The 141,060-nt window shown below is 52.7% G+C and overlaps 2 protein-coding genes and 2 long non-coding RNA genes across 11 annotated transcripts in view; 2 read left to right on the forward strand and 2 right to left on the reverse strand.

Moving 5' to 3' along the window:
- PDYN (prodynorphin) overlaps positions 1-11,649 on the forward strand; it is a 14,634-nt gene extending 2,985 nt beyond the window's left edge. Inside the window, exons 1-3 of one of the 3 annotated variants that reach the window (XM_036093370.2) lie at positions 6,187-6,293; positions 8,639-8,786; positions 10,094-11,649. In XM_036093370.2, coding sequence (XP_035949263.1) covers positions 8,658-8,786; positions 10,094-10,732 — 768 coding nt within the window. In that variant the 5' untranslated portion in view covers positions 6,187-6,293; positions 8,639-8,657 and the 3' untranslated portion in view covers positions 10,733-11,649. Of the gene's footprint in view, positions 1-6,186; positions 6,294-8,638; positions 8,787-10,093 lie in introns of those variants that run through there. The other 2 variants (XM_036093366.2, XM_036093365.2) reach the window with 2 other exon arrangements.
- A 16,253-nt stretch (positions 11,650-27,902) lies between these two features.
- Positions 27,903-37,990, reverse strand: LOC118536496 (uncharacterized). Its single transcript, XR_004917699.2, has 2 exons — positions 37,590-37,990; positions 27,903-28,447 (listed from the first exon to the last, which is right to left on the reverse strand). It is a non-coding gene; the product is annotated as an uncharacterized LOC118536496 (long non-coding RNA).
- An 8,457-nt stretch (positions 37,991-46,447) lies between these two features.
- LOC118536470 (tyrosine-protein phosphatase non-receptor type substrate 1) lies at positions 46,448-89,414 on the reverse strand. Of its 5 annotated transcripts, none has more exons than XM_078057036.1 (9): positions 88,757-88,850; positions 88,122-88,209; positions 70,734-71,087; positions 65,603-65,920; positions 64,667-65,014; positions 62,649-62,756; positions 59,583-59,607; positions 53,271-53,310; positions 46,448-48,368 (listed from the first exon to the last, which is right to left on the reverse strand). In XM_078057036.1, the coding sequence occupies exons 2-9, from the start codon at positions 88,198-88,200 to the stop codon at positions 48,300-48,302; spliced, it is 1,341 nt and encodes a 446-aa protein (XP_077913162.1). In that variant the 5' UTR covers positions 88,201-88,209; positions 88,757-88,850; the 3' UTR covers positions 46,448-48,299. The 5 variants fall into 5 exon arrangements, with proteins under 5 accessions (XP_077913162.1, XP_077913160.1, XP_077913161.1 ...); XM_078057034.1 differs by lacking the exons at positions 46,448-48,368; positions 88,757-88,850 and adding exons at positions 48,528-51,018; positions 89,217-89,414 and having other exon boundaries at positions 53,259-53,310; XM_078057035.1 differs by lacking the exon at positions 46,448-48,368 and adding an exon at positions 48,528-51,018.
- On the forward strand, positions 88,106-107,831 carry LOC144379270 (uncharacterized). 2 transcript variants are annotated; one of them, XR_013441981.1, is made up of 3 exons: positions 88,152-88,235; positions 96,414-96,646; positions 106,801-107,831. It is a non-coding gene; the product is annotated as an uncharacterized LOC144379270 (long non-coding RNA). The 2 variants fall into 2 exon arrangements; XR_013441980.1 differs by lacking the exon at positions 96,414-96,646 and having other exon boundaries at positions 88,106-88,235.
- The last annotated feature ends 33,229 nt before the right edge of the window (positions 107,832-141,060 follow it).

Genomic DNA, 141,060 nt, shown 5'->3' on the forward strand with positions numbered 1-141,060 from the left:
GTCTCTTCCTGATCGATCCTCCCTAGCCCCCCTACCGCTGCCTACCTCCTTGGGCCATTCTTATACAATTTTTGTATTTATTAGATGTCTTCCATCATTCTAAGTGGGATCAATAGTTGGTTTGATTTCAACGTGTGTCTGAGAAGGTGCAGTTGGCTAGCTGATTTCTCTCACCGTTTTCGCTCATCTCAGCCCATAAATGTTGGTTAATCTCACTGCATCGGACAAAGGGCTAAAATGATTTCACTGAGACAGGGCTGGCCATTGTGGAGGGCAGTAAATATTTCTGGAGACACTCAGTAAGCCCAGGATCAGGCCCTGGAGATGGAGCAGCGTCCTGGGTCCTTTGATGTTGGGCCTCATTAATCCCTCCCTCCCAGCCCAGGTCCAGATTGATGCTTCTGGCAGGAGGGTAAATGGCCCAGATCCACAAGGCACAGCCTTGGGCTCAGGAGGCTTCTCCCTGAGGCCATCCAGCTGTCCCCCTGGCCAGAGTGGGAGGCTCCAGGCCTGTTCACCATATTTGTCCGCCGTCATTTGGCTCTTTGACCTGTTATCGGACAGTTAGTTTAAGCTGAGAAGGGTTTAGTGAGCAGTTATTATGCGGTTGGCTCCCTGGTCCACTGGCAGGAGGAGGAACTGGTGTTTGTGATTACACAGTAGGTCAATGCGCTGAATCCAAGTCTACTTCCTGCGCTGCCTTCCCCGGCTCTGGTTCTGTTCCCTCCCCTCCTCCTCCTTCCCCTCCCCCGCTCCTCTGTTCCTCCTGTACCTTCTCCCTCTGGTCCCACCACCTCTCCCTCTCTGTTCTGCGCCATCTCTCTGCTTCTCTGGTGTCTTTATCTCTTTCTCTGTGCGCAAGAGTCTCTGCTACTCTTTGGCACACGTGCCTCTCTCTGTCTCTTTCTTCCTCTCTGTCTCTGTCTCTCTTTCTGCATCTCTATCCCCCTCTCTCTCTGACCCATCTTCCTTTGCCTTTCTCCCCATCCCTTAATTGCGTCAAATAACAAAGGGCGGGGGTTTCATGTGACTCCTGCTCTTAAGAATCATTCTTTTAAAAACAAAGTGAATAACCCCCCATGACCACGGAGTGCAGGGCCCTGTTTCACTCTGGTCCTCGAACAGCAAATGGCCCAGGAGAGAGGGCCGGCCCTGTGCGTGGGCCCCCATCCCACATGTTCTGTGCTTTGTTTGATTCTTGCCAGACTACACGGTGGGTTCACTTTCCATCCAGGATCCGAGCCCCCCATCCCCCCCAGGTGATAATCCATTCTTTGTTAATGACCCTAAAGGCCTCACAGGAACATCTTCCTCCACTTTTCAGGATCTCCCTTCGCCAGCCCCTGAAGACCCTCAAAGGTGAACTTTATATGTTTTCAGGTGGGGGTGGTGGTGGTGGTAAAACTCCAGAAACAGTCTCATCTCCAGGACCATGAGAATTTGGTGGGAGGACATTTAACGTGACCCCACGCCTCAGGGACTGTTTGTGGGTGGGGCTGCGGACTGACTTTCAAGCCTGCGTCTGCTGTGTCCTTGCCTCTCGGCCTTGACCTGGTGATCTTGCCTCTCTGGGACTCTCTTTCCCCATCTGGAAAATGAGGCTCATCGCGCTAGCCTCCTGGATTCTCCTGAGGGCGAACATGCAGTAATGGAGCTGAAAGCGAGTTTGGCCCTGTAGCCGGGCCTTACGCAGGGATGCTACGGACTCAGAGAGCCCAGCTCAGCCGTGCCTGCCCTTGGTCCCTTGGTCCTCACCCTTCCCGCCTAAGCCTGTGGCTGCCCCAGCAGTGGCCACAGGAGGCCACGGGCCTGGCACGCCCCTCAGCCGCCATGGGGCAGGTGGTTGGTCACTGAAACGCCATCTCCTCAGTTCGAGTCACCACCTGGGTGTGGGAGGTCCCAGCTCGGTCTCCACTTCCCTCCTGACTCATGATGTGACCTTAAACAAGTGACTTCATTCCTACCTTTTCCCGTTTCCTCTGCTATCAAATAGGGATAATCATATGCGATAAAGTGCTGGGAGAGATAATTGCAATGTTAAATCAAGCCATTATTATTCCATGCTGGCTTTTTAATCCTCTGAGCCCTCTGACTACAATATAGAAATATCACCGAGAGGAGACGAGAGGGCGGGCAGCTAGTCCCTTCCCTCTCCAGGAACTCTGGGGCCTGGGTGGGAGAGGGGACTTCTGTGTCGCTGGGGCAGCCCTGGCGCAGGGCAGGGGGTGATGCAGCCCCTTCACGGACAAGAAGTGAGAAGCTGAGGCTCGGGGAGGGGAGCGACTCCCCTCCGATTTTTCCCAAGAAAGTCAGCTTCAAAACTATGAGAATAATCTGAATTAGAAAAATAGTGATAAGATTAAATGAAAGCAGGGGTCGGCAAACTTGGTCCGTGAAAGACCAGCTAGTCGATATTTTGGGGCACCTGGGCTTCCAGTCCCTGTCTCAACCCTCCGCTTACGATAGTAAGCACATGGGATGGGGAGGGGTGTTGGAGGCGATCTCAGGGTTCTCCAGAGAAACAGAAACAATAGGATGTGTGCATAGAGAGAACGAGATTGAGTAGAAAGAGTTGGATCACCTGATCATGGAGGCTGGCGGGTCCAAAATTTCCTTGCCTGTTAGGGGAGAATCACCCCTCCTCCTCACCAGCCCCTGCTTCCCTCCCTGGGCTGTCACAAAGCCCACGAGGCACTGGCTGAGGAGTCCTTCAGAGACCTGCAAGTAAAGAGAGTTTTTCTGTGGGAGGGGCTGTGGGGAGGCCCCCTGGCCCACCCAGTCCGTGAAGGGGGCCCCTCCTTCCCTGGGGGACAATGCATGCTCTCCACTGGGGTCTGTGCACCTGACGCTGCCCCTCTGCCCCCCAACTGGGCTTGCTTCCACTTCTCAGCCCATGAGCATCCAAGTGCCGTGTCTTCTTAGCTCTTTCTGGATCGGAGTTGACGCGCTGGCAGGGCTATCTCTGATGTACGACTTCAAGAAAATCCCCCAAGCAAAGGTGAAAGGACCCATCTGGCATGGCACAATAATTGTTTATCCTACAATAGGCAGGAAATAGGATTGCGTGGCGAAAATCTCAGGGCTGATGTGTCATTATTAGAGTCAGCTTTTAACCCAGAGAGATCTGGTCAGAAGCCTAACTCCCATTTACAAGCCAAGCGAACTGGGGCAAGCGACTTCGCCTTCCCCAGCCTCAGTCTTCTCCTCTGTACAAAGGGTATAAAGACATTCGCCCCCGGCTTGTGGTGAGGAATTAGAGTCATGTGTGTAAAGTGGGAACGCACAGCCTGGCACCTAGTAGGCTCTTGAGCTGTGATGGCTGTTATTGGACCGATGTGACCATGCATACGGAGCACGCAGTCCCGCCTGGCACACAGTAGGCCCTCCGCACGTGGCCGTTCATTCATTCAACAACTTGTTTTTTGGAGTTTCAACTGTGTTCCAGGCCTTTGTTATCACTCCTTTTTGCCTTCTTCTTTTCGCACCTCCTATAGCCTAAAAGTTGCATGGAGCCTTCATACTCCACTATTTAAAGCACCTACTATGTGCCAGGTACCTTGCCAGGTGCCCTGTGCATGATCTCTTACTTAATTCCTACACTCACCCCCTGATGCATTATTATTAGCCCTATTATGTAGCCAAGGAGGCGGAGACACAGCAAAGTTAAGTAAATTTCCCAGACTGGGGCTAAGGGGTGGGTCGGGATTTGAATCCGCATAACTAAGCACTTGGTGACCCTGCTTCTGGGTCAGGAAGCAATTGGAGGCACCCCTCTCCTTTCTGACCCCACGCTGCTTCTCCAAGTTGTTGGAGTAGGCAGTGCAGGGGCCGCAGAGTCAAGTGTCTATCAGATGCTCAGCAGCAGACGTGAGGGAAACCACTGGGTGGGGACAGTGGTGACCAGGCTGCACATGTCCCTTGGGTGACTGTTGCCATATTACAATGCAGGCCCGATGTCTCCAGAACTTCTGATTTTTTTTTAAGATAAGCTGCAAATTAAGATTTTGAAATGTAAAAATGTCCCAATTTAAAAATGGTGGCAACAGAATTAAAAAAAAAATCCCTGTGCAAGTCAGGCGGCCAGTCTACAGCATCTGGATGTTTGCCTTGTGCAGGGAGAGGGCTGCAGGCTGGGGAGGAGGAAGCCAGAGGTCTCAGCCCTGCCTGACCCTGCTTGACCCCTCTCACTGCCCTAATCCTCCCTAGGCAGCCCTCTGCTCGCTCCCCATGCCATTAACCTCCCTCCCCAGCTCTTCCTGGGAAACCCACTAAGGCCCAGGGAGCCAAGGCTGTGACAGCGGGGCGTGGGGGTGTCTGTGGGGGGGAGATGGGGTGAGAGGGGCTTTGCTGGAAGACAGGGACTCAGCCCTTCCCAGGGCCAAGGAACCACAGCTCTGGTCACGCCTTGAGCAAGTCAGGGAAAGAATCAAAGCCTCAGAATAAAGCCCCTAATATTCATCATGTGACCTGGTTCCTTCTTCTGCCTTTCCCCACCCCCTCATCCCTCCTTCTGGCTCCCTTCCCCTTCCTGTCTGCCCTCTTTTACCTCCTCTTCCCTTCCCTCTCCTGGCTCCCTGGTTTCCAAAACATTAGCTGAATTTCCTTTAGCAGTGTTGGTTTTAGACAACTGCAGTCCCTGTGAGGTTTCTCTGGGGGCACGGAGCTGTGATCCAGAAAAATTCAAACTAGGCTTCCCAGACATCAGGGTGGCCTGTGTATTCACTCAACAAACCTGGGTGGAGCTCTTGTTTGCATTGGAGCCCTGTGTGCTGTGCTGGGCACACTGTTCACGCATCCGTTCATTCATCAGTCCTCAGACGGCCTTAGTCTTCCCATAGCATTAGAATGAAATGCAGATTCCTCACTATCTGCCCACAGCTCATCTCTCTGCTTTTCTAGCCCAGTCTCCTGCCTCATGCCCCCTTATCTACCCTGGCCTCTTTGTTATCCTCACATGCACCACACACCCTCACCATAGCGACTTTCACTTGCAGAGTTGAAGTCCCCCCCAGTCAGGGAACTCAGAAAACAAGAAGCAGTTATGTGATAGAGCCAGCCTAGGTGACTGTGGGAGCTCTGAGGAGGGGCCTAATCTAGGCAGACTTCCTGGAGGAGGCAACTGAGGCTGAGTTTTGAAGAACAAGTCAGAGTTAGCCAGGTCAGAGGGAGATGGGAGTGGATGGGTGGGGTGACAGAGGTGTTCCAGGCAGAGGGAAACCCTTGGGTGAAGCTTGGAAGATGGGGCGCATGGGGCATTCATGTTGGAATTGCAGGTGGTGTGGTCAGGCCCACATCAGACAAAGCTCACAGCCAGGCTGGGTGCTGTGCATTTGCTGGGATCCCTTAGACAGATGACATAAGCTCTGTGCTTCCATTTTGCCACCTATAAAATGGAAAGTATATTAGTCCCAGTTTTATGGGGTTGTTAGGAGGCAGATGGGTTAAGACGCAGATGGGTCTCAGCAGGGCCTGGCACGCAGTGAGCACTAGTCAGCGTCGGCTCCGCTTGGTGGGAAAGCCCATGAGCATCTGGGGAAGAGGCAAGCTTCCTCTCAAGGGCAGTGGAGAGCTGGGATGCAGGGCAGGGGTGCAGTCAGACTGGGAAGATTGGAGGCTGCTCTGGAGCCAGGAGGAGGCTGCTTGGGAGGGAGGGAGGGAGGGAGGAAGGGAGAAGCTGGAGCCTGGGGGTGGGGGTGGAAGGGGGAAAGGGGAAGCCTGGCCAGTACCCCGTGGTTAAGAAGGTGGGCTCGAGGCAGACCCCCGGGATGCAAATCCCTGCTTTCGCTGCTTACTCGCTCTAGAATCTTGTCAAGCATCTTAACTCAGTTTCCCGATCTGTAAAGTGGGCATGACAATAGTACCCTCCCCAGAGAGTCATGATGAGTAGAAATGAGTTCATTCATGAGAATCGCTCAGAATGTCACGAGTACTTAACATCCATCTGATCAGCTAGGATTATTATTAAATATAAAGTTAGTGGATGAAAGGAAAGGCTGCTGACGTTATTTTTGCCTGGGACAAAAAGGATCTCAAATCGGGCCTCCTGCCTTGGCAGCCGCGCTGTGTGGGAAGCCTGGGGGCCAGGAGATGTGTAGTGTAGGCTCCTCCCCAGCAGGGAAATCACTGCCGATCTCCTAAGGGGCCAGCCCCGACATCGCCATCGCTGATAAAGGAGAAAACAGGAGCTCTCTGCTTTGTGTCTGCATAGAAGACGTATAGCTCACTCTTCCGGAGCCCAAAGCTGCTCAGCAGCTGGTTCTACCACGAGAGAATGTCCAGGGCAGGCAAGAGAGGTGGGATGGACCCACGTCCACTTTCCTGGGTTTTCTTCTCTGAGCCTCCCTTCTTTGGGGAGCAGAACTTGCCCAGCCTCGAGAGAGGCCCGGGTTCTCTCCTTCAATCGCTGTGTGACCTCAGGAGATCTGCCAAGCCTCTCTGAGCACCAGTGTTCTCATCTATAAAGTGGGGATGGTGATACCCACCTCCCATAGTTGGTGGGTGGATTGAGGACAATATACAAGTCGAAGGCCCTAGACAATGGGTCCTCTGGGTCTTACAGAGGGTTCAGCTGGTAATGAATCAAAGTTGCTCTGGAAATTGTAATCATTAAGGGCACAAGTGTGGGGAGTCAAGCAGAACAGCCTTGCACCCCAGCTTGGGCGATTCACTGAACCGGAAGTGCCCACTTCACTGGGGAGGAGTAGATGGGATGATGGGCCTAGGGGCTCAGTTCAAGGCCTGGAGCACAGTAGGGCTCCGTAAATGCTGGCTGGGATCTTACTAGGTGTACTTGGGCTGGGGGGGGAGAGGACTGTGTGTCCCGAGGGGGAGACCCGTCTCTGGGCTACAACGTGGGAATTTGGGGCCATGGGAGGTATCCTCTAAATCCCCTGAGCAAACAGGGCAGTTTGCTGCAAAGGCAGGCACGGGAGACTTGGAGGAGGGAAGGAGGACAGCATCCCTATGAGCAGTGTGACAGGCGTCCGGCTGCAAAGACGAGGCTGGGAAGAGCCTGGAGCCTCCCACCCTGCGTGGGGTGTCTCAGGGGAACTCCCCATTTCCAGTTGGGAGAAAGGTCCTGTGCCCCCTTTTGAATGGCGTTGAGTCTTGATATTTGGTTTATAAGGAGTTAATTATGAGAGGAAGAGCTTTTAACAGACTATTTGTGAAGCATGAGCTCCCATGCCTAGCATTTACTGCATGCGCCTGCTATGGGCGGGTCAGGGACACAGCCCATGACAGGTAGCGCCCGTGTCCTGAAGGAGCTAACACTCCAGTGGGGGCGACGATGCTCGCCAAGACCAATAGCAAACAGACACCAAATCCATAGGATCCTATGAGATGGTGAGTGCTCTGGTTCCAACAAAGCAGCGTGACAGGAGAGGGACCAGGAAGCGGCATTAAATGCAGGGGGCAGCAGATGGCTCCCTGGTGATTTGACATTGCCTTCATCTAATTACAAGAAGGAGCAAGCCCTGTGAAGATCTGGGCTAAGAGTACTGCAGAGCGGGGGATGGAAAGTGCAAAGACCCTGGGGTAGGAGCAAGCTTGCAGGTTTGAGGAACACAGAGAGAGACAAAAACAAGACACAGCTCCTGCCTTCATGGAGCCAAAGCCTGAAGACTCAGATAATTAGCAAATAGTGGAATATTTTGATGGAGGAGGCACAAGTTTCAGGGTGAATGCAAAGGAGGAGCATCCTATCCAGCCTCGGAGATCAGGGAAAGCTGCCTGGAGGAAGTGATATCAAATGTAGGGCCTAAATTAGCAGGTAACAGAAGAGGAGAGGAAGGGTTTTCCAGCAGACGGAACAGCATAAGCCAAGTCCTAGAGATGGGACAGGGCCTGATACATTTATTAGGGGAATTGCAAGTAGCCGGATGTGGTTGGGACCAAGTGTTAGGGTGTAGGGATAAGACTGAGGGTGTTCCTGTCATTTAGAAAAGGGGCCAGGCCTGACCCAGCCTAACAGATGCAAACGCAGCATTGCCATGTTGAGCGGGACGTTTTAGGGTGTGCAGGAGGGTTCCAAGAAGGAACTGGAGGCAGGGAGGCCGGCTCGGAGAAGGTAGAACAATGGCCATGGCAAGTAGAATGCTGGGGTGAAAAAGGCAAATTCCAGAGAACTTACAAGGCAGAAAGGACTGGTCTGGGGACAAGCTGAGGCCTGGGGACAAAGGCAGGTGATGGGGCCTCAAAGAATCCAGGAAAGCAGATACTGAGGGTCTTCTGGCTTGGGGGATGGGCAAAGTGGGTTTTGAAGGCTGACGGACCCAGGTCAAGTCCTGGCTTGTCCACTGCCTAGCTGTGCGGGCAATCACTTGCCCTCTTTGAGCCTCAACTTCCCCACCTATCTGATAAAAATAGCAGAGCCCACCTCCGGAGCTATTACGCAGATGAATGTGAGCTCGGGGAAAAGTTGCTGGCATGTGGCAGGTACTCAGCACGTCAATTCCTTTCCTTGACCCCTGGCCTTGGGCACCCACTGAGCCTCCTGGGGCCTCTATTTTCCTGACTGTGAAATGGGAATGGGAACATTGGCCTTGCAGTATTTCCGCAGGGGTTGGCGAGATGGCCCAGGACACTGACACAGAGTAGGCGCTCACAGATTCATCCTCTTCTCTTCCTCCCTCCCCAGCGGGAAGAGCAGAGACAGCATGGCCTGGCAGGGGCTGGTGCTGGCCGCCTACCTCCTCGTGCTCCCCTCCGCCATGGCGGACTGCCTGTCCCGGTGCTCCTTGTGTGCTGTGAAGACCCAGGACGGGCTCAAGCCCGTCGACCCTCTGGTAGGTTTCAGGATGCCCAGGTCCTGGGCCTGTGTGTGGAAGGGGCCATCTGTGCGGAGTCTGGGCCACTGTGTGTCTGTCCTGTAGACTCGTCCTACCTGTGCCAGACAGATCCTGCCCTGGAGTCGGCCGGCGCAGGTTCCCACCTCCATCCCCACCTCGGACCTCACCACCACCGGCTTGCTCTGTTCTGGGAAGGATACTCAGGTCTCCAGGGAACCTGATGCCTGGCAACAAGGCGGGTCATTAAGGAGGCAGTGCTGGCTTTGGGAGTGGGCAGCCTTTTGGTAACTTTCCAGGGCTTCTTACCACCAGGCTGCTGGGCGCCTCCCAGTCTAGTCATTCCCATGGAAGGAGATCTTTCCACCACCACCAAATGCCAGGATCTGGTGGAGAGGATCCAAGCCTTGACCCTTCTCCTGGGTCTTAGCGTCTCTTGGCCTGGCCTTGTTGGCTTTGCTTTGAATCAAACTCCCCCACGTGTCTCTTCCTTGATGGCAGACAGGTGAGAGTAAAGGTCCCAAGGGTGTGGTGGACGGAGCACTGCCACTTTCTCACTCTAAGACCCCGGAACCCCGCCTCTTCAGTTTCCACATCTGCAAAATGGGCGTGATTCTATGAGATAACAATGCGAAGTCCTCAACACACGGTTCTAGTCGCTCTTCAGCGAGAGGCACATGATCACAGGGGAGCACAGAGGTTAAGCACCAGGGCTTGTGGCATTAGCCTGCCTGGGTCCAAGTTCCAGAATTGTCCAGTGTTGTCACTGCTATCCTCATGACCATCATCGTGTTCACATTCAAATTCCCCCAGCACTCCTATGAAGGAGATACTTTTGTCCCCCGGGTTTGATGAGCCCTCAGACCCCTCACATGTGTTCTCTCCACCAGCCTGCATGGCTTCCGTGTCTCTCTATCACATGGCAAGAACATCCTTCACACTTGGGAAAGGTGGGGAGAACCAAATACTCCCTCTGGAGTCAGGAGCTCAGAGGATGAGTGAGCACACCACAGAGCACTCCAGGAAGATCTTACCTGGGATGTTGGCATTGCGTTTCGTAGCCGCGTTTCCCTGGGAAAGTTGTTCCACCTCTCCACGTCTCTTTCCTCCTCTTACACACAGGTGCACAGTCCCCTACCTTCATGCACCCCTGGGAGCATTGAAGTGGGAAGCCTGGGGCTTAGTAATGGCAGCTACTTTTGATTTTCTGACATGGGAACAGGGACTATCTGGGGCAGGGGAGTGCATGGCGTTTGATGGTCCGACGGGGGTGACGTTACCACTCTGGTCTTTGGGCGGTTTTGCAGATTTGTTCCCTGCAATGCCAGTCCGCTCTGCTACCGGCTGAGGAGTGGGAGACATGCCAAGGCCTTCTGTCTTTTTTCACCCCCTTCACCTTCGGGTTCAATGGCAAAGAAGACTTGGAGACCAAGGCTGCTTTGGAGGAACCCTATAGTGAGCTGGCCAAGCGCTCTGGGCCCTTCCCGAAGGAGCTTGAGAAAAACAGATTTCTCCTCAGCACCCCGACAGAGAATGCCCTGAGCAGGAGCCTGGCGGAGAAGCTCTGGGGTTTCTCTGGCAGATTGGGTGAGGGAGAGGAGTCTGAGCTGATGGGGGACACCCAGCTGAATGATGATGCCTTGGAGGCTGGGGCATTGGATTCCAATGAGGAGGACACCAAGGAGCAGGTCAAACGCTATGGGGGCTTCTTGCGCAAATACCCCAAGAGAAGCTCAGAAGTGGCTGGGGAGGGGGACGGGGATGGAGGTAGGGCAGGCCACGAGGACCTGTACAAACGCTACGGTGGCTTCTTGAGGCGTATCCGTCCCAAGCTCAAATGGGACAACCAGAAGCGCTATGGAGGTTTTCTCCGGCGCCAGTTCAAGGTGGTGACTCGGTCTCAGGAAGACCCCAATGCCTACTCTGGAGAGCTTCTTGATGGGTAAACCCCTCCCCATCGTGGAGTTGAGTCAGGAGCTCCCCCTGACACCCTTCCAGATTGGAGTGCCCTCATCCATCCTACCTTACATCCCCTGTACCCATGCTTAGTTCAGCCTGGTCTGCAAAACATCCAAACCCAGCCTGCCTCTTTTCTGCCTGGGGTGCAGTGTTTGTCTGGAGTCAGCAAGGAGGAAGGATGGAGGTTCCCCTCTCCAGTAGGCTCAGTGCTTGGTCCCAACTCTAGAACATTGAAACTACTGCCAACAGCAGCTTTTGCTATTAACCCCTCCCCCCATTAATGTGACTCCCCAGTTTCAGGAATCCAGACTGACTTGTTCTTCATCCCTCTAGATAAATAGCAAAACAAGATAAAGAAACAAATAGAAATCCTAACACTTTATCCCAAACCTTAAAGGACCTCCTTGTGCTCCCCACTTCGGAGACCATGCTTTAGGTAAAACACTCAAATGCTGCATTTTATTGGAGCAGGAAGTTCTACACTAGAGCGTTCAGTCCTCCAGTGGGCACGTGTTCTGTTGTGTTCTCTGTGTTCTCATTGTTTAGAAACACACCTCCGAGGAACCGAGTTCCTGGACTCCAGTTCATGTTGGTACCTTGGATAGCACCCAACTCCTCACGTGAGAGGAAGGGCATGAAAACCCCTTCCAAAATGGTAATGAGAGCAGTTCTCCCACTGAATACTGAAATGATCAGGAAGGGAGCAAGACAAACCAATTTGCTCTGTGCAGCAAACTAAAAATGTGGACCAGTTCCTTCAGCCCTCATTAAACTAATTAAACAGATCGGCAGCACACTCCTACCCCAGGATGAACTGAAGCTGAGTCAAGTTGATGAGGTTAAGCACAACCATGTTCTTGAGCAGCTGAATTGGCCGCCGAGAGTCTTAGCCATCTGGCCAAACATATGCATTGGGCATTGGGTAAGGGAATCCAGAAGCAACAGCTAGAAAGACAAAAAGGCCTTCTTCAACCCCTGTGATGATTCTTTCCGCTTGATTTCTCAGAATAAAACCAGAAAGAGGCATGAAGTGATTAAGTGTTTGAGGCCAAATGAATTCTCTTGATTCAAATAACCCAGAATCAGAGGCAGAGACCTCCCAATGTCTTGGTTTCAATCAAATTCTTCTCTCTCTGTTGCTCTTGCTCGCTCATCCCCGGGCACTATGGTTTGGTCTGTGGGTCCAGGAGGCTGGGCTGGATAGGAGAGGAAAGGGTCTTGAGTTCAGTTAATTTGTATATAATGCTACTGAGCATACCTCTTCATGCGCAACCCCCAGGTCCCTCATGATGTTCTGAAATGTATGGATTGTTGTAGGGTTAACTTGGTGTGCTTTTAAAAAATCCCACTTATGCAATTTACCCAGAATTTGCTTATTCCTTAGCAGGCCTATGTTATTTCCTACTCCTCCAGTGCAATAAATAAAAGAAAGATGGTGATGACTTGGGGTGTGTATGTGTGCGCCTCAGTCTCCAGAGCGTGGAAAGACCATTTGCAGAAAAGAGTGCTGGGGAATGAAAAATACACACACAGACACACACACACACACAAAGACACACACACACACATATTCATGTCAGAAAACTAAGTGTAGGATAACAGAAAGAGCACAGACTTGAGAACGCCTTCACCCTAAATTTGAGATCTGTGTGATGTTGGGTAAGTTATTTGCCTCTCTGAGCCTTAGTTTCCTCTCCTGTAAAAGAAAGACCCCCTGACTCCCAGGGACTGTCTCCTATGCTGGATTACTAAGGCAAGAGGGACAACTGTTCCTAGACAAAGTGAAGAACTCTCTAGAGAGTGCATGGCATAATGTCCTTTACTAAAATGACATGCTTTATTAAATGGCATCGAGGAGATATCTTAACATAGGGCTGGTGTGGAAGAGTCTCAGTAGCTCCAGACCTCGTGGGTCCCATTTGGCCACTGGTTTTCTGAGTGACTTTATAGAAAACACAGGGCCAGGGAGTTCGGTCTCCTTCCTTCTTTCCTTCATTCAAGAAAGAATTCATTGAAAGCCTACTGTGTGGTAGGTCTTTTTCTAGGTGCAGGAGGTACAGGAGAATAAAATGGACAAGGTCTCAGCTCTTATGGAACTTATAGTCTGTGGGTGGGCAGACAAGTAAACAAAAATATAAATCTAAAATTAAAAATTAAATTTAAAAAATAAATAAAATGTAATGAATGTAAAATTAAATATAAATGAAATTTAATATAGTGGTCATTATTGTGAAAGGAACAACTGGGATTTAGTAATAATGGATAATAGGGGTAGGGGAGGAATATCCCCAGGGTGTTCAGGAAATCTTTCTTGAGGGATATTCTATTCTTGCTGTTCATAGGATCATCAAGTTGGAAGGAACCTAAGGTTGGGATTATCTCCTCCAACTACCTACTCTGTGCCAAAATTGACACACTGACAATAAATTTTTAACTTGGATTTCACAACATATTGCTACTCCTTAATAATTCAGTGTGGGGAAGTTCTATCTTTATGTTGGGTTGAAATTAAGGTTTCTTGTCACTTTGATGCATTGGGTCCTGATTTTGCTGTCTACCAGCCCAGGAACCTTTTCAGAATTTTCTGTTGCTTGCAAACAAATGGCTCCTAACTATCTCAAATAAGTTAAATGAACAACAACAAAAAAAAAAAAAAAAAGAAGAAGAAAAGAAAAGAAAAACCTAAACCTAAACCCAAAACTAAAACCAAAACCAAAACCAAAACCAAAACAACTAAGTAATTTGTTGGCTCACATAAATGAATACAGGATATTTACTTCAGGTACAGCTTGATCAAGGGCCTCAAAAAGAACACCGACACTTCTCTATCACTAAGATTTTTTCTCCTCTGTGTTGGATTCATTCTCAGACTCCACATGCTTTTCAGATGCTGACAACAGCTCCAGGCTATACCATGCAGGTTCAGGTCTAGCATGCTATTTTCACAGGAAATCCCCGTCAGAGTTTCACTGTACCTCATTAGCTCTGATTGGGTCATATGTCCAGTCCTGAGCTCATGCCAATCATTATGGACAGGTTAATGTGATGCTCTGATTGTCAGGACTAAACCACATGGGCAGCCAGGGATCGATTCAATCCAACTCAAAGACCATGAGAGACGATGGACTCTGAAAAACAAACTGAGGGTTCTAGAGGGGAGGGGGGTGGGGGGATGGGTTAGCCTGGTGATGGGTATTAAAGAGGGCACGTTCTGCATGGAGCATGGGGTGTTATATGCAAATAATGAATCATGGAACACTATATCAAAAACTAATGATGTAATGTATGGTGATTAACATAACATAATAATAATAAAAAAACACAAAACAATCCAACTCAAAGTAGTTGGACTAGAAGTGGGGAAGGGGAAGTTTTTCTGAGGACAATTGGAGCATGGTTCCCAGTAGGAGAAAGAATAAATGCCAGCCCACCAAATAATATATTGTCAACCCCCCCACCCCAGTGAGTGAAATTAGCTGGGTGGGACCTGGGGCAAACTGGAGAGTGTATGTCATGGGGAATATGGGCTCAGGGTAGCCAGATTTGATCTTTAAGAGACCACAGAAATTTGACTTTGCTTTTTCTCCATATAAGTAATTTTTTAAAAGAAGTATTGAGTAGGACAAACAATAGCATCTTTGGGACAAGACACATCACTTTCTTACCACTATTCTGTGACCTCTCTAAATCTTTTTTTTTTTAAATAAGAAACACTTCTTTTTTGGGTTTTTACATTCTCCGCATATGCCATGGATTCCAGAATACTATTGCTCTCTACTCCCTTTTCTGGACCCATTTCACTTGGTCAATGAGACATGGCCATGGACGGTGGAAAGAACCTGGCTAGGGGTCACAGAGAGCTAGGCGGAGATCCCACTTTCCTGGGTGGCTCTGGGAGAGCCACTGCACTTCACTGAGCCTTGGTTGTGTGTGTGTGTGTTTAAGATTCATTTATTTATTTGAGAGAGAGAGAGAGCGCGCGTGCACGCGCGCAAGTGCGGGGAGGGGCAGAGTGAGAGATAGAGGGGAAGCAGACTCCCCCACTGAGCGCAGAGGGAGATCATGACCTGGGTGGAAACCAAGAGTCAGATGCTTAACCAACTGAGCCACCCAGGCGCCCCTGAGCCTCAGTTTTCAATCTGTCGACTGGGGAGGAAAACTCTGACTTCCGTCACCGGAGGTTTCGGTAATGGGAAGTCTCAGGTGCATCTGGCACACAAGAGGCTTATGACACGAGGTGCTGCCCCATCTTGAAGGGTGATGCCTCTGATGACGGTATTCCAGATGTCACCCGAGCGAGGCAGACACCTGTGGAAAGAGCAAAATTCTCCTGATGGTAAGAGAAGGATGAAATTAAAAAAAAAAAAATTATTTTCTGTTGCTCTATAACATACATGCTGTCGAGTGTACTTAATCTTAAGTGTGCAGCTCAGTGGATTCTTACATATGTATACACCCCTGTGACCACCACTCCGATCACAATATAAAGCATTTCCAGCACCCCAGAGGGGTGATCACTTTTTTATGAGGGATGGAGAGCAAGCCAGAGGAAGGATTGGAACAAAAATATCGCAGACCCTGCAGAGTCCTGATTCTCTGTCCATGTCACCAAGGCCACTGTGCAGCAATCACAGATCAGTCATTGGTTAAGGGATGCCAACATCCCGGTAACCTTAGAAGAGCATGTTACTAATAAGCACGCCGTTTCCACGACAACGCCATACACCATCCGCAGCGAGGAAAGTCTTTTTATAATGATCATGACAATCATAATGATCTCTCGGATTTAGATCATCCCTCCCCCACCCCCAGCTCCAAGCCCTTCACACAAACAGGCCCAGTGATGGGGCTTGTCTATTAATTAAGGGCCCCCAAGTGAAGACAACAAAAATCCCCACGACAGTGCTGGGAACAATGGTTCCTAATAGGTGTCATTTCAGCATTCTTGATTCATGTGCTGCGTCCATGTGGACTCCCATTGTAGCTCTGGAGGTTTATAACAAAGATTTATAATTATTCTTCTGATATGTAAATTTGCACGTAAGTTGCACTTCTACCCTATTTGTCTTGTTCCTGTCTAACTTGAGCCAAGCCCCATTATTCTTTGTCCCCAGGACTCCCCTCATTCTTAGTCGCTTTTGACGTGAAGTTTGCCATCGGAAAATGCCCACCTAGCTCGTTCTTAACCTCCCTGTTACACCAGCATAGCTCCTAAAGGGCCTGCCCCCGTGTCTGTGAAATTTGGGAGTGCTTTCCTGTCCCTGGGAAGATCCATGCGGGGTTTGGACTTGGAGAAGGAAGGAGCACTGGACTGAGAGTCTGGGGACCTAAGCAGCTGATTGAGTGTGGCCAGGCTCTGCTAACTCGTAATGGGGGTGGGCTTTGGATTCTCCAGGACACAGTTTTCTCTTTTGTAACATGAAAAATGTAAAATGGATAATATCGTAAGGACTTTTGTCCTTTCTAAAGCTGACACATAACACTTGTCTTGCATCAAGCCCTGCACCAATAAATGATGAACAAAGCAAATGACCTTCGGTTTCCTTGTCTGACAATGGGGGCGATGATTTCTACCCTGGCAGGTAGTGGGGGTCACATAAGAAGACACAGGAACAGTGCTAACACCATCCCAATCCGAATTCATCCGATCACCTGATGAATGTTTATTGAGCAACTGTTGTATACCCTGCACTGGGGTAGGGGCAGGGGATTCAGCAGTGATCAAGTAGAGTCCCTACTTCATGGGGCTCACTTTCTAGGGGGAGGAGAGCAATCACCTATAGATTAACCGATGGGTCAATGTTTCAGGGGGGTATGGGTGCTATGAAGGAAATTAGAGGGTACAAGATGCAAGTGTTGGCAGATGGGAGGAGTTACTCAGGGGAGTCCCAGAGGCTTCTCTGGTTGGGGAGCCCATTTGGCCAGAGGTGTGTAGGAGGTGGGGAGGGGGAGCCTTGTGTGTTTCTGGGGGAGAGCATTCCAGGCAGGGGAGCAGTGGTGCAAAGGCCAAGAGGAGGGTGCATATTTGCTGTGTAGAAAAGAGTAAGAAAGCCAAGGGGAGGAGTGAGGGCAGAGGGTAGGAGGCAGGCTGCAGAAGCAGATAGGACAGGTCACAGACACCCCCCCACCCCCAGGACTCGGCACTGTCCCGGTGTGCACCATTACCCATAGAATTACTAGAGACTCCTTTACTCTCAAAGTGCCTGTCTTGAGTAATATAGCATCTCATTGCCCAACTTATGGGCATGGGAAGGACCTTGACTTTTGCTCGGGGTGAGGTGGGAGCACTGGAGGGTCTTAAGCACAAGAGGGACATTATCTGACACAAAAATTCAGAGGAATCACGCTAGCTGCCATGTGGAGAGCAGGCTGCAGGGAGCATAGGGGTATCAGGACTCTGCCAGTGGTGTTGGTGGATTGCATTTAAGAAACCAGAGGACAGAAGTCAGCTGACAGCAAACTCCACCTGCCCTGCCCCCGCTCAGCTTTGAAAAATGTTGCCTCAGTGGTGTGAGTTTTGAGCTTCTGGGGAGAAAAGTCCCTGAATTGGGACTTGCTTTACATAAAAGGTGAACTATTGGAAAGTGTATAAATCTAGTTTTTACAAATCGGATTGCATTTTAATGCACGGGGGAATATTGCTATTCAATTTCCTTTTGGATTTTACAGATTACGACAGTGCCTCTTGCCCATTTGGAGACATTTGACAAAGTCATAAAAGCATCAAGAAGGCTCCTGTGAAATGCACCAAGAGTCAGGGTTCAGGTATCAGACATTTACTGAGCCTCCATCCCGGGTCCGGGCACAGGGGGGATCAAAACCCGCGTAACCTTTGCTCTGAAGGAGTTTCCAGTTCAGCCGAGAAGACCTGATGGAACAAATAACTGTGAAGAATACATGAGGAGTTGCTCCGGGGAGGAGTGTTACCAAGGGAGCTTCAGATGCAGAGAACAGGGGCCTGGCCCGATGGCAGTGCCGAGAAGGCTTTATGAAGCCGCGCTCCCCCCACCCAAGCTGAGATCTGAAGGAGGAGCAGGAATTAGCCGAGTGTAAGTGCAGGTTAGTGTAGGGCAGGTTTTCAGGAGAAAATCAGGAAGGGCAGAGGTCCAGAGGCGGAAGGAGCCCTGTGTGGGCGAGCATCTGGAGGAAAGCCAGGGTGGCCGTGCAGGGATACTGAGAGGGAGCTTGATCATGCAAGACTTGTAGGCCACATTGCAATGGCTCTATTTTAAGAACAAGGGAAGCAAGTGGAGGCTTTCAAGCAATGAAGTAACATGGTCAGGTGTGCTGAATCAGAGTTTTCTGGAACAAGGTGAGGCATAAATATTTATATACAAACCTACAACAAAGAAAACAATACCACCTTGGATCCCACTCCTTAGAAATAGCTGGATTACTGTTTTAGCGTACTTCCAGCCAGGGCAGCTTCTCTGCTTATCTCTGAACCCTGGATGACATGCTGTCCTCATTTAACACTCTATGTCTTAAGCATTTTTTATACATCCTTCCTAAGTGCCATTTCTAAATCTACATAATCACAATAGTTCACAAATTGGATGTACCATAATTTACCTAAGCATTCCCCGATGGGTAGAAGGACTGAACATCCCCATCTGCATGGAATATTCCCGAGATTGTGGCTTTGCTGTGGTGTCATCCTTGCAACTCTTTCAGTTTTAAGAGAATCCTGAGTGAAAAATTATACGATCCCCCTTCCTAGGGGATAGATGCTTGAGTTGCTCATGTTATTATTAATATTATCGTACCGCCCTTGTACAGAACCCCGTGATATGTGCGTTTCAGCCAATCAGCTTAAACGAACCAGAGGGTCACCACCAGTCCTTGCTGAAAACACCCTCAGAATTCACCTGGTTGCATTCCTCAAATTTCAGACATCCACCCACCACCTGTCACAGACACACTCTCGGCGCGACCCTGTATTTAATGTTTGTCCCTGATTCATCTCCCTCTGGGGTTCCGGTGGGGGGCTGGGCTCGGAGCAGGACCAGCATCACCTGAGGGAGCTCTAGTCACTGCGGGCCGAGGTAGCCTCAGATCATGGCTTTGTGCGTGGTAATGAGCTTAGAATCTACCGCACGGGTTGTCGGCGGGACGGTGGCGCGGTTTTACCGGCTGTCCGTGTACCGAATGCTGCTCTGTGCCGAGCCCTGAGCTGTCACCCGACTCCCTGGCTCGCTCGTTCATTCCTTACGGGGACGCACAGGCCAGCTGCCCGTTCTCCTGGGCTCCATGCTCCAGAGGATGAGACAACTGCGACCCGGGAAATCCCCATTTTATCTTTATAGAAGTTAGATGCCGTAAGAGCTTTACTTTTTAAAACATTAATGAGCTTTATTTTTAGTTTTAAAATTTACGGGGAAATTGAGCATCAGTACAGAGTTCCCATTCACCACCTCACCTCCCCCAGTACCAACGGTGTTTGCTATTACTATCTTGCATTTGTTGTAGCCGATGAGCCAAATGGCGATACGTTATTATTTGGGTTCGCTCTTTGTGCTGCACATTCTAGGGATTTTTATAAAGGTGTCAGGACATGTATCCTCCACTGTAGTATCATATAGAATAATAGTTTCACTCCCTAAAAGTCCCCTGTGCTCCACCTGTTATCTCCCTGGCGTCCTCTCCTCCATCCTTTGGTGCCCACTGTTCTTCTACTGTCTTCATAGTTGAGCCTTTTCCAGAATGTCATATAGTTGGAATCATACTATATAGTATATGGAGTATGTGTGATACACAGTATGTAGCCTTTTCAGATTGGCTTCTCTCACTTAGCAATGTCTTTTCTTGGCCAGGTAGATCATTTCTTTTTAGCGCTGAATAATACTTTGTTGTCTGAAGGCACCATAATTTATTTACCCATTCACTGAAGGACATCTTGGTTGCTTCCATGCTTTGGCAATTCTAAATAAAGCTGCTATTAACACCTGTGTTCAGGTTTTTGTGTGGGCAAAGTTTTCAACCAAGAATTTTACTTTTTATTAAAGTTACAATTTAACTATTAAAGTTTTTTTTTTTTTCTATGCTCTTTGATCGGTAGGGGTAAGATGAAAGGGGCTGGCTCTTTTGATAATATGATCAGAGAAGATGACTTTCAAAACAAGACCTCAAGGGTGGGAAGGAGTCCGCCATGGTAGAGCTGAGGGGAGAGCATCCCCAGCAGAGGGAAGAGCAAGGGCAAAGGCCCTAAGGTGGGAAGACACTGGGGTGTGAGGAACAGCATGAGGCCAGTGTGGCCGGTGCTGGTTGGAGGAGGTGGAGAGCTAGGCAGGCCTGCAGGCCACAGTGGGTGTCCAAGATTTCATTGCCAGTGCTCTGGGAAGTCACGTGGGGCCTTAAAGCAGGGGGTGCAGGGCTGAGAACTGCAAGGTGCTTGTAGACGTTACCTCAGGGGTCTCCCAGCACCCGACAGGGGCAGAACACGGTCTCCATTTGCAGATCAGAAAACTGAGGCTCTGAGCCAGAGAAGGCTCGCCATCCCCGTCTAACTCAATTCCAGGGCTGCTGCCACCCAGAGCCTGGGAAGAGAGACATGCAGAATCGGAAGGGAAGCCTCTGAGTCTCTCTCTCAGTTGCAGCCTGAGCAGACAGCTTCAGAATTCAATTAGGCTCTAAGGAGATTAGCGGAGGAAGTCGGCTTTGACCTCCAGGGCAGAGGGGTGGGCAAGGCAGGGAGTGTGTGTGTGGGGGGGGTGGTGGGGGGAATGGGGGTTGTGGTTTCAGATCAGACAGAGGAATTATGTAATGGGTATGGCCGGAATCTAATTGCCCAGGAGACCAACCTCTTTAGAGGAAATGGAGTCCCTTGTTGTCATGGCAACCAATAAAAAAAAAAAAGGTGGGGCTCAGCAGGTCCATCAGCAGCAAGAGAGAATCACCCTGGACGCTGAGGTATCACATCCCAGCAAGATCTCCGGCCCACGGGTGCATCGGGGCCCATAACACCGATGCTTAAACCAGATGAAGTTTCCTTCTGGTGAAAAAAATCAGAGGTGGGCTAGCCTCAGGCTGTGTTTTATTTAGCTTTTGCTGCATAAACAAACTGCCCCGCAACTTAGTGGCTGAAAACAACAATTTATTTCTCCTCTTCTGTGCGATGGAGGAGCACCGCCCCTGCTTGGTTTTCTCTGGGCTCCCCTGTGCAGCTGCAGTCAGCGGGAGGCTGGCCCGGGCTACTGCTCCCATGGCCTCTGTCTGGCGCCTGAGACCCTCACCCCGCGGCAGGCCGAGCTGGCTTCCTCACCTGGGGTCTCAGGTCAGCACTCTCAGAGGGCGGACGCGGAAGCTGCATGGCAATGGGCTCGCCTCGGAAGTCACCCCAACACCGATTCTGCCTCATTTTACCCATCAGAGCGAGTCACAGGACCAGTCCAGATCCAGGGGAGGGAAATACACATCTCCTGATGGAAGAGAGAGGAAAGGCACATTGCCAGGAGGCGTCGGGTTGGGAGGGATCATTCCAAACGCTCTATCACAGGCTCAAATGGATGCTCTGCTCCATGGAGTCATCCGAATCCTGGGGTCCTTCCAGCTCACCACTCCCCCATCCCTCGAGTGGAGCCCTGGGTCCTCCAGGTCCAAGAGAAGAGCTAGATGCTGCCCACCACACCTGTGGTTCAGCTGGGATACTGGCGGAATAAACGAGAAAGATGGGGGAAAGGACACAAACACCAGCTGGCTTTCCAGAAGGGTTGCTGGGGGTTGCCACAGAACGTTCCTGCTTAGATCTCACTGGCCAGGTCTTAGCCACGTGGCCGCATGTACCTGCAAGGGAGGTGGGAAACTACCATCTCTATTCCAGGTGGCCAAATGCCCATTCAAAATCCAAGGGTCTATTTCTAAGGAGAAAGGGGAGCATGGATATGGGGGCCCAGCAGCTTCTGACACAATATGAAATTCTACCCCTGAGGTGATACAATGCCCGGAAGGAAGTCACCCCAATTCACATAGGAGGTGGAACTGTCCCCTCACTAGGCAAATGCTCATAATCCCACAAGGGTTTAGAAGTCAAACCCATATCATCGTGTATTTGGTATTTACAGCATTCATAACATTGAAGAGACTTTTTTTTTTTGCATATTAGAGTATGAACAAATTAGCCTTGTGACTCCAATTTAAACTGTGTAATGAATTTTAGACTTGTGATTCTTCTGTCAAGAAGCAAACAAATCTTACACCAAATTTATAAATAATACTAAAATGTGTAAGAGAGTTTGAGATTCATTGTATGTAAAATTTTTTAAATTAGATTTTTCAAAGTGGTTTAAGTGCTTAGGAAAGTTTTGCTTGTCAGGTCAGGCAATGGGAGTATTTAAAAAAGGAAATTGAATGTGTTAAATTAGTAAGTCCTGTGTAAAATGTTGAAGATAATTTAATTAACCAAGTTTGCAAATGGGATGAATCATTTAACTGAGTATGAGTGGATTGACCATTAATCAAAAACTCTCTTGAAAGTGACTGTATAGAAACAGAATAATGGTTTGTAAATTGAACTTAAAAGCTTAAGAATAACTAGGTTTTTTTTTTTAAGCTACTGTAATACATTGAATATTAATTAAATAACAAGCATTTGCAAGGAACCTTTTCTGTACACAAAAAAAATCTTCCCCACACTGATATTCCCAAGCTCACTCAAGAGCAAAATTGGGATTTTTTGGGTGACCCGAAGTCCCTGCTTATGGTCTGGCCACACAGTGATGCCAGCCTGGGTGGGGAACATTAGGGAGATGGAACTGGCAGGATGTGGCACCTGGCTGGATGGTGGGGCGGGGCGGTGGGGGGAGGGGTGTCGAGAGAAAAGCCACGGTGAACCATCTGCCTGCAGGTCGGGCACAGGCTGTGTGCTCAGAGTCCAGGTAGGCTGCAGGTGCCCCTGGGAAGATCCCCACTGCCCCATCTCCCTGGGCTCTAACTCCCAGGGTTACACATTGACCTTCACTGGAGACTTTCCTTTGGAGAGAGGGAGGACTCATGAAAATGTCAGGATGGACACGGAGGTCCTCTGGGGAGCTCTGGAAGACAAGGGCTCTCATTCTGTGCCTGGGAAGGGATGACTCCTGGACATAATAACATTCTGGAAACGACCATCGCCGACTTTGGTAGTCAAGGCTGTGGGAGCCATACCCCATTTCTGGCTGGTGTACCCCACTGCTCTCTTCTCCAGAAAGGTGCCCTCTCTTCAGCAAGTCTATCCACCCCCACCCCAGGCCTGGGGTTGCAAAAGGCCATCCCCTCCCTCATGTGGGTGCAATTCGAACTCCAGAGCTAACTCGGGATGGGGGCTGAAACTAGTCCACAGCTGAGACCACTTTCTTGCTTAGCAACATGCTATGGGAAGTGGTGCTGGCTGTTAACAAGACTCATATGAAGGTCAAGCTTCCTCCTGGACCCTCAGTCTCCTCTTCGTATTGGATAGCCATCACCGAAGGCCCTCAGTGTTTGTGGAGTGAATGACTTGAGTTATGGAAAGCCCTGGCACACGGTAGGCCTTCAATTTAGATCCCGTTGCCTCTCCAGAGGCCCAGTCTCTTCTGTGGTGATCCAGGGAAGTCTCAAGCAACATCCTGTTCCTCTGTAGTGACCTTGCTTCAGTCTTGAGGACTGCATCTGGTCTTCGTGGAGATCTTAAGGGGGCAGGAACTCCTTGGTCCCGCTCTTCCGAATAGGTCTGCAAAGTTGCTGCATCCACAGGAGGTGGCAGCAGCGAGGCAGGTGGCTTAGAGCCACCTGTGTCTGGTCTGGGAGCGCCCCCTCGTGCCGAGACAGAGCAACACAGGTTGAGGGAGGTTTTCCCTCCATCCCGGGGTCTGGGGTGGGGGGTTGGGGGGTGGGGTCTTGCAGTTGTAGACAGAAAATGAGAATTTAGGTGAGAGCGCAGGGACCTATTTAATATAAATGGGCGCTTGTGAGCATTATGATGAGAATTATGCTCTGTACTTCCTATTAAAATAGGCTGTTCTTCATGGCTGTCTTTCTTCCTTGGCTGGAAATGATGAAGCAATTTCCTCACTGTGAAGAAGAGGAAGTAAGGCTTGCCCTGGCTCTCCTCAGCAGGGAGGACAGTGAGCTTGGGCAATTGGCTTTCAGAAATTGAACAAGAACAAAGCACTTTTCTTTCTCCACCCACCTCATCTTTTCTCCACTCAAAATTTAAAATTAAGATAAAAACAGGACCGATTTATTTTGTCACCTGGCCCTGAAGCTATGATGATGATGATACAAGCAACAATAATAATGCTGAGGGTTCTCCACGAAGACTGAAACACCTGAGTGGCAGAGCATTTCATGAGCACAGACAGACCAGAATCCTGGGAGGCGCTATGGGTTGAATTCAGCTGCTCAGATGTGTAAGTGAGCAAGTGTGCTTCCGTGAGAGGGGACACTAGCAGGGGCTTTGTAATATTAAAAAAATATTCAAGGTACTTCAAGTAGTACAAAAAACTGGGGGTGCTGGAGTGAACTAACATTTGTTGAGCCCCTGTTATTGCCACGTGGCTCTTACTAGTGCATCTTTATCACAGGCGTGACAAATAAAGGCAATCATCTCCTCTTACCAATGGGAAAACAGAGGTTTACAGAAGGAAAAGGATGAACTCAAAGTAACATAATTGAAAACTGAAGGGCTGTGATTAGAACCGAAATCTTCTAGTAGCAGCCCTAGTGTTTGCCAGAGTTGGGTCAACTGGTCAACCAACATTCTTTTTTTTTTTTTTTTTTTTTGGTGTGTGTTCTTCCTTTATTCAACAGATGCTTACTGAGTGCCTGCTATGCACCAGACATCTTCCGAGCAGTGATTGTTTGGGTGACCCAGATTACCCTCATTCTCTACTTTTGTTCATTAACTCATCCGCCCATCTACTTGTTCTTAATTTTATTCATGCAAGTTGTTTACTTATCTATTCATTCATTCTCTCTTATTTCCTCCTTTACTTATTCATCCACTCACTCACTCATCAATTCACTTGCTCATTCATTCTTAGGATCATTTACTTATTCATTTATTTATTTGCCTGTTCATTATTTGCTCTTTCTCTTGCTCTACCTCTTCACTTCTCTAATCCTCATTTACTCATCTCTTCACTAATCCATATACTCGCTTAACTGTATATCACTCCATCCATCCATTCTTCCACCTATCCCTCACATATCTTTTTATCCCTCCATCCATCCATGACTCCATCCACCCCCCCACCCACCCACTTCTATTCTTTCAGGCCTCATGTTGATCCTAAAAATCAAGAAGTGGATAAAACTCAGTTCTAACTTCTGCTGTACTCACCATCCAGTGGTGGGGAATAAGAAGAAAGGCCACATGTCACTGTAATTAGAATCATGCATGACAAGGGGCTGGCAGAGCACAGAGGGAATCTTAAGTCATCTGGAGTGTGAGAAGTCCTGGAGGAGAACCAGGCAAAGTCCTAAAGAAAGAATTAGCCAAATGGAGCATGTTGGAGGCAATAGGAATTTCAGGCAGAGGGAATAACTTACATGCATTCTTGGAGGCAGAGCAGGGGCCTGCAAGTGTGCCTGGAACTTAGAAACAAATAGAGGGAAGGGCAGGGAGGCAGCAAAGGTGAGTGTGACTGCCTGGGGCCACACTCCCTTCTCTCCCAGGCATTGACTTTAGATATTTGGTTTTGTGCATGATGAAGATGGCCTTGTTTAGAGCTTTGTCTGCCCTAATCCCCTTCTGGTCTTCATTAGCACTGAGAGAACAGTCCTGTAGGACTATGAGAAATCCAGGCATCCCCATATGTCTTTGGTGACAGAGCCCACCTCTCCTGATCACTGTTACAGCTGGTGGTGAAGACTCACCCTTAGCCCTCACCTCTGTCTGTGGTTCTATCTTCTAGATCACTCCAGCACAGCCCTCCCTGGTTTCCACTTCCTCCCTCATATCTGGTAATTCTCTAGGCCCTAACATTCCACCTCTTCACCCCATCCACCTTTTTATTATTAGCCAGACTGACATTTACCTAATTTGACCCCCCATTATTTCTTGCCAGTATCTCTTTACCAGCCCCCTCTCTCATCTCTCTGACTCTAGTGGCTTCCTGGAGCCCCTACCCACATGGCCATTCCTCTGCCTGAAACTCCAATACCCTCATGTCATATACCTGCAAAAAACCCTTCAAGGTCACCTTGTTCCAGGCCAATGGGTCAAGTCCAAACTCCCTGGCCATCTGGTACATTCCATTTCTCCAGGCCTGCCTGACTCCACCTCCTTACCTGTATATTCCAGGAGCTCCCCTACACATCCTGCTCCTATTCACCTCTGCCTCTGCAACACTGGCCCTCCTCCCCTGCAATGGCCTTCCCTATCTTGTCTCCCCAGAAGACTCCTGCTCATCCTTCAAAACATGGATGGGTACATCCATTTACCTTGTCATGGCTGCTATTTCGCCAGTCATCATGCTTTACTGCAAAGACTTTTTCCCAACTGTCTGTCTCCCTCCATTGGACTGTGAGCCCCTGGGAGGCAGAGACTTTTCAGAGTCCTCACTGCATTCTCAGAGCCTAGAATAGTGCCTGACATGCAGAAGGTGCTCAATAAATCTATAGAAGAATGAATGAATGAACAAAATATCTCTATGGATGCCTGAGTCTGGATTGGACCAATGACTCTTCCTGGGTCCTCTGAGATGTGTGTCCAGCTTGGCCATTTATCCTGCCATCGGAGCAGCTCTGAAAACCTTGGCAAAGGTCTGAAAAAATGCTAGGACAATCTGGTTGCTTGGCATTTGGAACTGGCTTCCAAGGGCTTGTCTTCCCAGAGAGATCTTATCTCTAATGCTGATGGGCAGAACAATGTTCTGAGGGTGGGACGGGCCACCCAGAGACTACACAGCTGCCAGGCTGTCAGTGAGCTCAAGTTTGGAATCAGAGCCAAGGCCCTTGGGAAGAAGGCGGTGGCACATGAAGATTCATTCGAAGGTGCTAGCAGCTGCTTCCCCAGGCTAACTTGATGCTGCTCTGCACTGACATTCCTATAGCACATGCTGGGAAGTCCTCCTCATTCTCAGCCCCCGGGACAGATGGCCCAGCCTTCTGCTTTGGCCCTATAAGGAAGGCACCGCATGTCCAAGAGGAGGCAGAGTGGGATGTTAGAGCGCAACTCCTGGGGATCCACCTCTAACTAGGAGGTGACCTTGGCAAATTTCCTCACTTCTTTGGGCCTCAAAGTATAACCTCAGCCATAACACAAAGGTGACATTAGTACCTACCTTCTGGGGCCATTAAGAAGATTAGATGAGATAATACATTTCAAGCCCTTAAAACACTATGAGGCAAACCGAATGTTCAATAAGAGTTAGCTGTTATCATTTCCTGAGTCTTTGCCACAAGGGCAGCAAACACAAGTGCCTAACTATTGTGGAGTCTTTTTTTTTTTTTTTTAGTTTATTTTTTTAGTAATCTCTACAGCCAATGTGGGGCTTGAACGACTACCCCGAGATCAAGAGTCGCATGTTCTTCTGACTGAGACAACCAGGCACCCCTGGAGTCTTGATTTTTAATCCAATCTGACAGTGTTTGCTCCTTTAATTGGGGCATTTAGAGCATTTACATTTAATGTGATAATTAGTATGGTTGGGTTTAAATCCACCATCTTGCTATTTGTTTTCTATTTGTGCCATTTGTTGTTTGTTTCCTTTCTCTTTTTCTGCTTTCTGCTTTGGATTGACTATTTCTTATGATTCTATTCTATCTCCTTTGTTGGTTTATTAGCTATAACTTTTTTTTGTTTATATTTAAAGTCTTTATTTTTTAGAGCAGTTTTAGGTTCACAGCAAAATTGAGAGGAAGGTATAGAGATTTCCCACATACTCTCTGCTCTCACACATGCACAGCCTCCCCCATTATCAACATCCCCACCAGAGGGTACATTTGTTACATATGATGAATCTAGATTGCCATACAAAACAATGCTGATTCTTCCCAGGATCCACCACCACCACCCCTCTTTGTTTCCAGACCTGTAACTAGACTCAAATCCCAGTAGGTCCCAACATTTGAGGTATAAGGTGAGCTACAATCCAAAAGGACTACTTGAGTTTTCTAATTTTTATGGACAGAAATCCCTGGAACATGTGTGAGAATGAATACTAAGGCAGTAGGAAAATGGTAGAAGAAACAGAAAGCTAGATTAGGCAGAATTTATTGACATGGGTTCACTAAGCAAGGGTTCCACATTTAATGAAGCAGCTTAGGAAAGGCTTTAACTGTTTGGTTGACTGGCTGAAGGATGGACCAAAAGGTGGTCAGCCCACTGTGAATGAATTGGAAATGCCCAACCTCCCTTGATTTAATGTACAGATAGGGATTCAGAAGCTTAGGGAGACTGGAATGTTAGAGTGGATTTGTCATTTAAGATCTAGCTTACATGAAGAGCGTTCAGAAGACATACCTTTCACCAAATACTCTGAGAAATATATTTGTGAGAGGAGTCCCAGCATCCTTGAAGAACTTCACGATCGCTTTTCTCTGTAGGTCAGACCTCACAGTGGGAACTGAAGCCACGCAACTGGTAAACCTAAATTAGGCAATGGGAGCAAAGGGGTCCTGGGGTGGTAGGAGCCATGTGGCTGCACTCAACCATCAAAGGCAAGATGGTGTGATGACCATAATGGACAGCAGAATCCAAGCAGCAATTAGAATAGTGTGACTCATGTTGACCCATGGCATTCCTAGAAGTGAAACAGGTATTCATGGTATTAATCATGGTATTCCTAGAAGTGAAATAGGAAGTCTACTAAATTCTTACTTGATCTGTGTAAGCAGAAGAGTTCTAGGTCAAGTGAACAAGAGTCTAATTGAAATCATAACAAAGGAGTCACGGCCCCTTAACTGATCCCCAGACTTGAGTCAGTTTACAGACCCAACACCCCTTAAATGGAAGGGAGGCCAGGTCCCCTTGAGGAAGGGCCCTGATATACTCCCCAAAATTTATACTGATAATCTTTTCCCAGTCTTCCCTACAAAGAGACCTACAGCCTTTCACCTGTGTAACTGTACATTAGGGGAAAAGGAATCAGATCATGCAGGGAATATTGGACACTGGCTCTGACATTAATTCTAAGAGACCCAAAATGTTGCTGTGGCCCACCAGTCAGAGTGGGGGCTTATGGAGGTCAGGTGATCAATGGGGTTTTCGAAGATCTGTCTCACAGTGGGTACCCAAACCCAACCTGTGGTCATTTCTCCTGTTCTAGAATGTATAATCGGAACTGACATACTCAGCAGACTCAGCAGCTGGTGGAATGGTTCCCTGGCCTGTGGCGTGAGGGATATTATGGTAAGAAAGGGATATTATGATATGGAAGCCACTAGAACCACCTCTGCTTCAGAAAATAGCGAATCAAAAGCAATACTGCATTCCTGTTGGATTGCAGAGATCAGTGCCACCATCAAGGACTTGAAAGATGTGGGGGTGGTGAGTCCCATCTCCTCGTTCAACACTCTTATTTAGCCTGTACGGAAGAGAGATGGAGCTTGGAGAATGACGGTGGATTATCAGAAGCTGAACTAAGTGATGCCTCCTCTTGCAGCTGCTGTACCAGATGTGGTTTCATTCTTTGAACAACTTAACATATCCCCCGGTACTTGGTGTGAAGCTCCTGATCGGGCAAATGCCTTTTCCTCCATCCTTGTCCACAGGGCCCACCAGAAGCAGTTGGCTTTCAGCGGGCAAGGTGAGCAATGCACCTTCCCTGTCCTATTTTGGGGGTACATCAATTCTCCAGACCCACATTATGATTTGGTTGGCAGGGATCTTGATCACCTTCCCTTTCCTCAAGACATCACACTGGTCTCTGACCTGGATGACACTATGTGGATGGGACCCAGTAAGCAGGGGGCAGCCACTACTCTAGACTTACTGGTAAGACGTGTGTGTGTCACAAAGTGGGAAGTAAATCTGATGAAAATTTGGTGTCTTCTAACTACGTGAAATTTCTAGAGGTCCGGTGGGGTGGGGCGTGGCGAGATATCCCTTCCAGGGTGATAGTAAAGTTGTTGCATCTGGCCCCTGCTATGGCCGAGAAAGAGGCACAATGCTCAGTGGGCCTCCACAGATTTCAGAGGCAACATATTCTTCACTGGAGTGTGTTAGTCCAGCCTATTTACTGAGTGACCTGAAAAGCTGCTGGTTTTGAGAGGGGTCCAGAGCAAAAAGCTCTGTAACTGAGCCATCTGTTCCAGCAGATCCAGGTACAGAAATAAGGACTATGATTGTCTTGAGTATTTCCTCCTTATTTAATTACAAATACATTTGTGCGTATACATATTTATTAAGTAAATATCTTTGTGTTTTTCGTTCTCTTATTGCCTTATCATGTAAACATAAGATGTTTTGACTTTATATCAGTATTTCAGTGTCGTTAACTTTACATCACAGTCCAGTAATCCTCCCTTATCCACAGTTTTGCTTTCAGTAATTTCAGTTACCCGCGGTCAACCATGGTCTGGAAGCAGATGATCCTCCTTCTGACATTATCGGAAGATCCAGAGTAACCTAATGCTTCGTCACCAAGCCAATGCTATTCATCTAACTTCAACTCGTCACCTGGGCTTTTTAGCATCTTACATCATCACAAGGAGAAAAAGGGTGAGTACAGTAGAGTAAGGTATTTCGAGAGAGAGAGACTACATTCACATAACTTTTATTACAGGATATTGTTATAATTGTTCTATTTTATTATTAGTTGTTTATCTCGTTCTGTGCCTACATTATAAACTAAACTTTATCATTGGTATATATGGATAAGAAAAAGCATAGTATACATAGGGTTCAGTACTATCCACGTTCTCAGGCATCCACTGGTGGTCTTGGAATGATCTCCTGCAGATAAGGAGAACTACTGCATTTCAGTTATGGGCTGTCAGGAGAGTAAACATCATTCAAGAACTTTATCTCTTCTTTTGGGGAAGGGATTGGTGCATTTTTTGTTGTACACAGGGTAATTTTATCATGTTAGATGGAATTATGAATTTTATTGCTTTTATTTGGAGATTAAGTATGGCTTGAAGAAATATATATGTGCACCAAGTTGACAAGGGGTAGATTTATGATGGCCATGACCTCAGTTTCCGTGCATGCTGTGATGGTTGATTTTATGTGTCAGCTTTACTGGACTAAGGAATGCCCAGAGAGTTGGTAAGACATTATTTTTGAGTGTGTCTGTGAGAGCATTTTTTGGAAGAGATTAGTATTTGAATTGGTAGACTGAGTAATGAAGAAGGCCCTCACCAATGTGGGTGGGCCTCATCCAATCCCTTGAGGGCCTGACTAGAACAAAAAGATGGAAGAAGGATGAATTCTCTCTTTGCTTGATTTGAGACGCCTCTCTGCTCTTGCCCTCAGACAGCAGACATCCATGCCCCTGGCTCTTGGGCTTTTGGACTTGGATTAGGACTTGAATAGGGAAAGGATGAGACTTTAAGCAGGGAGAGATAGGAGGCCCCTGACCAGGCTCTGAGGGTATTTTATGTGGGCAGACACTAAGAACAAAAAGAAAGATGAGGAAGAAAAACCAGACCACCCTGTCCCAACTACTAGGGTTAAAAATATTTTTCTAATACTTACATTGTCACCACAGAAAATAACAAATAACCACAAAAAATGATCAGGCCTCAAAGGAGAGTTTAGCTCTAAAGATGAATCAGACCTAGCAACCCATACCTATAAATCACAGATGTCCCAAGAAACAAAGACTCTCACACAATGTCTAGTCCCAGACCACTGACCGAACCACCGGCAAGCTCTCTGGTAAAGTCCTAATACAAGGTCAGAGATGAAAAGCCAGATAGGCAACCCAGTTGGGACCCCTCTCACTCCTGAGAGCTTTCACTGTATTCTTGCTTAATAAAACTCTATCGCTTTGCTCCCTCTCTGTCCACGAGATTCATTCTTCAACTCCGTGAGACAAGAACCTCGCTCAGACTTACACCTTTGGCACTCCTGATTCTCTTGGGCTTTTATCTATTGGATACATCTATCCTACTTGTTCTGTTTCTCCGTAAAACTCTGGCGAATATGGATGTGCTCATCAGTACTCCGAAGGAGACTCCAGGGGTTCTCTGCAGATCTCCAGAAATTTTGCATGCTCTCTCTTTCTCTCTCTCGAGATCAATGCCTCTTTCCTTTCTCTCTCTCTCTCCCCCTTTCCCCCTCCCTCTCTCCCTCCCTCCCTCTCTCCCTCCTTTCCTTCCTTCCTTCCTTCCTTCCTTCCTTCCTTCCTTCCTCCCTCCCTCCCTCCCTCCCTCCCTCCCTCCCTCCCTCCCTCCCTTTCTATCTTTCTTTCTCCTCAGTGACTCTACCCTGTGAACCCTGGCTGCTTTGGCCTCCCAGCTGCATCTCCTCACCTCAGGGAGACCACTTGGCTCCACCTAGGTTCCCCCTCCTGCACTGTGGCTTGAAAACTCTCTTTAGAAAGTAAGCTGGGGGGCAATTGTCAGGCTCCCCTCTTTTGTTTTTTATCTCTCAGGGATCACTCCCTTGTTGTCTGATGCCCAGTGTCTTGAAAACTGTTGTTTTGTATATTTTGCCCAGTTTTTTGTTTCAGATAAGAGGATAAACTCAGTCCATGTTATTCCATGTTACTTAGCCAGAAGGAAGGTCAATGAACGAGCCCAGATACTTTCTCAAGGAGCCCACACATTTCCAGTGTTTCTGTTTGTCAGCTAGGATGGACGACTATTGGCCCAAGCCATCCTAATTCCTCTCTAAGGTCTTTTCCCAAAAACACTGGATAGACCAAAGAAGACCTTCTCTAGGCCATATTTGGCCCTTGGGTCACCATTTTGAGATTCATTGCCTACCTGTATTCCATAAATATAGGTATTCTTTATTTATTTTAACTCATTTAAGCCCCCAGATAGTCTTCACATTTTATAGGTGCAGAAATTAAGACTCAAGAGAAATCAGGCAACCTGCCTGAAGTTAAGAGTTGGAAGACACAGGATTTGAACCCAGGTCCACTCTGACTTCAAAGCCATGCCATTTCTTACTCAGAAATTCCTACCTTTTGGTCCTCATCTGCACCCTCATTACACATTGTTTGGTGTGTATTTACTGTGTTTTCCTTTCCACCCACCTCACCCCCAGATGTTGAGACTTCCTGGTCTTCGTGTTCCCATCCCTCCGTGTTTTGCGGAGGGCCTGACCTGTGGGAGATGATGAGGGAATTTTTGCTGAACAAAGGACTTCTCTCCCTCTGTTTGCGCTATTCATGTTTCATGCCTTCTTGAGTCCACACCTGTCTATTAAGTGGGAGGAATGTTACCAGCAGCACAGGTGGGATTTAATCAGGCAGCTGTTACCCATGAGAGGTGCCACAGGGCTGAGGCTGAGGAGCCATGCCAAGATAGTCGGTTCATTAGAGGGCAAAAGGCCTGGTTGACTTCATGTAAACACAACTTTTGAGGGATTTTTTTTAAAAAGATTATTTATTTATTTATTTGAGAGAGAGAGAGAAAAAAAGCACGAGCAGGGGTGGGGGTGCAGAGAGAGAGGGAGAAGCAGACGCCCCACTGAGCACAGAGCCCGACACTGGGCTCGATCCCAGGACCCTGAGATCATGACCTGAGCCAAAGGCAGACACTTAACCAACGGAACCACCCAGGCGCCCCTGAGGGATTTTTTTTTTTTAATATAAGTCCTAGGGTATTGGAAGAGGATATTCAACTTCAGTAGTCATCAAAAAAATTCAAATTAACAAATAAAATATTAGCATAATTTAAAAAAAAAACCAACACAGGTATAACAAAAATAGAAGGAAAAAGATGCACTCAGATGCTGCTGATGGCATTATAAATCAGTATTATTTTTCTGGAAGGCCATTTAGCAAAGCTTATCAAAAGCCTTAAATATGTTCATACTATTTGACTCAGCAATTTCACATCTAGAACATTCTAGCCAAAGGAGATAATCGGACAGGTGCACCATGATTTATCCATGAAAATGCTCATTGCAGCCCTGTTGATACCATATTAGTCAAAAAACAGGGACTTGATAAATGCATCAATTTGAAAGACAACTCTGCGGCCTTTCAAAACAAATATGTGGAAAAATATTGACTCGAAACATGTTTATGAACAATGGTTGAGTTAAGGAAACTCGATTAGAAAGTTATAGTCACATTAATCATAATTAATACTTCCTGTGTGTTTCACCTATGTAATTAACTCATTTAGTCCTTCCCATAATGTTATGAGGCAGGTGGTGTCCTTGCGGATGCAGAAGCTGGAGCGCCGAGCCCAGTGACTTCCCTGTGGGCAGGTAGTCGGTGGCAGAGCCGGGACTCCAGCCCCTAATGCTAAACCCCAGAGGCCAAGACCTTAACAGCTCTGCCAGCAGATCCCAAAACGTGGTCTCTGGACCAGCAGCTCTGAGTCACCGGGAACCTGTTAGAAATGTGAAGCCCAAGGCCCACTCAGAAGCTCTGGCAAGGGCGCCTGGGTGGCTCAGTTGGTTAAGCGACTGCCTTCGGCTCAGGTCGTGATCCCGGAGTCCTGGGATCAAGTCCCGCATCGGGCTCCTGGCTCGGCGGGGAGCCTGCTTCTCCCTCTGACCATCCCCTCTCATGCTGTTTTTTTCTCTCTCTCTCAAATAAATAAATAAATAAAATCTTTAAAAAAAAAACAAAAAAAGAATCTCTGGCAAGGGGGCGGGGGGTCCAGCAATGTGTGTTCGAGCAAGCTTTCTAGGCAGATGCATGCTGAATTTGGAGAACCATTGCTCTATATTGTTCCACTTGTTCTTTTCCTTTTTAAGATTTTTTTTTTTTTTTGAGAAAGAGCTAGCGAGAGAGAACACAAGCAAGGAGAGTGGGAGAGGGAGAAGCAGGCTCCCCGCCAAGCAGGGAGCCCGGTGCCGGGCTCGATCCCAGGACCCTGGGACCATGACCTGAGCCGAAGGCAGATGCTTAACCAACAGAGCCACCCAGGCGCCCCTATTCCACCTGTTCTTGAAGTTTCGTTCAAAAAAATGTCTATGCATGTATGAAAAATGTCTGATGAATGAGCCACTAAAATATGAACAGTGTTATCTCTGGGTAGTGGGATCCTGGGTAATTTCGATTTTCCCCTTTGTGAGTTTTTTTTTTTTTTTGGTCACTTTCAAAAAGTTACACAATGAACATTGTGACCCGGAACAACAACAACAAAAAAAGATGTTCTTTAAAAAAAAAGAAAGAAAAGAAAAGAAAAAAAGCCACAGGGAGAGAAGGAACTTTGCTCTTTAAAGCTCGGCGAGTGGGTATATATTTGGAGGGCAGGGGCATGTACAGAAGGAAACAGTTTTCCTGAATTGTGTAGAAGCTCAAGCCGTGCTTCTCAAGTGTGTATGAATCACCAGGGGGTCTGTTAAAATGTAGACTCTGATTCAGGAGGTCAAGGTGGCTGAGAGTCTGCGTTTCTAACCGGCCCCCAGATGATGCAGGCCCAAGAACCATACTTGGAGAAACAGGGACCGGAGAGAAACGAGCGCTCAGCTGCCAGAATGCAAGCTCTACGAGGGGAAACCTTTTCTGGTTCAAGGTGATGTATCCCCAGGGCTGAGAACAGAACAAAAGGAGTTATCGAATAAATGCATGGAGACGCTGCCATCCAGGAGGTCCTGCTGGGGATCCAGGGAACTGGGTTTTGATCATGGTTCTGCACCTGCTGCCTGGCTGGGCAGGGTGACACCTAAGCCCCACTCAGCATGCGCTGGGGCTGCCTCAGATTCTAGCTTCACTCCAACAAGTATCAGGAACTCTGCAAGTCTCGGCTAGGAGTTCTGAGAAGCCCAAGGAAAGAACTTGGCAATGAAGAAATCCCTAAGTTGAGGCTTCTGTGGAAACATGAACTCATCCACATAGACTTCGTGCAGCATTTGGATTACAGGTTAGGCTCGTAAGCCTGAAATAAATTATATACTCTTTGTATTATTTAACACTGTACTGTATAATAATAAATTATACAGTTATAGGCCTCAGCCCAAGTTATAACAAATTATACCACAGCATATAATTACCCCGCACTGCACCATATAATAATAAATTAGACAGCTACAAACCTAAGTTGTGATTCCAGAAAAGAGATATGAGAATGAACAGGGGCTGTTGATCCATTCCTCTGATTATCATATTGTTGTCAGACAAGCCTGGAAAGAACGTGGTCGATCCTTCTTCCCTCTCTCCCTCCCTCCCTTTCCTCTTCCTTCCTTCCTTCCCTCCGTCCCTTCCTTCCTTCTTCCTTCCTTTCTTCTTTCATTCCTTCCTTCCCTCCTTCCACATATATGGATGCTTCCTTGATTCCAAGAACAGACTTGGCCTTGGCAGCCCAGACTAATTGCAGCTAATGCCCATCCTCCCCCAGGTTGTCGGGGGAACCCACGTGAACTGAAAATGCGACACGGTGTCATAACAGCTGCATGAAGAGTAAAATACTAGAAGCCGCCAGGTAGCAAATGTATTAGCTCAGGTGGGAGGTAACTCCTCCCAGCCCTGCAAGGTGGGGACACCATCTCCACTTGGCTGGGGAAATGAGCAGGGCTGAAATGACTTGCCCAAGTTCACACCACTAGAACTGGCAGGATGGAGGTTTTAGCCCAGAACTGTCTGCTGGTTATATTCCTCGGAAGGTGCTATTCAATAGAGTCAGCTTGGAAAGCGAAAATCAAGTAAAATAAAAATTGCGCTTGATGTAGCCTTTGGAGACCCCGGGTCGGGGATGTCTCCCGGCGAGTCTGGCACAGCCAGGTTTTTCTGCAGCGCTGGACCAGGTTGCTCTTCCGCCCCTGAGCTCGTGGGCCTGGTGTGATGTTAGAGTGTCATGTTAGTGGGCGTTAGGCACCACTGTGAGCACCTGACGTGTTGTAGACCCTCCTAACCTTATGAAGTCGGTGTTCTTACACCCACTGTATGGATAGGGAAACTGAGGCACAGAGAGGTAGCAGTTTGCTTCAGGTTATACAGGTAGTAAGTGGGAGAGGTGGAATCTGAACTTAGGCCAGGTAGTTCTAGGATGAGCGACCCCAGGGGACTGAGCCCCAGAGAACAGATTCTCACCTGTATCTCACATCTGGTCAAGACGTGCACGTGCCCCTTGGGCCACTGGTGTTTTAATTATTCATCTTTCTTTTCTCTTAAGAGGATATTAAACATGCATAAGCTGTGATTCCATGGTAATGTAAGCTTGAAAGAAGCCCAAAGGGACAGAGAAGTGAAGGCTGGTGTCTCTCTGCCTGCAGTGGTCACGGAAGACTTCTGGGAGGAAGTGGCATTAGCGGTGTAAAGGGTGAATAGGAATTTAAATAGCATTCAAGGGAGAGACAGGCATTCAAGGCATGAAGAGTCAAGGTAAAGCCCTACAGGTGAGAAGAGATTGTCTATGGGGAAATATCAAGTCCTTCAAGGTGGTTGTGTGAGCTGGGCAGCAGGTGAGGTCTGGTGGCAGGCTGGGCCCTCGGATGCCTCAGTAAGGAACCAGGACTTTGTCTTGAAGGTGATGATGATCAACATGTGGACTCGGGGTTCCCCGGGGACTTCATAGCTTCACAGTGTAGCCTGAGGGAGAAACTGAGACCCTGTAAGGGTCAAACGCAGCCTGTCCTACATCCTCTCACATGCTGACCGAGTGCTTACTCAAATGTTCTTGTCCTATCTGTCAAATGGAAGAGGCTCCACTATGGGGGTCTCCCTGGAAGGGCATCTATTGGGGGGATGGAGAGAGGGTGTCCAGATAAAATACAGGCTGCCCCACGCCCAGTGACCTTTGAATCTCAGACAAACAACAAATCATTTTTAGTCTAAGTATGCCCCCAAATATTGCCTGAGATATACTCACACTAAAAAAGTCTTCATTTGGGGCGCCTGGGTGGCTCAGTCGTTGGGCGTCTGCCTTCGGCTCAGGTCATGATCCCGGGGTCCTGGGATCGAGCCCCGCATCGGGCTCCCTGCTCAGCGGGAAGCCTGCTTCTCCCTCTCCCACTCCCCCTGCTTGTGTTCCCTCTCTCGCTGTCTCTCTTTCTGTCAAATAAATAAATAATCTTAAAAAAAAAATAAAAAATTAAAAAAATTAAAAAGTCTTCATTTTTGTGTGTCTGAAATTCAAATTTAATTGGCTGTTCTGTATTTTTATTTGCTAAACCTGTCAAATCTAGGCGGAGGGGAGCGGGCGACTTTCAAATAAAATCTGAACTCGTCCTGTGGATCAGTCAGGGTCCCGCCGGAGAAGCAGAGCCTTTATGAGTGATCTGGAGGGAGGAATTCATCACAGGGCTGTGACCTCACACCATGTGGGAGTTGTCACCTTCACACCCACCGTGCACCAGCTGTGTCTACGGATCTGTCACAGGGGAGGGCCGGGGCCCCTGGCCCAGGACTCAGAGGAGCTGAAGATCTGGGTGGGAGCTGCAGGGTCCTGGCAATCTGAGCGCTGAGCCTCCCATCCCTTATCCCGCACCTCTCAACCCCTCACCCCCACCCCTACCCCCTGCCAACTAGATGCGACAACACGTGTGGGCCCTGCACCGACCTTCAGAGCCTAAAACGATGGTGGCTTCTTCACCCATGTCTTTGAAACCTTGAGCAAAATGTGGCACGGGGCCACTATCACCCCCAAACCATACGGGAAAGGAATTCTGGGGCACGCAGTTCCAAGTCAGCTAGGCTGACACAGTTCAAGGCCCCATGGCTGGTGAAAACCGTGATCACAAAGGGAGGGCCCTGGGAGCGCCCGATTTGCTTCCCAGTTCCGCCCTTGACTGGCTCTTGAGTAAGTCAGCTTCTCAATGGCTCGGTTTCTCACCTGTAAAATGTGTACAAAACTCATACCTCCCTTACAGAGTTGCTGAGAAGACAAAATGAGACAATGTGTCCCATCTGGCCGCTGACATCTCTTAAGCAGGTAATGAGTAATAATTCCTCTCTGTGTCAAAGACTTTGCTATCCAGCTATTTTGCTATGGAAAAAAAAAAAACCCACAAAAGTCCCTTGTCTTAAAAGATAAAATATTAAGAATAGTCTGTTGCAATATCTTCTCTCAAGTAACTCACCAGGTCAGTCTTGGAAAGATAACATCTTCAAAAGCATCTCCCAAGGCCAAGATTAAAATCATGCACGGTTGTGAGTGACTGAGATCTTAGCACTCCTTCCCCTTCCCCAAAATAAACAACAGAAACAAGCCCGAAATGGTAAGAAAAATAGTAAAATTGTGCTTCCACACTGCTGATTAATAGAGAATGCTTTCTTTTAAAAGACCACTTATGGAAAGGAAATCGGCAGCAGAGCAGGCCTGGAATGGAAGCCGGGAGACCCGTGAGCAGGTGGTGGCCACGGCCAGGGGACACGGACGGGGGCCCCCGAGAGGTGGGAGGCAGAAGGCTCAGAGGACAGCAGCTCTCTCCAGACCTGGTGCTCAGAGAGTGGTCGAGAGGAGGGTTTTCCAACTAGTCCCTCCATCATGTATAAACCCAGTGCCTGTTTTCAATGTCATCTCTGTGCTGTGCCTGATTTTCATGGCTGAACAGAAGGAGAGAGAAAAAAAAAAAGCAACTTCTCCGTGGTTGAAAGAATAGGGGCGAATTGGCCGTTTTGGGGTGTTGGAGGCCTGTCTCTGACTCCTACTAGAAAAGGTGGCCCCTGGGCAGTTTTAGCCACTTAGCCTGATTCTGAGGTTTTCTTCTCGACGCCGTGTACTTCCAGATTGCCGCAAGAACTACGAATGCATTCAGGACTCGTGGGTTTGTGCCAGGGCTGGAGAGGCTCGGGGGAGCGCATAGCCTGGAGCAAAGCAGGTGGAGCCGATCGGGGGCGGCAGCTGGAACGCCTGCACGTGGGCTTGGAGGTGCCACGGAATGCGGTGTGGCAATCTGGACACCAGGATAAAAACTGTTGGCGTGTTAAAGCCGACCATCCCACTTCTAGGAAGTACTGTGCCGTGATGTTTACTGCAAAATTGTTTGCAAGTAGGGGAAAAAATAGCAGGAGCCCAGACCTCCGTCAATGGGGACTTCGTGACCGTCCTCCTTCCATGACTGCTCTTGCGATCCGTTCCTGCCCAGCAACCAGGGCGGTTTGCAAAAAGCCGTGTTAGAGCAGACTGCTCCCATGGTCCAGCGGCTTCCGATTTCAGTATCTCAAGATAAGCCCCCAGCTCCTCACCGTGGCCCCAGCCTGCCCCTCCACCACCATTTCAAAGATGCTCATTCTCTTCCTCCAGTCAAACTGCACGACGCTCAGGGCCTTTGCCCTTGCTGTTCCCTCCGCCTGGAGTCTCCGAGCCCAGGTTCCTCCTCTGCCTCCCCCTTCTTTTTCTGCTGGTGGCAGTAGGAACGTGCCCTGTCATGTCCTCAGGGAGTTAGAGCCCTGTATCTCGATAGTTTTCCCTTTCTATCAGTACCTCTCCATCTCTCTGACCCGTCTTATTTTCTTCCAAGCCCTCAGCACAAGGTGATTCGATCTCAAGTATTTGTGTATTTGTGGATTGTCTCCCCCACTAGAACTGAGAACAGCTTTATGTGTTGGGTGCCCTGGCTTGGTGTCTAGAAGCTGCCATTGTTTGGCAAATGAACGCATGGATGAACAACTAAATAAGAATACTATGAAGCTGTTTAAAAGCGTGAGGTCAGTCTCTGTGTGTTATTTGGAAAGGTGCCGCAGATATATAAAGTCATTGGGTAGGAGCCCATTTACGTCAATAATAGAAAGAGCTACCGGGTGTGGAGGACTTGCAATCATCTGGGCCCGGCTGTAAACATGTTTACATTTCTCATCTCGTTTGAGCTTCATGACAATCCTCTGTTGTAGGGAGAGTTTTAGGGGCCTTTCTACAGAGTAGGACGCTGACACAGACGGGTGGAGAAAGTTGCCCAAGGTCACACAGCTGGATGCAAAGTGTGGGGGGCGCAGAAAATGAATCCAGAGCGTTTGACTTCCAAAAACATATGCACTCAGTGGAGTAGAGTGATGATCTCGATGGGAGGAGAGGGGCCAAGGTGAGATTCGGGAGGCGCTGGATGGCAGGAGAGGGGCCCAGACGCCAGCACTGTCCGATCTCCGGCAAGTCACCTCCCTTCTCTGTGCTCACCTGGGAACCCAGGGTGGTGGTCTAGGGCTCCTGAGAGGAATTAAGTTGTATCACGTAACCAAAGTGCCCAGCCCGGGCCCTCAACACATGGTAGCTATCAGCAAAGTTGTAAATGTTCAGGGAACGGGCTGAAAGCCATGTTCGATTTCCTGGAGGCAAGGCAACGTGGGTCTCCAAGGGGCCTGGGAGCTTGGCTCAAGGCAAGGGTCTTCCCTTTGGGGCCCAGGCGCTCCCAGCTGTCGCCCCTGCCCCACGTTCTATTCCCAGCAGGCTGGAATGTGACCCCCGGGCTGCCGGGCCAGGGGAATGCGCAGGGGCCATTCCTAAAATAGCTGAGCTGCAGGCCCAAGGTGCTCAGAGCAGGCGGGCGATTTCAAAGGGCCTTTGCCACATCTCTTGAAAGACAAGACTTTAGAACTTGTTCCGAATCAGCAGAATACACAGCTTGTAAGGGAACCCAAGTGAGGAGCAGGTGGCTCAGGAATGTGGTGCAAGCCCCAGCGGTAGAGGAGAGAAGAGGCTGTGGTCTTGGGCTCACTCCCCGTTCGTTTGGGTGCCCTGTAACCTCCCCTTCCGAACGCACTTCGCTGACTGCAACTCCAGACTTATTTTTGTGATTATCTGGTGATCCCCTCCCCCACAGACACCCCAAAGGCCTGGGACTTTTCTCTTGCTCCCCATGTGTCCACAGTATAACCTCCAGTTAGACGCTGGGTAAATCTTTCTTGAATGAATGAGTTTTCCGCTTCCGCCAGCTTCGCCATGTTGGAAAGGCCCTGGGATTGAATCCTGCCTCTAGGACTAATTAGTTGGGTGACTTTGAACTTTGCTTTCAAAACTATAAGGCCCTGTCGTCAGCCTGTCTGGATTTGAACCCATGCTCTGCCTCTTTCTAGCCTCATCACCTTGGGAAAATTCCATAACTTTCCTTGTGCCTCAGTTTCTTCATTTGGGAAACGGGGGCCCTCACAATGCCTGTGTCACAGGTCGGTGTGGGGGCCCAGTAGCTTTGCACATGGGAAGCGCTGACTATAAGGACTGGCACGGAGGAAGTCTAGATAAACATTAACTCACATTATTTTATTATTATTAAATTTACTTTATTGAGATATAACAATGAAATGCACTCATTTTAAGTGTATACCGTCCGATGAGTATTGATGGCTACACGCACCCACATAAGCACCACCTCAATCAACCTAAAGGACATTTGCATCTCCCCAGAAGTGCCCTCTGCCCCTTCGGCCAAACCCCTCCTCTTCCCCGGCCCCCATTTCTCTCTCTTCGGCATGGTAGATCAGTTTTGCTGGTTCTAGAACTTGATATCAATGGGATCACACAGTGTGCACCCTTTAGGGTCTGGCTCCTTCTGCTCAGCATAACGTTTTCTGCTTTTTTTTTTAAGATTTTATTTATTTATTTGAGAGAGAGAGAGAGCAAGAGAGAGGGAGAGAGGGAGAGAGCATGCACAGAGCGAGAGGAAGTGGGAGAAGCAGACTCCCTGCTGAGCAGGGAACCCGATGCGGGGCTCGATCCCAGGACCCTGAGATCATGACCTGAGCCGAAGGCAGACACTTAACTGAGCCACCAGATGCCCAGCATAACGTTTTTTGAGACCCATCCGTGTTGTTGCATGCATCAGTACTTTGTTCCTTTTTATTGCTGTAGCTCATCCTATTACCAATTATTTTCTCATCTGCAAAATGAGGGCAGTAACTTCCTCCTCAGGGCGGGTGGTGAGGACCCAGCAGGACCCTGAGCCGCGCCGCAGCCCGCACCGAAGACCCGCAGCCACACCCGAGCAGTGCTTTCTCCCACGCCCCCCGCTGTCCCCCCAAGAGGGGCCCCCTCCACCGCCCCAGGGAGCCCGGAGTGCAAAGGGTCAAGGGCTTTGCGGAGCAGCCCTCTGAATAGATGCACAGCGGCAAGATGATGGCTGTGTTTATAAAGCAGATTTGTTATTTTTTAATTCTTCGCCTGGTGTCCTTTCCCCTACTTCTCTCTTTTAAGGATAATTAAAATGCAAGCAGGCACTCCCTGCGAGGAGACAGCTGAAGATTTAATTGCCCCAAGAAAAATTTTCCAGCGAAAGGTCCTGGGGTAATGGCAGCTCCGGGCCCGGCCGCCGCAGCGGCTCTGCCTCCCGCACATGATCTTGGCGGTAATGCGCTCATCGCACGTGCACGGGGCCCATTTGCTGGCACCCCGGGAGCCGGGGCAGGACAGAGGCGACAGCCTCTGTGGGGCCCCAGCCCGCTCGCCATTAAGCCCTCACCCTGCCTCCTTCTGGAGACAGGTCCGTGGCCCAGATCCATGCGACCGCGACCGGCCGCCACACCAGCGGACCCTGCCCAGAGCGGGCCCGTGGGGGCAGAAGGCCCGGGTGGCTGGGAACGGCACCTTCCCCCGTGAGGGCTTGGCTGGTTGTCCTTGATGCGGGGCCTGGAGGACGTGTCGCCGGGCCGGCGGCTGAGCCCCACCAGCTTGGAAGCTGGGCCAGCCGCCGCGGGGTTGTGCCATCTCAGGGTAGAGGAAGATCTTTGGGATCTCTCATCATGTTTTCTAAGTACGGCCCCACTCTCCCCAGAGGAGGCATCAAAGGCTCAGACAAGGGTCACTGGCCCCATGCCTGTTGGGGGGCACACATCCATTTTTTAAAAAGTGATTGCTCTGAACCCAGGATCACGATGAAAGGCAGAGTGACTCAGTGGGGAAAGTCAGATGGCTTGGGGTTTGAATCCTAGTTCCAAACCTGCCAGCTGGGGCACTTTCTGTTCTCCGCAGTCTCCAGCTTCTGGGCTTTTCCACACGCTCTCCTTTCCTCACCTTTCCTCCCTCCCCCCTTCCTTCTTTCCTTCCTTCCCTCCCACACATCCATCCTCCATCCACCCAGTCATCCTCCCTCCCTCCCATCCTTCTCTCCCTCCTCACATCCATCCAAAAAATATTTACCGGATGCATCCCATGGGCTAGGTGCAGGAGTGTTACTGGTGAGCAAAGCCAACACCCTCCATAGCCTGAGGCAGCTCCCAGGGCAGTGGAGGAGGGGGATGTTAATCAAGGAACCACAAGGTCAGTATGAAGCTACAAACAGTCACCAGGGGTACAAAGAGAGGTTCTGGATAGGGTTGTTATGGTGGTGTTTAACAAGGGAACTCAGCCCAGTCTTTGCACTGGAGGAGAAGCAGGAAAGGGTCCCAGCAGGTGTTCCAAGCAGAGGGAGTAGCATGGGCAAAGGCCCTGTGGTTTATTCCAGGAATTGTGTCGCCAGTACAAGGAGTGATGGGGGGAGTGATGCAAGACGGGGCGGCGGAGCTTGGCAGGGGCCGGAAGGATCACTTCTGCGAAGCGCTGGCTTCACCTCACCCTCTTTATCTGGCTCATTCTTACTCATCCTTTAGGCCTCAGCTCGGGGTTTCCTCTTCAGAAGGCCTCTATTGCCCTATGCACTCTGAGTGAGGTCTGTGTACTTTCTCGTAATAAGAAAAAGTATCCGATACTTGGAAATAAGGCAAAGAAGGTGGAACTTCCTTTCAATGCCTCCTGGGGCATTGTTTAAGAAGGCCCACTGAAGGACTGGTTAATTCTACAAGGAGTGTGGCTGAGTTTGGCTTTGCCATTCTGTATTTACATCTATCCCGTTTTGTAACTTCCTGAGAATTACACATGGACACCCCCTTGTCCACATGCTCTGGCTCTCTCGCACCCCATGACCTCATAAGGGTGTGCCTAGCTTTACTCAGCGTGTTTTCCCCAGAGGTTTGCAGGGCCAGGCACACAACAGGAGCTGGAGAAATAATTACTGGCTGAATGAGTGATCTTGTCTCTTCATCTCCCTGAACCTTAGTTTTCTTATCTGTGAAATGGACAACATAGTGCCCAGCTTCAGAGGAATAAAGAATTCAAGTGGCCGGGACCCCATCTGGCACATGGTGGGCTTCAGTCCCCCTGCTCCCAGGGGCCGGGTCCCAAAGGCAGGAAGTGACGTTCTGGTGTTGGGGAGCTCGTGGTCTGGTTGGGGGCCAGGCAGGAGGGAGGGTGACTCACCGTGGGGCCAGGGCAGTCAAAGGTAGCTCCACCTGGTACCTGGCCGGATAGGCTGGCCAGAGAGTCCAGTCCAAGCCTGGGAGGAGCAGGAAGTGTCCTTAAAGAGGTCAGGTGGGGGGTGAGGAAGAGGAGCCTCAAGGCCAGGCTGGGTGTTGGGATTCCCCAAAGTTGCTAAGAGGGAGCCACCCCAGGCTAATGAGGGAGGAGGGAGCTGGGAATATTGCTTCAGCCAGAAAGGGAGATCCACCACCATTGAGCTCCTCTGAGAACCTGGCCTTGGTGTATGGGTGTGAATGTGTGTGTGTGGGTGAGTGTGATTGTGTATGGATGCGTGTGAGTTTATGAGTGTGGATGTGTGTGTGTAAATGTGGTGGTGTGTGTAGGTGTGAATTGCATGGGTCTGAATGAGTGTGTGTGTGTGTGTGTGTGTGTGTGAGAATGCCTGCAGGTGTGGGGTTGTGAACGTGTGAGCATGTCTGTGTGTGAGCATGAATGGGGCGTGTGTGGACGGCTGTCTGCCCCACACATGCTGTTGCAAAGGGTCTTAAGTTTATTCTCTATGGAACCCTCACTAGAGCCCGAAGATGAAGAGTCCATCGCACTTCCCAGGAGCACAAACTGAGGCTCAGACGTGAAGCCACTTGCCCAAGGCCACAGGGTGAAGACCGTGCAGCGGCCTCTGTAGTCAGGTGGCGGGAGGAGGGGTGTGGGTGTGGGGCGAGTTGGCAAGGCAGCCTCAGTGGACAGATGATGCCAGACAAATGGCTTGTCCTGTAGCCTTGGCTTTCCCCATGTTGTACTTTTTCTTTCACTCTATCATGTTCTCTTTTGGTCATGGGGAGGCCATCTCTCCGAGTTGCTCACCAGTGTTCCCAGAGCCCTCACCTGGGGCTGGGCTCCAGGACTGTTAGGTTGGGGCAGGCATCCTACGTTGAGGATGGGGGTTGAAGCCCCAGGGGGACAACCTGTCTTTTTTGAGGTGTAACTTATACACAAGAAAATGCAGACATATTAAATGTGCACTGGATAGAGTTTTACATCCGCAAGCTCCCAGGTAACCCCACTCAGATGGATATACAGAACATCCTGTCGCCCAGGAGGGCCCCTCAGACTCCTCCCCATCGCTGCCTCCCTACAAGGACAGCCCCCATTCCCCAATCTGTCACCAAGGTTTTGCCTGTTTTCAAACATCTGGGGCACATGTCTTTTTGGAAAGCATTTTCCATTTCAAAATCCTGTGTGCATAAAACAAACCCAGACCCCTGCAAACACAGTGCCATGGTTAAGGGTGGGGGGGCAGTAGAGATGCTGATGGGGCCAGGCTGAGCCCCAGGGAAGTTTGAGGATATGTCGGGTGACCAGTGACCAGGCAGGCGACTGGGGCCGCCCTCATCCTCTGATGTTTTGGTGGTTGAGACCACATGGCATTTCGTGGCTCCCACTGTCTGTGCCCCCTGCTGTGTCTCCAGCAACGCCCCCCCCCCACCATGTCTGTCCAGTGCCCACCCACACCCACAGTGACACACCATTTCCTGGACGGTGGCCCTGAACAAGACACGCAATCTCTCTGTGCTTCCATGTCTTTATTAAACAGAGCATAATCATACTAGCTACCTTCTACGTTTGTTAAGAGGATGGAGTGAATTGATTTTAAATAAGTTAATATTTGTACAGAGTGTAGGAGACTATCTGATACGTAAAAAGTACTTATGTAAAAATTAAATAAACTTCGGTCAAATTTTGGCTGGTGGGAATTTGCTAGAACATGCAGGGTTTTTCACAGTTGGGCGTTAGAATCTTGCGGAGAAGGCAGAGATTTTCCTGATGATCATGTGAAAGGGGCCGGTGGGGCGCTGCAAATGACCTCTGGGTCCTCATATGGGGGGGTGGGGGGGTGCAGTGGGGTCCTGTGGTTCTCCTTTGCACAACGCGGAACCAGAGGAGGTACCCAATAAATGCCAACTGCTAGACTGATTTCCTGGCGGGCAGGAAGAGGGTCACTTGGCTCCTATCAACTTTCATTTTGCCTGCCAACCCGCAGCCCTGGAGATCTGGGCCGTGGAGAAGGCAGGCCCAGGTACTGCAGGAAATACATCCCCCAAGTCTCCTTACCCGGACACGCCGTCTGTCATCCCCCCACCTTCCCAGAAAACGCAAGGCACTTCCCGGCCCACTCAGCCTGGATGCTTGCCTTGAACACCTCATCCCCACAAGCAGCACACAGATTTCCCAGGTTGGGCCCCGAGGGAGGCTGAGCTCTCCGTCACAGTTTTCTGGCCCAGCCTGCGAGGCAGGTGACTGCCCTGAGCCCCGCGAGAGGCTCCTTTGCCTTAGGTGCCTTAGATCCCTGAACACGGGATCAGGCCGAGGGCTCTGGGATGATCCCACGTGGGCTTGTGGACCCAAGTGCGAGTCCCAACCCGACTACGGGTTCATTGCGTGAGCTCTGCCAGGTGCCCCGCGTCTCCTGCGCCTCCACCTTCCTTCCCTGCCAAATGGGCACAGCCACTGCTATCTGGCCGCTGTAAGTGAACGAGGCGGTAGGATGTGATGAGGAAGAGCCTGACTCTCTGGGTTCAAAGCCTCACTGCGCCATGGGACACTGGGGAACAGACTTGGCTTCTCTGGGCCTCAGTTTACTCATCCATAAAATAGGGATGACAAGAGTTCCCACCTCGTCTGGTGGATGGGGGGAATTAAATGAGGTAAGGAGTGTGAGGCGCCGGCGATTACTTCCCACAGGGCCCGGTCAGTGCCCATACGTGAGGTCTCGGGGGTTAGAAGCTGCGCACTGAGGTCGGACAGCTGGAGCCTGAGACTCAGTGACAGCACTCGTCAGCTGTGTGACCCTGCATAGATTCTACCTCTTCCTTGTGCCTTACCTATTCATGAGGTCGGCAATATTTCCTACCTCAGTTGTGAGGATTGTAGGAGCTCATCAAGGTCAAGTGCTAACACACAGTAAGCCCCACTTGCTGTTAATATCCTATGACTGTCATTATACAATTGTCATTAATATTATTAATATTCCAATGGAGGAGAGGTAAGGAAGCGAACATTCATTGAGCACCTTTTATATGCGAGCACTTGACATGAACCATCTGGCGAGGATATTCCTCATTCAGTCAGTCGAGGGGGAATTGAGGTTCCCAGAGGGTGACCCGCTTGTCCAAGATCCCATAGGTGGGGAGGGGCGATCAGTCCCAGCTGTGCAACCTCTAGAGCAGGGAGGAAGGACCAACACTTAGTGAAGGCCTGCCACGCGCCAAGCATGGGGCTCGGCACCCCCTGGCCTTCTTCGATCTGCACAGGAACCCTGGCTGGGGGTACGACTGTCCCCGTTGCGTCGATGACATGATGAGTCTGAGTCTCCGGGAGGAGGCGAGCTGTGTGAACTCTGCAAACTGGCAGAGCCAGGATTCAAACGTGATTGTCTGTCAGAATTCGGCTTACGCAGGTGTCTGGGGCACAATCTTCCACCGACTCGCTCTGCGCCAGGGGAAACAAAGTCTTTGTGTCTAGAAAACCCAAGGGAGAGACCCAAGCCCTGCGGTCTCCAAGCCCCGGGGCCACACACCACCCTCTCCCAGGCTCCTGGGGACAGGGGGTCACACTCGCAAAGACAAAGACGCTCAACATCCAGAGTGGTCGTTGTTACCCAGAAATCTTTATTACAAAAATATTTTGCAAGCCAAAAAGTTTAAGTTGCAACTATATACAAAATGGGGCCTGTTTCCTTCCTAGCAGTCTTAAAATAAACTCCCGAAACCACGCTCCTTCCGCAGTGTTGTTTCGACCTCTTCCTTTTCCTGGGGTTCGATACACAAGGTATGGGAACCTCCAGGCTGCCAGGCCGAGCTAAAGCTGCACAACTTCCTTGGCCTCATTCCCTTACTCCCCTTCCAAAATTCAAAATAAAATAAAATTAAAATGGCACCAAGAAAACATTCTCTAAAATTCTGTGTGTGTGTGTGTGCATACGTGTGCACGCTTGACGTGTGTGCCTTCTCTGGGCAGGAGCGAGGGAGACTGAGGTTTACAAGCCAACCTTTTGGAATTTGGAAATGGCCCGAGCCAGGTGGCTGGGCCACTGTGCTCCCACAGAGAAACTCTGGCTCATCGGGCCAAAGCTGCCCACATGGCCTGTTGGCTCAGCTGCTTCCTGGATGCCACCATGTAAAATGCCAAATCACTGTCCCCAGAGAACTGGGTCTGAGCTGAGCTCAGTGTTCCATGTGTAGGACCTGCTGATGGGCAAGATGGCTCAGCTTCTCATTCTGATGGCCTGGAATCCCTGGGGCATCGAATGGCTGGACTGAGGAGGCAGGGAGAGGAACCCCTCAGCTCGAAGAGTTGGTCGGTTATACGTGGAGACTGAATAAACAGGGCTTGCTACACGTGCTGGCCCTGGGCCCAGCGAGGCCCCCACCCCCCATCAGAAGGGTGGGGGGGCAGGGGTAACAGGTCACAGCATCTGCCCAACCTCCTGGCTGTCTTGGATTTATTCCAGTCTGATCCCGGAAGGGTTTGAGAGCAGAAATAGAAGATTCCTCTTGCAGGGGTCAGCTCAGAGAGCTGGGAGGGGGGCAGTTGCTAAGGGGAGGGCATCTTTCCTCTCTCCTCTTTCTGGATGAGAAGGCTGAGGCCGCAGGTCTCCACAAGACTGCACTGTGAAGGACGCAGCCTGGAGACACAGCCTGGGCAGGCTGGGCTTTGCACGCTGGGGGCACAGAAGGCAGCAGTACCAGCCACGTGGCTTGGCTGAGGGCGTGGCCACTTTCATCCGGGAGAGAGACTAAGGCTAAGCGTCTCCATGGAGCAGCCACACGGCAACCTTCCTCCCCATCCTCAGGGTCTGGGACGTGAAGGAACTCTGTTTCTGCTGTAAGAGGGTCCCTCCAGGACCACCAACTGGTAAACCTTAGACCACACAAGACCCAACCAGGGACTTCAACACATGACAAAGAGCCAAGATAACGTTGCTGTCGTTTTAAGAAAAAACAAAACAAAACACCACAGATCAAATTTTCTAACACCTCAGTTTCAAGATTGCACATTTCACATTTCTCAATAATTTACAGGCGTCCACAGCGAGATGTTGCTGAGTTAGTGCTAGCTGGAGGAAGCAAGCTCAGGTCTAGAAAGGAGAGGAGGGGCCACGTGGAGCATCACGGTTGGGATGATGGGTCCTCAAGGAGTCTCAGAGGGCCACCAGGAGAAGGGTTTTGTTACTCAGTCCTTGATGGTGGTGGTGGTGGTGGTTGTGTGGGAGTTCCTTGGAGGATCCTCCCCTCCCCCAGGGCTTGTGCCTCATCAGTCCAGGGATGGGGAGGCTAGGACCGTTGGCAGCAATCTCACCAAGTCTTGGGATGTGTGTCCCGGAGGTTTTTTTTGTTGTTGTTGTTTTTTCCCAGCTTCTCCATGGATGGGGCAGTTCAATCTAAACGGAACATTTTCCCCAAGCCCCAGTTGGGTGGTGGTGAAAGGAGATGGTGTTTTCTCTCTCCTCACCCTGGAAGATCAGGCTGCAGAGCATCAAGGGGGCAGTCAGGGTCTCCAAGACCATGACCAAGACCCACATGTTGATGGAGACAGGCATGAGGGTTCTTGGACCCCCAGCGGCTCTGGCCAGTTCCCAGGTCGGTCCCCCGGCTGGTCTGGCACCATCGGCCTCCATGTGTGGCGATGTGGGGGGACGGTGGCTGCCCTGGAAATGCTGGAGAGCCAAGTGGGTTGGGGAAACGAGAGCCAGCCTCATCCTGGAGTCCCTGGGCCTGCGCCATCCCGGCCCTCTGGGAACTGGGCTGGCTGTCCCCATCACGGCTGTCCCACGTGGGACAGGAAGGCTCGTAAGGACAGACCCTAGAGACGACCACGGTCCCATTCACTTCCTCTGGACCTGGACGCTGGCGTACTCCGAGTAGGATGGCTCGGGCTTGGGGGCTGGCTGCTTGGGGGCCCGGTTGAGGTGGACCATGTCCAGGTCCGCGTAGGTGAGGTTGTCCTCGGATGCGGGCGGCGGGCCGGTCTGAATGCTGGCATACTCTGTGTGGTTGTTGGGCTCGGCGGCCCGAGGTGCAGACTTCTTCCCCTTAGGCAGGTTCAAGTCTGCATAGGTGATGTCATTGTTGTCCTGGATCTAAATGTGGTGGAGAGATGTTCACTCTGGAGCCCCCAGCCACTCATCCACCCATTGGCACCAAGGCTGGATGCTTTTGTCTCCCCTTGGGCCCCACTGGTTCAGCCCTAAGTCACGACCCACTCTTCTCTGGCCCAGGTTACCTGCCTCCAACCTTACCCTTCCAATCTCCACAAAGCCTGAAGAAGCTTCCTGAACTCAGCCAGCCTGGTCACTTCATAGCGCTGCCTCAGTGTCCCTCCTCCCGAAGCTCTATCCTGCCTTTTCAGCATTCTTCCCTTTGCCTGGTGTCCGACCCCCTTCTCCTCGTCATGAAACCCAATTCACCCCGTACGTTCCAGCTCAAGCACCACTTCATCCTAAGACCCTGCCCTCGGCCGGCTCCAGGGCTCCCACGCTGTGCTTCCTCAACCCATGCTTCTCCACGACCCAGGACTGACTCCGTTTGGGGGTCCAAGTAGATGCCGACCCATAGTGGGTGGAGATAGTCATTCACTTACTGGTTTCTTCAACACATATTCATTAGGTATTTGTTAGAATGCAGGAACCAAGGCCAGCATTGAAGAAGCCCGATCAGTGTTGAATGAATGGATGGATGGATAGATGGATGGATGGATGGATAGAAATTTCAGCCTCACTCAGGGTGAGGCTGGGGTCCGGGAGACAGAGGAGAGGAGCGCGTGAGAACAAGGCCCCAGGGAGCAGATGCAGTGAGACTTGGTGGGGCTCTCTCTAGCTAAGGGACTTTGGGCAATTCACTTAACCTCTCTGGGCCTTGGTTTCCCCATCTGTAGAGCAGGAATATAATAGTGTCTATTTCCAGGGTCCCTGTGAGGATCAGATAAGATCACCCAGGTAAAGCTCTTAGAACAGAGCCGGGCACATGTTGAGTGAACACGTATGTTCAATAAATGTTAGCCATCATCCGCCATGTAGCCAACCTGAAGGTCTCCCACGTGCTCATCATATCACGAACAATGGCCGCCTTAAAATGACTCATCACGAATTACAAACTCTGCTCCCTCTGTGCCCCGCACTTAGACCGTAGAAGCGGGGTGAGGGGGGGAGGCGCGACAGCAACCACTCCCCCTGGTTGGTGCACAGTGATCCCCACAGAGCTCGGCAGGGCTTGGAGGCTCCATGCCATCACACGGAGCACCTTCTCTAGGCCCAACTCAGCCTGTTGGAATTACTTACCGCATTTTACAAGTGAAGAAACTGAGACCCAGAGATGTTAAGTACTTGGGTCAAAGTCACACAGCTGGAAAGGATCCAAAGTCTATTGGACTCAAGCGGTGGTCTCACCACACAGCCCCTCCGTCTCGAACCCCGCACACTCCCTCACTTCCCTCTGGGAAACCTACAGCAACGGCATTAATTTCCCTCCCTGGCAGAGGCTTGCACCTGGCCCCGGGGATTCTAAACACAAGGCTGCGAGTCCACAAGGGCTGGGTTGTGACTGCCTTTCTCACCGCCCAGGGCCTGGCACACAGTAGGTGCTCAGGAAGTCTTGGCTGGCTGTGAATTCTGGGCAGGTTTCAATGACCAGTTCAATGACCCCTGAAGGTCCCAGAAAGAAATCCAGAGATAAAATGACTGGGGACAAGGCCTTGTTTTCGAATTACCCCTCGAGCTCGAGCCCAGGGCCACTGGGGGCTGACTGGGTCAGGAGAGCAGGCCGCGGTGTTTAGGCCTACAAACGCTGTGCCTTTTACCAGCCCCAACTCTCTACAACAGATTGTGTCTAAAACGATGACAACAGCCCGGGAAATGTCAAGGACAGCTCTCGGGTTCAGGGCAGGGCCCGTCTCATTACAAGAGGCAGCCCTCTGCCTCCAAGGTCTGACAGCATCAGCCAGTGAGAGAAGCAGGGCTGGGTTTCTCGGAATCAGGCCAACCACGTTGCCTGCCCAATTGCATCAGCAGTGTTGAAGAGAAGGCGCTAGAAAGGGAGTATGCCCTTGCACGAGGCAATTAGTGAGCGAACTGTGGACAGTGCCCCCTGGAGTTGTACAATGGGTGCGCTGGGTCAAGGAGACTGTGACACTCTCCTGGCTGGGGCAGAGGGAGAGAGTGCACAGAGGACGAGGGGGACATCAGGAATGCCAGGCTCCCCCACTCTTCCCATCCCCTACCCCCTCCCCCACTCTGGGGAAGGAGTCTTAATTTAGAGCAGGATCTGCAACTCTGGTTGAGGCAAGGAAATCACACGACCAAGATTCCCAGGAAGGGCATCTCACCAAAGACTGTACCTGGGTTACTTCTCTGGTGTTCTTCTCAGGCTCATGCAACCTAAAAAGGAAAGAGACGCACAGATAAAAATATCCTCACTATCTCCAGTGCTCATGCAAATCGGTAAGAATAACATTTCGTTCCATTTCCTATACGGGTGGAGCAAGTCACAACAGAAACACAACTGTTTATCAAATGTTTGGACCAAAGGGTCAATCTCACTAAGAAGGAATTTTAAGCCGTGCACTATCTTTTTTTTTTTTTTTTCCTAACCTAATTTTTCAGCAAGGATCTTTAAAAGTTAAAATACTGGGTGCTGGGGAAGGTATGGTGAAACAGACACATTCATACATTGCTGGCGGGAAGGGCAAACCCGTATAAGCCTTTTGGGAGGCAGCTTGGCAAAATCAAGAGCTTGGAAGGTGTCCTCATCTTTTGACTCATAAGTGAGCATTTTGGGGGGAATTCAAAATATAGAAAAAGCGTTATGCACAGAGGCATTTGTCACAGAGCAGGATAGGGAGGAAGGTTTATATGTTACAGCTCTGCCAATTGGAACTGGTTAAGGAAATTAGGATAGGTTCATAGATAGAGATTTAAAAGGTTTATGAGAGTTTTTTTATTACAAATGATTACATTAAAATGATAAGCGAAAAGGCAACATTCTCTGTGGAATGATCTCAATTCTAAAAATGTATGGATAACACGGGAAGGAAATATAGTAAAATGCTAACAGCAGTGGTCTTTGGAAGGTTTTTTTTTTTCTTCCTTTTAGTTCCCATATTTTCCACACATTCTATATTCTACACATCTAGGTCTTAGCATTAAAAAAAAAAAAAAGAAAAGAGAAGGCACAGTGTCCTGGTTAATCAAAGAAGCCGTTCATGCACTTGATTCTGTAATTGGAGGCCGTGGCTTGGCTCACTGCTGGGTCATGGTCAAGGTGGTGAGCACACCAGAGCCACGGTTCTGCAGGAGTTGTGTAAATTCTCAGGCCGGCAACTCTGGGGATGTGAGCCTGGATAATGTCAGAAATGAGCAATGGGGCTTGGCAGCAGGGTTATTAATGGATTTGGCATGAGATCTTGGCTCAGAAAGCAGTTCTGGGGCATGACTAGGCCCACGTGGCCACAGAAACAGACCTCTGGGGGCAGGGACACCGGCTGCTAAGGAAGATCACGAAGATCTATCCACACCCCTACTGCTTCCAACGCTTCCAAGGCTCCCCACTGCCTCTGGTTCAAGTAAAACCCATCACCCATCAACCCATCGTAAGCCCCGTGTGGTCTGGCCCCTGTGGACTGCCCCAGGCCCTTTCACTGCCTGACCTTATTTACCCACATATCCACCCACCAAATATTTCACAACGGCTACTCGATGAGATATACTTTGCGTCAACAATGGCCTGGAAAGCCGCCCTCAATCACTTTTCCTCTTGGTTAACTTTTGTGCATTCTTCAAGACTTAACCATGGTGTCACCTCCTTGGGAAAGGTTCTCCGACAGAGCTGGGCTGGCTGGGCTGCCCCTCCAGGTTACCTTCAAGCCTCCTTGCCTATTTTCCTGTCTGGCATATGTGTCCGTCTGCTGCCTGCCTGCCTTGCTTCCTCAGCCCATGGGTACAGGTGCGTAAAAGTGACTTGGAATGAAGACATTCAGAGTGCCCCAGGGCCTTTGCACGGGCAGCCCTCCTTGCCTCTTCATTTGCTTCACTGCTTCTCTTTCCTCGGATTCTATTTCAAATAGTCCTTTCTTTGGGAAACCTTCACTGAACTTCACATTCCATTCTCAGAACACTGGGTTCCTCCCTTTCAGAGCAATATTGCAGATGAGACGCAATTATCCGTTTTGTTGTGTCTGTCTCTCTTATCTCAGAATGGCACTGTTATTACCCTTCTGTGTGCTCAGGCTAAAGAAATGGGAATCATCCCTGATTCTCCTCTGTCCTCCTTAACAACCCATGTTAACCCTTCACAACTCTTGTTGACCCTGCTTCCAAAATCCATATCAACCTCAGCTACTCAAGTCTCCTCCACCATCCCAGCTCCCTAGATTCCTGAAGAGCCTCCTCCCTGGTGTCCCTGCTTCTGTTCCCACCCCTCAGCGTGCCATTCTCCACATGGTGAGGTCATGCCATTTTCGGCTCAAAACCCTCAACCCCTTGTCAGCACACAGTGAGATCCATCTCCGTATCCAGAATGGCGCACCTGCGCGGTCGGCCCCCGCTGAATGCTCTAGTCTCCCATCTCTTCCCCTTGCCTGTTCCAGCTCAGCTGCCCCAGCCTCCTCCGTGTTCCATGAACGTGTCCAAGTGCTCCTGCCTCGGGGTCTTGGCACTGGCTGTCCCCTCTGCCTGGCCCACTCTTGCCCCAGATACTCCCGCAGCAGGAACCTTCCCATCCTCCAGCTACCTTCTGAATGTCACCTCTGTACACCAGCTTTCCCTGACGGCCCACTGCCCCCCACCCCTGCTCTGCTCCCTGCCTAGCTCTATTCTATCTAGCCGGCACCTGTACCACATCGTGCATTAACCTCCCACCCAGCTTGTTTGGTGACCCGCCTCCTGATGGATTGTGGGCTCCACACTAGAGTCCCAACACCCGGTAACAGGCTGGTGCACTGTCAGCATGCCCTAAGTATTTGTTGAATGAATGAATGAATGAATGAATGAACATTGAATCAAAAGGGCCACAAGACCAGGGCTGGTATCTTTTTTGCTCTCCTTTGCAACGCCCCAGCTTAAGACCAGGCACTGAGCTGGGCTCAGTTCAGATGAATAAATGAAAGAATCAGAGAAGCCCTAAATATTCCAAGAATAAACGCAGTGGATGTCTGACAAGTGGACAAATGGCTGACCGAATGAACCCCAGTGCCCAATTAAGGGAGCAGAGTTTTTTTCTCTCGTCTGAGCTGGGGAAGATTACGGACAATGTTCTACCGGTAGGTCCCTAACCCAGGGAGTTAGAGATACCCAGTCCCTCCACCAGCCCTGCAACCTGAAGGGCTCTCTGAGCTCAAAGCGGCGGCAGGCCCCCCTCCACCCTCCCCGGGCACCCTCTCCAGGGTGCTCAGTTGTTTTCCACACCCGCGTCTTCTGGAAAGTGATCCCAGCTGGCTGACTGAAGGTGGCCACTGCATGGGAACCACCATCCCCGCTCAGCAGCTAGCGCTTTGGTTTAGGGAGATGAAAGGGAGCAAGCAATCTCACGGCTCCCTTGGTAGGTTCACGCTAGAAAAATAAAACACAGGCAGAAAATGGTTGGCTTCTCTGGGGAAGAAAAAATAGGCAGCAGGAGGCATGAAAGCAGTGGTGAGCAGCACCGGCTGCCGTGGCAGGGAAACCTGGGCTGGAGCCGGAGTTCTGGTACTTGCCGGCTGTGGGGCCTTGGGGATGTCACACGACTTCTCTGAACCTCGGTTTCCTCTGCATACACAGGGACAAGAAGAACCTTCTAGAACAGGGGTTCTCAAAGTCTGGGCTGGAAGCAGCAGCATCAGCACCACCTGGGAACTTGTTAGAAATGCAAACCCCGCATCAGAAACTCGGGGGGAGAAGGCGCCCAGTAATCTGGGTTTTAACAAGCCGTCCAGGAGATTCTGCCACACGCTCGAGTTTGAGAAGCTCTGTTCAATTAACATGGGGTGATAGTAAATCAGAGGGTTTTTGCTATAATTAAAATTACCGTTGGGCCACTAGAGGAAAAGACATAGATCGGTTCCCGGGACGCGGTAAGCGCCGGATGGATGTTAGCTGCTGACGCTGTCGTTACTATTATTGACACTGTCCTTTTCTTTTGGGAACTTATTGTCTAATTCCGGAGTTAAGACAAGCAAAAAATAATGACAACAATAAAAACAAAATAAAAAAGAGCGATCCTCCCGTATCTGAGGCCGTGAAGGCACCGAGGAGAGTTTTAGGGATTCGGAAGGGGAAGAGATTGCGGATTGGGGCAGTGGTTTGAGATGGCATTCATTCATTCCTCATGCATTTGGTTCATTCCGCAAACCTGAACTGAGCACCTATTCCATTCCAGGCATGGTGCCAGGTTCAGGAGAACCTGAGGGAAAGGATCCCTGCCCTCAACCGGGGGTGGGGGGTGGACTATAGTGTGGGGCAGGTGCAGAGACAGCTTGAATACACTGTGGTGTCAATTCAGGGGCGCCAGGAGAGGTCCCAGGACAGGCCCCTGTCCCTGGTGGAAGGGAAGGAGGTAAGCAGGTGAAAGGAAGGGTGCCCACTCGAGCTCCTATGTTGCACAACTCCAGGGGGCGCTGTTCGCAGAGCCTATGGTGACTGCTGCCCCCTGGCGCGGTGGAAACCCTGGGCGGTGTGGGAGCGCATCTCAGGGAGAGGGCTGGGAGGAGAGTGAGGACAGAGCGTGTGGAAGGCCGTGGAGGGAATGCAGCGTGGCTGAGTCACGGTGTGAGGGCTGAGGAGTGGCCAGAAGGGAAACTGTCCAAGTCAATGGGGGCTGGACTACGAGGGGCTTGAGGGCTCCAGTGGCCCTGCTGGACTGTTGAGGGCCGCGGGGAGCCACTGAAGGTTTTCAGGCAAAAGACAGAAGTCAAGTCTGGGGGCACCTGGGGGGGCTGTCGGTTAAGTTCCTGCCTTCGGCTCAGGTCATGATCTCAGGGTCCTGGGATCAAGCTCCCTGTCGGGCTCCCTGCTCAGTGGGGAGCCTGCTTCTCCCTCTCCCTCTACCCCCCACCCCCACCGCTCATGCTCTCTCTCTCTCCCTCAAATAAATAAATAAAATCTTAAAAAAAAAGAAGTGAAGTCTTGCCCTTGAAAAGAGTGTACTTGGTGCACACACACACACAGCACTCCCACTGTCCCCAACCTTGGGACTGTCCTTGACTCTATAATCCATCAGCAAGTCCTCTGGACTCTACCTCCAAAACATATCCAGAATCTGCCCCTTTCTCAGCCATCCCTTCACCATGGCCCAAGCTACCAGCATGGGCTTTTACCACTGCAGCGGCCTCCTCCTGGGCCTCTCTGCCTCCATCCTCACCTCCTACAGCTTGTTCCCCACACGCCACTCAGGGTGGTACTTTCAAAACACAAGTCAGATCATCTCCCTCCTATGGCTCCTCGTTCCACTGGGAGTCAAACCCTAGACCTCTGGCCTCCACTCCAGAACCTCAGTTCCTGCTCTGCAATTCTGAAATCCACAAAGCTCTAAAAAAAAAAGAAGAAGAAAGAAAGATCTGCGCAACCCATTTGTTAGCAAAACCTGAACTGAACCGACATGAAGCTATTTATGGCTTTTATTTATGGCCCATGAGGGGCATGCCCGTGCAATTTATTTGTCGTTTCCAGGCAGGTACATTCAAGTGGTAGATTATGGGGTTCTGGATCTCTCCGCTGGGGGCGAATATCGGGGGCTTTCATTTAAAAGCTGGAAAGTCTGAATTAGTAACAAACCTGGTTGCATGGCCTTGGGCTGAGACCGTGGGCCTGCATCTCCCTGGCCTCCTCTCCTGCCCTTCCCGTTCCTTCTGCCCCAGCACACAGGCCTCCTCTCATCCTCCCACCTTGGCCACTCCTGCTCTCTCGCCCAGCAGACACATCCCCCTTCACAGCTCCTTGGCTCAGGTCCCTGTTCACGTCCCCTCTTCAGTGGAGGCCCCTTTCCCTGCCTAAGCTAGCCCCCGACCTCGGTTTCCATCCCCTGCTGGGCCTGATTTGTCCCCACCTGACATGACAGTACACAGCGTTTTGCCTCTGTGCTCACTGTCTGCTTCTCTCCCTGGGGCCTGAGCGCCAGGAAGGCCTGGATACTTGCTCACTGCTGTACCGCAGCACCCTGGACAGAGCTGACGCACCGTCGGGACTCCGCAGAAGCCACTGAAAAGCAACAATCTAATGTACTGTCTGTTCTATAACGTCATGGCCTTAGGCTCTGAGCAGGCCCTCGGCAGCCGGTTGGCAGACTGTTTCTCCCCTACTTGTGCCGGCATTCCCGGGGCCGCCCGTGCCAAGGTACTCAACACACACTGAACGAACGAAGGAAAGAGCAAAGTACGCAGCTCGGATCTGGGGGCTGCGTGTGGGGGCGGCAGGTTTCCGCCACCATCCAAACGGGACTGGGGGAGGGTCTCGCTGTCTGCGGACCGCAGGCAGGAAATCAGAGCCTCTGTGCCAAAGAAATCCCCTCAAATCCCCTCACTTGACACAATTATCAAACACGGACACAAAGGAGAGAAATAGAAAGGCTGCCCGGCATGGGAGTGAGGGTCAGTGGGTGTGGATGGTGCTACACAGTTTTGGGGGGCTGTCAACCAACCAACCACCCACTACTGAGGATCCTCGCTCAGCGGCGCACTTACCTCGTAGAAGAAGTGGAGCCCTTGGCTGAAAGAGAAAAGAAACCCAAATCAGTTATTTAACCTAGAAACACACTGTTCTTACATAACTTTTTGCGGGGTGGGGGGTGGGGCAAAGGTTTGCCTACAGGGAGGTTGTGAGGAATTGTTGAAATCACCTCCTCTGAACCACAGGAATCCCCCATGCCCACTCCAGTGGGGTGGTCTAGTATCTTCCATCAGGAGGACCAGCGGGCTGGGCCTTCCCCCTTTCTCACCTCGGGGGGTTGCCAAGGTCAGATCCCACAGCAGCCTTCAGCCCAGGAGAGGCCATCTGCCCTGCCTCTGTCTGGCCTCACTTCCACTCACCAGATACCTTATCTGAGACCCTATGGGAGCCTGGGTCCCAGTCAGGGCCCTTCACAGCTGAGGAACAGATTCTAGCAGGGCTAGAGTTGGGAGAGCAGGTGCAAATCCCACGTCTGCCCCCAACTCACTTGCTGTGTGACCCTGGCTGGGTCGCTTCCCCTCTCTGAGCTTGGATTTCAGCTCTCCAGCTCACAGAGTTGGGCTGGACATCTATTTATTTTCATGTCACCACTTTCTAAAAAAGGATCTTAGGCGGGAAGAAAAGGTCCATCTGGTTCAGAGATTTTAAGCCTGTGATATGGGGCATACCACAGAGAAGCTGCTGGGGTTTGGCCACTATTTGACTCCCATCCCACTGTAAAATTGTAATTAAAAAGCAACCTGCACACCAAATGTGCTCTGCACTGCATTCTACCAGGCTAGAGGCTGCCACAATGCAAGAATTCTCCCTGCCAGGTGAACGCCTGGTGCCTGGGCAGGTAGTGGATTTTTTAGGTGAGGTGGTACCAGTTGGGAAGGCTGCAGCTCAGCAACCAATGTCTGAATGGAAGCTGATGGGCTGCAAAGTGCTGGGATATGAGCTATCTCAGGGAGTCCAATCATAGGACACCAATCACCCTCATTTTATACCAGAGAGACTGGGGGGCTGCCTAGGGTCACACAGCTGGTAAGCAACAGAGCTGAAATCAGGACATTTCATTGCAAGTATCGACGTAGAGGATGGGCAGACCCCTCCAGGGACCGCTGAGGAGAGAAGGGTCATCTCATTAAGGCAGAGATGATGTGCAGAGCGGTCCCAGACACAGTCCCTCAGGCCACATTTGAATCTTGGCCCCACCGCTTAGCAGCTGAGGCCCTGGGCAAATTTTGTAACTTCTCCATGCCTCAGTTTGCTCCTCTGTAAAAGCGGGTTAGTAAAACCACCACAGAGGTCTGTGGTGAGAAAAGTGTGTGGCACGTCAGAAGGACGGAGCGAGCGCTAGTTGTCACTGTCACCAGAGCCTATGTATGAGAGCTGGGCTCTGCACACAGCTGGACCCGTCACTCGGGGGTTGGGCGGCCTTCGCCAGCATCTGCAGCTCTCCAAGCCCCGTTCCTCTTCTGGAACACCCGGTTCCTAACGCCCAAGCCCACAGTAATGAGTGCGCATGGGCCAGAGCCCGACAAGGCGCCCAGGGATGAGCCTGCTAAAGAGGGGCTGCGATTGCACTCATGGCCACCATGAATGCCATCCGATGGGCTGGCCTGTCACCCTCAGTGGGCAGTAGAGCCTGCTTCTCTGCCCTTCCCCTGTGATGTGAAGGCTTGGACTTGAGGGAAAACCACCAGGTAGATCACCTGGCAGAAACTCTTCCGGATTCCAGAGAGGCGGGGCCGGATGCCAGCCCTTCTGGATGGGGGTGGCTAAGGCTTGGCCAGTACTCACAGCTGAGTCCTACCAGCCAGTCTGGGAGGGAGGGGAGCGTGGGAAGCAGAGGGGGGGCGTACAGAGATGTGTGACTGATGAACAACACGCCCATTTGAGCCCAGCCCAGGGGTCCGGGTGCAGAAGTGCAGCTCAGGACAGCGCTTTGCAGTCTGTGGCATATGGTGGGTCACAACCAGCATTTTAAAGAGAATTTAGTATAGAATATGACAGAAAAGAAAATATCAGAGTTCCAATTTTATCTACAGGAGTGTGGTGTGCCTTGAGTGGAGACATGACACGTGTTTTTATAACTTGTAGTCAAATAAGTTTCAGAAACACTGGCTTAAAATTGTCTCCTCCATGAGTGGCAAAGAGAACATGTGTTTTCTCAGGTCTGAGAATATTAGCTTACTTGTGAGCTTATTTGTGTTTCGTGACTCTCCCCCAAGGGAAGCACTGCTATACCCATTTTACAGATGCGGAAATTGAGGCTCGCGGAGGCCAAACTGATTGTTTAGAACATATAACAAGGCTGTGGAACGCTGGTTTGTTTGATTCCGAAGTCAGAAGCTTTGGCAAAGCAACAACTCCACACACAGGCATGCACACAAACCAGGGTATGATGTCCTAGATTTGCGCCTGGACCCTCCTGCTGCGGAGTCCAAGGCTGTGTGCCTTGCCGCCGAGACGACAGCTTTCCGGGAAGGCGGCGCCTGCTTCTGGGCTCGCGTACAATACTGACAACAGGAGCTAACGTTTACTGAGCACCCTGCTGCGTGCCAGGCACTCTCCGAACATTTTACATGACATCGCCCACTTAATCTTTCCCAGCACTCTTGGAGGAGGTGCTCATATGATCCCCACCTCCTCCCGTCCCCCCGCCCCCCCCCCACCCCGCCTAGGGGCTGAGCATGTACCTGGATGGGTAAGAGGAAAGCAGATGTTTCCTGGGGTTCCTGGCAAATACTTTTTCCCTCCTGAGACCCCCTTCGTGCCCCGGCATCTCCCTGCTTCCCAATCTGGTAGGTGTCCCGGGAGGATGTGAGGCCTGGAGCAGTGACGGCTATGTTGGAACCACAAGGTGAGGCTGAGGGAGGGACCCACCGGGTTGGGGGGAGGCAGATACCATCCACATTCCTGCCTGGCGAAGGTCTGTGTCAGCCTCGACACTGTTACCGCTGGGCTTCTTGTGGAAGCAACTGGACTTCCTCACGGCCTCAGCTACGTTAGCCCAAAGCACCCTCATGGCCTCTCCCTCGAGGAAGGACAGCCCAGGGGCCAACTCTTGGGGAGGAAGAGGAGGACGCACGCACCTTTCTTCTGTCGGATTCGGAGGAGGTAGAGGGCTGCGATCAGCAGAGCAACCAGCAAGGCACAAACCACGCCCACCACAATGAAGATACTCCGGCTGTCGTTATTGTCTAGGGACCACAGGAAATAGAGGTTTCACGTATGCAAATTAAAAACAGTGAAACTTAATACCCACCACCCCTTTTCACCACTAGGTAGGCATCATTAACTGAGAACCTCTGGCCATACATGTTTTGAGCCACACGGGCACGTTCGTGGGTAGGTGCACACTTCCCCACGTGGGTCACCCGTGGGCCGTGCAAAAACCATGCCGAGGTGCCAGGAGGGAAAATGTTCGTTGCTGATGGTGATGGAGGAAGCCTGGCCTCAGGACGTGGGCAGAAATCTCACTCCCAAGGAACAGAAACATGTTCCTTCTCACCTGGAATGAACCAGAGTGGCCACCATGGCGGCCCAGGTCTGTCCGAAACTCTGAGTCGCAACTGGCTGTCACACACTGGGAGGGGGGGTGTCGAGGGATGGGGACCAATGGCAGACATGTGCAGCTGGTTATTGGACTCTACAGAGTTCTCAGGAGCTGTCTACTCATCTGTGCCTGGGACTGGGGCAGAGGAGCTCGGAACTCAGGTCACTTGTAATGGAGACTGTGTGGGTAGGGCTGGTGCCAGGGCACAGGTGGGGGCTCCTGCACCAGAGCATTGTGGGTAGTCAGGAGCAGAGCTCTGAGCTGCAGAAACGTGGGTTCATATCAGCGTGCCTGGCCGGGTGACCTTGAGCCAGTCATTCAAACCTCCCTCTACATACTGACCTCCTCTCATGTTACTGAGGCCAATAATCATCTCTACCTCATTGGATAGCTCTGACGATTAACCTACTAACTAAACAATCAACCAACTCACTCAATCACTCTCTCATTCTTTTTAAAAGCATTTCCTGAGTGTATACTATGTGCCAGGTCCTGAAGCTACGATGCTGAACAAGACAGCCATGGTCCCTGGCAGCTGAGTCTCGGAGCTGAAGGGTCAAGCTCCAACACTGCCATGAGCAAGCGAAGGGGCCCAGAGAGAGGCACTGACTTGTCCAAGGTCACCCAGCACGTCTGTGACAGAGCCAGAGTCGAAATCCACATGTCCTATCTCCTAGTATGGGCCTCATCCTATGAAAACCAGGCATCAGTGACATGAAAGGGACACCTTGCGGGCCCCAAGGCTCCCAGAGCTCCCCTATTCCCTCACAGGATGCACTGGGGAAAGAAATGGTCTCTATTGTAACCCTCAGCCAGATGCAAGGCAGAGCCATGCTAATGACGAGTGATGGAACGTTCCATAGTGGCACCAAAATGCCAACGAGGAGCTGCTACTCTGAAGAGAGAAGATAGAGATGTCGACAACATGTTGGGAGGGGCTGAGAAAATCACACCCGACACCTCTCCCTCGAACGGGGGAGTGCCAGGGCTGTCGCCATCTTAACCGGGCATGCGCTTTGGCCCAGAAATGCTCTTTGGGAAATCGTCCCCCAAAAACAGCTGCACAAGTAACAGAGTCTGTGCAAGGTCATTCATCACAGCAGTGATTCTACTTGAGGTAAGGCGCAAAGATTCTGAGGCCCCCATCCCATTCCAGGGGTGCAGGCCTGCGAAGGCAGCCAGGGGGACAAAGCCAAGGTGAGAAAGAACAGCAGGAGGGGGTGGCTGGCCTAGGGGGTGACAGTCTCTGTCAGGTGCAGAAACAGGAGGCAGGAAGCTAGGAAAAGGCCAATGTCCCCCCCCCCACCCCACCCCCCACCCCCGGCGTCTTTCTCCAATGCATGCTTCTGTCAAAAGATCTACAAAGATATGTACCAAATTCTTACCGGTGGTCACTGCTAAGGTGTGGGCTTTGGGGGTGGGGCACTCACTGTAAAATTCGACTTTATATCTACAGACTTCTAGATTATTCCATAATAAACAGGAATTACTACTTTTAGTGTTAAAAAAAAGATAAAATTTAAAGTGCCAGGACAGTCGGCATTGAGGCCTCACCCTGGGTTTTATGGGTTTCCTGATCCTTCTGGTGGGCAGAGGCCACAAAGGTGTGGTTTTTGGTGACCACGGGCTGCCCATCATGCTGCACCTGGCAGGTAAACACCACATCTTCCCTGTGGGCGGATGAGTTCACCAGGAGCCAGCTTGTCCAGTTAAATGTCCCATCCTTGTTCTCCATGAGGTTCGAGGCCGTCGAGGCCGTCGAGGCCGTTTCTGTTCGGGACACGTTTCCGTTCTCCAGCCAGGTCAGCTGTAGGCGCTGGGGGTAGAACTTCTTCACTTGGCAAGTGACCTTCACCTGGTCCCCTGCCACGGGTTCCTGGGAAACCTCCAAGGTGGGCGGAACTGAAAGAGCACAGAGCAGAAGCTCTGACCTCATGGAACAGACAGATCACGGGGGAGGGGCTCGAGAACTTAGCTCCCCCCACACAGCAAGGGAATCACCCAGAACAGGGCTAGGCATGCAGCTAGTGCTCAAACACCGAGGGTAGTCTTTGCATATGAATGAAATCCCTAAGCACAGTGCCCAGCACACAGTAGGTGCTCAAGGACTGGTAGCTCCTATTAGGGTAAGAATGAGTGAAATCAAGATATTCAGCCCGTGGCATGCAGCCGGAATAGAATAATCAGCAAAATAAATGACATCACCAAGCACACGGTGGCGTGGATTACAGCAGGTGCTCAATAATTGGAATTGCTATGGTAAATTAAATGACCTACCCAGCACAGTGCTCGGCACATGATAGGTGTTCACCCCCCAGCTGCCATGAAAAACCATAGGGGACCATACATCTAGGTGCAGGGTGACTGGGAGGGTCTGTCAGGAGTCAGACTCCAGGCAATGGACCGCCTGGGGCAGAGAGTGGGGGGAGGGGCAGGCTCGGAGACTTGGGGGCCAGACCCAGGCTTGGGCTGGGGGTGAGGGGCATCTACCTCGGAGGACCTCAGACAAGTTGGCAGTCCCACGAAGAGGAGGACCCTGCAGGGTCACGTGGGTCACCTCGCAGATGACCTGGGAGCGAACGTCCCCCGGGGCCAGCACCAGCCTGGTTGTGCTGGAGATGCTATAGGAAGTGCTGTTTCCCTCTGGGTCCACGGTGGTCTGGGAGGCTGCCAGCTCATTCCCGTTTTTGAACCATCTCAGGGTGATGTTTTTGGGGGAGAAGCCGTGGGAGTTGCAGGTGAAGTTCACTGTCTGCTCAGGCGAGGCCCTGGCCGTGGGACCCGACACCACGGGGGGAGAGGGTTTGGCTACAAGAGGAGCATTTATGAACAGTAAGCATGACTGTGGTCATCAGCACCAAGGATACGTGTGTGACACTGTGGAGAACCCTCCGCCCTCCTGATAGCATGGGGAGGGCCGTGTCATCTCCTCATCCCACAGAGGAGGACCCGAGGCTCCAGAGCTGAACTCTGAGTCGGGGAGCAGGGCCCAGGTACAGTTCCAGGCCTGAGTTCAAGTCCCCCTTCTCGCCTCTGCCAGGTGACTTCCCACCGATCTGGGCACCGGAACGACATTCCTGTTGGGTCTCACTGTTGGTATCACCCATCCTAGCCGCCTCCCTGCAAACCTCACTGAGTTCAGAGAGCTTGTGCGGCAATCTGTGCAGGGGAAGCAGGGGTGCGGCGGGACCCCCATGGAAGCCGGGACCAGGCTGGCCAGTCCACGGGAGGGGTGGCCGTGGCACCGCGTGGCTCTTCCTCTGTGACATGGGACAGCATGCCTTTCTCCTTCCCGGGGTTGCAGGGAGGGGTAAGTGAGGGAATGCTAGCAGTTTTACTTTGAATGAAACACTGAAAATGCTTCTCAGAACCAAACTACCACAGATCTATCTTTATCCCAAACCTAATTCACACCCAGAGCCCTCCGCTCAGGTATTTATGAATTTACTTTAGTTTTCACTCTCTCCACAAATATTCCATAGGGTCTAATCTGTGCCATCCCTGAATCCAAGAGGGAGGGAATGACGGGATGTTTTTCTGAAACTGCGTTCTCTTGGGTCCGTTTTGGGTTGAAAACCAAGATCGCTGAGTGCTGAGAAAGCCCAAGTTGGTTAATTTCTTAATCGTGAATTAATTTCAAGGACAGAGACACGGGACTACAAGCAGGGAGAAGCCGTCCTGCGTCCTGAAATCACACACACATCAGTGAATCAAAAGCGGGGGGATGCCTTTCACCCACAGAAGGTCTTATAGGTTGTCTCCAAATTGTTAATTATTACCCAAAACCTTCCACAACAAACATAGAAAATATTACAAATATTCACATTTGTAAATATTTAACTTGCTTCCTAAAACACATCAAACATGTTGAGGTCACGTGAATAAGTGAAGTCATAAAATCGCCAGCAGCCTGGATACCCCTAGAGGGACAAAGTGCTGGGCTCAGTTACCACTCACGGGCAGTGTCTTGGGCACCTGACACTGGGCTGATTCCTCCTCGCCCCTCAGCTCCTTCATTCCTCAGCCAGCCCTTTGAGGGGGGCCCCAGTATGGTCCCATTTATGGGCCAAGGCTCAGGGAGGCTGAGCCATGCCATGGCTGGCCCAGGGCATGCAGTGAATAAAGGGCAGAGCTCCCCCCACCCCACACAAGACTGATTCATTTTAGCTGCTCTGTTTTTTCTTCCTGCACCTCCGTGTCTGTTTTGGTACAAAGCGGGTCAAAACACCACCTTGGTGACATGTGAGGATGTATGTAATAAAAACGCAGAACCTGGCATACAGTAGGTGCTTAATAAACAACACCGACGATTATTATCATAAGATCTGCTCGTGACTACTTCTGACACTACCTATTTGTCCTTTCGGCTGTAAGAAGGCAAAACCAAAGCTTAGTGGGAACACAAGAAGAGTCCCAAGGCCTGCCATGTAAAACCCCAAATGAGAAAAGCAGCAGAAACCAGCAAATTATGATTCTCTCCCTCTTTTAATAATCCCCTCAGGAAACAAGTTTGGTGAACTGGCTTTCAAAACAAACAAGATCACAGCGTATTCCTGCAGATTAGCTATTTACAGAAAGCTGGGAGCGTTTCGAAAGAGGGACAGGTTTTGGTCGTGACATTTGGGGTGTGTTGAGGCAGGGAGGGCTCTGGGGCTGAGTGGCGAGTCTTTGCGGGGACTCCGGCCCGTGTTCGGACGCACGCATGCTGAAAGATGGGAAGGTCCCCTAGCTGTGAAGCTCGGATCTGAGCAGGGTGTTGGCTGCCCCTCCCTGGGCCGGAGGGCAGGGAGCAGCTCGGCCCCAGGCGTGCTCCTTGGGAGGGTGTCCTGGCCACTCCATTCAGGCTCATTTCCCAAACAGCTGTCGAGGGCACGGCTCTCCTGAAACATCCACCCACCACAAATCTCCTCTCCCAGCCCCAGGAGCACAAGGGGGGAAAAAATTCAGTGTTTCCTCTGTGACCTCGGGGAACATCCAGCTTAGGGCTCTTCAGCCCGGGCTGCGCATTAGGAGCCTCTGGAGTGGTTAAAAAATTCACCTGCCTGGGCTCACGTCTGACAAAATAGGTCAGAATATCTAGGGGGGAGCCAGGGGCTGGGGATCTTTTTTTCCCAGGTGATTCTAAATGAGCAGCCCAGCTTGCAAGGCACCCACCGTCACCCTCCAAACCCCACTTACATTAGAGGTCTGGGAGGAAGAGTGACCCGGCCAAGGTCCTGTGGCCCGGGCATATCCTAGCTACATTCCTGGGACACTGACCACGTGCCAGGCCCTGCTGTAGGTGCTTTAAGGCATTCACTCATTCAGTCCCTGCAGCGGCTCTGTGGGGTCAGGCTGTCGCAGACAGACAAGGGCACCGGACCCAACGTGTGGATGACTTGTCAGAGGTCACAGAGCAGGGGAGGCAGAGCTGGGTGGGAGCCCGGGCAGTGGGGTTTGGCCATGCTCTTGGCCGCTGTGTACGGATGCCCAAGAATCGCCTAACCTCCACATCTGCGGCCTCTTGGATTTCCTCTCCAATCGTCAGCCCCCTGACCAGCAGCCTGATTATCCCCAGGTCACAGACGGGACACAGAGGCCCCGAGGGAAACGGAGACTAGCCCAGGATCGCACAGTTCTGGGAGGAGCACCCAGGGCTCACTGAGGGTCTGTCCCCTCACCCGGCTCTCTGTGGCCTCCTAACCTCCTGCCGAGGCTGGCGTGATGACCCACTTTCTACGGCGAGGCAACAGAACCCAGCAAGGGGAGCCGGGTCACAACCCCGAAGGCACACCTAGATTTGGGGCCACCTCCTCTGTGCCGGTGATGCAGACAGAGCGCCTCAGATCCTTCCAGCTCTCCGAAAAGGAGTCCATGATATCACCATTTTACAGGTGAGGAGACTGAGGCTGAGGGAAACCAAGGGGCTCTTCCTCACTCCCCACAGTAACCCCGGGGGGGATTTCCTGTGGCCCCTAGCCTTCACATTCACAACAGAGCGCCTTCTTTAGCCCATAGTGACCACCACCTTCCTTGTCCCTCTGACATTCTCCACTGCAAGCACTTATGAGGAGGGGTCCCTCTGGGTGCCCAGAGCTGCTGACCCTGTAGCAATGGAGCGAAGATGTGGGGTCCCAACAGCTGAGTCTAGAATATGAACCCTTGCTCAGAGGGCTCCAGACACCCACCAGGAAGTGCCTCCCCATCATCCTCAGTCTGCAGAACCAGGAATGGGGTGCCCGGTGTTGCTGGGATTGCGGGGGCCCCTCTGCTCTCTCCAGGCCACTGGCCCCAGGCTGTTCAGTGAAGGAGCAACATCATACAACGGGAAAAGACTCCTGATGCTCTTATGTATGTGGAATCACGGCCTCCAGGAAAAGGCTCAACACTTCATCAGATGTTTGCATATCTGTCTGATCTGGGGGTGCAAAGCTAGCCCACCTCCCCCCAAGGACTCTTCTTCTTAATGCGTATTGTTGAAGAACAGAATACAGTATTTTAAAGGAGAGGGTTGTACCATCTGAACCTCTGGAAAAATGATGAAAAGGAGAAATACTGGTTCCCTGTTCAAAGGGTCAGTGTAACTTGGTTTTATTCAGCACCTACTATGCACCAGGCTCTTCCATGGAAACAGTATCCAAAGCTGGGGCAGGAAGAAACCTGCCAGGAATCAGATGGGTTCTGGAACAATCTCCTCACTCACTGGATACGTGAGCATGAGCAAGACCGTATCATCTCATGACAGGCTCTGAATGCGTACATGGGGGGCTGGGCTGGATGGGGCCTTTGCGTGCTGACAGCCCAGGGTTCCGGATCCCGGGCCCCTGGCAGAAAACCCTAAATGATCATCTTTGCGTCAACGGGACAACCCTATTCACCCACATGGGCCCCTCTTCCCTGGGTGAGGACACTCTGGATGCCCCAGGTCTGCTTGGAGCCTGCAGCGACTGTGTGAGTCGGTCCCTGAACCAGGCTCCACTGTTTCTGGACAGACCCACAGCAAAGGCCCAACCTCTGGCATCTCCAGCCTGGGCCGTCAGAGTAAACAGTGAGTCTGTACCTCTCAGGAATGTCTTTTCTGTGCGATGTTTCTGAAGATGAAATAAAGAAACACGTTCTTCCTTCTCTCTGCCCTGGATGGGTCTGTCCTCGTTGGAACAGAAGGGAACGTAAGCTTCAGGAGAGAGGAGCCCTTGCCTGTTTTGTTCCCTGCTGCTTCCCCAGCACCCAGCGCAGAGCTGCACACAGCAGGTGCTCACTAAGTGCTGAGTAGAGAAGAGTCACCCACACGGAGGGGGGTGCTCTCTGGAGGTAAGAGTGAGGTGGGACCTTCTGACTGGGCAAGTCACTCCGACTCTTAGTCCCTCATCCCTGGAACCAGAGGGCTGGTCAGGATAGGAAAAGGCGAGAGCTGTGGAGCCCTCAGACTGGGGTTCTAGATTTTCCCACCATTTATCAGCCGGGCGGCCTTGAGCAAATAGCATGACCTCCCCAGGCCTCAACTCCCGGATCTCTGGAAGGGGCTGAAGTCAGGGGCACCCACCTCAGAACCTGATCCTTAGCTGTTGCTCAGACAATGGAGGGCATTCTTATTGACTTGTTGTCACAACCAGGGGACAAAGGAGGCCCAGGCCATACTCACCACTCACTATGAGTTGAGTGCCTGGTCCAGACTTAAACTCCACATCAGGGCTCCCTTTCTGGAACTTCACACAGTAGTAGGTTCCGGCGTCTGCTGGGGTGATGTTACTGATGCGGATGGAAAAGTCCGTGGTGTTTCTCCTTGTGGTATCTGAAACATTTGTCACTCGGGGGTAGTGGCCTCCTCTGAAAGTGAAGATTAACTCCCGGGCTGGCCCTGTTCCCCTGAACCACTCAACTGGCCCAGAGGGGAGCAGGGAGGTCAGGGTGCAGCGCAGAGTGGCTGTCTGTCCGGCTGCGACAGACACTGGCTTCTCAGGCTGGATCACCTGCAGCTCCGCCTCACCTGCCACACCTGGAGGGAAAACAAAGATCATCCTGACGTGATCCTGGGTGTCTCCTCACGTGTGCATCCACAACAGCTCACTGAGTGAGTGCGCACCGTGAGCGGGCCTTGACCTAGGCACGTTGCACGTACGTGGCATGCAGCCCTCACCACGAGCCTGTAACATGAGACCCCATCACAACCAAGGAAACTGAGGTTCATGATGTGCCAGCGAGCAGGCTGGAGGTCCTGAGTCCTCTCCGGAAGAGTCATGTCTGAGCTGAGCTCTGAACTTCCCAGGATGTAAGGGGCACAGTGTTCCTCACAGAGGGCACAGCGGGGCAGGGGCTCAGAGGTGGGGGGCAGCACGGTGTGCGTGGGGCTCTATGGGGAGCTTAGGTTCTTTTGGGCCTGGCCCAGGAAGCAGGCCCCGAGCAGGGAAGCCACACCCAGCAGCTGGGGCTCGTCCAGGCTGTGGAGTCATGAGGCGGGAGGACTTGGATTTGAGTCCTGGCTCAGGCCTTACTTCTCCGTGACTATGGCCATCACTTGGGCCAAGAACATCCAACAGGATGTGGATGTGGATGAGAGTGCTGCCCTTAATCTGAGCAGGTCTCTCCATGGCTCTCGAGCCTCAGTTTCCTCATCTGTCAGTCACTTACTGTGACCCCATCTCGATGGATCTCTGGCAGGACCAAACAACAACCCTGGCCAGGGACAGCGTCAAAAAGAAGCATCTGGTCTTTGGAACCATCTGAGCCGGTCTGAAACCTGGCTCGCCTTTTATTCACACGTGACCCGAGTTTATCTTTTGGTTTTGAGACTCAGTTTCCTTATCTGCAAGATGGGTAGAGCATCCCCTAGCCCTCTGCTTTGTTCTGAGAAGAAAATGCAATGACACACAGAAGTTACTTAGCACCACGTGGGGCGCAGGGAAGCTACTGTCATCACACAACAAGTAAATGGGGGAGGGATATGTTGTGCGAACTTCCTTCCCACCCTTGCTAATGCACCTGCAGGCCAGGCCATCCTGGATACTGGGGACACGCAGGGGCTGGATGCACATTAGGCCTCAAGGGCTCCGGGCTGGGTAGCTGGAAGGCTTCCTAGGCGTGGTGAAAGGGAGGGGCCTGAGCCCCAAACTGGAGAGCAGGGGGGCATGTGAGGCAGGGACTCCGGGCAGAGGACATGGTGGTGGGGGGTCGGGGGGACACAGCCAGGAAGGTGACCAGGCAGTGGGAAGCTGCCGAGAGAAGCTGCCGAGATACTCATGTCACGGTGCACCCAGGGCCCAATTCTGACCCAGGTGGGGGTGGGGGAGAGAGGAGAGATCATAAAGCCCTTGGAGAAACACAGAGGCCGGGAGACAGAGAGAGGGGACGACAGACACAGGCTGAGGGAGAGGCAGACAGGCAGGGACAGTGAGGAGGGGGACGGAGTACGGGAAGAGAGAATAAAAGACAGACCTGGGGTCGTGGCAACTGGTGCAGGTATCGACGGTCAATCTGTCTCCTCCTGGTCACTCACTGACCCGCAGTGTGACCTTGTCCTATCCTGACACCTTGTCCTAGGCCACCTTTGCCTTGTACACCAGACAGGGGGCCGCCGATGCCCTCTGGCTCCGGCTGGGCAGGAGAGAGCTGGGAATCTGCCACCGGCCCGTGGCCTGGCACCACCCGCTGGCAGGGGCAGGGCGCCCAAAGGCTGGGAAGCCCACGGACTCCAGTCTCTGCCCTCGCTGCTGGCAAGCCCAGGGCCTCAGAACAGGCCTCTCTACCCCTGTGCCCATTGTCCCGGCCTGACTCCCGGGCTGGGGGTTACCCGGTTCTCCTGGCGAGTGCCCGAGAGGCAGAGCTTCAGCCAGACGGCGGCCTGACCCTCCCTGTGCAGGGAGGAATCCAGAGCCCACAGAGGGCAGGGGCTCAGGGTGGAGATGGTGGCCAGGTGTGGGACAGGCACACGGAGGAGGCCCCCAGAGGCAGCCGGCCACCCCGAGACACCACAAGCCGCTACCAGCAGCATGCAGCCAAGAACACCCCCAACGGGTCTGCATTCCAGCACGGGCCACTGGAGGAACTGGAAATGCCACTTGGGGAGAGCACGGGCGCTGGTTCCCCTCTTAGCCCACCATCACTTGGGCCAAGAACATCACTCGCACCCGCTCAGCACCTGCCCTCCCTGGGCCTCCATCCCATCATCCGCAAAGTAGGGGTACCGGCGTCCACCCCCCAGGACCGTCCTGAGCACTAGGACACAGTGGGACATAAGCGTCGGCCTCATAGGGGCTGGGTAAATTTTAGTTTCTGTTCCCCTTATTATCACAGATACAACATTTATATACTTGATTGTCATGTTTCCCCCCAACCAGGATGTGGCATCCACAAGGAACTGTTTCCAAGCCCCTGCCTGGAACTGTCTGGCACGCTCCGGGCCCTCAATAACTACGCGCTCAATGAACGCACTCATGAATGAAGGAGGGACTGCATTTGCTCCTGGGCAAAGCCCCTCTCTGAGTCTTTGCTCATCTGTCGAATGGAGCTGCCACAGGCATATCCAGGAGATGGCGCAAGCTGGGAGCCCGGGACCGCGCCTGCACCCCCCCCCCCAGGCACACGGAATAGATGCCAGTTATTATTATCCTTATCAATAACGTGGCGCAGGGACGTGAGTCAGCAGCTGGTGAGGGGAGCGGCGCGAGCAGGAGATGGTTGCAGAACCAGGCATGCAACGTGTTGGAGCAGGGCTATTCTTGGGGTGCAGCCGGAGGCCTGTAATCACACCCCGGGCAGGCGACAATAAAATCTGGAGTTGGGGAGGGCTGGCCCCCCCCTTTTTTTTTTAGCTCCTCTTGAGCTCTCTCCACCACTGCAGCCAGATTTAGGCGGCTTAATTAATTAGCTAGTGTTTATAAAGCGTTTGAAGAATTTTAAAAGTGCGACGTAAGTGCCAAATATTATTTTAATCTGTGTATATGTGTGTTTTTTCCAGCAGAGAGGTTTCTTTTCCCTTGCTTGCTTTGCTTCTCTTTTTCTCGGCAGGTTCTGTTCTGGGAACCGGGCTTGTTAAAAATCACTGCTGCGGTTCTGGGCCTGGGGTCATCATGCTGGCATCGCGAACAAAACCATTTCCTGCTCTCTCCCTGCCCTCCCTGGCAAGGGAGAGCCACGGTCCAGGGGCCTGAACCATCTCTGGGAGAGTAGGGCGGCTGGGCAGGCATTCTCACACGCTGCTGGTGGGAGTGGAAATTGGAACATCCTCTTGGGAAGGCAGTTTGGCAGGATGTACCAAAGGTGTGAAAGCTGTTCACCAGCCTTTGCGGGGCTGTTCCGCAAGGACATAACCCCAAATAGGGCGTGGGGTTCCCACATGATGATCTTGAAAAAGCTGGAGAAAAACCCGGGCGGCCCGTGAGAGGCGATGGCTAAGTGAATTACGGCCTATCCCCTACGTGGACTTACATGGAGGCCTAAAGAGCCACCACCACGAAAACTGGTAATCTGGACATTTTTTGCAGGGCATAATTATAAATGATATTGTGATTATGCAAATAAAACCTGTTCATTGCAAAGCATTTAGAGAAAATGAAAAAGTATAAAAACACAACAATAATCTCCTAGTTTACCATCAAAGGTAACTGCAATCCACATTTTGATGTCGTTAAAATATGATTGAGTAAAAACAATGTAAAATCATACTCAGATAACTAAGAATATGAGCACACATTTTGCTTCGTTCACTCAGGTGTTCTTAAAAAATAACAAATTGGAAATGTCCTAATGTCCAAGAGAAGGAGACTGATTGATCCCGTGATGGTGACCCAACACGAGGACTGAGTCTACAGCCATTAAAAATGATGGTGTAGAATGACAATTATCAACGCAAAAATGTATTATGAGATCAGTTACCGAGTGGCACATTCAGTGTGATCTCAGACTGCTAAGTTAAAAAAAAAAAAAAGTGCATATTAAAGATTAGCAGTGGTTAATTCTGTAATAGATTTGCAAGGGATTTTGTTTTCATGTTTTCTGTTTGCATGACTTGCACAATAAAAAAATAAAAACTGTGCTTTCGGTATGATTATGACTTTGTAAAATAAAATAAAACTATATTTAAATAAACAACAGCAAGGTATTATATATACACAAGGCTATAAAACGCAACTGTCTCTGGATCACGAATCTAACTAAAACTGAGGGGTTTTTCCTTCTATTTTGGGTATTTTTCAGATTTCCTAAACTGGATGACTATTAAATATTTATAGGATTCTATTTCATAATAAGAAAAATCTCTACATCTAATACCTATGTTACATATTATGTTTACCGTTTAAATAAGCCTCCCCTCCGGGCGCCTGGGTGGCTCAGTTGGTTAAGCGACTGCCTTCGGCTCAGGTCATGATCCTGGAGTCCCTGGATCGAGTCCCGCATCGGGCTCCCTGCTCGGCAGGGAGTCTGCTTCTCCCTCTGACCCTCCCCCTTCTCATGTGCTCTCTCTCTCATTCTCTCTGTCTCAAATAAATAAATAAAATCTTTAAAAAAAAAAAAAAAAATAAGCCTCCCCTCCAGGAACCTTGTCTGTTTTGTTCACTGCTGCTTTCCCCCAGCTCCTGCCACGGTGCTCAGCACAGACTCGACACTCGAGAAACTGTCTGCAGATACTGACTGACCACTGCAATGTCTCGAGAAAAAGATCGAGCGTGACAAACACCATGATGCTGAGGTGCGCCATGTCTGGGAAATGAGGCCGGGGGTTGGCCCGTTTTCTTTTTCACTCTAGAGTAAACAATATATTAAAATCTTGTGTCTTCAGTGAACATTTACTCCTTTTGGAACAAAATTAAAGTCATGAAATAAAACCTGCGAGTAAGTTCCCTAACAGAAGCAGTCAGCGCAGCGGGGTGGTGACGGCCCCCTGGACTTGTTGCGAGACAGCCTGGAGGCCACCCTCAGATTTCCACAAACTCAAGGAGCCCAGGGGCCTGGGAGGCCATGGCCAGAGCTCTGGCCATGCCGGGGCCTCAGGACCCCGCGAAGGCGCAGCCCACACCCGGCCCCCGCAGCAGGGACGCTCAGCGGCCCCTCCCCGGACCACCGTCGCTCCTGGCCCTCCTCGCGGGGGGCTGCCTTTGGTGTCTTCTGGGTTATGACTTAAGGGTTGTGTGTGACAGCGCGCAATGCAGGAGTGTGGATGAGAATGCACACAGGAGTGAAGGAGCAGACGCAGGGCTGTGCACATATGTGCAGGCGAGTGCAAGAGTGTTGCTCAAGAGTGTGCGGGCAGGGGAGCTCAGGAGTGGGCTGTGCACGGGTGTGTGCATGCATGTGTAGAGAGTGTGCGGGGGTGATGGTGTACACGCAAGTGTGAATGTGAGTGTGTGCACAGCAGGGGACCACTGTCAGCATAACACCCGTGTGTCCACACGCCCGGCTGTGATGGCGTCTGGCACGCACGGGTTTCTACACACAAGGGTGGTGAGAGAAGGGGCGGGACATTCCTCTGCCATCAGCTGCTGGCGGGCGAGGCCCAGGGCACCTGCTTCCTACGTGCTTAGGCGGTCAAGAGGCCAGCTCCAAACTCTGGACCCCACGCCCCGAGGCAGGGAGCACACAGCCCCTGGGGCCGATCCATGGGGGGCTGCCTGGGTGGAGGGCTTGTGGATCCTGCGGTTCCCAAGAGGGGGGCTCAGGGCTCTACGCAAGTGTGCGGGGGCTCCGACAGCCACAGTGAGACACTGACTTTCTCTGCAGGGGGCCTGGTGCATCCGTGCCCTCTCGAACCCCACGCCAATGCCAGCCCCAGTCCTCGAAGCTACAGGACACAAAGCTGAGTATGACGGGTCCCGGCCCTTGTGGGACCGAGTCCCTGACACAAGGCACTGACCACCTGGAGGGAGATCAGTGAGTGAAGAGGGGCTTGGGGACCGGGCCCTGGGAGAGGGGTGGGATGTGGGAAGACCTACTGGAGGTGGTGGCCCCTGAGCTGGGTCATGAAGGCTGACAGAGGCTGGGGAGACGGGAAGGCATCTCAGGAAAGGGGGACCACAGGAGCAAAGGTGCAGAGGAGGAAAGGGCTCTGCACAATCCAGGCACCAGGGCGGAGTCCTTGGGACATGCTTGTGGGCCATGAGCAAGCTGGAATGGGGTTAGCCTGGGACTGGGCTTCGGGGGCCATCTGCACAGGAGGCCGGCACTGGTGCCGCCGGACAGACCCATCGTGCTGCGGTAGAAACTACCAGCTGCATCAGAACCAGCGCAAATGGGGATGCACATGGCCTTGTAAATAAAACAGGGGTACTCTCTCCTCCACCCCCACTCTAGGCAACTCTGGGAACTGGGCACACTGCCATATCCTTGCAGGGAGCGGGCAGACCCCGGCAGCGCCCTCCACGCAGCAGGGAAACTCCTGAGGGGCCAACAGTCCAGAGCTTGGGCTCTGGGGCCAGAAGTCCCCTATGTCTCATCCCCTCTGAGCCTCCACTTTCTCGAACCTGTAAACAAGGGGGTCCAACTGTCTCTCTCCCCAAGGTCAGATGTGAGTGGTCAGGACTGTCCCCCTCCCCACCCTGTCCCACAGCCCATCGACGAGCAGATCTTGCCAGCCCTACTGCCAGGATCTGGCCCGACTCTGATCTCTTCTAGCCACCTGACCGCACCACCGTCCCTGACCTGCATCTTCACCTCGGCTTCCAAGCTGGCCTTCTTGCCTCCGCCTCATTTCTCTACAATACACGCTCTCCGTGCAGCCAGAGGTGCCTCTAAAATCTAAGCCAGATAACATCTTCCTTTGCTCAAAACCTCCTGCAGCCTTCACTGCACTCTGAGTGAGACCCAGAACCCTTCTGGTGGCCGCCAGGGCACCACAGCTTGCTCGCAATCATGCCAGAGTCTCTAGGCACCGCAGGCCCTTTGCACTTGCCACTGCTTCTGCCTCGTGCTCTCATCCCCTAGATATCTACACTCTGGCTCCTTCACCTCCTTCAGGCCTATCTGAAAGGCCTTCCCTGGCCACTCTGTATAAAACACTACCCCCTTCGTGGCCCTTGCTGTTTTATTTTCCTACATATCACCCACCAAGCGACATATCACATAGGTATTTGTCAGTTTCATTAGCGCCATCTGCCTACCCTAGATTTACGTCTAAACCCTTTGAGAGCAGACACTTAGTTCTGTTCCCTGCAGGATCCTCCAGCTTAATGTCAGTGCCTGGTATTCACTGAATGTATGTTCGGGTTTAGATCTTAACTCTGCCACTTACGAGACTCCAGGAAATGTCTTAACCCCTCCGGACTTGTGGTTTCCCATCTGTAGAATGGGGAGGACGATAATAACACTAGGGCTGTTTAGAATGAAACAGGCTAACGAGTGTGAAGAGCTCAGTCTGGTGCCTGGCAGAGAGGAAGCACGTAAAGCCGGACAGCCGTGACCATGCAGCAGACATTTAAGGATGGAAGGGATGACGATGATCACAGTTTTAGGATCAAGAAGCTAAGGATTCTCTCCGAAGCAGAACCAGCTCTGCCCGACATATGCACGAGACCACTCATCGCGGCACCTGTGAGCAGGCTGAGCTGACTGCAGGCTAGGAGGCCCGGAGGTGGGGCGGCTCAAAGGCCCTAGTAAGTGTTTGCAGGGTGTAGGAGGGACCTGGAGGTGATGAAGCCATGCCTGCAATGTGGCCCTGTTTGCAAAGCAGCAGGGAAGGAACTATCAGTACGTGTGCTATAAACACGCTCTGTGTCTAGCAGGCCTAGGCAGCCCCGCTGACGTGGGGAGAACAGACAGGGGACACCACCCCACCATCCACTGTGCTTGGTGCCTCGACAACCTAAGGACCTTCTTCTCACCTTCCCATTTTGCAGATGGAGAAACTGAGGCCCAAAGGTGGGGGCTGGACAGGCTGAGAACCCAGGGGAGTTCTTCTGACCGCAGGCCCCATTGTTCCTCTAGGGACAGGCCCGGGTGCTCCCATGGGTCCCACGTGTGCATGAGGTCACACAACAGGGAGCCGTCACTTAACTGAGCCCGGCGAGGGGAGTGCTGTTGTCGCCGTCCCCCTCCTCCAGGTGAGGAAGCTGTAACCCTGAGAGGCAGAGCAGGGGCAGAGGCAGGGTTCAAACAGACATCTGCTCCCGGAGCTGGTGCGCGATCGCTTCTCCCTGTGACGATGGGGTCCCCTCCAGCTCAGGCTTCTGGATTCTCAGGCTGCCAAGGACGCGCACACATTTTCCCAGCCGAGATAAAGGCCCCCTTAAAAGCGACCCGCATTTATTTAACGGCATTTGCCAAGGCTCCAGCACACTGCTGCCGACAGCAGACAGTCTCTGGATGAGATTTTCCCCCAAGCTGACACCATTCACTGATGCCTTTTATAGCGCTCCTTGCAGCTCACAAAGCACTTTCCACAGCTCCTCACTCCCTTTAACCCTCAACAGTCCCCGCGTGAGAGGAAACAGGGGCAGAGGTTCCATTTTGCAGATGGAGAAAGTGAGGCCCAGAACAGGGAAAGGCACTTGCTCCGGAGCACATGCTTACAGACTAAGAGGCACATGTTGGATTCGAACTCAGGAATGGCCCCAGAGCGGGCGCCCATTTCACTGCCACCCCTGCTGGAGAAGGGGGCCTGGGCTGTCAGCAAGACAAAGGGTGGGGAGGGCATCTGGGTTGGAGCATCGGAGCTGGTAGGGGCCCGCGGGAGGGCAACCAAGGTGAGCCTCCACTTCGCAGAAAGAGCAGCTGAGGCTGGGTTTCAGGTCTCCCCGCCGGTGAAGGCTGGAACAGGGGTCCCACCTGCTCTTTCCAGCCCCAAACCAGGACACGATGACCATGCAACCATAACAGTAATAGTAACCACAGCTGGACAGCATCACGGCCCGCCAGTACCAGGAGCACGGCGGGCCCCGGTGAACCGCCACAGGGACCCAGCAAGACAGGGCTCCCATTTCCCAGAGGACAAGACTGAAGCTCAGGGTCACGGGGCTGCCGAGGAACCGGACTCCACCTGCATTGTCACCCGCTGTGCTGGGCGGCCTCGCACAATGAATGAATCTTTGGGAGTGGCTGACCTGGGCTGGGCCCTCCAAACCAAACCCCGCAGAGAGACTGGAGCACTAATTGCATCGCGTTTCATGGTTTGCCAGCTCATTCATCACGGTGTCTACACTGGGGCAAGCCGTTTCGGATAGCCAGAATTTTCAGTACCAATTCTGGGGTCTCTTGGCTACCTCCCTCCGCCCAGGGTGGCCCTGATATCTGTGTACTTCTTGACGTTTTAGGGATCACTATGACAGCAAGATGGGCGGGGATTTGTGCCGTGGCCACGGCCCCAGCCACAGAAGTGGGACTGTGTAGTAGCGAGGGCAGGACTGTGCTCTCAGGCCAGGGTTACTGCCCATGTGACCTGAGGGCTCTGAGCCTTCTCCTGAAAATGGAGCTCTTACTACCCACCTGTTCCTCATTCAGCCATATGTATTAGCCTGCCTATTGCCACCAGCCCTGGGGCTCAGGCCCCAGGAGGCCCAGCAATGAGTAAGATGGACACAGTCCCTACCCTCATGTAGCTTACATCCTAGCGGGGGACACAAGGCTGAAAGAATGACACAAATATAGAAATGGCTAGGAGTGCTCAAAAACAAATTTGTTGTCACAATTGAGAATAACAAGGGGGACCCGCTTTCAGAATGGCGTGGCTGGGAAAGGCCCCGCTGATGAGGCAAGATTACTGCTGAAACCTGAAGGAAGCAAGAGCCAGGGAAGGTGTTCCAGCAGGAGAGAAGAGCACATGCAAAGGCCCTGAGGCAGGAAAGAGGCTAGTGCATAAGAGGGCCAGAAAGAAGGCTGCTGTGGCCAAAGCCCACAGAGGAAGGAGAGGGTGGTATGAGATGAGATCAGACAGAGAGACGTGGTCCAGAAAATGCCATGCCCCGTGGATCACAGTATGAAGTTTTATTTTATTCTAAGGGCAGTGGGAACCACTGAAAAGTTTGGAGCAGGAACAAAGAGGATTTGATTCAGCGAGCTGCTCTGGATGATTAGATGGGAGGAGGTGCAGGAAAGCAGTGACGAGGATGCTGCAGCCCTTAGGGCCTGGGCTCAAATCCTAGCTCTGCACTTATAAGCTGTGTGACCTTGGGCAAGTCACTGCACCTCTCCGAATCTCGATTTCTTCATCTGTCCAATAGGTATAATAATAGTTCCCATATCACAGAACTGTGGTGAGAATTTAATGAGGTGATGCACAGAGTAATAATTCTATCACAAGGTCCGACATGTTCAATGTCAAGGTGCTCAGTGAGCCAGATCATATTTTGTCCGGCCCTGACCTCTCCCTATTGCCACACTACCCGTCTCCCTTCACTCCAGCCTCACTGGCCTCCTTGCTATTCCTGGAGCAAAGAAAACTCATTCCAGCCTCAGGGCCCTTGCACTTGCTATTCCTTCTATGTGGCTCGCTCTCCTGATATTCCCATGGCTCCTCCTTCGGTGTTATTCAGGCCTCCACTCCTCACAGAGGCCCTCCCTCTGTCCCCACTCCACCTTCTATTCCCTCGTCCTGCTTTACTTTCTTTACAGCACCTGTCTCCACCTGATGCAATATTTACTTGGGTCTGTTTGTCTTCCTCACTAGAACGTCAGCTCCATGAGAACAGGTGTTTTTGTCCATCCATGGTCGTATCCCCAGCCAACTAGAACCACCCTGGCACATAGTAGATGCTCAGAACTTTTGTTGGACCAACATTTATAATTAAAATGATAATAACAAGAATAGCAAAGTGGTTAAGAGTAAACCGAGGCTGGGATCTGGCTTTACCTCTCAGTGGCTACGTGGCCGTGGGAGGACCCCGACTTGGTTTTCGGGAGCCTCAGTTTCCTTATCTGTGAAATGTGGATGGAGGACGCCCATGCTTGTTGGCACATTGTGAGCGTCAGACCACGGAGCACATCGAGGGATGCACGTCAGACTAGTAATGGCTGAAGTGACACCTGATGCCTAGCATTTGTTTTCCAAAACTCCCCCAAACCCTCCACTCCCAGTAAAGTGGGGGGCAGGCAAAGCAAGAGTGACAGATCAGTGTGGAAGCCAGGGGTCGCCCCACCATTCCTGCTCATTTTTGTGTATGTTTGAAATCTTCCAAAATAAAAAGGTAAGGAAGGAGAGCACGGATTTGAGGCTCAGCTCATCTGTAGCCCACAGCGCACTCTTTCCTTCCATGGAGACTTCCATTTCTGGGGGACACGGTCTGTCGGCAATGGAGCCGGGCCTGGGAGCCCACCCCTCTGGCCAGCTCTCCAGGCAGAGGCTCCCCGCTCGCTCACTCCTGGCTCCCCGGCTCCCCCCTGATGCCCTGGGCTCCTGGCGCCAATCTGCAGCCATCTCACCCCCTGCGACCCCAAATGGATGTGCCAGGAAACCTCACAGACACAAAGAGCCCATCTGTATCACGGCCTGACTTCCACCTCAGCTGTTTTGCATCCCTCTGGACGGATGGCCTGGCCAGACACCTGGCGGGGAAAATCCATTTTGCGGAGGGCTCCGTCCGAAGACCTGCCCCAGCAACACCCAAGGGAACAGGAAAGCAGTTTCAGCTGTGAAAATAGATGCTTCCTTCGCCAGTATGGGACGGAAACCCATCTTGGGAACACCGGCCACCTCTGCCTCCTGGGAGGATACACTGATTGACAGAAATACAAGAGGAGCTCCAAGAGAGCGGGATGCCAGCCGCCCCTTCCCCCAGGCCTCGGTTTCCCCACCTGTCAAACAAGGCTAAGCCATGTCTACCTAATAGCCTGCGCTCCACAGTCAGGCTGATCTGGGCTGTCATCCTGACTCTGCCACTTATTGCGGCCTTGGGTAAGTTGCTCCACCTCTCTGAGTCCAGTCTCCTCACTGGTCCAGTGGATCAGATAACTGCACACCACCTAACGGCGAGTACCACCGGGGTCCTACAGGCCAAGTGCTCAGCCCAGTAAGTGGCTGGAAACAATCGTTCCCATTATTATTACTTTAGTATTTTTCCATGGAATTCGGGAACCTGTCAGATTTCTGGCTTTAACGATGGAAACTTCCAGCACAGCCAGTTTTAAAAAGCCTTGGCCTGGAATAGAGGGCGCTTGGCGTCCCACCCCGGCCTTGCAGTGGATCTGCTGTGTGAGCCCACGAGTACCAGGCTCTCTCTCACAGTGGGGCACAGCGAGGCGCTCGGTGAGACCCCCAACAGCTCTCCCAGGCTTCCTCTCTGGCTTTCCGGGTCTGGGAGCGCACAATTCTAAACCTGTGGATCCGGACAGAGACACCTAGAGGCAGCCTGCGCCCACAGCCTCAGTCCCAGGAACAGACAATTAAATCCCACTAGCCTGGGGTTCGGTTTGAGTTGTCCAGCCCCCAGGGGCCCCAAAGCTACAGGGAAAAACCCCAAACGGAATAGCATGCACTCCCATCTGGGAGCTTTTGCTATTTTGTGCCCACTGTGTGCAAGAGGCTGTGCCAGGTACTTTACAAAAGCCAGCCCCACTTTGGTGGAGGAGGAACTCCAAAGAGAACAAAGCGAAGGTGGCTGCGAGGCTGGCTGGCACGTGCCGAGGGCTCGCTCCACGCAGGGTACAGCCGCAAGTATCACATGCGTATGAGTGGACTTGATCCTTGAAACAGAGTTGCTCATGTCATCTCTGTCTTACAGAGGCGGGAACTGAGACACACACCGAGGGCAGGAGATTGCCCCAGACTCGGTGGAGCTGGGATTCACAATCCCCCCCTACCCCCCACCGCCACGCTAAGCCTGCCTGTGACTTAGCGCGGGGAGGGGGGGGGATCCAGAACCACCACGCCCACCAGGTGCTAACCACGTTTGCATATGGTGAGAAAACAAGGAGAGAGCAACAAGTAGCCTCGGTCAGGGGCGGAGACAATCCTGGGGGTGGGGACAGTTCAGAGAAGGAGGAGCTCCCTCGGATTAAACTGAAGGAGGAATAGGTTTGGGCACATGAAGATAAGGAGGTACAGGGAAAGGCGGCTCTGCTGGCGGGAACAGCATAAGCAAAGGCACAGAGATGAAAAGGGTTGAGCTGAGGGCACGGATGGGTACAAAAGCGTTTCCCAAACTGGGTCAGGCCGCATGTTCACAAGCGTTACACAAGCCAAATGCCTCGTGTTCATATGTTTGGGGAACGCTGGAGTAAACAGGGTCCAGTGTGGGATTCTACAGCTCCGGGGCTTCTCAGGTCTTAGGTGCTCACGCAGCCGAGGGGCTAGGCAAGCTCTGGTCTACAGGGAGGAAGCCCGCGCTTCTTGCAACATCTCAGGTCAGCTCTTGGGAAAACATGTGGCTGAGAGTAAGCCCTGTCAGGGAGGAAGCCCGCCCATGCTGCTGCACTTTTCTTTTCTTTTTAAATGTTTTTGGAGAAAACTTGGACCCACTCAACAGTTTGGAGCCGGGGAGGGACATGATCTGCGTTGTGTTGACAGGCCAGAAATCTGAGCACATTTATAAAGAGGGAGAGGGGGGAGAACCTTCCATGAGTCCAAGACTCTACAAATAAGAAAATAACCTGTCGCACGGAGCCATTGGAAGCAGCGAGCGAGTGTGTGTGGGCTCCGTACAACAGTTTTAGACTCCCTTCCTCTCAAACACCCCCTCTCCATCTGTTGCAAAGGGCACCGGGAAGATGCAAGGAGGAATATTCCAGCTCTGGGGGCCTCCAGAGCTCGGCAGCCCAGATGGGGGGCTCTGGTGGAAGCCACATCGCTCCCGTGAGCTGTCACCTGGGAGGGGCCGTTAGTGTTTCCGTCTTCAGTGTGCCTTCCGAGAAGCAACCATGACTCAGGGAAGGGCTTCTGCCCCAGAAGGAACTCTTGACAAACCTCCGTGTGAGCCTGGAGGGGGCTCCTCTCACTCCCTCCAGCCTGGACTAAGTAAGGAAATTTCTTCCCTCAGAGGCTGGATTCAAAATCCCGGCCCTCTTCCACTTATTCCTTAGACAAGTTACTTCTCCAGTTTGGGACTCGATTTTCCTCATCTGCAAAATGGGGATAACAGCCACCTCATGCTTTGCTTTGCTGATTAATGAGATGACACAGGGAGGCCCTTAGTGCACAGTCTGGGGTGCAGTTAACTTTCAAAGACATGGGTTCTCCTTCTCTCCACATGTGGCTCACATTAGGACTTCAAACGTGCCAAATGACTACAAATACAGGAATGAATCACACCACGGGTCTCCAGGGAATTGGTAAAGGAATACTTCATGGCCAGAAAGTACCCAGAGAACACCATGGCTTTAAAAGAAACTTCCAACAGCTTGAGCCCATCGGGGCCAAAGTGCCCTCCACCCTCTTTGTCCTCTTGAGAAAGAGGAAGTGAGATTAACTTCACCAGTTAGGAAAGTACACAGGAGCCACCAGCATGTCCCCCTCTACCAAAGGGTCAGAAGGTCCCTAGAGAGCCCAGCTGGCCCCGAACACCTGAACCCCAACTTGGCCTGGCCTCCTCCAGGCCAGAGTGAGGAGCCAGCGGGAGCTCACCAAGGTCCGCCCAGTGGGGGCCCCGGAGGTCCATGACCTCGGTGGGGCCAAGCAAGGAGCCTGCAGTTTCAATGCCAGGGGCTGAGGGCTATTCCGCAGTCGGGCTGCCCAGGTGTCCCCGGGCCCCTTGCCCTGCTCCCAGCCTCCGAATCTCCCTCAGTGAGGTTGTTTTAGGAAACAGGCCTCATGTTGGCTCCAAGAACACAGGTTGGTGACTTCACTGGCATCTTTTTAGAATTTCCCTTTGGCAGCATTTGTGCTAAAGGCAATCTTTAGAAACTTCTTCTCCTGCCTTCCCCAACCCAGATAACTCACATGACCAGCCCCCTGCAAACAGCAATCATGTGGAGCCCCAGCAATCATGTGACACCTCCCAGGCTGACGGTCTCAGAAAGACGTTAGTAGTCATTCAATCTAACGCCGCCTTCCTAAGCCTGACATTTGAGTTTCTCACTCGAACAAATCTATTTTCTTGGAAAATTGGACAACTGCCTCCTTCTACCTTCCTGCCCTTCTGTCCTGCCTCTCTTCTGCTTTGTCATAAACTCCATCCTGGGAGCAGCCGAGGGAGGGGGGCCCCGAAGCCCCATCCTGCAGCCAGACCAGGTGAATCCCATGCCAGGGTCCAGAGTGTGACCGGGAGTCCAGAGGACACAGAGCGAAGAATGCTGGCAGGCTTCAGTTGTGAAGGCGACACCCCACCCCTGCCCCACCGTCCTCAGCCAAGAAATGTATTCTCACCTCCTAAGATTTATTTATTTCAAAGTTAATCTTGGCCCCTCTGCTGCTCCCACTTTTTCAGGCTATTGATGCTGAATGGATTGGAACGGAAGTTTTATGGCCTAATCTTTACCGTTTTATAGATTGTTTTTATAGGCAAAAAGGGGAGATTTGCTCACAAGAAGGGTGTCGGTGTTCCCAGCCAGCACCCCAGGAAAGGCAGGCTGCCCATCCGAACACTTGTTAATCAGCGTCACCGGTCATTTGCCAGAAACTGAACCACAGGGTCCTGGTTGGAGAAGGGTCTGGAATAGACATTTAGAAATTAACTTGGGCCCAGTTCCCCGTTTCAGGAAAATGAAGTACTTGTGAGAGATACTTGTGCATTTCCAGGCCAGATCCAGGAAGGACGTGGGGCAGGAACTAGGACTTTTGCAGGGTGTAAATGGCTGGCTCAGGCAGGAAGGAGCAGATCAGATCGGAGATGCCACTCACCAGGCAGACATGAAATGTATCAGTGCTTATTTCCGCCCAGCCAGGACCCAAATGTAATGGGAAGACCCAGGGTGGGGTGGGGGATGCCTACGTAGATTCCTGGGGTTCTGGGGAAACTGCAGGGCAGAGAGAAGCTGTTGTCCACCCCCACTTCTCCCTCCACCCACTCTTTGCTAGTTCTCCCTTCCTCACTGCTATCAGATGGTTACCAGTCTCTAGGCAAACGCAAAAGGCGGGGGGGGGGGGGCGGGGGGGTGGAGAGTGGGTACTGAGCTCATCTTTACCTTCCTCCTTGAGGAGGGTAGCGCAGACCCCTCTGCCTACAACACAGCTTCAAGGAGCCAAAAAACAAGATTCCCCATTCTTCTCCCCCACCCCAACTCCTTTAAAGCCCTTACCCAGCCGCTGTGCCCTCCCAGGAGACCCATCGTTTTGCAAAACCCCTTTAAGAAGCAGGACTCCTGAGTGGTGACCTCACCCCTTGGCGAACACACACGGTAGCCTTCAGAGCCCGCCTGCTGGAGACAGCCAGGTGTTTGATGTAGGCCAACAAAAAGACATGCTCAGAGCTACAGGTAACGGCCCCACAGAGCACCTGAACTGCAGGGAGCTGCCTGGAAGCCCGGGGAAGGCAGGCAGGAGGAAGTGGGGGAGCCGGGAGAACAGCAAGGAGCAGACCATCCAGCAAGAGGCTCGGCAAGCACAGGGACAATCCACCCGTGCTTTCGTGCTTTCGCATCAGGATCTGTTGATCACAGCAGCTCAGCCCAGAGTTACTGCGGCCTCCCTCTCTCTCTCCCATACACACACTAACACCGTGTTGCTTGGGCACCAGGGGGAGAGCTCATTCTTCCCTAATTGCAACAGCCTGTTTCTGTTCCCTTCCAGGCAGTACCTGGGGGACCTCTGCCCCGACCCCCTCCTCTCAGACCCTGAAGTCAGACGTGCGAAAAGCATAAGTCCAGGGAAAGAGCTTCTAGAGAAGCCAGGGGCACCGAGCTCTGAAAGCTGCTGACAGCCTTCCTCCCCCATCAGATTGGGCAGGGCCTGGGTGCACCAACTCATCTGGGTATGTCCCAGTGCCCAGCACAGTGCCCAGCACAATGCCCACACAGTCAGAGTCAACGGAGAGAGGGAGAGTGGGTCCTATCCATGGCTGTGTGACCTTGGGCAAGTGGCTGGCCCTCTCTGGGCCTCAGTTTCTGCATCTGTAACCCCGGTTACAGACGTGTCTCCCCTTACTACTGCTGGACATTAGCCCAGTGGCTCCCAGTGGCGCTCTGACAGGCCTGGGCCCGCAGCTGGGGGACGGCAGCGGCGGGGGGCAGGGGTGCTTACCTGTCCAGGCGCAGGACGCGGCGAGCAGCAGGCAGAGCAGCGGCCCGAGACGGCCAGGGGCCGGGCCGGCGGGCTCCATGGGCCGCGGCTGCGGAGCGAGGAGGGAGAGCGGCGGTGAGTGCGCGCTCGGGCGGGCGCAGGCTGGAGCGGGGAAATGACTAAGGCTCCCCCCTTCTCCCCCCCCACCTCCCCTCCCGGCCGGGCTTCCCTCCCCCCCCCACCTCCCCGGAACAGGCGCCTGGAGCGGCTTAGGAGCCTCCGTTACCGCCGCGATTTTCGGAGGAACCCCCCCCACCCCGAGAGATCGAGAGACGGAGAGGGGGAGAGACCCCAAGCGCGAGAGAAATAAAGCCAGGGAACGGCCAGGGAGAGGCGGCAGGAGAGAGAAACAGACCCGAGGGAGCCAGGCGGAGAGCCAGAGACACGGAGAGGCGAGAGAGGGGGAGAGGGGAAGAGGGGGAGAGAGAGAAAGAGGGAGAGAGAGCGAGGGAGAGAGCGAGCGGGAGAGGAGTGAGCGAGGCAGCGCGCAGATCGCGGCCGCCAGCGCGGGAGAGAGGAGGACCGCGCGCGCAGGGGCGAGGGGCAGCCCGCCGAGCCCCGCCGAGCCCCGCCGCGCCGCCCCCGCCGCTGCCCACCTGCCCCGCCCGGGCTCCTCGCGGCGCCGGCGGCTCGGCTCGGCTCGCTCCCGGCCCGCAGTCCCGGCCGCTGCCCCCGCCCTCCCGGTAGCCCGGCCCCCCTCCCGCCTGCCCTCCCCGCCTCCCTCCTTCCAGCCCGCCCGGGGAGGCTGCGGGGCTCGGGCCCGCCAGCCCCGTGTCGCCCGCCAGCCGCGCGCCCGGGGGGGGGGAGGGGGGTGGCGGAGGGCTGCGTCGCCCCCTCGCCCGCGCGGCGGGCCCAGCTCCCCCGCCGAGCCCCGCTGCAGCCCGGGGGAGCGGCCCCGCGATCCCCGCCGCCGGCGCGCCCCGCGAGCGCCCGGGACCGGACGGGCCGCCGGCTGCAACAATGTGCCAGTTCGCGCGCCCGCGCCGCTCCCTCCCCGCTCCCCTGTCCCCGGTCCCCGGCCCCCAGCTCCGCTCCGCCCGCCCGCCGCGCTCGGACCTGCGCCGCCGGCGAGGGCTGGGAGGCAGTGGGAGCGCCGCCGGGGTTGCCCAGAGGCCGGGGCCCCCGCTCCACTTTGCGCAAACTTGTTTTTCTAAGGTCAGCGCCGCGAGCTGGCTACATCGTCCTCTTAAGGTGGACTGGGGAAGTTGCGGCCGGCCTCCTTCCCCCGGCCTCCGGACTCGGGCCGCGGTTAGTCCGGGCTTCCCGCCGGCTGGCGAGCGGCTGGAGGCGGCACGGGAGAGGGGGTGGAGGGGGGGGACGGGGCGGGGGTGTCTGCCTTCTGCCCCTCCCGGAGTGGCCCTGCCCCTGGGCCCCAAAGCTGAAGGCCCCTCTGGCGGGGGTTGGGGGGTGGACGCGCGCGCTCGAGGGGCCCGCTTCTTTCAGAGCTGGGCCGAGGTGAAGGAAAAGCAGGAAGTAAGTGAATGTAGGGGGAAGGGGGAGAGGAAGGAGAGAGTGATGGTACAAAAATAGCGTGTGTGTAGGAAGGACTTCAGTACTGCCTGGAAAAGAGGCGCAGGGAAGCAGGGAGGAGAGGGAGCGAGAAGGGGGGGGTTGTGGCCGAGAAACCAGAGGGGAAGGGTCCGGGCATCCCCCGGGGGCAGTGGGCTCTCGGCAAGGTGCCTCTGGGTCAGGCAGGGGTGATTCAAGGGGTGTAGAAGGCCCAGGCAGGGGTGTGGGGAAGAGGTGGGGCTTGAAGGCCTGGGCTCCCAGAAAATGACAGGCAGGGGGGAAGATGAGGGGAAAGGAGAGCAGGGGCAAGGGGCTTTGAGACAGAGGACAGAGCCTCCTGGTGAAACCACTCTCCCCACCGCTCGGTCTCTGTCACTCTTTTTCCCTGAAGGAAAGCTGTGTCCCCAACAGCAGCCAGATCAGTGATAGGGAGTGGGGATGCCCTGGTCACCTGGCAAAGGGAGGTACCAGACAGTAGGCGGCAGAGGAGTCCAAGACCCTCTGCTAACTGGAGGGATTGGGGCTTGGAAATAAGCTATAACCAATTTTGCTTCACAAGGCCTATAGGAGGATATGAATGAAGCAAGGTGGAGGAAGGGCCAGCCCTGTAAATACAGAGGGAGTTGAGGCCCAGAGAGGGAGTGGACTTGCCTAAGGCCACACAGCAAGGCCTGGGGTAAAAACAAGATTTTAATCCCTGATATCCAGGCTGAAGACCTTTGCAAGGGACCCCACCCTCGACCCCACCCCAGCCTCCCTGTCAATGCCGGGTCCTGGAGTTGTGCTAAGACAGGGAGGCCGGCCGGCTACACCTGTTGAGAGCATGGACCAGGCTCCCTGGGTTCTAATCCTGCCACCCATCTCTTCTGATTGTAGACTTGAGAAAATACCTTACCATTTCTGTGCCCCAGCTTCCTCACCTGCCATTAATGAGGCTAACGGGAGGATCAACCTAAAAAGGCTGGTGCGAGGATTAGATGAATGCATATTTGCGCAGCACTTCAGAAAGTGCCTAGCATCTACCAAGTGCTACTCGGCATTTTGATAAGTAAGTAAACTGCTTGACAATGGTCCTTGGGAGCCCACAGGGTTCTAAGCAGTATCTGAAGTGCAGGGGGATTTTCTTTTCTTTGGGTGTGGGAGGTAACAGCAATGGCCTACACCAGGTCCCTGTCCACAAGGGATTTACATGCTAGTGGGGAGACAGATAAGTAGACAAGTAGAAATAATTCGTGAACAACAGAAGACTGAGCGTAGAGAGTGAGAAGTGAGGGCTCATTCAGATAAGCACAGGGCCTTCCTGAGACGCTGGGAGCTGAGAGCCAGATGGGACAACAAGGTGAAGATTTGCCATCCCAGGAGGAGGGAGCAGCACATGTAAAGGCCCTGGGGCCAGCCTGGCCAGAGAGGAATAAGCAAAGATAGGGGATGCTGGTCCAGCCCCGGGGCCTTGCAGACCTTAGTAAAAACCCTGCATGTATCCTACAGCTAGGAAATCATGGGAGGGTATTAAGCAGGGAAGCGCCATGGTCTGTTTTATGTGTTTTAAAAGGCCACTCTGGTGGCGACTGGAGGGTGGGCTTGAGGGAAGGGAGCATGGAATCAGGACACCAATGAGGAGGTGGTTTTGGGGTCCTCCTCATATCTGAGGTAGGCGGTAGGAAGTCTCCGACTCTGCAGGCCACATCTGGCCATGACCAGCTGAGGCTCCTGGGAAAATCCATCACCCGAATCCTTCTGGGGTGCAAGGAGAGGGCAAGAACTGCTGCTGAAGGTCAGAGACGAGGCCGTCTCCTGGCCTGGGCTTCCAGAAGGCTCTGCCATTCACCGTTCCCCAGCACATACGCACACAGACCTGCCCAGGATTAGGAAGCCTCGGATTAGGGAGGATAATAATTGAACCACCTGCTATTTATATCGCGCACCTTTGGCAAAGGCGGCCAGCAGGGCTGCCCCGGGGGCGGGGGTGGGGTGGGGAGGCTTCATCCTCCCTTCTGCCCCAGGAGGGGGTCTGGCCCTGTTCTCCTGGTCCAGCCACCACAGAAAAATCACCCTTCACTGTCAGGGCTGGGAGGTCATTGAGACCAATAGGCAGCTGGGTATGCTGAGGTTGGGGGATGGTTTGCCCGAGGTCACACAGAGAGATTACGGCAGATAATTGAGGTGAATCAGCAACCTCCAGAGGAGACGTCCTGGGTTGCTCTGGGTAAAAATCGAACCGCCCTTCATTCATGCACTCAACAATATTATTAAGCACCTACCATGTGCCAGGCACTGTGCTAGGCCCTGGGGATACAGCAGTGGGAGGAAAAAAAGGCAAACAAAAACCCTTGTCTGCAAGGAGCTGACAGTTGCTAGCAGGGGCAAACAAACAGCTCAGCGAGTAAGGTGGGGGTAAGGCTACAGGGGAAAATAAGCAGGGAAGGGGCCCAGGAGTGCCCATGAGGGGAGACGGGTCAGGGAAGGCCTCTGAGGATGTGATATTTGAGGGAAGACTGTAAGATTTGAGAAGGGAAGCCAGAGGCAGCCCCATCCCTGCTCTGGAAACTCGGGAGGCGGATTTCAGGCACCTGGGAGTGGTGCCTGCTCTGCTCTTCTCCGTCACTCCCCACGGGCATCCTGTCTGCAATCCCTGGCTCTACCTTCCCATCACATCCAGAACCAAACCACTTCTCAGCGCCTCCGCCTGGGTACCTTCTTGCCACCCTCCACCCCCCTTCTCCCCTCCATTCTCCACTCAGCAGCCAGAGGGATCCTTTTTGGAAGTCAGGTGACATCCTACCCCTGTTGTCCATGGTCCACTGGAAAGAAGACTCCAAGGAGCATGGGGTGGTGGTGGGGAATCAGGGGCTTCAAAGCCAAGACTTTGCCAATTTGACTGGTGTGACTCGGGGAAACTTTTTCTTTTTTTTTTGGTGAGCCTCAGTCTCTCCATCTGTGAAATGGGAATAACCAGGCCCACGCTGACATGAGGGGTCACAGTCTCGTGGTGGGAGTGAATCTGGAGTTTGTCTCTGCGGGTGCCCAGGACGCCCTGCGTGTGTGCGCCAGGTCCCTCCATGTGCGTCATGTGTCATCTCACTGAGGCCCCAGCAACAGCACTGTGTCCTCAGAGGCGGAAAGCACCCGGGACAGGGTCACTCCACCGGCCGGGGCATGCCAGAACCTGCAGGGACCCAGCTCCTTCCCGGAGCCCTGGGCTGGTGTCAGCAGGCAGGCCTGCCAGGCTGCCTTTGTACGGGGCCCATCAGGGGACTGCGCTGCCAACCACCTTATTTCCGGGGCAACAGGAACCATTTGGAGTGAGAGGCCTCCGCTGGGGAGCCAGGAAAATAAAAATAAAAATAGGGAGGACTCCAGGGCAGCCTGGCCCCAGGAACCGACTGCCCGGGAGAGAGGAGCTCCTGGTGAGCAGGCGAGCAAGCGTGGTGGGGGCAGGCAGTCGGAGTGTCCTCACCGCACCTGCTCTGCTCCCTGACCTGTGCGGGGCTGTGGCCAAGGCTCCCAGCAGCCATTTTATTTTATTTTTTTATTTTTTAAAGATTTTATTTCTTTATTTGTCAGAGAGAGAGAGCACGCACAAGCAGGCGGAGCAGCAGGCCCAGGGAGAGGGGAAGCAGGCTCCCCGCCGAGCAGGGAGCCCAACGCAGGGCTCGATCCCAGGACCCTGGGATCATGACCTGAGCTGAAGGCAGACGCTTGATGACTGAGCCACCCAGGCGCCCCCTGGCAGCCCTTTCATAGCCCCGGAACCCAGCTCACAGGGATGGAGTGACTTGCAGCTAGTGAGTGGCGGGGCTTGTTAAGATTCGAACTCAGTGCTCTGGATGGTAACTGGTCCCCTTTGTCCAGAAGCTACTCTGCCTTACAGGCATGTTCTTGTGACATATTCAGACCACACCGAGGAGGGGTTCGGACGGTGCCTTCTTTTTACAGACAGAAAAGCCGCCTTAGAGAGGTCTCTGCTCACAGATCACCTGGCCAGACCACCCTGTTGAAAGAGTCACCGAGACAAACCCCAAAGCACTCTACCCCCTTACTAGCTTTATTTTGTCTTCCTGGTACACAGCATGATCTGCCAGGGGTTGGGGTCTTTATGGCGTTTTGTCCATCTCCTTGACGAGCCACAGGTCAGCCCAGCCGGGTGGGCTCAGTGCCTTGCTCTGGAGGCACATCCTGCGTGGCTCAGACTCACCATGGGGCAAATTACTTCGACCATCTGTGCCTCACTTGCCCCGACTGGGGATTAATAGAAGCATACCTAAAACGTCTTCTTGCAAGGGATGAGTTAATATAGGAGAAGATATTGCTGATTGCTGTTGTTTTCTCTTCCTTCTGCAACCCCAGGGCCTTCAACAGTAAACAGTAGGTTGTCAGTAAATATGTATTCAGTTAAAAAATGTGACCTGCCCAAGATGGCGGGGTAAGAAATCGGCAGAGCCTGGATCTGGGGGGTTTCTTTGAACCTGTGCTTCAAAGCGCCCCACTCATAATCACCTCTCCGCAGCACCCCACTTTTCCACCATAGCTGCACGGGAATCAGAACTGTGGTTTTCTTGGTGAGCAGGCATCGTCATCATCTGGAAGGATTGTTCATACGTGGATCCCAGGGCTCCAGCCCCAGAGTTTCTGATTCAGTGGGTCTTAGGTAAGGCCTGAGAATTTGCATTTCCAACAAGGTCCCAGGCGATGCTGATGCTGTGGTCCGGGGACCACTGAGCCCAGTCCCAGCATTCCTGTTGATGGGTCCTGTCTACCTTTCTGTTGCCCAGGGGAGAGCAGAGGGGGCAACAGCATGGCTCAGAGATTGCAGCCAGTGCCCTGGAGCTGAGGGGCTGTGACAGATCATGGAGCCAGGGCCCGGGGGAGCCATGCTGTAATTAGTGCTTTCCAAGGGAAGTCAGCAACTAAGTATCTTGGCAGGCAAGCAGGCAGGCAGCTCGCCTGAGCTCCTTAGGGGTGGGACCAGGCTGTCAGGCCCTAAACACTGTTCTCAGGCTCTGGGGCTCTGGCTGTGCCAGGAGCTGAGCCCAGCTGTGTGGAGCCAAGCCTCCCCAAACACCTCTGGGTGGGGGTGCCCTGCAGGCTGGTGATGCAAGGGCTGGCGTCAGGACAGAGAGCTGATTGCTTTGGCGCTCACCGAGAGACCTGAGTTCAAGTGCAGACTCTGCCTGGTAATCATACGAATACAGCTAAAGTGTAGGAGCACCTACTGAGCCCCAGGCTTGAAGGACTTCAGCAGATTCTCTCATGCTCTTCACTCTGACTCACATGACCACGATTCTTATCCCCATTTCACAGATGAGAAAACTGAGCCATAGGGAGGTTAAGGGTAAGCTCGTGAGCTACAGCATTAGACTCTGAATCCAGGAGTTCTCATTCCCCAGCCCCTGCTCCCAACCCCGGCATGTTCTGGCTTCTACTTTGCTGAGAGCCTTGGGGCCCCACGGTGCTGCTATCTCAGGGTCTCCCTCACCGCCGCAGGGCTGGCTCCGTGATTTCCAGGCCCCTCTAAGGCGCCTAGCCCCGGGCCTGTTGGCACATGAGCATCTGAATGATGAATGAAATAATGAATGAAGAGAGGCGTCACTCTTCCCAGTGGTGATGGGACAGTATAGATCAGGCTGGGATGTGTGTTCAACTCCAGGCTCCGGCCGGCACCAGCTGTGTGATCTGGGTGCCTCCCAGCCTCAGTGTCCTTATCTGATAACAGGTTGAGGGCAGGATTAATAGATAGAAAGGGCAGGGGTGTGTATGAAAGAAAGAGAGATAGAAAGTGGGAGGAACGGCCTCGGAGACCCGTGTTTGGTCCCAGATTCTGTTCCGACTTCTCCATCTCAGCTCTGCTCATGCGCTTGCCCAGATGTCCTCCTCAAGCCGCCTCTCTCTCTTCCTCCCCGCTCACAGTCCTGCCGCTGCATCCTCTTGGCTCTACCTTTTGAAATAGACTCAGAATCTGACCACTCCTTACCGCCTGTGTCACCCTCTGGCCCCATCACCTCCTGCTCTCACCTGGATTCGAGCAGTTACCTCCTCCCTGGTTTCCTGCTTGCTCTCCGGCCTCCCCATCTTGTGCCGCCTTCGGTCTGAACATCCCAGTAGCCTTCCCTGTCCCTGTCACTTGCAGTAAAACCCAGGACTCAGTGTGGCCCCCAGGGCCCTGCATGATCTCACCCACGACCCCTTCCCTTGCTCTGGCTCACTCCACTCCAGCCATGCTCATCTCCTCCGCATTCCTCGAACATGCTCAGCAGGTGCCCACCCCAGGGCCTTTGCACTTGCTGCTCCCCGGGCCCAGAACCCCCTCTCCCCAGCTGGCTACCTGGCTCGCTCCATCTTTTCCTTTGGGTCTCTACTCACATGTCCCCGCTACAAAGAAGCCTGTCCCAACCACTCTACGAGTGTCTCCTCATTTCTTATGCCCTTACCCTACTTTCTTTTTCTTGATAGCATGTAAATATTATATACTCCTTGGTTGCTCTGCCTTTCCCCCATCTCAAATTTGAGCTTCATGCAGGGCCTCTGTGTCTGTTTCTCCAGTATCTGGAGCTGTGCCCCCATGGAGCAGGGCCTCAATAAACGACATAGACAGAGTGAAAGAGGGCACCGGGCAGCCAGCAGCTCTGCCCACGAGGCACTGGTTGTTTGACCGAGGGGCGTGGGCTCTTCTGCCCCGACAGCCCTGCTTGGCCTGGGATTCCTCGAGGAACAGATGTCCTCACTGAACTTGGGTTTCCTTCCCAGGCAGGGAGGCCAGGACTCCAGTTGGCCTCATTCCTGTTCTCGAGAGGAAGTATCTGTCCCTGGGCAGGAACTGGCCTGGCTCTCAGGGAAAGCCAAAGCGACACACACCACTTTCTCCGCTCAGCTTCTGTGGTCTCGGGGCAGCAGGTGGCCATGCCAGCCTCCACATCGCCGCTGCCTCTGGAGCAAGGATGAAGGTGGGATGGGAGGCCCCCCCCGCCCCCCAGAGCTCGGTAAGTCACGGGAGCCTCGCAGCCATGCAGGGTGAAGGCTGGGCTTGGAAGCAGGCCTCACCTGGCCAGAGTTGGCTCCTTTCACGCCTCCCCACTTGTACAGCTGAGCAAACAGAGGCTCCGTGAGGGACAGAGACCACCTGGGTGATACGGGGTGAGATCATGAACCAGACCCTTTGGTACCAAATCCCTTATGTGTCTTCTTTATCCCCAACGCCCCCCCTCCTCCCTGTCCCACTCCCAGGTGCCTGAAATCCGCCTCCCGAGTTTCCTCTCTCTCTGTCTTCCCCTGTCCAGCCAAGAAAGTAGTAGCCATCCCTCTGGAGCAGGGGATACTGAGGCACAGAGAGGGAGACAGGCCAAATTCGGCAATGTTAGCCTGAGTTGGCGTCCCTAGGCTTTCCTCTCCCCAGCTTCAAGCAAATAACTGGGTTTAGTCACTAGGTACTGCCAGGGTTTGGGCAGAAGGGTGGCCCATATTTAAGACCCTCTGTGTTCTGGTCAGTCTCAGACGGAAGAAATTACCAGAGAGAATCAGGAGCGGCTGGGGCGGGGTTGGGGGAGAGGAAGAACATGGTGGAGAAGCGGGGGGGGCTTCCAGCCTGGCGAACGCTGCCCCTCGCTGAGCGGGCCTGGGGGCCAGGGCCAGGGCCTTGGGGCAAGCGTCAGGGTGGCCCCAGGAAGCCAGACCTGAGTTGCAAGGCCTCGGGCCTCACCACAGACCCCAGGGCCGCACAGCACTGCTGGGCCAGTGGGGCCCCTTGAGCGGGAGGATGGTTGGGCCATCCTTCAGTCACAGAGCGGGACTGAGCACCTGCCGCGGGCCGGGGGCATTCCCGCTGGAGCGGGAGCGCGAAGGTAAGCGCAGGGCTGAAATACACCCCGGACTCTGTAGGTAGTGATAGCTGCTGAGGAGAAGCGTGGCCGGGAGGGTCTTGCTCCGGGAATAGAGTTTCCAGAAGGAAGTGAGAAGGAGAACCACACCCGAATATGGGCAATAGGAACAGCCTTTCGGCTTTGATTTAGAGCAAGATGGGGCCCAGGAGCCACAGGGAAAGCAGCATAGACAGATTCCTGGAAACCACCTCAGATTTTCTGGGGCTCTCTACGACTCCAGAACTGAGCCAACGCTGGAGAGGAGGAAACCCTCGGAATGACCAAGGCTGGGCTTGCTTGCCTTCGTTGAGGTGAGATGGAATCACAGACCAGATGAATTTAATGTAACCCAGGGCTTCTCAAACTTTAACCTTGTTAAACGCGGATTCTGACTCAGCAGGTCCGGGGTGGGGCCCGAGATTCTACCATTTCTAACAAACTCCCAGGTGAGGCCCAAGCGGCTGGTCCTCGGACTGCACTTTGAGTAGCAAAGTTACGTGTCTTGCCCAGGTGTCCTGCTGGTCTGGGAATCCTGCCTGCTGCCCAGGTTCAAGCCCAAATCCATTTGAGGCCCTCACCCCATTTTACAGCCTCTTCCTCCCAGCCTGAGGGCCTCACACTCGCCACCATTTGTACAAGAACCAAATGGATCTTTCCCCCACCCCTCCACTGCTTGATGCCCAGGCTTCCCTGGGAAGCACAGTAGGCTTCAGAGCCAGGCTGCCTGGGTCCAGATTGCAGGCCTGCCAGCTACAGGGGGCGTGACTTTGGGTAAGAGACTTCGCCTCTCTGTGCTTCAGTTTCTCATCTGTAAAAAGGAAAAAAAAAAAAAAAAACACATACACAACATGATAGCCTCTTTACAGGGTGATTCTGAAGATTCAAAGAAATAATATATATCAAAAGTCTAGCGCACAGGAGGCATGCAGTAAATGTTCTGTCACTTTCCCACCGGTCCCTACCTGTCCTTTCAGGTAGGGATCTATGTGTTTTCATCTCATTATTTCAAGTTTTTCTATTTTTGTGTCTGTGTGTCTATGAAGTATATAACGTATTATCCAAAAAGGATATAAACGTTTATCAATAAACATACGTGGGGATGTATGTTTAAAATGTTTTTACTGAAAAATAAAATAAAATGTTTTTGCTGATAAGGAATATGATAAAAATGTTGGAGATCACTATTTTGAAACCCAGTGGAATTGATAGAAACAGAGAATATTAGAGGTGGAAGGGATTTTAAAGGCCTTCAGTTCCCCCCCAGCACTCCTTCTCCCATCTGATGTATAAACCTCTCTGTTATACTAGATTGCCTCCAGCAACAGGGAGCTCATTACCTTTCTGGGCAATCCATTTTGTTCAGCTCTGGGAATGATTTCCTGAACTCAATGCCTACATGTGTTTCAGCTGCTTCTGAGCCCCGCTCCCCTGTGTCACAGCTCTGGAATCTCCCTCCCGAGGGCCAAAAGCCAGGCTGTGTGCATAGTAGGCCTTCAATAATGTCCCATGAATGAGTGGGGTGGCAGAGGGATGAGAGGGGGATGGGAAGGATGACGTTCTTGCCAATTCTCCTTTGGAGGGTACACTAACAACTCAGTGCTGTGTCCCTCTGGGAGGCTCTCAGTCTATGTAATATGTGTCTATGGGTTTGTTTGCATGTGTTTGTCCATATGTATGTGTGCGTGCTATTGTGCTCCTCTGTGTGGCTTTGTCTCCATAGGCGCCCACTGCACATATCCATGTGTGCTGGGCATGTCTTTCTCTAGGTCTTTATATATATGTGTGTTGGGGGGGTGTCACTGGAGGGGCGTCTGTCTGCTTTGATTTGTTTGAATGTGTGTGAGTGCATGCTGTCTGCAGATGTCCACGTGTGATGTGCAAGTCTCTCTGTGTCTTTGTGTGCCTGCCTCTGTGTGTGTGTGTGTCTGCATGAGTATGTCTCCCCTCCCCTACTCAGCCCTACCGGGGAGCCAGGAGTGACTCCCCTGCAGCCTGGTCGACTGAAGGCCGTCTGACTGGCGGGCAGCAAGGGCTCCACACCCCTCCTCTCCTGCTCGGAGGCTGTGCTAATCACTGGCTTATATGCAGATGGCAAATGTGTGGCTGCCAGGCTGGGAGGAGGGACTGTGGAGGGGGTGTGCAGATGAGCAGACACCAAGGAGGGAGAAGACAATTTAAAGGCAGAAAGGGAAAAACACGCCCGCTTGGCTTTGGAATTAGGGGTGGAGGGTTCTCTCCAGAGGCACGGATTTTATCAAGACGATGTGATGTCTATGATATTTTCCTTCTAGTCAAGCTAGAGTCTTAGAGTCACAGGACTCTAGAATTCTGGAATTTTAGATCTATAGCATTCTAGAATCTCAGCATCACATAACCCCAGACTCTTAGAACCATGTTCAGGGACTCTAATCCTCCTGGGATCTTAGGATCTTCAAACACAGATTTTCTCTTTCTCCCTGTTCTCTCGCCTTTTTTGTAGAGAATCATGGCCAAGGAATGACATTGAATGTTCTTCCTGTCCACCCCCTGGCCCTGGGCCGGGCAGTGGAGAGAGGCTGGCCCACTCGGCTAGGACATTCTTGGGGATATTGAACGGGAATCTTCCTTGACAAGGACTTGTCTCCAGAATTGCCTGGGCTCTCGTATTACCCTTGCCACCTTCTGCTAGAACCGCGTTCCCCTCAGAGACAAAGACGCCTGTGTTCCCAGGATATGTTTTTAGCCATGCAGGAGCTCGTGTAACAGCCCACAGGTATGAGGAGAGCCAGGGCGGGGCTTCTCTGAGGTCCTCAGCTGTGGAGGCTCAGTAACCCAGCCTGGGGGTTACCAGGCAGCCACATGCCCCAGGATGCCCACTCAGGTATTTCCTTCCTTTCATGGCTTCCCAGGACGGCCGCTTAAAAGGCTAGTCCTAGTGCAGGGATCCTGGGAGCCATGGACTGTCTCTGAGGGAGGTCACTCCACTGTACTTTGACCTCCTCTGGGACTCACCCAAGCTTCGGAGCATGGCAGCTTTTCAGACCCTGACTGCTAACTGTCCCATCTCTCCCACCACACATGTCCAGCCAACTGAACTCCCTACTCACCTTGAATCTATTGAACTTCTTCATACCTCCAAATCTGCATGGGCTTGTTCCTCTCTGCCTCTTCGTCATGATGCAAACTCTTATCCATCCATGGAATGCAAGGTCTCACTCAACTTTAAGTGCCACGAGAGAAAGAGTTGGACTCATTGAATATTTTATTTCCCAGAATCTACAACAGTGTTTGGCACACTGTAGGCTCTCAATCAATGTTTGTTGAATGACTAACCGATCGAATGCATCCTTCAGAATTTCCCCTCTGAGGCTTCTAGTCCCCACCCCCTTATAGGTGTCTCCCCAGGCCCACACCTCCGCTAGGATTACGTGTGGCCCAGAACTTACCGCCCTAGGTCATGAGTCTTTGCTTACTGTGTTTGTCTTCTTTACCAGACCAGGAACCCCTTGAAGTTAGGACCATGCCTGATCAATCTTTGTACATACAGCGTCCAGTTCAGAGCCTGGCACCTAGCAGGTGCCCAGTAAATGCAGAGCAGTTGCCAGCAGCCCAGCTTGGTGACTTGAAATCCCCCGTTGGTCCCAACTGTGAGCGCTGGTCCAAGCTGTTGGCAACATCTGCTCCAAAGTCTCATTTACAATCACACGTTCCCAGGCTCCTGCCACTTAATATTTAATAACCAGGTGGCTGGCCTCCTCTGGCAGCCACTTAAACCCCTGATTGCCTCTTGTCTGAACTTGGCCCTGAGTGAGGCGGGGACCACCCTGGGGTTAACTATGAGGCCCGTATCCTGAGTCTGGGGCCAGCATCGGGCCAGAGCCTTGGGGACAGAAGGAAGGAATGCCCGTCGGTTTGAGGCTCCTGGATGACCTTACCAGGCAAGGCAGGGGGTGCCTTTGCTCCAGCTGACTCCTCCTCTCCTCTCCACCATGTAAGGCTGCGCCTGCCCCATGCCCTCGTAAGCCCGGGAGGAGGACAGAGGAAAAATGTCAATGGGACCTTCCCTGACTCACATCCGAGCTGGGTGAGGAGGAGGAAAGGGGGATTCCGCCTGGGCTGTATCCCAGCAGGAAAGGTGGGTCTATCCTATGTGGCTTGGCCCCCAGGAGCCAGGGCCAGCCTATGGGGGGGGGGGGTGGAGAGGCTGTGGCGCCACGGCGTGGGTGTTGGCAGCCATGTGGGCCTCTCCTGGTGTGGGGCTGGGGAGTCCTTCCAAGTCGGCTGTGGAAGGAGGTGAGGCAGGGCTAGAGTGACCTGCCCCTCAGGATTGCCCGAGCTACTGCCCTGTACTGGGAAATCCTGCAGGCCCAGGGAGCCGGCCTCTGCAGCACTGCTAGGGGAAAGGGTGGGGAGCAGTCACGGGAAGGTTCAAGAAGAGGAAACAATAAATGTGAAGGCTCTGAGGTGAAGATTCTTGGCACTGCTGAAGCCTCGGGGTCAGGGAAACAGCCTTCAGAACGAGTTTCTCAGTGGATTCTGGAGGAAGGTGCTGCTGGAATTCATGCCTGGGAAATCACAGACTTTTCAGATCCCAGAGAGGATTTTACATCGTCAGGAGACTTGGTTTCTGGGTCTTACTCTGCCCCTAACAAGCCCAGTGGCCTTGGGCAGGTCCCTGCCCAGCGCTCATGCTCTCACTGCACACACTGGATGCTTCCAGTGTAGAGGGTCCTCTGTTCTCCCCTCAGAGGTCATCTGGCCCCACCCAGGAAACTGAGACCCAGAATGCCAGCCTGCATGATATGCAGGGCTGGTCCTGGAGGAAGGTTGGGCAAGACACTCCGCGCTTTTGATGGGCAGTATTTCTCGAGCATGTACTATGTGCAAGGTGCTTGCTAAGGAAACCCTTTACTGACGTAGAGTCTCATTTAGTCCCCTGTCACCCTCATCCTCTCTCTTCCCCTCACCCCCTCACCCATTCACAGGGCCTGTTGACAGCACCTTTAAGCCCCAGTTCGAGTCCATTTGCCTCTTTCCACCTCGCCCACACTACTGTCCCCAAGCACCTGCCCTCCCCTGGACGCTGTGCCGGCCCCTCCCGGCTTTCCTGCTCCCACCCTGGCCCCAGTAATCCTTCCCCAACCAGCAGCCAAGAGGCCTTTGAATGGTCTAAACTGGGTCATGTCCCTCCCCTGCTTTTGAAAACCTCCAGGGCTGCTCTGGTGCTTAGAATCAAACCCCAGTCCTATAGCTAACACTGCCCTATATGACCAGTCCCTCCGTCCTCCCAACCCTGAGGTCGTACCATCTTTGTTGCTCACTTCACTTCAGCCATGCTGGCCTCCTTCCTGCCCTCGATGTGCTGGCCAGATGCAACCCAGGGCCTCCATGCTTCCTGTTCCCTCTTCCTGAGCCCTTCCCGGGACTGGCGGCCACGGTGTATCAGCGATGTGCTTCTTGATTTTGCTCCCAGCTGGGTCTCCCGCCGCCTTGAGGCTGGGGGCTGAGGGTCTAGGATGAAGCTCAGCTTCACCCACGCTCCTCCACCCCCTGCAGCTCCTGGAAGCCCCCCGTCTGGTTGCTGGGCAGTGATCTTCGCCCCCCGCCCCGCTGTGGGTTTCCAGCACCATTTCTCTCTGCTGCAGTCATTGCTACGCTAGTTAAGGGGATAACAAGGCACTTTTCCTATTATCTGCAACAAATACCTTTTCGTTGCCAGTGTCAGTTCTACGGCTCTGATCTCCCTGTGACCTGGCCCAAGGACCTCCTGCTGCAGGCTCCAGCCCAGGCCAGGCTGGAGCGCTCCCTGCCCCACCCCACCCCCGCCCCCGCCCTCCACTCCCCACCATAGTCCCTGCAGGGCTCGGGCCCGGAAGTCACCAGTCCTGTTGCAGCCACCTTAAAGCAAGGCCCACTGTGTGCAGGCCTTTTGCCTCTTCAGTCTTCACATGATTGCGTACAATTCTGACCCCCATCGTGCAGACTTGGAGACGGAAGTCCGTGTACCCTCAAATGGGGGTCCAGTGGGGTCTGGACATGCACTCCAGGGCTTGACCCCCTCTCCCATCCCTTCCTTAGGGCTTTATCCTTGTGACCCCTGGAGACCCTATTTCTCTATCAGTTCCATATTAGCATCTCTCCAGATGGAGACAAGGTTGGCGCTGGCTCACAGGCCCACTGTGGGGGGGTGGGACTCTCTGCTCTTGCCAGGGAGCCCAGGAAGGTGGATGTATGAACATGGGGGCAGAGTGGGATAGGAGAGCTCCCAAAGCTTGCCCCCTTGGAGACTTCTATCCTGTGACCCCACACCACCAAGCATACCTGGCTTAACTCACATTTAGTGCCTCAAGCATGTCCAGGGCACCTGGAAGTTGCTGGGGTTACCCAGAGAGATACGATGGACCTCCCCCAAGTGACTGTGTATATCTCGGAAGACAGCAGGACAAGGAGCAGTGCCCCCACCCCTGGTTGAGAAGATGCGGAGGGAAGAATGGGTGTGACACTCTACAGGGGAGAGGTCTGGTCAAGGCGGGACTCCCTATGTGGGCAAAGGCTGGGAGGTTAGGACTTGAGGGGTGTTCCAAAGGAGCCTCCCCTTCCTGAGTCTCCCCTCAGCGGGTCACCTTACCCACCTCAAGGTTCGCCCCCGCAATGGCTGCCAAGTATCTCTAACCCTTCCCGGACACCCCTCCTGGATGCCCCACGGGCCCTAGGAAGGAGCTTGCCAGCTACCCACCCACCCTCAGGCCATGGCTCTTCAATCTGGCCTCCACACAGCATGGGTCAGGCTTTCTGCAAGTCAAGACAGTTCTGCAGCCTTCAGTGGCGCCTCTGTCTTCCTCAGGGTGCAGTCCAACTTCTTGGCCAGGACTTCAGGGTCTTTCCAAGCCGCAAGGGCTCCCCCAGCCCCACGGAGCTGTCACATGGCATTTTTCTGCGTATGCCTCCAAGGGTTTGCACAAGAGCGCCATCTTGCCACATCTGCCTGGCAAACTCCTACTCGTGCGTGGGAACCCGGTTCTCAAGGGCCTCCTTCAGGAGGCTTTTCCAACAAGCTCCCTATTCCGGGTTAGGGGTCCCAGGCTACGCAGCTGCCTCCCTTAGTAACGTCCCCATGAAGCTTTACAACCTGTGCACCTTCTTCCTTTCCCCCTAGACTGTGGGATCCAGGAGAGGGGTGGGCTGGTAGCAGTGGGCAGGCAGAGACGGACTCTGACTTGAACTTAGCTCTAAGAGGCTCTGGAGCCTCCACCTGAGGGGACCTGGCTTCAAATCCTGCCTTAGCCATCTTTTAGCTGCACAACCTTGTACAAAGGAACTTAAGCTCCCTGTCCTCCACTTTCTCAACTGTAAAATGGGCAAAATCATCCTATTACCTCCTCTCTGGGGCTGTTTTGAGGATGAAATGAGCATGGGGTGCTTAGAAGAAGGCCTGACACATGGCAAACGCTCAGTAAATACCAGTTCTTATCGTCACCTCCAGATCCCACGTAGGCAGCCCTTCGAAAGGTCCATTCACCTGACAAATAAAAAACTTGCTCTGTCTAGGTCAGAATTGCCTCTAAGCCAGTGTTTCTCAAACTCAGGTGAGCATCAGAATTGGTTAGGGTGGTGTGAAAAAGACAGATTAGTCAGCCCCAGCGGGTCCTGGGTGGGCCTGGGAATGAGCTTTTTTAGCAAGTTCCCTGTGTTCCAGTCTTTTTTTTTAAAGATTTATTTATTTATTTATTTGAGAGAGAGAGAGAGAGAGAGAGAAGCAGGCTCTCCGCGGAGCAGGGAGCCCGATGCAGGACTCGATCCCAGGACCCTGAGATAATGACCAGAGCCAAAGGCAGACGCTTAGCGACTGAGCCCCCCAGCGCCCCTCCCTGTATCCCAGTCTGATGCAAGACCAGACAGACCCACCGCTCTGGCGGGGGTAGGGCGGTGTGTATAAAAAAAGAGGGCTTTGCCATGGAAACATGACTCTAGGGACCAGCTCCTCTTACTGCCGTCCACTGCCCCAACGAGGAAGGTTCAGGGATGTGGCAGAGTAGTCAAGGCCCTGCCTCTGCAGACGGGAGGCCCGGGTTCTAATCCCGACTCCCGTCTTGCAGGCTGGTGGCTTTTCCTCTGTGTCCCATACCCCTCTCTGAGAAGTGGAGCTTCCAGAAGCTCCCACCTCCCTGCCATGAGGGTTGGATGAGTCTTCATTCAGAGACGCCCCTGAGAGCAAGACATAGTGAGCACTCAGCAGGCAAGGCTGGCTGTTACCTTCGCCCTGTAGCCGTTTGTCTTCCGAGGCCTGCTCTCCCTGAGTGTTTCATGTTCTGGTGATGGATTCCAGCTCATGTTCGGGACCTGCACCTGCATACAAATGCCAAGAGCCTAGGCGGCCCCGGGATCTGTCCTCGCCTGCTCTCTGCCAAGCACCAGGCTGTGAGTTTCCAGCAGGCCCGGAAGTCCCAGGGCCTCTTATGAGGCCGGGACCACCATGGCCTGTGGTGGCCGGAAGCAGCCAGACTGCCGGTCCCTTTGAGAGTGGTGTCCCCGTGAGAGAGTGACGGCTGGGAGGTCTTCGGGGACTTGGGAGCTGCTGGGACAATCGGTTGCTGTTTGGGGGAGTGAGGTTGGCAGGGCCTTGCCCCTCGGCACTGAGCCCCTGCCAAGCCCCTGCCAAGCCCCTGCCAAGCCTGGGCCTGGTTTCCCACTGCCTGCCGGTTCCAGGGCACTCGGGGAGGGGCCCGGGGAGGGGGGGACTCACTGCCCCTGCTCCAGAGCCTCAGCTAGGGTGGAGGAGGCCGAAGCAGGCTTGCAGAGTGGTGGACATGCTCTGCGGAGGCCCTATCATCTGCCGGGCTGGGGGTGGGGTGCCGAGGACCTCCCCACACAGACGCTTCACTGGGCTGCCCGGGGTCCATGCGGGCCACGGGGATGCAGGAGGCCTGTGTGCTTGGGTGGCCCTTGTCGCGTGCCTTGGTTGGAGAAACAACAGGGAACAAAACAGAGGCTCTGGCCTCGTGCAGGGAGATGGGGGCAAAGCTGGAGACAGTGCAGGGGGGAAAAGTAAGGAGCCCGAGGGGACACAAGGTGATGGCGCAGGGCTTTTTTTTTTTCCACTGTTTTTTTTAATTGATGTGCAGCTGACACACAAAGTTACATGAGTTCCAGGCGTACAACACAGTGATTCGACAAGTCCGTATGTTCTGCTGCGCTCACTGCAAGCATCGCACCAGCAGTCACCACGCAGGGTTATCACCATACCACTGACTGTATTCCCTGTGCTGTAGCTTTTCTTTTTTTTTTTTTTTTTATTGCAGGGGCCGGTTTTGCCAGAAGGATGAGTAAGAGTCTCTCCAAAAAGGTGACATTGGAGCTGAGACTCAAAGGGTGCAGTGGAGGAAGAAAGACACGTGGCTCCCTGGAGGAAGGGTGTTCAGGCGCTGGGAACAGCATGCGAAGCCGTGGGCAAGGAGAGGAGCTGGCCTGTTTGAGAAGAGCCCGGAGGCCAGGGCAGCCGGAGTGGCGAGGTGGAGAGGAAGAGGCCACACAGCTGGGAAACGGAGGCACCTGGCTGGACACTTACTCATTCTGATGCCAGAGCGCCTTCTCACCATGTCACTAAGATCCCCTCTGGTGAAGTACATACCTTGTAACCAGTAGCCCTGGGCTCCCTGGGTCTGGTCACTCGTGTTCCTTTTCACATTCAGAGGGGCTGTGTGCTGAGCACCCAGAAGCCTGGCCTTCTCTCAGGACCTCCTGGAGATCTGGAATCTGACTGGCCTGGGTTGTGTCCCTCCTCTGCACCCACTGAGTCAATGGGCTTTTCGGGGCCTTGGCTTGCTCATCCGTACACTGGGGCTAATTCTCCATATGTCGGAGACTGGTAAGAGGGGGGTGGAGTCAGGAGAGGGGGGTGATAAGAAAACATTAGCCCCCCACCCCCTCCGGGTCTCTAAAGCTGTGGTTCTTACACCTCAGAGCAGCCTTCCCTGGGCATGTGCTCAGGAGGAAGCATTGCTCCCCAGGGATGCTAGTCTGCAGGCCCGGGGGGCTTAAACGGGCTTCCTGGGGGGTTCTGATGCAGGGGGCTGGAGGACCACCCCAAGGGCAAGGCTGCTGTAAAACCCCGTACAAATGGGAACCTCAGTGGCCCCCTCTGGTCCCCTCCCAGGGCTCTCTCAGCTTTTCCTCCGTGGCATTCATCACGCTTGTAATTACTTGTTTAGCATCTGTCTGCTTCTCTGGGCTGCGCGTTCTCATTCTCGGCCGGCCTTGTTCATGGCTGGGTCCCCAGCACCGAGCAGCCTGCCTGGGGCGTAATAAATGTTTGTTGGGAAAACAAACAAACAGACGCCTGGCTGGCTGAATGAATGCATGGATGCTCTTCGGAGCAGCAGGACTCCGTGTCCCCCCAGGGACTGGGTTCTAACACAGGCTCTGCAGCGGAAGGCTTCCTGGGTGATCTTGGGCAAGTCACAGTGTTCTCTGAAGAACTGGATTAGTGAGGAGGGGCGGGTGCAAAGGATCCCAGAGGATTCCGGACACACATGTGGGAACAATTCCAGGGGAAGGGGATGACAGGAGCAAAGGTAAGGCAGGGGCCGGATGTGCGGGGCACCAGTGGTCTTCCTGCCCCATGGAGTGGGTGGGAATGTGCTGTGTGTGCTGCGCGTCTTGGAGTGTGTGCGTGTGTGAGGAAGCGAAGGCACAGAGAGGGGTGAAGCCCTTGCCTGATGCCCCTCCGGGGCGCGGGGCAGGCAGCTCCCGCCCTTTCATACGGAGGGACCAGGTAGAGGGGGGCCATGCTGTGCAGCAGGGGGACAGGGCAGGCCTCTTTGGGGAAACTTTCAGACCAGTGGTGGGAGCCCTGAAGGTCAGGCTGATGAGCCCAGATGTGGGTCTGGAGGCCCCGAGGAGAACAGGGAGCGCAGGGAGGCTTCGAGGAAGAAAATGCACCCGCAGAGAAGATCCCTGTTAGGCTGGCGCTGCCAAGGCGGCTGCCGGGCACCGGGCATTGCAGGTGGAGTCATCCCCCAGACCTCATGCTTGTTTCTCCTTTCTGGCGGAGGAACCTCAAGGAGCATTTCTCAGTGGGGGCTGGGGAGGGAGGAGCGCAGTTTGGGCAGCTTAGCTCAGTGGCTGGTATGTGTGTGTTCCTTAGAGGGTGACTCCGAGTGGACCCCGTGCCTCTACGGGAGGGAATTCTATCACGGAACTTGTTTGGTGGCCCCTGGGCCGCACAGGGTCGCACAGCAAGCTGACACTGGAATATTTTGAGCTTGCAGTAATGGAAGCAAACGGCAATTTGGCGTGTCTTCAGGCTTGAAAGCCGCAGCCTGGCGTTCAGTCACTGGCGGCCGTCATTACCCACCGCTAATGGGGGCTGCGTTCCCAGGCCGGGGAGGGAGAGAGGGCTCAGAGAGGTTAAGTGACTTGCCCAGCGTCACAGGGCTTGTAATGGGAGGGCAAGGTCTAAGGCGCAGAGTTTGGCCTCTCCCGCCTCCCCCAAGGCCAGGCCGCTCCCCAGAAAGATCCTCTCTCTGAGCGGTTCCTAAGCGCTGGTTTCCATAGCAGCAGGGCCATTCCTGCACAATGGATCCCCCATCTTCCCTGGGCTTTGCTGCTGGGCGGCTGGCTGCAGGGGCGGGAGATGCTCTGTCTGGGGGGACAGCGGGTGTGAGGCAGAGAGGATTCCGATGGTCATGGGGCCCCCAGCCCTTCCAGAAGGGCCCCTCTTTTTTTCTTCTTCTTTTTTTTTTTTTTTTTCCAGTTCTGCCCTTTCAGCTCTGGGGTTGGGTTCACTTCTAGGCAGAGGGTGGGGAGAGAAGAGAGAGAAACATGAAAACACCAGAAACAGAGAATGGGAAATACAGAGACAAAAGAAATCATACAGAAGCCAAGAGAGAGAAAAATGGAGAAGCGTGCACCTCTTTGCAGACAAATCACTTCATTTCGCCTTTACCACCTTGGGAGGTGGGTTCTGTTTTACTCTCATTTTGCAGATGCGGAAACTGAGGGCAAATGCAGGGCTTCTCAAAGTCTAGTCCAAAGTCTACCTCACCTGAGCGGTGGTGGGGAGGGTGCTGGGTAAAACACAGGTTCTCTGACCTTGCCCTGGACCCATGCAATCAGAATCTCTGGAGTGGGGCCAGGGATCTGCACTTAGGAATTTCCCCAGGAAAATTTTCTAGAGAGTAAGGTTTGAGAGTGTCCCCTGCCGGGACGTCTGCTCGGCACTCTGCCTAAGCTTACACAGCAGCGCGGAAATGCAGAGCCAGGATTTAGGACCCAGGAGGGCGTGAGAAAGAGAGGAAAGTGACAAAGAAGCTTTTCAAAGCAAGACAGATACGCCTCAGAAGAGGAGGTAGAGAGGGAAATAGGTAGAAAGAGACAGGCGGGGAGAAGGCCGCAGAACTTTAGGGAAGGAGTGATCTGGTAGGGCTGGAGTGAGCTCTACTGACCATCTGCCCTCAGAACAGAGCCCCTCACTACAGTCTTACAATAAGACAAGATGGGGTCCTGTTGCTCTCATTTTCTGGAGGAGGAAACGGAGGGCTGCAGAACAAAGAAGCAAAGCGAGGCTGGAGCCCCGGCGTCCAGCTTTGGAAGAAGTGCTGGCTCTCACCAACAGGCAGGCCACCTCTTAAACAGAAGGCTTATGGAGAGAGGGGCAACTAGGTGAGAGCTGGCCCCTGTCGCCTGAGAGGCTGGAGGCTGGGTGTGCACGGCCAGGAGTCCCGGAGGCCTGGGCCATAGGCTGGTGGCCTGTCTGTTTTCCCTCCCTAACCAGGCAGTCAGAGAAGGGGCTCAGACCTGGACCCAGATCTTGGCCCTACCGCTTGCTACCTGTGTGGCCCAAGGCGAGCTGCTTAGCCTTTCTGTGCCTCAGTTCCCTCACCCACAAGTTGGGGATACCAGTGAGACCCATCTCAAAGGCTTGTTGTGAGGCCCCATTTGACGTGGCCAGGAGCAGAACCTATGTTAGCGAGGGTTCAGGAACAGCTAGCATCTGGAAGTACCTAGAAGCGCAGGGGTCCTATAGAAGGGCCTCACAAATGGTGTGTTTCTTGGCGCTCTCTTTGCCCTGAACTGGGACAAGGGACGGGGAGAGGCTCCCAGTGAGTCCTATTCTTCTCTAAGTCCAGGGCAAACCTACCAAACACGGAGTCACTGGTGGGGCGGAAACAATGAGCCCGCTCACCGGAACACCTGCTGCTACAGGCCCCCGGCCCAGCGAGCCTCACTGGGGCTTCCTGAGGAGCTCTCAGCCTGTGACTCATGAGGGAGGGCTCGCACCCCAGTCTGCTCTGCCCAGGTGCTGCGGTGGCCCTGAGAGGCACCATGGGTCTACTGGGTCTCTCCGCCAGGTATCCTTTGGGCACCTTAGTAGAGCACCCAGGGGAGGCACGGGAGCCCCAGGGATGCCCCCTTCACCCTGCTGGGAGGAATGAGTCGTCCCATTTTACAGATGAGGAGACAGAGGCTCAGAGAAGTAGGGACTCACCCCAGGCCACAAGGTAAACAGTACCACTGGGACCCACACCCGCCCCTAGCTGTGCTCTAGGTGCTTCCAGTGAGCACGTATTGGCCTCTGCTCTGTACCCGGCATGGGTGATACATGCGAGCAGGTCCTTACCCGCATCTCTCTCACAGGCTGGGACCAAGCAGAGGAGGAAGGAGCTCCTTCCCACGTGATGTGGTGGGAGCTGTCGCAACAGCTGACATTTCCTGAATGCCCCAGGCGCGCTCCCCAGGACGCTTCACATCAGGACTCATTACCCCTCTCCACAGGGGGTGACATCCCTCGGGTGGCGAGGAGCAGCCGACCTCAGTCCAGCACCTGTTTTGAAATGTGGACAGTCTTGGGTTGAGTGGGATGTGGGGCGGGGACGGTTGGGAATGAACCTTGTGACCGCTGGGCCTTTCTGCAGTGGTACTGGGCCACGTGAGTTTCCCGCCTTCCCTCTTCTGCAAATGCAGACCCACTCAAAGCTCTGGTACGATTGCACTCGGCTGCATTTTACACGGTTGGATCTTTGGGACTCTGCTCATTAGATGAGCGCGACTCTGTTATCACTACTCCCGTTCTGGATGAAGAACACTGAGGCCCAGGGATTCCAAGGAGGGAGGATTTGAACCTGGTACGTGGCTGCTAAGACCTGTCCCCTGCTCCTGCTTCCCGGTTCTCCGGAAAGGGAGGGAGGAGGGCAGGCTAGGAGGTAGGACACAGGCTAGAGTGGCAAACAAGCAGGACGCAAGACGGAGAACAGGGTGGAGGGGTTGGGGGTGTGGAGCTCCAGCATGCGGCCTGCCAGGTGGGGCCGACTGGGCTGCAGGGCAGAGCGAGCACGGAGCGTCTGCCTCAGCAGGCAGGGCCCGTGAGCCCCTCCAAGTATTCTCCTGCAGGGTGGTGACGAGGCAGCCTCATCTCGTCAACCAGGTGATGCTTTTAGTAAAATGCAAGTCAGGTCAGGCCTTCGTCTGCCCAAAAGCTCCCGAGGCTCCCTGTTGCATGCAGAGAAAAACCCAAGTCCTTGCAGTGGCCTGGGCAGCCCTGCCCTGCCACCCCACTTCTCCCCTGACCTTGCCTCCAGCCAGTCTCCCTACGTTCACGCGCTTCTGGAACCTGTCTACCTGCAAAGCTCTTCCCTGAGATATCTGCCTGGCCCCCTCATCTTGCCAAGCTCTTTTTGAGGGAGGCCTTCCCTGGCCACCCTCTCCCCACCCCACCCCCCTTCCCCTTTCTTGGTTTAATTACTTCCTGCGACGCTTGTCATCATCCAGTACATCATGTATTTTACTTATTTGTTTAGTGTGTGGCAGCCCTGTGATAACGTGGGCTCCATCAGGACTGGGCTGTTGTCTGTTTTGTTCATTGCCATGTCCTCAGGGCCTAGAACGATGCCCAGCATATAGTAAGTGCTCAATAAAAGCAATTGTGGAATGAATATAAATAGCAGCAAGAATCTCATTTCATCATCGTCATCCCTCTGCAAGTCACTTTCTCTGAGGCACAGAGAAGGCCAGGAACTTACCCAAGATCACGCAGCAAGTAAGGGGGTGTGGTGGGTACCCAGCTCCCCCGCAAGAAGGACAGACTTACTACCTGGCTGCTAGGATGTAGTAAGTGGGGTCTCAAAGATCCAAAGACCTTAAAATGCAGCATAGTGCCATCACAAGGTTAGGGAACATCCGAGCTTTTAAGTGGTCTGCACTGTCACATGAGATTCGCACTGCCCACCATCCCCAGAGAGACCTGGGGGCCATCACGGTGTCATGCACCCGACTCCCATTAACGCCTTCATTCTTCCCAACAACTCTCCAGGGTGGTTACTTTTATTATCATTCCACTTTATAGATGGGAAAACTGAGGCTCAGATAAGCTAGGTGGTCCAAAGTCTCAGAGCTAGTAAGTAGCCAGAGCCAGGATCCCAACCCAGGCCTTCTGGTTCCAGAGCTCAAGCTATCAACGACCACGTTATGCTGCTTGGACACGTCACCCCCATCCCCAATTCCCAGCCCAGGCGTGCATTTTGGAGTCTTGGGCTAAATCCCTGGAGCCTGACTCGGGGAAGTAGGACTGAGCACAAGGAGTTAACATTTCCGGAGATGAGATCTCAGACTGCTAGGGGAAGATTTACCCCACAAGCATATCAGGCTTCCCACATCCTAGGTGGTGAGAAGTCTGCTCCTAGGCTGCTCACATAGCAAAAGCCTTCAGAGTGATGTTTCCTGAAGTGTCTCCTCACCCCGACCACAGCCCAAACCCCTGGGACTGGGGTTCCCTGAGAGCATCATTGGTCCCCTCCCCTGTCCTCTCTGTCCCGGTTCTGTCTCCTGCATGGACTCTGGGGCCAACCAGGGACCAGACAACTGACTCTGGATGGTGTGGCATAGGACAGGCCTGGCTAACGTCTGCCTTCCCTCTGAGAGCCTTGCCCAGCCCACTTTATTTAGCTCCTTTTACTCGGTGTTTCCTGAGGAATTGCTGGGTGCCATGTGGCGTCACAGTCAAAACCTCACTCAAGCCTCAAACAATTCTGTGCATGTAGTCGGTTTGCAAAGCAGCTAATCAATATTTATTGAGCATTTACTGTATGCCTGGCACTTAACTAGACTCTGGGACACAGCATAGAGTAAGAAGACAGACCAAGGACCTGGCTCTTGGGGAGCTTAGGGTCCAGGCGGATAAGACAGATAGATGAAGAAGGAGGACATTGAGACCAGAGTAGGATAAAAAGAAACGCAGTGGGGCCAGGCAAACACAGAACGGGAGCTCAATAAGTATCTTTGGTGGGATGAAAGCTCTGAGACCACACAGGGTCTTAGCTCTCGGGTATGATCTCCAAAGTAGCACCCTATTGTAGCGATTAGGGCAGGATAGTCCCAAATCTCAGTGGCTCAAACCAATAACATGTGTTTCCCACTCATGCTATAGACCTATGTGGGTCAACTCGTCACAGTCATTGGGACGCCCCACTTTTCACCCACTGGCTCTGACATACCTTTGGGGGTTTTAGTTCCTTTCTGGATCTTCTGCCTCCCCCAGTGGAGGAGAGGGAAGGGTAAGGCTTGGAGGACCATGTAGGAGGTTTCACGGGCACGCTGGGAAGGGGCTCATGGCCAACTCACCTGGTCTGTTTGGGGATCCAGGTAGTGACCCAGAAGTGATAGAGGACAGGGCCATCACCCAGGGACGACTCCTGATCTTTTCAGTGAGGGTACATAGGAAGGGGGCATGGATTCGGGTGGCCACCATCTTGCACCCAGTAGATGTCCACCCCAGTGTGCCGGTCAGGATTCCTTCTGTTTCAATAGATAAAATCCCAACTTGCCCTCACTTAAGAAAGAAAAGGAATGTACTGGTTCTGGTCTCAGAAGGCCGTTTCAGGAATGGCTGGACAGAGCGATTCGACAGTCATCTTTTCTGCTCAGCTTTATCCTACAAGCCGGCTTTCCACATGTAATAGGGAAGAGGGCCACTAACAAGCAGACCAAGACTCGTGTGCCCTAAGATCAGCAATCTGGCTGGACAGAGGGCTTCTTTCTCCCACGTGTCGTATATCCATGTATACGTCCGTACATCCATCCCAGAAAATCACTTTTGTCCTCCACGAGGCCCATGACCACCCTTGTTTGAGTGCCCTCAATGGAAGCTCCGAGAAGCTCACATGATGTAGCGAAAGGACCAATTTCCCAACAAGGGACTCAGACAGGTAATACCACTAAGTCCACCACGGGTGCCTTATGAGAATCTCCCATGAACGTTGAGCATATCACACAGTCCTAGATGTCAAACTGGATAGGAAACTTGAGAAAAATCAGTGGCTAATATCTTTATGAATAGCCCATTTCTAGGATCCAGGTGCGGACCTGTGATTTGATGGTGTCCACACAACTTTTCCTTTCTCCCCCACTCAAGTTCAGAAACAGTAGAGGGGCCGAGGAGCCTAGAGATGAAGAACAAATGTTAGCTTATAGAAAGCCATCTAGACAACGTGGCTTGGACATGCGGGCACATGCAATAGCTCGTACCGACCCGCAGCACTGGATAGCTCTGCTTCTGGTCACAGGCCGATGGACGAGACAGAGCGCGTCCTCAGACCCCAGAGGCAGAGTCCATCTTCACAGACTGACAGGGAGCTCAGCTCTTCCTCCCAACTCACGGTCAGTCAGTCCAGGATCGGAACTCGGATGGCAGCCCTCCAACCCTGGCCCACAGTGCCCTGCGCTGGGGATGAGGCCAGGCCCCGGGACCCCTGGTAAGCACCAGCCAGCTGCCCCTAGACGGGGGAGCTCCTGCTTCCCCAGAAAGCAGATGAAATGTGTGAGGGGTAGGGAAGTCAGGGAAAGAGGCATGTTTGTTTTCCTTTCTTTGTGGAAAATGGCTATTTAAATAATACAATCTACTGCGAAATTTTTTAAAGAAAAAAAAAGAAAAGAATTGTAAAAATGCAAGCCACCTTCAATTCTACCATCTAGTGTTAAGTATCGTTACATGTTGCCATATATCCCTCGGGCCTTTGTGAGTGTGTGTGTTTAAACAAAATTAGAATCAAGCTTTATGCATAATTTCCTATCTTGCTTTCTTTAACATTCTATATAAAGCACTTCAGCATGTCCATGAGGCTGTGTGCAGTGCGCGAGCAGGGGGCAGGAACCGTGTGTGTGCATGATGACCGCTCTTTCCCCAGGGACCTGAAATGTGTGCCATGCTCAAAACTCTTGCCCCAAATAACAATAATAACAGGTCACATTTATTAAGTGACTTCCAGGCATCACGAAGCAGCATCTAATGACATCCTCACAACAAGCCTGTGCATAGGCACTTCTATAAACCACATCTCCTTACAGAAGGGGAAACTGAGGCCAGGAGAGGTGAAGTCACTCGCCCAAGGTCACACATCCGTGCTACAACTCTGCACGAATACTTCCCTGCACATGCATTTTCCCCATTGGCGCATTTTCTTGCCACGTTCCACATTCTACCAGAGACTGGGGGGTGGGTAGCTCTAGATCCCTGAGACCGGAGTCTCCCTGTTCGGAGAGAAGGTCTAGCCCACCCCATGTGGGCCCCAAGGGCTGCCCTGATCAGTCTCCACTTGGCCAGCCTTAACCTGCCTGCATCCGACGGCCTTGGGTCCATCCCTACTTGGGGCATGTTGCCCTGAGCCCCTGTACCAGGCTGCCTGAGCCAGTGAGTCTACCTATCCGCCCCCCGGCCCCGATGTCAGGGTCCATTATGCCCACTTATTATCTTGTACAACTTCACTCAGGCAGATGCTATTTATTGATGCCCCCTCCGTATCCCTTTGGTCTTTCGTTCCTACTACAGGGCATTCTGGCCCATCATTCAGCTGCCAGCACCAAAGTCTGTGTGGGGACTTTCTCTGGCCACCGGAGCTGCTCTGCGAGGCAGGTCAGACATGCCAGGGAATGGATGCTTCCTGGGAGCTGCCTTCAGCCAATTAGTATAGAAACCGGCGTTTAAATACTCCAGGTCCTTTGCCGTCAGGGGACACAACCCTGGACACTGGCTCCCCGAGCTTCCCAGCAGAGCGCAGCTCCAGTCGATTCTTACTAAATACTCAATGGCTTCCTCTCTTTTCTTTTTACTTCTTCACCCACAATCAGGGCTTCTGGGGATCACCTCCCATGTATTTGAACCCTTGGCTCAAGGTCTGCTTCTTAGGGAACCCGAACTAAGACTTCTACCCTCCTTTCTGCCCTGTAACCACGACTCACTGTAGGCCACTCCCCGCCGCATTGCCCACAAGTTGTCTCCACTCTGTCCCCTCCAACCCATTCCCCACACTTGTCCCCAGAGTCACCTCTTAAACCATATTTTGTCTATCCCCACGACTTGGCTGATATCCCCCTTGCCTCCAAGTGGAAATCCTCAGCACAGCGATCCAGGCTTTGAGTGCTGTATTCCAACGACCTCTCTAGCATTCCACACACTGAGGCCCAGCCTGCATCCTGCCTGTGGGCCCCACCAACCTGTCTCCCGTGTCTCTGCCTTTGCACTTCGTTCCACCTGCCTGGTAGGCCCTTTCCTATCTTAGGTACTCAGAAAACTTCTGCTCATCAGCAAGACCCATTTCAGAAGTCACCTCCCCTCGGAAGCCTTTCCAGACCCCCCTAGATATTGAAATTTCTTCCTTCTTTTGTGCCCCATTTGTATACATTATTCACCCCTTTTATCTGAGACTTCTTATCATATTGCAATGATCTGGGGTTTTTTAAATTTTTTTTATTTTTTGAGTAGGCTCCACACTGGGAGCCCAAAGCAGAGCTTGGACTCATGACCCTGAGATTAAGATGTGAGAGGAGATCAAGAGTCAGATGCTCAACCCAACTGAACCACCCAGGCACCCCTGCAATGATCTGTTTATATGTCTGTCTTCCCCACTGGACTTTGGACTCCTTGAAGGCAGGCTGAGTCCTCCTCAGCTCTTTCGTCCCAGTGCCCAGCACTGACCCTTGGACAAATTAGGCGTCCAATGAATACAGGTGTCCCTTGCTAGCCAAACCCTTACTCTTATCCACTCAAAACTTAGGAACCAGTACATTGGGTAACATGGCATCCCTCACGATTCTGAACACATTGTCCAACATCCTGCCACCTGAACTCAGGAGTGGCGTGGATTTGGGTGGCGAGAGATACTTCCATATGATTGAACTAATTGCTTAATGAATAAGGGAGTTCAAAGCTGAGAACATTCATCCACTCTGGGCACAGACCTGCGTGAAGTTGGTAGAGAGGAGGGAAGGAGGGAACATGGAGATGCCAAGCCAGAGCCAAGAAAGTTGTTTTGCTTTGGAATATATTATTTTTGCAGGTTGCTATAGTTACCGCTGTGAAATTAAAAATTAAAACCTTGTGAAAGAGAGAGGGTTGACTGAGATGAGGCAGTTCCTTGACAGGCTGAGTTATTTATCTTTTCCCCATGTAACATCTGGTTATGTGCTTGCAAATTTATTTTTAATTCAGGGCTCTAAAAAGGATTTCGCGGTGGTGCAAGGTGCCCGGATGATCGGCTCAGGAGGGGAAGGTGAAAGGGGTGGTATCCCAGGGTGACTAGTGACCTCCAGCTTGTCCCCTGGAACCTTGTTCCTGCTTCTGACACAACCTCTAGGAACCAGGGGGTGGTTCGAAGGCGTTCCGGATCCCCTGCCCATCAAAAGGCAGCTGTAACCATGGTTCCCAGATGCTGAGCCAGGATGGGGGCTGCTGGCTGTGGGTTCCTGTGGTTCTCTGAGCATGAGGACAAGCACGGCTGGAAGTGGAGATACACGTCGCGTTTCTCTGTCTCCAGATTGTCCGTGAACCTGTGCGACCCTCTGTGTCTCCCAGGATCTTCCTGACCCCTTAGTGTGACATCCAGAAAGGCAGTGAGTGGTTTTGTGACCACAGCACCGGCTGGAGTTAGGAGGTGTGCTCTTGCTGGCTCTGTGACCTTGGGGAACCCCCTTCCCTCTCTGTTCCCCATTCTCCCAATTCTTCAGACAGGGGTCGGAGGTAACCTCTCGAGCCCCTATTCCAGGAGTCTGAGAGCATCCAGGGAGTCGCCAGGCCTTATCCGCGCCTGTTTTTGTGTTTCTGCCTGATCACCTGTGGTGGCCGGCTGGGAACCCAGGGCAGGCTACCCTGCGGGGCTCGGATGTCACCGCTGCAGTGTACCTTCTCTCGACAGCCCCTTTGGAATGGCCCTCCCACCCCACCCCCCTCCTAGCATCCAACACCTGCGGGTACACTGTACTTTTAGCCTGTCCTGTGTCTTCCCTTTGAGGATGGAAACTCCACGAGGCAGGACTTTTATCTGTCTTGGTCGCAGCAGGGCCTGGCACACTGTGGGACTCCATGGATGTTTGTCCAGTGAATGAACGAATGGCCGAATGAACAGGGAGTGAGGGCAGGCAACAGTCCCTGGTCCCTGCTCAATGCCAGACGACACCAGGTCAAGTTAGGAGACTTTGGGACGGAGGGGAAATGAGACAAAAAACTCACAGGCCAGAAAATATGAGTGTCAAAGGCAACTTTGGAAGAGGACATAAATTCCCTCAAAATGGCTGGCACGCGTGTGTATGCGTGCACGTGTGTGTGCGCACGTGTGTGTGTGTGTGTGTGTGTGTGTACATGTGCGCTTGCGTGAGTGGCAAGGGGGCATCCTTTTCTGCTGCAGTAAAAATGATCATATGGGGTGGGTGATAGAAAAGAATTGGATATATAAAGCCTAAATTCTCTTATAATAACCAAAGTCATAATGCCCGGGCATTGAGTCCTTATCAATCGGACCACAATGCCGTGTAGGTGCTCTAGTCTTCACAAAAGCCCCACGTGAGAGCAGAGGGGTCTGTTTTTATGTTCCCTGCTGTATCCCGCGTGCCCGAGCATGCGAGGGGCCCAATACACATTCATGGGATGAGTGGATCTCCATTTTATATCCAAGGTACCTGCTCAGAAAGAGTAAGTGCCCAAGGACACGCAGCTAGCCAATGCCAGATCGAAGCCAGGTCTGTGGGGCTCTGTCCAGGTTGAGAAAGGAGATCTTCTTCTCTGGTGGCTTCTTCAAACCACTGAGCCGCTGCCTCCCCCCCAGGTCCCCTGAAGAAATGCCTCCCCTGCCCTCACCCCTCCCCCACCCTCACAACTTCCTCTGCTTAGCTCGAAGTCTGAAAGTCCTTGGGCTGGATGGCATGGAAATCGGGCCAAGAGGTTGGAGCTCTCCAAAGTGCAAACCCAGCCGGGGCCCTGGTGTCTTTGAAGCATCCTGGCTCATTGTCATACTCTGCTCTGCCTGACGGGGCTGGTGTGGGAGGACCAGGGAACATGTTGTGGGCAGACAGATTCCAAACTTCTTGACAGGTCTGGACTCATTACCCAGGCTCCCCCTCGGGTGAGCTCCAAAAGCATGGCTGAAGCCCTGGGCCTGTGTTCAGCCGGGATGAATAATTAAAGAATCATCAGGCGCCAACAGCTTGGTGAGGGGGTTGCTGTGTAGCTGGGAATGCCGTGCCCCAGCCCAACTCGGTTTTTGGGTGGAGGCCTTTTATTTCCGATGGTGGTTCTGTGGTGCCCAGAGCAACAGATCCCGGTGGCCGAGGGACCTGCTTTGATTGTTCTGGTGACAGAGGACATGCCCTGGGACGGGCCATTGCAGCCAGCCTGATCAAGGTTCAAACCTTGTTGCCTCCTGGACGTGGCTGGGTGACTTTGGGGAAGTCTACTTAGTTCCCCATTTGGTATCTTTGTTTCTTCTGTAAAACCAGAAAGTGGCCCCTACTTGACAGGGTCATTGAGGGGATGGAGTTAGATAATGTCAACAGTAAAGTGCTTTGTAAAGCCGAGGTGTGCCATCAAGAGGAATGCAGCTCCTGGCTTGCTCATGGTCTGCCTCCCCGCTAGGATGTGAGCTCTGCCGGCAGGGACTTGGCTGGCTTTGGTCACCTGCGAGCACCTGGAACTTGGCATGCCCTCAATAAATATTTGTTTCATAGTAAAATGAAGGGTGGTGCATTGGATAATCGCAGTCCAAGTAAAATGTGGTGCCTGGAGGTTTAAGTTTCTGGATACTTGGTACCCTGGAATTTTCATGTCGGTGGCTTCAGGGCAAGACCCCAAGACTCCATTCCTTACAATTCTCCAGTGGGTTCGTGTCAGGTGGTCTGGTGGCTGGTGACAGTGTGGCCTGAGGGGCAATTAATTGCTCAGGAGCCTTTTCTGAGCCCTGATCCAGGCTGAGGCTTAATGCTATGCATTTGGGGATACAGGAAGGAGGAAAGGGGTGACCCCTGGGAGGCGGTGGGATTCCACAGACGGAGCATGGGCTTGGGGTCACACGGGCCTGTGGTCCCATCTCGTCCCCACCATTAACAGAATTAGTGATGCATTCAGCTACAAATAGCAGAAGCCCTACTCTTAAGGCATAACCTGGCTGGTGCTTACTGTCCAAATGGCAAGACGTCCAGGGTGGGCCCCCAGAACCAATATGGCTCTTGCTGATGCCTCTGGGCCCTGCCCGGGCTCCACTCACCAGTCTTTCCCATCTTCTGCGTGTAGCCCTTTGTCCTCATTCCTGGGGCTTCGTGGTTCCAAGACGACTGCCTGGTCTCAGGTGTTGCATCTTTGTTCCATGGAGGAAGAAGGGAAAGGACTAAGTAAAAGGAAAGGGCTTTCTAGTTGGGGAGAAGTGCTGTCTCTGAGGCGTCTACCTAAACTCACTGACCATATCAGTGCCACTTGCTACTCCGGGCCACAAGGGAAGCTGGGAAAAATCACGTTTTTGGCTTTCCTATAGCTGGTGGGAGAGGAGTATTAGCTGTGTGGACGGCAGCTGTCCACACATGGCTTAAACAGCTCTATGGTGGTTCCCCAAACCCTCAAGTCCCCTTCACCCATGTTCACTAATGCTCGAACTTCCAAAAAAAAGGTCCTCTCCCCACTGACAGAGTAGCGATCAAGATGTGGGATGTAATCCCCACTCTACCAAGTACCAGCCATGTGCCAGGCATGTTCTGTAACCTCGAGGTGCCTCGTCTGTGGAATGGGGATCCTGGCCCTTCTCCATGGGGTTGCTTTATGAGGACTTAGAATTGTGCCTGCTTCTTCAATTGTTGTTCTGATAAGCTTGGATGCCAGTGAAAGCGATAAGGCCCCAGTGTCAGAGGGCTGGTCCCCGCTCGGCCTCAACCTGCTGTGTGACTTTGGGTAAGCTGCTGCCCCTCTCTGGGCTGGTGTCCCCTCTGTATAATGAGGGTCTGGAATCCGACCATTCCTACAGGCCTCTCCTGACGGAACTCAGACAGAATCCTACCAGACAGGACACTTCAGGCAGCCTGTGACCCTGCCTTCCCTGAGAGCCAGGCCTAGTATGGAGGGCAGCAGGGTCCTGGTGGGGGTGGTGGGGGGAGTCTGAGGGCTGCTCCCAGTTTGCTGACTGCAGGTTCCTCCCTCCCAGGCTTGGCAAGTGGTGCTGGGCAGAGCCTCTCTCTGTCTCGGGGAGGCCTGAGCTGCCTTCCCACCGCCCCCCCACCTCAACCTTCTCTCCTCTTGCCACCCCTCTTCCCTTCTCTAAATATCACTTCCCCTCGCTGACTTTCCAGCAGGCCACAACTGTTCTCGGAAGCCAGCTTCCTGCCGTGGGAGGCCCTGCTTTGGGGAGGGGGCGATGAGGAGTCTCCCCGGGCCCTTCTGTGATGTGTTGTTTGTTTTTTTCTGGGAATGGGGCTGAGAAGCCCCTCTGCCCTATCAGGGGAACTTGTCCCTCCACAGGCTGGTGACCCAAGCAAGCTCCCACTCCCCTCTGGACCTCAGTTTCCTCATCTGTAAAACACGGCAGCTGAACGTCATAGTCCTGAGAGTCCCGAATAGACTGGATTTTGATGGCAGGGAGTGTGTCTGAGCCTGCGAGGTGACACAGGCTGCGGCTGGCACATCGGCCACACGGACCCTTGATGTGGTACTGAGGCCATTGCAGGAAGGGGGCAGATTTGGCCGGGCTCCCGTGCCCCTGCCCCCGCTTCCTGGGGCAAGCGGCTTCTCTTTGATTCGTTTCTTGTATCAGCATCAACTGCAGTTGGGTTTGGAAGATTGGACTCCAAAGTTCAAATCAAAAGTTTGAAAGTAATAGCTAATGCTTTAAACTTATATGCTATAAACTTGCCATGTGCCGGGCACTCTGCTAAATGTTTCTTCACACATATTAATTTGTTACTCTTACAGCCGTGCAATGAGGTAGGTCCTATTACTAGTTCTGTTCTAAAGGACAGGGCGCGGAGCAAAAAGAACCTTAGCAACTTGCCCAAGGTCAGATAGCAAAGCAAGTGGGGTTTGAACCTAGGCAGTTTGACTCCTTACTTCTGTTTTCTCCCCAGAAAGCCGCTGACTTAGCTCATCCTCTGTCTCTGCGTCTGGTGTTGGAAACTCTGTTACAGCATTCCCCCAAATTCATTGCCTGGCCATAGCTTGCACATCTGAGAGGACGGGGAGCTTACTACCTCCCTGGGGATTGGTAGTCACCTGGACCAATTTAAAAACTCTTCCCCAAGTTTGTGGACTCCTTAATAAGTCTGCAGGGCTCAAAATGGTTTCCTGGGAAACAAGAACAACCTGCTCAGCCCCCAGGGATCTTGGTGTGGCCTGGACTACAGATAGAGAAATTTAGAAGGAGCCAATGTGCCTCATGTTTAGGGGCCAAGGGAGAAGGTGCAGGGTGGACAGCGGAGTGATGGCTCCGAGCGTGGGCTCTGGAGTAATTTCCCTCCCTGGGCTTGAATCTCATCTCTGTAAAACGGCGCTTACAATATGGCCTTGTCTGTAGGGCTGGCATGAGGCTTAAACAAGAGAACCCACGCTAAGTGCCTCGCTCCATAGGTTGCATGGAAACATCGTTAGCTGGTATCTTGGCATCATCCTCATCGCCACCACCATCTATAGGGTCCGTCTTCTTGCTCTGGAATTTAGGAATCACCTTGGCCAGTGACTTGATCATAGAACTAACGAAGTGAGGAACTTGATTCTTGGGTCTAAACAGTCCTCGTTGGCACACAGAAGATATCGAGTCCCAGAGAAGGGTAGGGTCTTGCCTAAAGCTTGAGGCTAGCCAGTGGCAGAAAAAAACAGCGTCCTGTGGTGCTCTCGTGGCCCCAAAGTGAGAGGCAGTTGGTCAGTCCCACTTGACTCTCTTGGAAATGTGAGATCAGAGATCAGAAGCAGGCCCCGTGGGAGGGGGAGGCTGGCTCATGGGCACTTGGTTCGGGAAGCAGCAGGGAGTCGCCTCCAGAAGCACAGCATAGGTGGATTGACCAGGTGTTCGAATCCGAACACCTAGATGTGTTGTCAGACTAGGGATTTCTATGCTAGACCTGGGTGTGAGGCACAGTTTGGAGGGGGTTAGCCCGGACTGGGCAGCAGTTGTAGACTTTCTGGAATATGTTTAGGTGGTTTGGGGACACAAGGGGCAAGACACCTGGGTGGTCCAGTAGGACTCAGGAAGTACACGTGGGCTTGAATCCCAGCTCCTCCACTAACCTGCTGTGCTGGTGACCACTCTGAGCCTCAGTCTCTTCATCTAGAAGACGGAGATGGGGTTGTTGAAAAGATTAAATGGGACAATGGCAGCTGAGTAGCTAGAAACCCAGAATTTATTTCAACCATATTTAAAAATGGGGAGATTTGACATCCCAATCCAGCTTGCCTCTGTCTCTCAATCAGAAAGATCCAGCCATCTTGAACTGCTTTCTCAAGAGGCCGAGCTGGGCATCTCAGACCACCTAGAACAGGGCGGAGGTGCACGTGCTCTCAGATCTGTCAATCCACCTGATGATTGCAGGCGGGTTAGAGGTCAGCTGGTCCAGCCTCCTACCCCAATAGGCCCTCGAGCCAGCTGCCCTGCTCCAGGAAGAGAGATCCCTGGGAGAAGGAAATCCCCCCCGGAGGTGTTTGCTCAGGGCTGCTACAGGATGAATATTTCCTTTGGTAATGTGGCTAATCATTTTCCCCCCCAGGCAGGAGTGGAGGCTGTCCCAAGCTCCTGCAGCTGCGGTGCCCTGCGGGCTCTTAATCAATGTTACATGGTAATTAATAATAGATCCTCCTCTCCAGCGCCATCCCTCCCCGCTCTTCGCTCCCTCTGACAAGCTAGCATCTTCCCCACCAGATGAGGCCAAAATCAAAGGCCTGAAATGTGAGCCCAGAAACTTTTCCTCCAGTAGCTTGTGGGAAGAACCAGGAAAGCTGGAAGCCCTGCCAGGTCCGGCACGGGGTGAGATTCTCATCCTGCCCTCGCTAAGACCCTACTGAATGATCAGCCCCGCTGCAGGGATGGGGCAACAATTTGGGGCTTCTGTTCGTTTGTGCCTGTGGTTCTGACACTCTAGGTGCACTCTGGTGTGACTCGGTCGGTCGGCAGCGGGCCGAGAGTCAACGTTTGTAACAAGTTCCCAATGCTGCTGCTGCTGATCCAGGGACTACACTTTGGGAACCACTGATTTATTTAACTAATTCTCATCCAGAGCGCCAGGCACAGGGAATACAGCTGTGAATAACTCAGAGGTAGCGCCTCCCTTCTCATTGGGTGGAATCCACCCAGCACATCATCACATGGTGGGTAGGGAAGTCAGTTCTGGAATCAGACGTACTTGATTCAAGCTTTGGCTTTGCTGATGAGGCTGTCTGACTCTGCGCCATGTAGCGGACTCTTTGGAGCCTCAGCCTCTGCAGCTGTCTGATGGAAACAGGTCTCTCTCCTGCCTCAGATGGTCAGTGTGAGGTTAAATGACGGATGTAAAAACATGTGCTCAGGAATGTTAGTTATAATAATAATAATAATGCACCATTAATAATTATGCTATTATTACTGTCATTGGGTCATTGTGCAAGCTTGTATAGCTAGGTCCAGAGGGAGTTGGGATTTGTTTATTTACTCGTTAATTCATTTGGCACTTGTGTCTTGAACACCAGGTATGTACCAGGTGTTGGAAACGCAGGTGAACCCCAGAGCTGAACTCCCTACTATCACAGAGCACATTTTCTTGCCATTAGCAAATACATAGAGAAGAGAGGTGGTAAGTGCTACGAAGAGAAAGCAAGCTGGGCAGGGCAGGGCAGAGATGTGGGGGCTGGAGTTACGGGCAGGTGATGCTCTTTTACTTAGAGAAGTCAGCTGAGGCCCCTCCGACTGGGGAGTTAGAACAGCCAGTAGACATCAGTGGGGCATTTCGGCCAGAGGGCACAGCAGGTGCAAAGGCCAGGTAAGGTCTGTGCGCGTATCCCACCTGGATGTCTAATGGCATGGCCTCTCTCTCCTCCCCTCCCTTCCTTTCTCCCTCCCCCCCCCCCACCCCTGCCCTCTCACTGGAGGACCAGAGATGCCACATCCTACGCCCCAGGACTGTCTGGCCTGGTCACAGGTATCACCTGCTTCAGACTTGGCTGGTCCCTCTGTGACCTTGCATAAATCACTTCCCTCTCTGAGCCCCATTTGTCTTAACTGCAAAGTGGGGACAGTCATCTCACACCTCAGGATGTGCTCAGGGTGCTCAACAAATGGGGGTCATCACTATTCCCTCCCCTCCCTCCTCTCTTCCCCGCCCAGCTCAGTGAGACCCAGGAATCCAGGTGGGAGCTCAGGCCCAGAATTCTCACTTAGCTAGGGACTGCATCTCATTTGCATAGATTTGCATATGGACTGGAATGGTGCGTATCTCCTCTTGTCTTTAGTTCCTGTAAGCTTACATCAGCATTTAAAAATAGGGTGTTGATCTTCCCCTTTCCCTACCACTCCCTTTGCCTGTTGAAAGAGTTTTAAGCTATTAATCAAATATGCCAGATTTGGAAGCTTGTTTTTATTTTGGCCCAGTGCAGAAGGGGTCACCGGCTCTAGGAAGCCCTTGATTATCTGCTTTACTGGAGGGGAGGTGACAGCAATGATCTCATGCAGTGGAGGGTCCTGGAAGCTTTAAAAAGAAAAGTCAATTTTGTTGTTTCTGCTTACAAAAGTAGAACATATAGGCAAAATGGGAAAATAGAGAACAGTGGGAAAAATACCCCCAAAAAGTACCCATGGTAACCCCAACCAGGCACCACTGCTGTTAACATGTCAGTGTATTTCTTTCTTCACTGGTGCAATTATTGTATAATTGAGATCATACCATATATATATAAGACGTTGTGGTTGGCTTTCTTAGTAACAAATATTTTGCCTATTTCCCTTTGGTATTACCAACTTTGTAAATATCGTTTTCACGTCCATGTAATATTCCACCAGTTTCTTAGTCCTTCCCTTGCAATAGGACATTTATTTTCGTTCTGTTTTTTTTTTTTTTTTTTTGGCTACGGTGTATCTGGCTGTGATGATAATGTTTATGTTCTTGGCTTTTTCTCTTTTTATTTTGGGGTATTTTCTCAGGAGAGGCCCCAGCATGACTGGGATGGAAGGGGGAGTAAGTTTAAGGCTCTAGAGAGACTTTTCTGAACCCCGACCGGTATCTGGAATGAAGAACGTCCTTTCATGCTGGCGTTGCTAAAGGCCTCTGAAATCAGCCGCAAAGCAACCCTGGGATGCCCTGGGGTGGGAGGAGGAACCAGTGGCTGCCTTCTGCGGCCTGCCACTTGGCACCCCACTCAGACAGGGAGCACTCGACCCTCTGCTGGAGTGGGTAAAGGCTTGGATAATCTGCGCTCTCACAAACATCCGGGGGGCAGAATGTGTTTAAGAAGTCGTTGGGATTCATTGAAACTTGAACCGTGCCTTCAGGGCTGTGTCTCTATGCCCACACAAGTCCTAGTTTGCAAAAAATGACTCGGCCTTGTGTCAGCGAGAAATGCCTTTGGCTTAAACAAATATGAATTTCTAATTTTGTACTGAAGATAGCAGTCCGGGGTGTGTGTAGCTGCCTGGAGATGCTGTCTGGGCCTCAGGACCCGTCCTTCTGTTCTGCCATCTCTGGCAAGGTGGTGTGAGTTTTCACAGTTGCTGCCTCATGGTCCCAAGGTGGCTGCCACGCCTCTGAGGTATCGAATCCTCCTTCTGGGTTTGATGAAGAAGGAATGGTAATGGGGCAAAGGGGCATGCCAGCCAGGTCTGTTCCTTATATCAGAAAGGCAAAAGTTTTCCCAGAAGCCCCACCCAGCAGAGTTTTGCTTGCGTCTAATTGGCTAGAACCAAGTCTTACAGCCATTTCTGAACCAGCTGTTAGTCAAGAGGATTACATGTCTCTACAAATCAAGATTTAAACCCAGGGCTCAGGAAGGGGCCTAACCGTCCTTAGGATCTTAGCAGGAAGGGGGGGGGGGTAGGTGGGATGAGTGTTACTAGAGAGAGGACATTGCCATAGGCTTTGTAGAAAACGCGACGACTTCATCCTTGGGGTGGGCTTTCGAGACCCCATTCCTCTTGCCTGGTGATTGGCTCAGGGATGAGCACTTGGACTAAATAAGGCCAGAACATGCAGTCCATAACAGGGAGGAGAGAAGGCTTCTCTTCCTCTGTGAAGTGGGTGCGCAAATGGGATGCCCAGTACTGCCGTAGCCATTTTATTGCCACGAGAGAAGTCAGACAAAGAAGCTGACAAAGGCCCAGAGGAGGGAATAGACATCCGAGGGGAACTCCCTGGCAACGGAACCGAGCCCTTATTGTAACCATACCTGAGACCCTCATGACTTCGAGACATGTCAGTCACAAAAGCTCACGTACTCTTAGTTGTGTAGACTACCTCGACTGAGGTTTTCTGATGTAACACACAGGACGGTAACTGATAGAGATGCAAACAGGAACTTTGAGAAAAAGGGCATGTGGTTAAAGAAGTCTGAAGAACCAGATCAGACAAAGCTTAACAAACTTTTTTTTTTTTTGCCTGAGTTAGATTCTTTTATGTAAAGTGCGAAGCTTCGCAAGGGGAAGATCTCACATAGAATTTCCAGAACCTATGTCCCTAGAATCCTTTTATCAGTGGACATGGGACATTACTGAGAAATGCTGTCAAGCTGAACCCCTACCCCATAAACCTTGGCTTTTAACTTGCAGTGAAGCACAACAGTCAGTGTAGACAGAGTGGGGGGAGAATCCAGATAGGGTAAAGGTTTCAGTTCCCCAAATTTCTCCTCAAACGGTCTGTGAGTTTCCTCCGAAGGGAGGCCCAATGTCGAACAGGGTAGACACAAATGCTCCTTGGAACTGGGTGCAAAGGACATTCTGGGAAGCTCAGTGTGGCCTAGAGAACCTCTGCTGGGCAGGGGAGGTAGACATCACCAGGCTCCAGACCTGGGGCTTCTGCTTGTCCTTGAGGGTAGCTTCGGGGGGACGCCTGCTCCCAGACCACAGTTGTCTCACTTGTGAAACAGGACAGAGCCCGGTTGTCAGTGATGCGCTTCTCAGCTGTCTCCAGGACACGGCAAGGGCTGAGTGGGGGACAAGCCTGGGTGAGCACTTCCGCAGTGCCAGCCCCTCTGTGGCATCCCAGAGAGACAGATGAGTCTCTGCCCTCTAGGAAGCCATGGTCTACAGGGGTGTGCGTGCGTGCATGCACGTATGTGCTCGCGTGCGTGTGTGCACATGTGAGTGTGTGTGTGTGTGTGTGTGTGTGGTGCATAACATTAACCAGGAATTGCAGATGAAAAAATAGGTTTTAACCTATCTGTTCACCTCTTTCTAATTGCAGTTAGTCCTAGGATGCCGCGATTCTAAGGCTGGGTCTGGGCTCAGTGGGAAAGAGCACCCTGATAGCTTAGTGATGTCTGCCACAGCCAGTGGAGAGGGACATATGTGCCGGAGTCACCCTCGTAATGCAATGTGAATCAGTGAAGAGGAGGGCACACGGGGCCTGTGGGAGCCAGAAAGAGAAGCCAGCCTACGGGTGGTTAAGGAAGGCCCCTCTGGAGAGGAGAGCATTGATATTGGACTGGGTGGATGAATGGAAGTTTGCCTAGTATAGAAATGTAGGAAGAGGACTCCACACTGTTGTCATATTTTTCAGAAAGGCCCCTCTGCTACGGGGTGGATGGAAGAGAGTGGGATGGATGCCGAGGCCCCAGCAAGGAGCCCATGAGAGCCAGCCAGGTGGAGGGCAGGGGCCAGCCTGGGCAGCGCAGTGAAGGAGAGGGCGGGGTGGGGAATCGTGCAGGAGGTGGGTGGTCTAGGAGAGGTTACTTCCTCTCCCCGTGAAGGTTGACGGGGAGATGTGGGGCCACCCGGTGCTGCAGGGGCCATCTTCTCCAGATGAATCTGCTGTTGACCTTTGTTGATTGCGAGTAAACAAATGACTCAGCCTTACAGCTGTGGAGTGGGGGGGCGGGGGGTGCTGCTGGTGGAGCAGACCTGAGCCTGCCACCCATGCAGGGCTGCCTGGGGGCTAGGAGCCTGCCCCACCAGCTCCAGAGACCGACGGACGGAAGGTCATTGGCAGCTCACCACCCAGCAGGATCAGTGAGATTCCCCGGCAGAAGGGGCCAGGTGGGCAGCTTCCTCCTGCTTCTGTGGGTGGGGACCCCCTGACAAAGCTCCCCAGGTGCTGATTAGTCCTAACAACAGCAACGGTAACAATTACCATTCTCCCAACATCAGCCCAGCCTTCGAAATGTACCCTGAGTCCAAAACCTGCCATGACCTCCACTGCCCTCATCTCCACTCCAGGTGCCATAATTGCACCTGGAAGTCACTGGAGACTTCCCGCTGGCCTCCCTGCTTCACCTGGTCCCCTCCTGTCTGCTCTTCACGTAACAGCCAGAGGGAGCCCATTAAAACAGAAGTTTTGTCATGTGACTCCTCTGGTTAAAATCCTCCAAAGGCTCCCAATTTCATCCACAGTTGAAGTCAAAATCCTTACATGATCATCTGCCTCCCTCCTGGTGGCCCTCACCCCCCATTTACTTCTCTAACCTGATTTTCCATCATTCCTGATCACTCAGCTCTGGCCACCCTGGCCTTCTAGATTTCCCACAAATGCTGTGAGCACTCATGCCCCAGGACCTTTGCACCCGCTGCTGTTCTGCTCCAAATGCTCTTCCAGATAATCCCATGGCTCCTTCCATTACCTCCTTCCAGTCTTTGCTCAAATGTCACCTTCTTATTGAGGCCCTCCCTGAATACCCTTCTAAAAGTGCATCCCCCACCTCTACTCTCCCTGACCCCCTCCTGAATTTTTTCTCCATAGGATAGAGCACCTATACATACTATATGTTTTACTTATTTATTATTAGTCTGACTCGTGTCTCAGGTGTGTGCTCCATGAGGGCGGGAACCTTTGTCCTTTTGCTCACCACTGCAATCCCAGTACCAAGAACACTGTCTGGTGTGTCTGAACAGTGCAATACATATTTGTCAGGTGAGTGAAGGACTGAGACTACTGACCAGCATGTGTCTGGCACTGGGCTTTAACCATCTTAACAAATCTAGGAAACCTGCATTATGAATTTTTACTCTCATTTTCACTTTCCAGTTTGGAGAATTTCTCTTGCCCCATCACCAAGTTTGTTTTCCTGTCCTGGGTCCAGTCTGCTGATAACTTCATCAGAAGAACTCTTCCTCTCTGATACTGTATTTTTCTTTTTAGCACAGTTCTGGAATTTCCAGTCAGCTCTTGGTTTTTCATGGTTTCCCTTTCCCTTCCTAAACCCCCCATCTGTTTGTGCATGTTGTCCACCTTTTCCACTAGATCTTTTCATTGTTTTTTTTTTATATATATATATAGTTCTTTTAAAGTCCTTGTTTTCTAGTAGAGGATCATTTATTGAGTACTGTAGGTCAAGCATTGTGCTAATGACTTTCATCTCTTCAACGCATTGATTCAGATGAGAAACTTGAGGTTTGATAACAGGAGGTGACTTGCCCCCGGGATCCCTGGCCAGGAAGCAAGGGCCCTGGGTTTCCAGCCCCACATTAGCTGCAGAGCCTTTGTTCTGTCCCACTCCCTTAGTCTGCCTTCAGCCATGAGCTCCCAGAGGCCTGGACTCAGCTTACCAATGTATCCACAAAGAAGGATCCAGGTGGCCTGTGTCCATGGCACCTCGGTGTGGCCAGGTCTCTGAAGAGTGGAGCCACTCAGATTCCAGCCCCTCTGTTTGGCCCTGCAGACCCCCACCATCTGGTCCCATCCACCTCCCCCTCCCATTCCCAGGGCTTCACAGCAGGGCACCAAGCTGGCCCCCTCTTCTGCCAGAATCACTCGCCACCTTTTTCTCAGCCGCCTCGGCCCACCCCACACCTCGTTCTCTGTCTCTCATTCACTGATTCACTCATTTCACATATATTTAATCAGTAAATTTAATTCAGTATATTTACCTCAGTAAAAGAGATGGGGTCGAAGATTGTAGCTTCTGGAGCCTGACAACCAGGTTTGAATTCTAGTCTTTTACTCACCAGCTGTGTGATTTAGATAAACAATTCATCTCTCCATGCCTCAGTTTCCCCATCTGTAAAGTGGGGACAATGAGAGGACCGGTCTTGAAAAGCCGCTGTGAGGATTCAGCAAGTCGGGCTATGTATGAGTGGAGACCAGGGCCTGGCACTCAGCCAGCTCACAGTGTCACAGATTAAATGCTGTGACATGGGGACTCCGAGGTGGCTCAGATACGGCCCTGCCCTCTGGGATCTTCCAATCCCTGGAGCATGAGAAATGTAGACCCCAGCCGTGGGATCCGGGCTAGCGATGGCTCCAGCATAGGCTCATGCCTGCCTGTCTAGCCGCTTGGCCACTCCGAGGGACAGAGGCACTGGGCTGTGAAAAGTCCATCTGGCCAGGCCGGGGAAGGAACCGCCTCCTGCCATTCCTTCCCCGGCCCCCGGCCCAGCCAGCACATTTGCTGTCAGAGGCCAGAGAGGAGACCAAGCCCTGCAAAGGCAGGGCTAAGACTGAGGCTGTGCGTGCAGAGAGATACACAGAGGGGGCCCACATTCAGACAAACAGACATCTGCAGACAGATCCCTAACATGACAGCTCACACATGGCTCTTAGCATGCGCCAGGCACCGTCCCAGCATCTCACATATATTAATTTATTGGATCCTCACAACAACCTCATGAAGTACGTCTTATTAATATCCCCATTTTTCTGGTGGGGGAAGTGAGGCAGAGAAGGCTTAGGTAATTCGTTAGAGGCCATACTAAGTAAGTGGCAGACCCTACACTCCGACCCAGGCATCGTGCTGCGGAGAGAGCGCCTCACCATTGCACACGCCTGCGACTCACACACGCAATGACACAGTCTCCGCTTTACACACGTGGACCCAGAGAACATGCCCTGCGACTCACACACGCAATGACACAGTCTCCGCTTTACACACGTGGACCCAGAGAACATGCCCCGTGACAGACACAGAGCCCTTCTGGGATGCACAGCCACAAGGGCAAGACAAGGGTGCCCACGCTCACTCACACTCCCCCAGACGGGGGGCTCTAAGTAAACCGCCACTTCACTCCAGACCCCCGCCCCGGCTGTGAACAGCATATGCGCGCAGACCCGCGCTCAGAACAGGTACACCGTGTGCCTGGGGAGCCTGGAGCCCCCACCCCTGCCCCGTCCGCACACACAGTCATGGAAACAACGTCACATGCATTCTTGCAGAAACTGGTCTCACTCTCAGCTGAGTCCTCGCAGGCTCCTCCCCTCTTTCCTTCCGAGCAGCAACCCCAGGAGGGTGGGGCTTCACCCACATGGTTACCCCGGGTGCCTGGCCCAGGGCCTGGCACCTAACTTGCTCTCAACCTGTTCCACTGTCCTCCCTGGGACAGTGTCAGGCCCTTTGTAGGTAAGAACGCTGGCTTTCCAGTCGGGCCCAACATACTGCTCTCAGCTGCCCTCCTCCTGGTGAGGCCAGTGACTTCACCCTTCTGAGCCTCCCCTACCCAGAACATGCCCCCTAGCCGCAGTGGCTTCCTCACCAGTGCTCCAGGGCACGGATGCTCCTGCCTCAGGGCCTTTGCACCAGCCTTTGCCTGCATGGATCCACATGGCTTGCTTCCTCATTCACCTCCTTCTGGTCTTTACTTACATGTCACCTTCCCGCTGAGGGTCTTTGTGATCTCCCTACTTCAGTTGCAACCCCTCCTCCATGTGCCTCCTCTGCCCCCGCCCCCACCCTGTCACTCTTGTACATTTAACCATACATAGCATTAATCCCCCATAGACCAGTTCTATTTATCTGTTCACTGCTTGTCTCCCCCACTCAAGTGTAAGGTCCATGAAGGTGGGACTGTTTCTTCCCTCTGGTGTCTCTGAGCCCAGAACAGTGCCTGGCATGTAGTGAGTCTCTGAGGGATGGAGAAAGAGACGCACTGGGAAAGGCGGGTGGTAGTAGCAATACCCCCCTAGGTGCTGCTGGAAGGTGAGGTGAGAAAAATCACATGGGGATATTACTACATGGCACATGGCATCACAACCTCAGATCTCTTTTTAAAGGCCCACATAGGTGCCGCATGACTGACCTTGTTCTCCACTGTCGGTCTCAGGCAATGCCTGGGCGTACTGGGTAACCACAAAAGTTCCGCTGCCCGTAACCCCTTCCGCCCACTCTCCTTGGTTCACCGTTGTCGGCCTGGGGCACATCCTTCCAGGCCTTTCCTGGTCCTTTTTCCTCCCTTGCAAAATGGTTTAGTGAGCACCTACTATGTGCCTGGTATCATTCTAGGGCCTATAAAAGCGAGATTCCTGCCTTCCTGAGTTGACATTCCAATAAAGGAGACAGCAGGTAAGTATAACGTATCGCTTCGGGTGGTGATAGATGCTATGAAGAGACATAAATTCCAGTAAAGGGGGGCAGGAATGACAGGAGGGGGCTGGGGGCCATGAGTCCAGGTGGTTGGGGAGCACTCCAAGGAGGTGACATCTGACCTGAGCGTTGGCGGCTGAGGAGGAGGCAGCCCAGTGGAAATCTGGGGCAGAGCTTTCCCGGCAGAAGGGCCAGCGGGTGCCAAGGCCCCAAGGCTGGCATGAAATTAGTGGGTTGGAAAAAGAGCAAGGAGGCCAATGGGGCTGGAGCGGAGTGAGCGGGGGAGGGAAGCAGTGCGGTCAGAGAGGCTGGGGTGCAGAGCACAGGGGAGGGGGCGCTGTGGGGGCTGCAGTGAGCCGGAAGGGTGATGAGAGCCGCAGGAAGATGTTGAGCAGAAGAGAGGCTTGGTCTACGGTGGATTTTTCCTGTGTGTATGTGTGTGTGCGCGTGATTTTCTCTTGTGATAAAATACACATACACAACATAAGAGATACCATTTTAACCATTTGTAGGTATAGGGTCAGGGGCATTAAATATCATTGTGCTGCCACCACCATCCAGAACTCTCTGCATCTTGAAAATCTGTTACTGTTTAATGGGGACAGAGTTTCAAATTTTCACCCCCTCTCCCAGCCCCCGGCATCCACCTTTCTACTCTCTGTCTCTATGGATTTGACTACTCGAGGGACTTCATATAAATGGAATCATACAGTATTTGTCTTTTTGCGACTGGCTCGTGTCACTTAGCATCATGTCCTTGAGTTTCCTCCATGTTGTAGCAGGTGTCAGAATGTCCTTCCTTTTAAAGGCTGAATAATACTCCATTGTATGTATGTGTCTACCGCATTTTCGTTATCCATTCATCCATCAATGGTCACTTGGATTGCTTCCAGCTCTTAGCTGTTGTGAAAATGCTGCTATGGACATGGTGTACAAAAATCTGTTCGAGTCCCTGCTTTTGGTTCTTTTGGATTTATACCCAGAAGTGGCCTTGCTGGATCCTACGGCCATTCTCCAATCTGGCATTTGACAAAGGGCGTCCCAGGGCAGTGGGCAGAGGGGCCCCAGGGAAGGGCAGAAGCAGGGAGACCAGCAAGCTGCTGCTCACTCACACTGTCCTCAGAACCCTCTGCGGTGGCACACGGAGGTCTCCCTGTCCCCTTCATGATTCCGGCCACTCTGACTTCCGTGCTTTAATCTACCTCCTCCTGGCCCTGGGCGTCAGGGTGGGGGAAAGAGTTCTGATCTGCTTTGAATGAAGAAGAATGAGGCTCGGGCAGGGCTAGAGGTGCTCCTAAGCCGCCTGCCTGAACCCAGGCCCGCCTTGGGGGTGACTGGGGTGTGGGGCCGTACCGTGTCGCTGCGAATCCCCCTCGGGTTCCCCACTCCTGCCAGGCAGGGCTGGGCAGCAGGAGAGCTCATAGCCAGAGAGGTTCTGCTCGTCTGTGTCGACACTAACGAGCCTGAAATCCATCCCAGGGCACCCCAGGGCCTGGAGAGCAGTGGGAGGCCGCGCCCTGATGAACTGCCTGCTGCCCGGGAAGTCCATTCTGTCACCGGAAGCTGAGGGGGCTCAGCTCCGGGGACCACCCGCTACCCCATATCAAGGCTGGGGTGTCTCCGAGCAGGTTTGGGAGCCCTGAAACCAGTCACCAATGGCCGTGCACCCCTTTCTGTGACTTCTGAGACTCTGCCAGACCAGTCTGAGGGCACACAATTCCCCCCCGCCCCGGAAAGCCACAGGCCCCCTTAAGATATTTGCTCAGGAAAATGAATGAGGGAAACCAGCCTTCCCTGAGTTCTGTCCTATACACTCCCAACTCCATCCTGCTATCCCAGGGAGGAGGGATACTCAGGCCACCAGCAGGTGCTCCGGGGTGACTTGCCCAAGTCACACTGGGAGAAAGTGCTAGACACAGCCATCCTGACTCTGAAGCTCTGTTTGCCACACCCCTTTGCACCCGTGGGCAGCAGGAATTGTGACAGAGCCACAGGAAGAAGTCTCTTCCGACCTGGCCGGGAGTCTGTCCTGAGTGAGGGCACAGTTGCAGGGGCTTCCCTTCCAAGGGACATTTTTCCCTCCTCCCCCTCCCCCCCCCCTTTTTTTTAGTTTTTGGCTGATGAAAGTTTAGGGGATAAAAGGAGGAAATTCTGCTTCCTTGAGCCGGGTCTCCCTGGGCAAATGGGGATGGGACAAGGCCTGACCTGGAGCTCTTGCCCTCCCCCACTGCCTCCCCTCCCTCCTGTAAACATCCAGGTCCCTCTCTCCCTCCCTCCCTTCCTCCTCCTCTCTCCTTCCCTCTCTTCCCTTCACCCCACCTTACTTCACCACAGTCACATGGACCTCCTTGCTCTCCTCAAACACACCAGCTATGATCCTGCCTCAGGGCCTTTGCACTTGCTGTTCCCACTGCCTGGAACTCTCTGACCCCTGATTTCACTCCTGCACCTCCTTAAGATCTTTGCTCAAATGTCACCTTTTCTGTGAAGACTTTCTGCCCCCACCCCCACTCCTCCCTTCCCTGCTTTGTTTCTCTCCACAGCACTCAGTACCATTCATCACCTGCTGATCATTCTGTTATAATTTATTTACTCATTTACCTTTCTCTTCCCTCGAGATCATACACCCCACGAGGGCAGGGATTTCTGTTTGGTATGCTGCCATGTCTCCAGTGCCTGGAACAGTACCCGGTGCGGTGTAGGAGCTCCACAAAAATGCACTGAATGCATGAATTCGTGGACCATCTCTCTCCACCACCATTGCCAGTGCCCTGGTCCAGCCCACAGTCATCTGTGCCCTGGATGCTGCCACAGCCTCTACTCTCGTCTTCCCATGTCCAGTGCGGCCCCGTTCAGGCAGTTCCCTCCCAGCAGCCAAAGTGAACTTATTAAAATGCAACTCTGACGAGGTCATCTCCTGACAGAAACACTTTAGTGGGTCCCATCTCATGTGGAATGAAACCCACAGTCTATAAGTTGGCCTGAAAGGTCCTACCTGATCTGGCCCTGGTTACCCTTGGACTCATCGTGCACCCCTCACCCTCCGCTGCAGCCACACTGTCCTCCTTGGTGCTCCAGGGGCACTCTGCTCTGACCTCAGGGCCTTTGCAACCACTGTTCCCGCTGACTGGAATGCTCTTCTCTACACCCTTCCGTGTCCAGCTCCATCATCCAACTTGGGCTCATATTGCCTCCTCTAGTAGAAGCCTTCCCTGACTACCCTACTCTCTCTCTCTCTACCATGTCACTTATTTTGTTTTATTGTCTCCATGGCAAGTCTCACAATTCAAAATTGTTTTGTTTGTGTTGGCTTATCTCCCCAACTAGATTGCAAGCTTTTTGAGAGCAGGCCCTTGTTAGCTCACTTCTTGCAGCTCACACATAACAGGTGCACAGTACATATTGGTTGAGTAGATGAACGAAGGCATCTAAGAACTTGTAGACATTTTTCTCATTACTCCTCCCCTTGTCCTCATGAGCTGGGGATCATGGTGCCCATTTGACAGGTGACAAGACTGAGTCTCAGAGACGTCAGGCCATGTCCCTAGGTCACACAGCTGGTGAGGGGAGCATGTCTGTATGTCCTTTTGTATATCTATATGTGAGTCTACATGTGTCTTTGGGTGCTCAGGTGTCCTCTGGGTGTGTCTCTGGACACCTGAGCATCCCTCTGGATTTCTGCATCCTTCCCGGCAGCTGCTGTGTGCATATCTCTGTTCCTGTATGTGTGTGTGAGTGAGTCCGTGTGTATCTATGTATAATACTAGAAGGACTTTCCTTGTGTCTGTGCGTGTCTCTGAGCATGTGTGTCTACCCATCTAGCTCTGTTGGCTGTCCATGCTCCCACTCAGTGGCCCGTCTCATTTCCCAGTCAATCCCAGTCCTCCCCAGGACTCCAGGGGCCCCATGAGCTCCCAGCTGTGAGGTCCCTGAGCTCCTACGCACCTGGGAGCTGGAGCAGAGCAGAGGGACAGGCAGGTGCCATGCATCCCTGGGACCCCAGAGGCCCCAACCTTTAGATCCCCACCACCCCCCAGGATCAGCTCCCTACTTAAAATTGCCAATCCCAGATGGCGCTGCCGGGAGTCCGCACCAGGCTGGTTCCCATGGTAACGTGGAAGCCGCCAGGCCGTGCTCATAAAACAGGTCATAAAGCAGAGGGATGGAAGGAGGAGTGGGGGCTGCAGGGCTGAGAGGTAGGCCCCTTCCTTTGGAGACCTCACCATCCACCGGCCCGTTCCTCTCTCTGCCCCCACCTGTGCACCTGGGGAGAACTCCCGTGTCTCCTGAGCCTCACCTTTCTTCTCCATGAATGGGAATACATCTGCCCTATGGTACTGCCTCTGGGTACCACATTGCCTGGATCCAAGAAGGCCCTGGTGAAAGGCCCAGCAGGACTAGAACCTGGGATCGAGCTCTCTGAGCCTCAGTTTCCCCATCACTATAACAGAGAGCTGAGGCGAAACATCGCAGTGAGGGAAAGAAGTGGAGAGTGCTGGATTTACACCCAGTTCTACCTGCAAGCTGTGTGACCTTGGGCAAGGCGCATAAGTCTCTGAGCCAAACTCATTCACCTCTCAAATGAAGACAAAAAAGTCCTAGGGCTTTTGTGAGAATTAAAGCAAAGTTAGTAAAATATTTAGCATGGTGCCTGGTCCAAAGACTGGCTGTGCCTATTAGTAATAATAACAGCTAATAGTCAAATAAATAATGGTATTCTGTGTCAAGTGCTTGTCTAAATGCTTTGCACATAACAATTCATTTCATCCTCACACGTTATGATTATTCCCATTTTCCAGATGAGGCCCCAAGGCACAAGAGGCTGAGCTGCTCGCTGCAAGTTGCACAGCTCCCAGAGGTGGAGCTCCAGTTTAGATCTGGACTTCGGGCTCTCTCAGCCCCAACTTCATACTGCTCTTGCCCCAGGCAGGGCTCCTCCCAGCCCTCCCCATGACACCAGTGCAGAAGTGGGGGGGGGGGCTGCAAGGGACCTCCTTGGTGTGCGCCACACAGAGAGGGATCTGAGAGTGTGGGTCTGGTCCTTCGGAAGGGGGCGGTGGGGGAAGGACCACAGGGACCGTTTCCTTCTACACCCCACACTCCCATTCCTCAGATGGGGAACTGGCAGCCCAGAGAGGGCTAGCGACTTGTGCAAAGTCACACAGCAAGGTAGCAGCTGCTAGGGTTCAAAGCTAGGTCCCCTTTCCCTGAAGCCAAGTATCCTATTAATAACCCCTCTGCTGCCCAAATATCTCGGGCCACTGGCAAAATTGAGAAGAAAACAAAACCACAGCAATAACTGTGGTAGTAGTTCTCATGTCCTGTGTGCCTGGTAGGTCCCTTCACATTGTATTCATTATGAAGTCCTTGCAGCAGGCCCGGAAGCTGTAAGCACACATTATTATCACCATCCCCATTTTAGAGATGAGAAAACTGAGGATCAGAGAGGTGGTGTGATCAGCCCCGGGTCTCAGGGCTAGACAGGTGGAGAGCAGAAATGGGGACCCAGACCTGCTGATCCCAGAGCAGTGCACCAGAGCCCAGGCCCCCAGTCCGGGGATCTTTCTGCAGTGTCACTCTGGGGGTGGGGTGCCCATCGGGTGGCCTTGAACTGGCTAGCCAGGGCCCCGGTGGCGGAGTCACTGACAGTCAGAGCAGGAGGGGCAACTGGCATTTACCTATTTGGTTTTTTAAAAATTCATTTATTTATTCATTCATCTGCTCGACAAACATTTGCTCAGGGTCTGCTCTCTGCAGGCAATATTTCAGGCATTGTAGAGACAGCAGAGAACGAAACCCGCGGTCCCGGCCTCGCGGACCTCGTGTCCGAGCGGGAAGAGGCAATCAACAGAGAAACAATAAAGATGTATATGTCAGGTGGTGGTAAGTGCTATGGAGGAAAGAAAAAAAAAAAAAAGGCAGGGGGAGGAGGGGACGGCACACAGTGGCGCCAGAGGGGCCCTCTCGCAGGGGGTGGCCTTTGAAGGGGATCCGGAGCTGAGGGTGTGAGGCGTGAGGGGACACCCAGAGCAGGGTGTATGGCCTGGCAAAGGGCTGGAGCCCAGGCCCCAGGGGTGGGAGGGTGGCTGGTACTTTGGAGTAGTTGCAGAAGAGGGAGCGAGGGGAGGGTGTTGGCAGGGGGGCAGCGGGGGTCAGCGGGAGTCAGGCCTGGCGGAGAGCACAGTCAGATGGGAATCGTCAGAGGTTTTGAGTGGAGGAGTGGAATCATCTGATTTCGTTTTTAAGAGGATTCTCTGGCTGCAGGGGTGAGGAGGTACGGCAGGGGCGAGGGCAGAGGTGGTCTGGAAAGTTATTACAGTAAGTGCAGGACGCAGGAGGCTGGCGCCGCGGGAGTGGAGGAGGTGGTGAGCGAGGGGCACCCTTAGACACATGTTTTTTAATTGGAGCATCGCTGACATACCATATTATATTCGCTTCAGGTGTCCAGCATCGTGATTTGACATTTACGTACATCACGCAATGCTCGCCATCAGTCTAGTTTCCATCTGTCACTGTACAGCGTTATTACAATATTATTGACTATATTCCCTACGTTGTACTTTACATCCCCGTGATGTATTTATCTTGTAACTGGAAGTTTGTCCCTCCTAATGGAAACTAAAGTTGCAGCCACAGGCTCAGGGGAGGACAACCCTGATCCGGGAGGACCCTGGGCTTTTTGGCTTGAGGAAGAATGGAGTTGCCGTTCAGGGAGGTGGGGAAGCCTGCAGGCAAAGCAAGCTTGTGCCTGGGGCTTGGCACATCTCCGTTGGTTTAAGCCTCATTTTATTTCAGCGGTTGTCACCCTTGAGCGAGCATCAGTCACCTGAGAGACTTATTAAAACCCAGAGAGCTGGGCCCCACGGCCAGG

The sequence above is a fragment of the Halichoerus grypus genome, chromosome 10 (assembly GCF_964656455.1).
Source record: "Halichoerus grypus chromosome 10, mHalGry1.hap1.1, whole genome shotgun sequence".
Lineage (NCBI taxonomy): Eukaryota > Metazoa > Chordata > Mammalia > Carnivora > Phocidae > Halichoerus > Halichoerus grypus.

Excerpts from the sequence above, each read along its gene's own strand:
- LOC118536470 (XM_078057034.1), bottom strand. The coding sequence starts at position 88,200 with ATGGAGCCCGCCGGCCCGGCCCCTGGCCGTCTCGGGCCGCTGCTCTGC. Across the intron at positions 65,921-70,733 it reads CACTCAACTCATAGTGAGTG|CCAAACCCTCTCCCCCCGTG; the intron begins GTGAGTATGGCC and ends CTCCTCTTGTAG. Across the intron at positions 51,019-53,258 it reads TAACCCAGGTACAGTCTTTG|ATCCAGGACAACAATGACAT; the intron begins GTGAGATGCCCT and ends CACCACATTTAG.